At 49.9% G+C, this 124,003-nt stretch overlaps 2 long non-coding RNA genes and 1 pseudogene across 3 annotated transcripts; all 3 read right to left on the bottom strand.

Moving 5' to 3' along the window:
• Positions 1–12,329: 12,329 nt before the first annotated feature.
• LOC146573519 (uncharacterized) lies at positions 12,330–15,886 on the bottom strand. Its single transcript, XR_014892376.1, has 2 exons — positions 12,973–15,886; positions 12,330–12,391 (listed from the first exon to the last, which is right to left on the bottom strand). It is a non-coding gene; the product is annotated as an uncharacterized LOC146573519 (long non-coding RNA).
• Positions 15,887–15,915: 29 nt separating this feature from the next.
• LOC146573518 (rab3 GTPase-activating protein catalytic subunit-like) lies at positions 15,916–38,818 on the bottom strand (annotated as a pseudogene). Its single transcript, XR_014892542.1, has 12 exons — positions 38,815–38,818; positions 38,514–38,635; positions 37,574–37,675; positions 37,224–37,396; positions 32,227–32,281; positions 31,591–31,926; positions 29,839–30,066; positions 29,004–29,094; positions 26,135–26,238; positions 25,190–25,305; positions 24,804–24,906; positions 15,916–16,698 (listed from the first exon to the last, which is right to left on the bottom strand). The product of XR_014892542.1 is annotated as a rab3 GTPase-activating protein catalytic subunit-like (transcript).
• Positions 38,819–60,525: 21,707 nt separating this feature from the next.
• On the bottom strand, positions 60,526–66,194 carry LOC146573517 (uncharacterized). Its single transcript, XR_014892375.1, has 4 exons — positions 64,903–66,194; positions 64,037–64,164; positions 63,668–63,732; positions 60,526–63,176 (listed from the first exon to the last, which is right to left on the bottom strand). It is a non-coding gene; the product is annotated as an uncharacterized LOC146573517 (long non-coding RNA).
• Positions 66,195–124,003: the final 57,809 nt, after the last annotated feature.

Genomic DNA, 124,003 nt, shown 5'->3' with positions numbered 1-124,003 from the left:
GTTTTAGTGTGTTAACACAGATTACAGATAAATAAAGGTGGACTTCTCTCAACCTGGAATTTTGAGTACGGCGCCAAAACCACTAGAGTAGCATAATTGGGAGAAAACAGGCCAGATTTTGGCTTAAAATTTTACAGCTTGACCTCGCACTTGTCCCCATCCTGAGAAGAAGCTCAAAGGACAGTTAATCTCCTGATGAAGACCAACAGAACATCGTGGACTTGAGAAGAATTAATAGCAGGCAAAAGACAGTGCAACTGAAACCACACTGACGACACCAGCAGCAGCATGTAAGGAACCACGAGGTGGAAACATGTACTGTAAATTACAGGCTGGGCAGTTGAACAGTGGGATAATGAGCTGTGGAAAGCACTGGACACTGATTGTCAGATTTGCCATGCTTGGAGTAATCTTGAAAGAGATGACTGAGAGGATCAACAGAAAAGAAGAAACCACGTGATGAAACATGCACGGTGGACAGCAGGCTGGTAAGAACAGTGTGACATGACTGTTTAAAGGCACTGAATGTGGTATTTTGCCAGGCTGGGACTTGATCCAAAAGGAAAATACTGAAGAGAAACAGAGAAGAAACAGACTGTGTTTGCTGGAATTCAAGACAACAAAAGGACACTGAGAGAAGAGGACAGTGACCAGTGAGAGGCGAAGCCGGACGAGTTTGACTGTGAGAATACAGGGTGTAATTGGATTGAAATGATAGCTCAAACTCATGATGGTTTAGAGATGTCCACCGTCACAAACAAAGAGGTAAACAAGAATAGAAATCACACATAGACAAAGTGTTACATGTGAAATTATTTCTGGAAAGAATCAGAAGTGAGATAGTTTTGAATTAAGAAATCAGGGAAAAGATGCATGAATTAAACCTGACTATAACATATAGAGGCAATGAAGAAAGCAGCTTACACTCACTGAACATTAACAAAATACATAGGAAAAGCAATGAAGACCTGCTTACACGTATATACATGACATAAGTTGGGATTTCTGACCAGAGAAAGGGAAACGGGTAGTTTAAGTACTTATGATAATAATGAAAATGTCTCAGTTGTGTTTCTTTAGGGGCTAAACAGACCTGGATCAATTCTCCCCATGCAGCGGTCGGAAGAAACCTGTAGGTTAACTTGACTGGACATGCCAAGGCAAGTTTCTGGTTGAATTGTTCACAGCGCCATGTCTCCATAAACCTGACAAGTGGGCCCTAATTTCTGGCTGAGGAGCAGGAATGCTGTTAATAAGGTGGGAACTTAAAATTTGGGTTAGCAAATTTGGGAAAGACAACTGACGGCTTGAGTGGAGAATTGTGCAGGAGTCTGACACACTGCAAAAGCAACATATGCAAATTCACATACACAAACAGAAAATGCATTAACCTTATAAAGACAAGACAAGCTCATGGAGTTTAATGCATAGACACTGATTAAACCTGGCTAAGAACACAAACATATGCAATGAAGAACAGCTTGCTATTTTGTATGAATGATACAATGGTGTGAATGTTTAATAAAATGCATTTGAGTTTGTAATTGAGGAATAGAAGAAGCCATATGACAAAGGGAGTGAGTTATGTAAACAAAAAGTGATTAAAGTAGTTTTAAAAGAGTGACTTAGGCTACGTTCACACTGCAGGCGAAAGCGCATCAAATCCGATTTTTTTGACCCTATGCCACCCATATCCGATCATGCTATGACAGTGTGAACGGCGCAAATCCGATATTTTCAAATCCGATCTGGGTCACTTTCGTATGTGGTACTGAATCCGATACATATCCGATGTTTTAGAAAGCGACTGCTGTTTGAACGGTCAAGTCGCATTAAATCCGCCTTTTACGTCACCGACACAAGACTGAAGCCAATTATCAGCGCCCGAGAAGACATCGCGAACGCTTCCTAGCCATCCAGTGTAGATGTCAGTGAAACTGTTGGGAAGACAACGTAAACATTTTATTTGTACTGTATAATCTGCAGATTCTGACAGAAATCTGCAGCTATCCTTTGAAGCACCGCTCCTCTCTTAAACAGCAATAAGGATCATTATTAGGTTATTTACATTATTATGTAAATAACAAAATAACTTAAAGCAAAAATTGGGAAACGTAAAGTCCGAAGTCTTTATATTAACGGCCATCAGTCAAACAATACTGTTTGTTCTTGGTCTAAACAGAGCGCGTTGTGTGTGACATCTTCTTTTGCGCATGCGGGCCGCTTTGAGCGTTCACACTAGAGCGCGTTTGCTGTCGCATTTTATTTGTAGTGTGAACGAGGAGACAAAAAAATCGGATTTGATCAAAAAATCGGAATTGAGCATTAAGACCTGCAGTGTGAACGTAGCCTTAGGAGTGCTCTCTCGTACTGAGTGATCAAAACCAGTGATCACTGTAGAAAGAAATAAAATGATTTAATGAGTTGGGAATGTTTAAACATATGTTTCTGTTGTTACAGCAACTCATTGAGAGATGACTCAGTATGCAAATTAGTTGGAGTGAGTGGTGACGAAGGAACTTCCTGTGTGTGTGTGTGTGACTGAGGAAGTGACGTTCAGAAGAGGAAGCATAGCAGAGAAGAGAAGTACAGATTTGGGTAGGAAATTTATAGTTTAGTGATATGTTGTTGTAAGGGGGGTTATGTTTTATGCTGAATTGAAGTATGTTACAGAGCATAAGGGGGTGATTTTTGTGTGCAAATTGTGTGGTTTTAATGAGACTTTCGGTGTATTGAGGAGGTGAAATTATGTGGTGGCAAAACTTTTGTGTGTTTAAGGTTGTTGAGGTTGTTGTGGTGATGGGTTGATTCTGTCAGTTAGGTTTGGGTTGTTGTTTTTGTTTTTAATAGAGGGAGTTTTAGGAAACATGGACATGTCTAAAAATTGGGCCCATTATTTTGTAAGAGTGCACTTAAAGAAAACCTGTCAGGTGATTTTGATTTTGTTTTTATGAGCTAACAATCAGCTCTATTTTTTTTTTCATTTCTGTTTTAAGCAGGCCTGCAAGAGTGAATAACGGCGCTGAAAATTATCGGGAAGAGCAAATATAAGGGGGCTTTCCAGATTACAATTGGCTGAGGAGAAAGCTACCTGGGGACTATTCAGGTCGTAAGTCCCTGTAAAAAGGATTTTATGCGAGTCAATCCAGTCCAAAAGCATAAAGAAATATTTTCCTATGGAAAATAAAAAATGACTGAGCTCATTTTGCTGAGGGTGGAGAATCTGACGCGGGAAGCTCCACTATTAGCAAAAATATGGAGTGAATGTGTGAGTGAATGTGAGGATGAATAAATGTGGACAAACAATTTGTTTTTACCAGAGAAGATTTCTGTTTTGTTTTATTAAGTGGGGTTAGATTATGGGATTATAGTATATTGTTGGGAGAATGCCAAATGCTAAAGGGGAAATATTTTTTGATGTAACTCAGTTACCATTAATTGAAGAAACACATGACTGATAACTGTTCTGTTTTAAGTTTATTTTTATGACATAGATTGGAACATGAGTGGGGAAAACTGAGCATTTTTAAGTTTTGTATAGTATCTTGACACATGAAATGTATCAAGATAAAGGGGGGTTTAGGGTTTATTAATTTAATTGTTTAATAATTTAGGATCATTTTAGGACTTTTGGGGTTTTTGATCATTTGGATATGGTAAAACTGAAACTGTTATTTTTATGTTAAGGTTAAAGGATTAAAGAACTGAATCCTGTTTAGAAGATACAATATCAGGGTTCAAAGCTGTGAATAAATCTTAGAGGGAAAATTAGTGAGGGTTGAAGGAGTAGAACAGGTTTGATTTCTTTTTTGATCTTTAGAAGAAGTGGTTATAATGTAGGCTTACACAAACAGATATTACACAGAAACACACATGACAGTATTGATTCCAGGCAAAAGGCCTCAAATTCATTTAGCTTTTAACTGAACTTAAAGAAGGACCAAAGAGGAAGGAAAGCATATATTTTGGTTAAGTCTGATAAATTAGAATTAGAAGGTATTGTTACATTAAAGGGAGCAAATGAAATAAAAAGGCTATACCAAAAACGGGTTATAACATAGGAAATGTGAGGTTAAAATGAAGTTAACACATAGGAGTTGTTTTTAGGCAGCATTTAGCTATGATGAAATGTATACAGGAGTAATTGCTTATATGCTTAAACTTAATTGATTAAAGTGGTTGTTTTCTTTTGGATCTTTTAGAGTAGAGGAACTTGCAGCAGCGACAATTTGTGCACAGGATGTTGATGATCAGATAAGGGAAAAATAGAGCGAGCAACCGGACGTGAAAGCAGGGCTTAAAGAGTTTTAAAGTGATGAGGAACGTTGAAGAATATATATAAATACAAGTCAATAAGTTAAGAGCATAATTAGGATCAGGCTTTTGATTAAAGAGTCCCAAATAGGATAAGTTAGGGAGATGCAGGAAAAGGTGTTTTGTTTCCTTTGCAGAAGATCGATCTCGGCGACCACAGGAGGGGCGAGGATCCTGGAGATCTCGAGGCCTGCTGAACCACCAGAGAGGGACTGAGAAAACCAAAGCTTACACATGGAGTGTTCTCGAATGGGAGCTGGTTGAGCCAGAGGACGGCTAGAGAGGGTCTGAGCGAGGACACAATGTATTGCGACCTCTGGTGTTCCAGAGGTCGAGAGAGGGAGTGTGGAGCAGGGAAATTATTTTACTGCTATGGTTAAATAATTGTCATCATTACCATTGCATTAATAATATAATCTGGAGTTTATATTGTGTTTAGAGGTTTAAACAGTGTGTCTTTCAGAAAGGCTAAAAGTAACAGGACAGGAAACAGGCTTGGAGAGTTTTGCAGAAGTGAAAGTTATTTTGAGCAGCAGGCTAAGACGAGGCTTTAACAATGTAACAGATAGCTTTAAGAAGGCCTTAAGATGTTATGCATACAGTTATTATGTTGACCTTGTATTTCAGGTGCAGTTATGACTATTTTATACACAATGCATATCTGTGCTTATTAAAGAGTTGGAGCTCGGTCAATTAATTGGGGGTCGGAAGCTTTGTTCGGCGCGATGTCCGGACAATCTATTGTGCAAGTGACTTGGAGCCATAGAAGGAATTGCAGTACATGCTTACAAAACACTTATATATCAGATCATTTTATATTAAGCTTTTAAGTAGAGGTTCTTGGTTAAAACATTTATTTAGTAGAAGACATACATATAGTCTCAGTGAGCCTCTGGTCTGGTGAAAGGTCAGAAGTGCAACAGGTGAATTGAGAAAGAGCATGTGAGGTCGTGACACACACACATGAGTTAAATTTATTTAGAGGAGAGATTAGTCATGTCTGGTTGTAACTGCAAAAGTGTCTCGGTAAAAGAGGAACCGTCCTTGTTGTCTCGGCAAGAAAGAGGAACAATTTACTTTAAGACAAGAACGGAAAGTACATGAAAATAGAAGATGATCTTCTGGGTTAAAAGCCATTGTGGTGTTGATCTGATCTATGTATAAAATGTATCTGTGATGCATGAAGGGGCGTCAGTAAATCAAACCCTGATGCTATAAAATATCTGTTCATGCTTTGATTAAGTTGGAGATCACTTGCTGTCGGCGTACAGAGTGTTCTTCCCACACGTGTGTAGTCATTAAAATCATTGTTTGACCAAGACCTTCTGGACCATGGGTGGTTTGTACTCTCCCTCCTCAATTTTGAACCTTAACAATACCTAGAAGTGGTAGTGCCAGCCAGATGTTTGTAGCTGTGGGTGTCTGGACTTTTAAAGCACTTTTAAGAAAGTTAATGTTCAATTTTAGAGAACGACTGGATGGTTCGAGTAACAGTATAATTTTAGCACTCACAGATCCGACAGTGAGTGGTTCCCGTTACTCATCCAGTCTCAGAAAGCACTGGTTAAAGTGTTTGTGTACTTATTGATTTATTTTAAGTAATTGTGTTTTATGTATATTATGGTTTTATATTTTTACAAATGCTTTATATACTTATTTATATACATATATATATATTTAATGGTTTATACCTTGTGTGTGTGTGTGTGTGTGTGTGTGTGTGTGTGTGTGTGTGTGTGTGTGAGTTGTGTGTTTTTTTTCTTGTCTTGTTTTTATGGACATGAAGTCTGCCAATAAAGATTTAATTGAATTGATTATGAAGTTATTGAGCTGCACATACGTTACGACCTGCTTAAGTTCGAGGTCACAGCGTCTGTAGAGCAGCTGGAACATAATGAAGTCTACAAGGTTAAAGTTTTCTCTTCAGTTATTGTTCTTTCTGCTGCTTGGTTTGATGGATCTGAGAGCTTTTGTTTTTATTATTGTTATTATAATTATCATTAATATTTTACTCTCTAGAAGCTTTAAAATAGTGTTTGTGTTTGAAAAAATTGATTTAAGAATTGAACAGAAACATCTGTCCTTCTGAAAATCGCCCAAAGGCACGGAGACAAAGTCAAAGGATGCAACCTGTAACTTTCTCGTCCTTCATGTCAGGACCATCATCCATGATTTATATAAAATGCATATAGCAACAGTAGCACTTTAGTTTGGACTTTATGATTTCTGTAACTGGAAAATATTATTTTGTTTAAAGACAGAAGTGACCGCATAGTTGCAACATCAAAGGGAAATATTAATTAATTAGCATCAAGTATATTTGTTGCTTAAGCATTTGCACTATAACTTAAGTAGGATTATAACTTTTAAGGAAGGAAAGATTTCAGATATTTAGTTCACTGTTTCAGTTATTTTATATGAAATTAAAACATTTACGTTGGTCAAATATGATGCTCTAAATCAAATAAAAGTTTGAAAATAAATGATGTATTTTTAAATGCTGCAACAAATGTTCACAAAAAGTAACTATAATTAAAACCAGTTAAACAAAATCAAATGTTTGAATCATGCTTAACCAAATGCCAGGCTGGAGAGCTGAACCTAAAGTATACGTAGAAAGATTTCAACATGTGAGCAGTTTTTAATGTTTTTATCACATATAAATGTCACAGCAGTGGGTCCTGGCCCAATGCTTTGTGTTTTTGGTTTTCTTTGACTCTTGTTTTTCTTGGTTTTTGTTCTTCTTATTTATCAGGCTCTCAGTAATCTTAGTTCTCCCTCCCTCAGTGTTCATTTCAGCCTGTGTTTAGTTTCTGTTCCCGTGTCCCACGTTTCATCGTTTCATGTCGAGTCAGCCCTGTCTCTCTGTTTCCTGTGTCTCCCCAGTCAGCCCCGCCTCCCTCGGGCACTCATGTGTGATACAGAGTAATAAACCTGACTACATTTGCTACACTCTCTTTATTACCTGTTACTTTAAAATTCATACACTAATTATGTCTGCCCATCTCTCTAATGTGAAGGTCAAAGGTCAACATCCCAGTGACATAAGAATAATCCCAAAGGGGCAAAGGCAGCGGTTAATTTAGCACATTTAGCATTAAGGGTACAGCAAGGATATACTTTTACTTATTGTGGCAGGGGTGTGGTCTCTGGCCTGCTGCAGTGGAGGCTGGTGGCGGGACGTTGGACGGCACAGGTGAGGGTGATGGAGCTCATGACTCTCCCCTTTATAGTGACGGAGGAGACTGGCGTGGGGGAAGCGTGTAGTGGAGGAAGCCGAGGAGAGAGCTGGTTTCTGGCTACAAAGACGGCGTCAAACCAGAAAAGATTGCTCGTGGTCCAATAATGTGTCAATCACCTGTGAATCAAACTGTGTGTGGCTCAGTTCATGTCACAGTGTTGTTTAGTATATCTTCACTTGTCTCACTCTCCTTCTGTTCTGTCCATCAGGACGATCCTCAGCGCTTACACAGATCCTCCATCGATGTTTTGAATCCAATCAGTGATCAGTTCTACGAGGAGGCCTGGATGTTCACCAGAGCTCGCTACACCTCTATCTACCAGAAGGTGAGTGTACTCCTTTGTACTCAGATTAACATTTTACTTCTTAAAATACATTTTCATATATGAGCTTTCTATTATTTCATGGCCATTTAATCAATATTAAAATTACAAGCATATCAACAAAGGTGAAGCTGGTTTTTTCCACTTGCTGTCACACAGTCATGGAGGAATACAATAAATACATAATCAGTCATAGATCCTGAACAATGACATTAAAAGAAAGTCTGTGGCTCTAAAAACTAAACAGTATAAAGACATGCTCCAAGCTGCTGTTTCTCTCCTACTCCTCTAGGTTTTCCACTGTCGGCCATCCAGCGATGCTGGAGGGCTACCTGGCCAATGGTGGCCTACACAAAGAGGTCCCAGCTCGGAGGAGCTGAAGAAGATCCTTGCCTTCCTCGTCAGTTTCCTCTTCAGTTCCTATCCCAACAAAACCTTCTTGCACCTATTAGCTCCAAAGAGGCTATGGTGCCCGTGGAGGTCTGGACCTGAGGCCTGTGCTCATCACGTGGATAGAAAACACTCTGACACCATTCTGGAGGTCTGATGGGACTCTGACCAAAACACAGATGAAATAAAACTTGTGGCTGGAGCTTTTAAAATGACTTTTTCACCTCATAGATTAATGCTCATGATTGCATGTTAGCAAGACAGCATCTCCCCAAGGTGAAACTCTCAGGAGACATTTACTCTTAAACTGTAATCTGGTTGAGACTACTTGAGGAGATCTTAGTAGCGAGTATGTGGATTTAGTCTCTTCACCAACAGCAGACAGACCCATGCCAAGAAAGCAGACATGTTCTCAAAGAAAGCCGAGAGCAGAGATTGGAAAAAGCTCAAAAGAAAAAGCTGCAGCTTCAGACGACTATCTGCCTGTAAGGCTGAAAAAGTCCAGTTACGCTCTATTTTGGAAAAGCTTCCAGTTTTGGTAACCTGGACTTTTATTTCCCCTCTTCTGCTACAGATGTTGACTGTGACCTCAGAGGCCAACTGGACCACACAGCTGCAACAGGAGTGAGGGAGAGGAGTCTTCATCCAGCTTCAAAGAAAACATCCAGGTAAAGTGACGTGGATCAGCGGATAAAGCCGTCTCCACTTTCAAAGGAGATCCTCTGAGAGAGAGACTCTCTGAGCCATTTTAGCCTCAAATTATAGGACTTTATAGTACAGCAACACTTTTAAAGGACAAAATTAACATAAACTTTGACTGTAATACAAACAAAGTATTGCATGTGTTTTTAAAACTGTTCCTCCGATGGGCAGGATATCACTATTAGACTGTCCCACCAGCCAACTTCAACAAGAGACCACAGCAGCATTCAGTGATCAGCACAGATGTTCCTCTAACACTCAGCATCTGATCCCTGTTGGTCTGTGTGCTTCTGCTTTTGCTCAGTTAGAAACCCTGCAGCAACCCGACCCAAAACTGTGTCTTCTTGTTGGCCTCAACGTTGAAGTGTCAAACGTCCAACATCTGGAAAGGAAACCACGCCAGTGTACTGTGATGTTTCACCAACATGTGGCAGACGCTGGTCCTGCCTTTCATGCTGACATCAGCAGAGAGCCCCGCCTACCTCAAAGCCTCCCCTGTCATGTACTGATCAGGATGATTATGAAGATGAGCGAGTGCAAATAAGACTGTAAAAGTCCACGAGCAGAATGTTTGGATGCTTTCTAATGATTCATGAATATCATGAGAGTGTTTGTGTGTTTTGTCTTTTCTTTGCTGACGTTTCTTACTAACAAAGACAATTTACGCTCTGTGTGTGTTTTCATCCTTACCAGCCACACTCTAACTGCAATGAAGGAAACAAACTGTAGAAATGGTCGACTCAGTGACTTCATAAAATATTGAAGTGGTTCAGGTAGAGCCAGTTTTTAAATGACCATGAACACTGACCGTATTGTATCTGTACAGCATGTTTTTCTATTAGACAGATTTGTAACAGAGGCCTTGCTCTCAGTAAGTTTGAAATCCTTGTCTGATTTATTTTGTAATCTCTGATCTTTGTGTATCCTGCTCAGTTTGCATGCTGCCTGTAGGAGTTTCTGTCTTTGTATTTGAAGAGAATTAATTGAATATACTCAGCTGCTTCCCTTTGGTGCCTCACACATCACTGAAGTTTTTCAGTGTCCAGTTATTTGTTTTTAATAGCTGTTTGAATTCTCTGTATGTTTGACCCTGTAGACTGTTTAATGGACTGCTCGTCTTCCTGTTTGTAACCACTGCCTGTTTAGGACTAAAGATTTGGATTTTTGACTTTAACACAGCCTCTGCGTGTCGTCCCTTTGTGTCCTCGTCCTCTGTGAATGTGTCACAGATGTTTCCATGATAATAACACAGCTTTCCCACAGTGGCTTGCAGCAGCATTTATTCACAGCACATTTGAGAAAGGTTCAGATTAACTCGATGAGTTTATATTCAGAATGATTCTGACAGTGGGCCACTGTGAATTGTGATCTTTCATCAGGTCAGTGTTTAAGTTCAGTATTTCAAAGCAGGAGCTATGAACAGTCATCATGTTGGCATTAGAATTATTATTATTAATCATTATTAATAATGTCGTTACTCATGTATAACCTTGATTAGTATACATGCATTTTATCAATAGTGAAAAATAATGAATAATTCATGTATAACTTTTATTGTGTTTTGTATATTAATTATATTTAAATAGAGATGTTGACACTGTCTCTACAGTAGCATCAATGTAACATACATTATTGGTCCAAGCTGTCATAAATGGGGAGCCTGATCCTTTATTATGAAAACATGACGAGTATTTTTCTTGTCAGTTGGGAAGAAGTTGGTCTTTTTTTCCTTCTTTTTGCTCAGTTTGTCTTTTCTTTGATAACTGAAACTCTGATCAAACCTACTCATGTTCACAGCATGTAAAAGCAACTGACAGTCCGTGGCATTGTTGTTTGTAGAGGTGCAGTGTAGTGGGAGCATAAATCAAAAGAAAACAGTAACATTTATGCAATAAAACATTTGAATGAAAATGAACAGGCCCTTTATGAACTTCAAAGGGATCTGAAAACAACACTTTTTAAAAGAGTATCTTGGGGTGTAGGTGGTCAAAATAGAAAACTGAGCTGAGACTTTAAGTTCAATCCATCCATTCGTTTTTACTTAGGAGGAAGAAATGTCAGGCTGGTGCAGGCTGGTTAGGTGCATGTGGTTATCTTTACCTAAATGAGTTCACTTTGTGGCTGCCAGGTTGGGCAGAAGTACCTGTCCCCTGTTAGGCTTAGTTAGGCTGTTCTCTTCTAATCAGACAAATAAGGCGATGACTTTCTGTGAACAGTATTTCTTATAACTCAGCAGTATAATGCATCATAAAACAATATCATTCATTCACAATAAATCAGCACTCTAATGCAAATCAGTTTAATAAATGCAATAGTTATCAGCTTCTTCTAATTCAGGAGAATAATGCAAACTAAAACTACATAACAATTCACAATCTTTAATTAGGGGTCTAACATGGCATAAGGTAATATTGTAATCCCACAACGGAGATATTTTTCCAAACTGCACGTGTGGACGGGATTAAAAACAAAGAAACAAAAACGGAAACTCTGTGTTTTCAAAAACACCCGTGTGGATGTAGCCAAAGAGGCGGAGCTCCTCTCTTCCATGAGGCTCCTCCAGACTCCGTCCTGCCAAAGTCTGATGGCATTTAAAGAGCTTAACATTAGGACTGTCTGGGGAAGGGAGTGAAAATATTCTACATCTGAAGTCCATGTCAGTGCTGACCACATGCACAGCAGCACTTTGATTGGCTTCTGTGCCGCCGTCTTATTCTGCGAATATGCAGGAGAATTCCAGAGCCTCAGAGTCTGAAAGAGAATTTGATGTTTGCTCTGAGGACAAGTTTGAAGTGCAGCAATGGAGCAACGTAAAAGTCCTTCAAACAGCACTGCAGAGTTATTGTACACAGCAAATCCAGCATGTCCAAATTAACACTGTCGGATTTGATTTCAACACTATTAAAGTGTCTATATGGGTCCACACCAGAGAGTGTTAATTTAACTCCTTTTGGAGAGTTGGTACGTTAACTCTGATTTAGTGTTAAACACCAAATCTGTCTGGAGTTGATAATTTAACACTTGGTGTTAAGAGTTTATATATTAACTCTCAAAGAGTATTTTAGTTTAACTACGTAAGAGTTATCTTCTAATTCATCTAAAAAGCGGTAATTTTACTGTTCTGAACTTATAGAAATTTCCTTTGGAAATAAACATTTACTAAAAAGACGCAATGGTTTTTGAAAAACATTTATTCTGAACTGTGCACCACAATTTCAAAACATTTTCTGAAAGATGTAACAGTATACATGTTCTCACTTTCATTAGAATTTTGTTTATCAAAAGGTCTGACATGGTAAATGCAAATAACAGCATCTCATCACTTATTTCTTCAATACAATATGCATGTCCTTCATTCATCACTTTGTGGAACTTCAACGCACTTCTGCTCTCCCCCATATTCCATCTTCACAAGCATATCCTGTACGGAGATTGAATAAAAATTAGTTGACACTAATTAATGGCACAAATAATCCAGTAAACAATTGCAGCACAGTAAAAAAAAAAGGAATCCTCTTTGAGCCATTACTTGTGTAAAGTATTTTCCCAAAAGACAAAGACACAGGCAACAGGTAATACTGAACTAAATGTAAAACCTCAACCTTTTTCATTTTTACCTAAACCGTGTACACAAAACTCTGGAGGGATCTATGCTAACGTAGAATCCAGTCAGGACGCCTGCTACTGCCGTTTGCTCGTTTTTTTTTTTATGGGCGATCGTTTTCAGGCTTCAAGTAGCACCATTATACCAACATTTCACATTCTAGACATTGTTTTAGGTGTATTTGACCAAAGGTTTGACTGGAAATTCACATGCAAGCTTTTTTCAAGGCTGTGGTATTTGCCCGCAAACAATACCTTTCAGCTAGCTAAAACAGAATATTATGCTATCACCGAGCAACATGGCTAATGCCTTTCACACAGCTTTGTCTCAACTCCAAAGAGCCACAGAAGTAAAAGCTCATAATAATAATTGAAACAATCTTTGAAAAAATGACTTACCAAGCATGGCAAACAACTCAAATATGTAGAGCAAAATGTTCTGAAACGGCTTCACTTCAGCTTCGATTGGAGCCGTGCTGGGGGCGGAGTCTGTGAATTTACTCTGTTGGTGTCATAGCCCCTGTAGGAGTTCAGAGTTAAGAGGTCAAGAGTTAATGTTTCCATTGTAACACCTCCAGATTTGACAGAGAAACACTCATTTTTAACACTCGATTTTAACTACTATCATTTTACACCTCAGAGTTACATTAAAAGAATGTGACTCTACTTAGAGTAAAATTAACTCTACTTTTGCAAGGAGACTATTAACACCAAAAAATTTAACACTTTTGAATTTGCTGTGTAGGGATGTTTCATTTGATTTGATGGTACTTCAGTGGTGACCTGTCCTGGGTGTACCCCGCCTCTCGCCCTGTGGTGGGTGGGGTCGACTCCTCTCTGACTCTGGTTGGATGATAAAGGGATAATAAAAGAAATTAAAAATGCGCAGTAAGAGTAACGTATAGTTGCTCTGACTTTATATCTCCATGATATCAGCTGTTTGTGAGGCTGCAGCACATGAAAAATGAACTCTGCGTGTGTTTTTGTATTGAAGTACCCGTCAGATTTAGTTAGTCGTTGACTCTGTTCCGGATCCTTCTGGTCCTCGTTAAACCCGGGGTCAGTGTTTTCATTGTACTGCACTTGGTTGTGTTGAGCTACAGTTGAGATTTTTATGCAGGCACTGACAGAGATCCTCATCATGATTCAAAACTTAACAGGTTATTATCTCCACTTATTGACTCCAACTTGTGAAGAAAATAACACAAAACTATCATCGACTTCATATTTGGGTGGCAGAAACAGACTTCCACAGTCAGGTCGTGCAGTCTGCAGAAAACTGGAAGCACTCATCTTTGGCAAATCATTTTCCAAACTATAAAACAATAGAGACATAAAACTGTGGGCTCATGTTGCTGTCCACGCATTTTATTACAATAAATCTGGCTGGGCCATCTCTCCTTTCAAGTACAGCGACGACTGATAACTCCATTAACTTTTCCCTTATTATAACAGCCAGATCTCCCAGCGATACGACTGTAATCTCATTGAATACAGAATAAAAAGTATTATTTGGGTCACATTGCAGCAATAGTTCTGAATTTGACACATAGTCAGTAGTTTCAAAGAAAATGTAACCTGCGTGACCTCAAATGAAACTTCACGAGCTTTCGTGTTGATCGCTTTGAGAGACGGGGCCGGTCTGGGATCCTTTTGTGTGGTTTCAGCTCGTTTGCACAGACACATTTGATTGTTTGATCCTGTTTCCACTGTTGAGATCCTGATGAAATTTTCTTCATAATGACCCGGCAGAGTCATTATGAAGCAAATTAGTTCGGCAATAGGAAGTTGAATTTTTCTTTCAGGGTTCAAACAGAAAACCACAAACACATTTAGACTGAGCTCAAACCAACAGAGGGCTTTGGTGAAGATGAAAAGATTTTCAAGCACCCGAGCACACCGTGTGAGTCTTTACAAAAATCAAAAGCAACCCTCTTGACCCTGGAGGTCCCTCAGTCCTCTAAAACAAAACCACGTTAATCACATTGTATTTCATGACAAGCTGTCAGAGGCATTAAAACCATGATATATCCACAGACTGTATATGAAACATGGACACAATCACTGTGACATCACTCGCTGGGTTTGGTTTCTTCTTAGAGCACAAAATATGTGAGCAGTGCCGCTGCTGGTCTGCACTGTATGAATGTGCACTATTTACTAGAGATGGACGATCCGATAATACAACACGTTCTCACTCCCAACTCGTCAAACGTGTGACGCATGGTCAGGCTCCCTCTGCTGCACTTATGGACGCGCAGGGTACCCCTCTCGCGTCGGGAATTGACGTGAAGGGTCCTCCGATTGAAGAGATTGCCGCGGAAGTGCCTGCTGTCGGTATATTTAGACATTTTCCAAATCACATTGTAGTGACGTATACTGAACACAATAAATTATATAATGTAAACAACTACCTGAAAAACAGGTAGAACGATACTTTTGTATCGTTTATTGCATTTACGGAGGGAGTGATGTATGCTGGGTAATGGCACAGCTAGCTACTGGGTGACTTTATTCACCCGCTTCGGCTGTTATCAGTCCATACAATGGGCGTTATTAGCACAAATCAGTCCCATAGATATGGGCCATCTCCTGCTAGATTGTTCAGAAGGTTGTTCTCATCCATCCAGATGGAGGATCACTAACAGGAGCGTGGAAGACTCCAGAATCCACTCTGGCTGGAACCCGGTGGATATGCAGTGGGTACAGGTAAGACCATTTAAACGGACAGCATTTATAGAATGACTATTAAAAGTCAGCGAGTGTCAGTAATGTTAATGTGGTTATCTTAGTAATACACCGAGTGCTAATATAACAGCTTTAAGATGCATTTGTAGATGTTATTACGTGTTTTACCGTCTTTATGGTGCTAGCTTAAAGTTACGGTGTAAATGTTAGCTTATATTGGAGGAAAGCTGTTACTGTTTAAACGATGTTAGCACAGAAATATTAGCTTCTGTCATGACTGATGAAGTTACTAGTTAATAAAGTTTCCAGTAAAGTGTTTAATCGCAGCCACAGATTGACAGCAAATATCTCGATTAGCTTCAGTGCATCTATAATAAATCTATAATAAGTTTCAGTGCTTCGTTTAAACTGTATGTGTCTGTATCATGGGATGGATACACCCTTAACAAAACAAAGAAAATATTACAAAACCAATTTTCCCCTCATGCTGTCGGACGCGCCTCGAGGAACCAGCTCCATTTAAAACATCACAGTCAGCTGTAAAGTGTCGTTTCAGTTTTTATACAACGTCAAAGAGCTTCATGTTTGAACAATCAGCTTATGAACAGGAATAAGATCTGCACGGTCTGGTTCTGGTTGGATGCAAACAAACAGCTGTGTGTTAATCCAGCAGCAGGACATGCTGGAGGATGGAGCTCAGCTGAAACGACCCATGAAGTCCTCACCGGCTCTCATGTTTACCATCAGGACCAATCCCTGCAACTGAAATATAATCTACTAAATATCAGAGTTGAGAAGGTTGTGTTAGCGTGTGGTGAGTGCAGGATGGGGAACTCCATCCTAACGACAAATTTCATTTCCTTAAAAAGGCATCAAGAGAAGCTTTGAAGGTAAAATGAAGGTTTTAGTGTGAAACTGTTTTATCACAGCTGCAGGAAGCTGCAGATTTATGAATACAGAGAAGGATGTAGTTTCACATATTTCCAGACAAAGCCATAAATGCTTCTTAATCAATGCCAGTAATATACTGCTTCCTGCTTTTAAGCTTGGGCGAGCCGTAGATGCTGAAATATTGCACCATTCTTACAAATAAAGCAAACAAATGAAGAAATGTATTTCTATGATCTTACTCCATGGCCACGTTCATACATGTGAAAGTCTCCATCCTGTGTCCTTCACTTATCTTTATCCCAGGTGTGAATTGTTCACAGGACTTAAAAGAAGGACGTGTCTGTGGAAAAGGCTCCGGTCAACCTAAACTCCTCCCTCATCAGGACACAGAAGAGCCGCTGAGGCAGCGCCTTGGAGTACGCTGCTGGTCGCGGCACACAAGATCTCCCGGCCTGCTGGAGGAGGGAAGTCTGGTACTCTGCTGCTTCCCCCAGTTTGCTTCTTGTCAGATCCCAAGTCCTTATCGACGGGCGCCAGAAGGGCAGCCTAAAAGGGCAAAGGTCAAATGTTAGCAAACAGCAACTGATTCTGAAGAAATGTGCTGTGTGAGGTGGACACGTGGATATTCAGAAGTACTGTAACCGAGTCTCCCACAGAGACCTGATCCAGACTACAGCTCACAAACACAGCTCCTCTACTAACACCTCACTGCAGCTGCACGCTGCTGATCCTGTCTGTGATTAGAAATGATTTCAATAAAGTAAAACAGAGGCTCGTTTTCTATGAGCGTAAACAGGGATCTCTTTTTCAGTCTCAGTGTAACAAACATGTTTACTAGAGCAGGGCGATATGGCCAAAAATATTTATCACGATATATATTTGAAAATTTGCGATAACGATATAACTGACGATATAATTGATGCGAGACAAAATACAACTCCACAACATTACTAGCGCAAAAAGACAACCTTCCATTTATTTTCACTTAAACAAGAAGCTGTTTTTTATGTACATTAAAGCTTTATAAAAATGTAACAGTGCAAATGCAAATTCCTTGCTGAAAGTTTAACCAAAAGGCATTTCCAGTAGAAATGGGCTGACATATCCTGAGCATAACCATGTATAATATCCACTGAAGTTAAAAAGAGCTGCTTTGCAACATTAAACTGCAGTGTGCAGTACGTAGTTTTCGGTGCACGGGATTATAACGCACATTAAGCGAAACAAAGCAGTCAGATAAATCAAACTTTATTAAACTCATTCTTCCTCCACATCTGTACCATTGATTCATTAATGTTGAATTCTCTGGCAGCTGCTCTATTCCCATGTTGTTGCAGTATATTAATGACTAACCTCGTATTGTGGATGGATTATCTCAGTTGTTCTCCTGACTGAAGTTTGGTCCGTTTACAGCATCCTGCCATGCGATTGTATTTGTCTCTAACCATCAGGAACCTTCACGTTAACTTTTATAAGTGGAAAAGTGTTAGTGTTCGTCCTCCAGCTTCACTGTTTATGTTATGCTAACATAGCTGTGTCGCTAGCGATCACGTAGCACATCATTATATACCAGCTAGCCCAACTTCAGTAACCCTACAAACGTCACTGCTGTTTAGTTTCCTGTCTTCATTTATGTTGGAAGTGGTAGCAGAGCTGTACGTTTGAATTTTTTCAGAAATCTCTCAGTCAGAACATGCTATATCATGCTTAGGTAACTAGCGAAACTAGCGAGCTAACTTCCGCTAGCTTCCTGCTAACTTCTAACTCCGTTAAATGTAATAAATTTTGTTTTCATGGATGCCTGGAAGTTAAACTTCATAGTTACACCTGGTAAAGCAGCAATGCTGATCGTTTTATTAAAGATGAAAGAATTTAGACAGTTTTTAACGCTCAGTGATGCTGCAGTGTTTGTTTGACCTGAACCATATGGAGTTTAGGACCCAGATTACTCCCAGATTTAAGAGCATCTTAGTCCGACAAATACGACAGTAACGACGGCCGCTTGCATGTTCTGCAAAAAAAATGTGCTTTGTTGTGTATCTGACGGACAAACACCAAACCAGTTCCACATCACTGAAGTTGCACCATTTTTACAAACCAATTCTGGTTCATCTGTTTCACTCAACAATCGGCCATGTGCGTATGAAAACAAAGGCACTGCGCATGCGCGTTTTACTCATATTCTATCACGATATTTCATTTTCCTATCATTGCCTAACATTATACCAGTATTACCGTGAACGGTATAATATGGCCCAGCCCTAATGTTTACTGAATAAGTCTTTCAGTAAACATGTTTTTGTTAATTCAGTAAAATCTGCAAAGATGACTTGTACTGTTGGCAGCAACAAACAGAGACAACAGAGTGTGGGACAGACAGGAAGTCAGGACACGTCTATGTGCTTCACAGTGGGACTAGAACATGAACCACAGGCAGCAAGTGAAACGTGCAAACCTCCACGTCACCAAAAACACCCTGCAGGTCCCATCAGAGCAACGGCAGAGAAAACAGATGAAACATCTGTTAGAGAGAAAAACGCTTCACTGCTTTCTTACCTGTATGACACCAAAAGGGTTTTGTTTTTTTAATAATAAAGGCTTCATGTTTTACAGTTAAAGGTAAAGCTCATGCAAACATGCAGGCTTATTTGTCTGATCAATGCAAAAGTTCAAACATGTCTCTTTCAAGCCTCATTATCAGCTGAGATCATAGTAAAGAACAGACAGGATCCTGATCCATCTGTTCTTTATATAATTACTGTTTGTACTGTAATGTAGAATATCATGGACATAATACACAGACTGCAGCCTAAATACTGCTAAAAACAGCCCTTTTTATTTTTAAGGTTTTACGTATTAACCTTTTATTATAAAAGTCACCTGATCCTTAGCAGGTGTGTATACAGAAATACACCAGGTCATTATTTAAGCAAAGCGAAGCCAAACTGCTCCTGTGTGACAGATGAAGTCCACCTTTAAACAGCATTTAGATGCTGCTAATGACGATTAGTGGCAGCACTGGTCTGTGGGCTGGGGACACTGGTGCCACCAGTACAGCGCGCACTTTTAACAGCGCCATCATGTGGATCAAACTGTATTCTGGGTCAAACCTGATGTTTTATCATTTACACTGAACAAAAATATAAACGCAACACTTTTGTTTTTGCTCCTGTTTTCCATGAGCTGAACTCAAAGATATGAAACATTTTCTACAAACACAAAAGACCCGACACTCGCAAGCAATGTTCCCTCTAAGCTGCGCGCGTGCACAATTGCGCACTGCTGGCACAATTGTGCACTGCTGGCACGGGCTCTGCACAGAAAATCTGCGTTGCGCACAAAAAAAAAAAAAAATCACCTGAATTGAAATTAAAATGAAAACTTTAACAATTCTGTTCTGCAGTGTTAGTCAGTGACTGGCTGCTCCCGTATGGGATCAGAACGAGGCCACCTTATCCCGTAGTCCAGCCAATCACGCGATTCACATTCGTATATACGCAGCTGATCAACGTGGCTGACAGGCTATGACAGCGTCCTTATGTGCCGACACCGGTGTTTTAGCAAAGCGGCTGATGTGGCGTGTACAACCATTGGAGACGTGAGCAGGACAGACGGAACAACTGACGGACAAAGTGTGGACTTTATACCAGTTTTTAAATTGTGTTGATCGGCCGCGTAAAACCAGAGTTATGATAAAAATATCTGCAATGTTTGTTTTTCTTCCTGAATACTGTCGTTGTTTATATTTACTGCGGGAAGAAACGGTAAAAACGCCGTTTTATAAGGAAAACGCTCGAAAGCCTGTGAGCCAAAACAACACCAAAACAAACCCCCACCAGCCTTTCCTATTGGTGGAAAAATGCACCATGTCGACCAATCAAAAAATGATATGGCAACATGACATTTAGTTGTTTAGGAAGGGGGAAGTTTTAGGAGTGACGGCGGTGTTTGAGATGCGATTGCCAAGTTTAGCACAAATCTTGTGTAGTTAGTGTGTAGTGTAGTCAATAGTTTTGTTGTGGGTGTCAGAACAATGAGGCGACTGCTGAGTGTTACAGGTGTTACAGCAGTGATACATCTCCTGTTGTCAGGCCTGCAGGTATCAGGCTGTTGTTCTCCTTCATCTCATAGTGGACAGAAATTATTTTTTGGAGCGGCACAAATAATTTGTGTGGCATCAGATTTGATGCAGAACAGCTGATTGTTCTGTAAATAGTTTGAAATGTTTGTTTAAAAACGCCTTGGCTGCATTTTTAGGTAAACAGCTGCAAAAAACTCTGTTTGCAAAACTCAGTTACTTTTTTGAAGAAGTAACTATATAATTAATTGCCCAACATTGGTCATTATTTACTGTACTTGCAGACAGAGTTACAGACTCTCTCCCAGACCACAGACTCATAATACAAGTCAGAGCTTTATTTAAAGAAAGTTGTGTTTTCAAAATTGAAGTTCAAGTTATTCTTACTTCCATTAGTGTTAACATGCTGCACAGGTCATGAAGAAGATTGTTTTAATTTTCATTGTAAGTGGGCTAAAGCAGTTAATTAAAAGTAGTCTAACATAAATGTAAATGCTGTAATTTGATTATTTTAATAAACATGTAACTTGGATGCTGGCGTGACCACAGTGCACACGTCTGCTGTTACTCACAGTGGTCCAAGGGACGCTCAGGGAGTTTGTGTGTTCGCTCAGACACATGAAACATTACAGGGAACATTGCTCGCAAACACTGTTCACAAATCTGTCTAAATGTGTGTTAGTGAGAACTTCTCATTAGCTGAGATAATCCATCCCACCTCACAGGTGTGGCATGTCAAGGTGCTGATTAGACAGCATGAATATTGCACAGGTGTGTCTGAGACTGCCCACAATAAAAGGCCACTCTGAAATATGCCGTACATGTGTAGCACAATGACACACATGTCGCAAAACCAGTCAGGATCCGGTTCAGCTCATGGAAACAAAAGTGTTGTGTTTATATTTGTGTTCAGTGTAACAAATACTGAGACGTGTAATAATGTCGTGTGTTGTTCATCTCAGGACGCTGCAAAGAACCAGATCATTTTTATTATCCTGTTTGTCTGTTATGTGAACCTTTAGAGAGGATGTACCTTATAATGACTGAGTGTGTTTATCGCACTATGTTAAATGTAACTGTGAGCGACACGAGGCTTACTGCTCATGGTTACCTCATCAGTGGTGAAGTCAGCCAGCCTGATGCAAGAAACAGGAAGAAGAAAAGGATGAAAGAGCAACACACAGATGAAAAACAAAAACAGACTTTCTAACCGACAGAGCTGAAATCTGAACATGTCACCAGCTGCAGGAGGCAACGCTCTGAACCACGTCGTTCCTCCTCCAGATGGAGCTTTCACTGCCTATAGTCTCTTGACATACAATGGTTGGATTCTCCTATGATACTGTATCAGCTGAGCCTCAAATTCTTATGATCTCGAGCTTCTTCAGTCTCAGTGAATCCTTAGTTGGCTCAGATGCATCATCTGGTGTTTGAGTGTAACAAGGTGGTTGTAACACAAAAGGAGTGTAAACAGGTGAGTGTGGTTTGTAGTGTAAACTAAAGCAGCGTGTCTAACCAACCACATCTCCAGGGCTGAATCAGGTGACCACGAGCCATCGCTCCACAGCTGCTGAGGGAGCTACAACCCTCATTCAGCCTTTCACAGACATACGGCAATGAACTGTATGAACAATAAACTTTATTCATACACACAAATCCCTTTAAGGTTGTGTCAGCGAGGGCAAACGTGCCACATCAAATACATGGAGCTACAAGCTGTGGTGACCCACTGTCAGTAAGGGAGCTTTATTACACACACACAGCATCACAACAACAGTTACCTCAAGCTGCTTCTATGTTATAAGGCAAAGACCCTGCAGTTACACAGGAAACATTAGGTGACCGTCTGTGAGCGACAGTGGGAACCAAAGCCTCTAACATCCATCGATAGATGAGGGGCAGACGGACTGAATGCAGAGAGGTCTACTAACACATGTTGAGTGAAGAAGAAACACCCAGTGCATTATGGGGAACTTAGACCTATAACTTAGACCTGTGCGCCTTAGCATATGCTACTTCCGGCGTATAGCGCTTAGTTTCCGGTGTGATATTCGCTCCTTGTTCACGGTCGGGTTTTTCAACCAAATGGACGAATCCAGTGGCGATTTACATTTCTCGAGATGTCGAATGTATCTGTAGATGATGTTGATCGACTTGTCGATATTTTTTCCCCCCGCGCCTCAGAGAGAGACAGGATTCAAATTTTATACTTCTCAGTATTTGTATACAGCGCTCCCTCGTTTATTGCGGGAGTTACGTTCTAAAAATAACCTGCGATTGGTGAAATCTGAAGTAGCCAACTTTATTTTTTACAATTATTATAGATGTTTTAAGGTAAAACCCCTCACTACACACTTTATACACTCAGACAGACATGAACATTTTCACACGTTTCTCTCCTGTTTAAGCTCTCAAAGTTCAAACCTTCGTAGACAAATAAGTCCAGTATTACAGAAACCAAAGATCAAACCGTGTTTTCAGGTCCAGCACATGAGAACAGAGCAGCTGAGAGATAATTCAACATCAATGAATCATTAATGAATCAATGAATCAGCGATTCTGTACTGTACAGGAGAGACGGCACGGAGGAGATCAACAATAGTCTGCAGCCAATCAGGACGCAGAACACAAAGCGCTGTGCGCAAAAAAAAAAAAAGCATGCAAACTTGCACAAAAAAAATGTACGAAACAGCGAGGCCGCATTATAGCGAGGGACCGCGGTAATTTTGAAGGTACGTCACAACATACCCTTCGTAAATACTCATGCATATAGACCCTTACCACGGTTTGTTGACATGCTGTGTAGGTGTGTACTTGACTAGCAGGGAAACCTTTGACTATTGTTCACCTGTAGTTTGAATGCTGAACATCTGCCTGTTTAAATCATAAGAACTGTCACTATACATGTAAATTAATCAGAATGGTTTTTTTTGTATGTAATTTGTATAGTATTTTTTTCTCTCTTATTTCTTTTCTAAATGTACTTGTATATTGTTCACATGTTGAAATAAATTACCAATCAATCAATCAATACAGAGATGTGCTTCTGATTCTGTAATGCAGTTCTGCTTGTGTTGAGTGATGTAAACCACCAATCGATCTGCACGCTTCAAAACTCAAAACTGATCATTTGATTTTTTTTATGACACAGCAGTGGTGAGTGTTCCCACCTTCTGCTCTTTGTAACTTAACGCCATCTTTCTGTTTTCATATTTTGGACATGATTTTGGAGTCCATCTTTGCAGCAGCAATTGACCGCAAAGTAAAGCTACCGGAAATGTACAACCCTGCATCCGATCTTAAAACAGGAAGTTAGCATTTTCTCGTGCACGGGGTCTATTGCAGACTAATTAAGGTTGCTGATCCAACCCAACTATGTGCTTTATCAAAGAGGAAAGTTTTGTCTGTCACCTGAATCCAAACTGGAAGCTGGTTCCACAGAAGAGGGGCCTGAAAACTGAAGGCTCTGCCTCCCATTGTACTTTTAAATACTCTAGGAACAACAAGTAGGCCTGCAGTGTGAGAGCAAAGTGCTCTAATAGGGTGATATGGTACTACAAGGTCATTAAGATAAGATGGGGCCTGATTATTTAAGACCTTGTATGTGAGGAGCAGGATTTTGGATTCATGTTCCAGTTGATGCATCAGAGTCAATCTGGGATCCAGTGTGGAGCACATGGACACTTTTAAGGCTTAAAGAACAAACCGATGATTCGATTAGATACTCGGCTCCATCTCTGGAGTCACGGCCACCAAAGCTTTGTTTCTGCTAACACTGTAAACATATACAAATGCACATTAATAGTTGTTACTGCAGAAAGAGAAAAAGAAGCGTCAAAGACAGGAAGGAGATCTGCTCCACTGTGGAGAGAGCTGCACAACTTTGTTCCTGCAGAATTGTCACACAGTCAAACTGATAATTCTTCATTTTTCATTGATAGTTAAACAGACTGGTTCTTATAGCTCTGAACGTGCTTCACAGCACAGCAGCAGCAATTGTGTGTTTCAGGAAGAAACAACGTTACAATAGAGCAGACTCTCCTGACACTGACAGACAACACTGCGTCTTTACATCAGTGCTGACCACGTCCTTCCAGTTTCATCTACATGAAGTATATACACTCAACAAAAATATAAACGCAACACCTTTGTTACTGCTCCCATTCCCCATGGGATGGACGTAGAGACCTAAAATTCATTCCAGATACACAATATAACCATCCCTCCCAAACAGTGGTCACAAATCAGTCCAAATGTGTGGTAGTGGGCACATCTGCTATATTGAGATAATCCATCCCACCTCACAGGTGTGCCACATCAGGATGCTGATCTGACATCATGAGTAGTGCACAGGTGTGCCTCAGACTGCCCACAACAAAATAAAACAGCGCTGACTTCATGTCTTGTTCTAGGACCGGGACACCGACCTATTCTTGATGCTGATATTGAATAAGTGGTTGACTGGTGTGTGTGTGTACCTCTAAAGATGTCTCTATAGATGACAAATACATGACTGTATACATGAAACTGACAGCAAGACGTGGGAAGGACACGGAGGCAGAGTGAGAGTTACCCTCTGAGCACTGATGAAGAGTCCGTGGATTATACTGCCAGCCAGGCCCTGGCCTGCTCCTGTCACTACCACCTCTGGTTCCTCCAGCAGGGAGCTCACAAACCTAGAGACAACACACAATGTGGAAAATGTTACAATATTCCCACAAAACAAAACACTTAAATAAGAACATGTAAAACCTGAAGACACCAAAACTATAAAATAAGACCACCAACATGAGCGAGAAAGAAACGTGTGAACTGACTGTGATCCTTCAGACGCCGTCTTTGTGAAACAGATTCATCGTGACAACCTGTTACTATCTATAGTGACGGTGAAGACGGTTACATGTTACCAACAGCACAAACAAAGCTGTCAGTGAGCGCAGCTCAAACTCTGCGACTCACTTCTTCAGTTCATCAGCAGCCTCTCCGCTGTCGTCCTCAGGAACGGAGAACTTGGCCTTGAGCGAGCGAGCTTGAGTGATGACTGTCTCCATGCTCAGCAGCTGGTTAATGAAATCCTGCACACAGGACAAGAACAACTGTCTGCTCAATCCTGACAGCATGAGACCCCAAGACTGTCACATTTATACACATACGTGGTTTTTCCTACGTGGAACGTTATAGGCTGAGTCTCGGGGTGTAAAAGGCGTGTTTGGAGTCACAGTGGATACATGGCATACTTAAATGTACTTTGAGAAAGCCAAGAATGCTTTTACACAACAAGACTGTCCAGTCAAGCCGAACTAACATGGTGGGGTTTAGCTGTGCAGCTGTACAGTGTTATTCAAAGAAAAGGGGCTGTATGGATACTGAGTGCTAGTGAGAAGAACATTTTTATATGTGAAGAAGTGATGATTGTTCTCAGACTTTAGGACAGTATTAAAGCATATGTTTAATGCACCTAACGTGTGATCAAACTCAATAATAACAATCTCAGTCTCTGTTTTCGATCACTGATAAACACATCCGATATCAGCAGAGTATAAAAGCTTTGAGCCCAGGTGGGAACAGCCGAAGGAATTACCTAGGTTTAGAAAAAAGTTAGCCATCACTGAGGAAGCACTGGAGTTTGTTACTCCAGCTCCCACTACAATCCCACTGCACCACACCCCTGTTTTCATGGTTCAACCATCAATGGCCATAATAATTATCAGTCAAGTTCTCAGCCATGGTGCACACTGTCCAGTCTACGTACACCTCATGTACAGCACATACTCAACTACAACAAAAACACAGTTAACAATCAATCAATAATGTATTTAAAAACAAAACTTTTTTGGGTGAATCTAATGATACTTTCTTTTAAACTGAATTATTTGTGGAAAGTCCGGTCGAGTTTTCACTGACCTCTAACTTCTTGTAGTCCTGGTTGGGGGACTGCAGGAGCTTGCTCGCTTGAACTGTAGCTTGCTGAATGGTTTTTTGCACTGATGGAATATCTTCAGCAGACTCTGAAAGAGAAGAAATGACAGTGTTTCCAGAGTGACAGAAAGCTGTGATTAAAAGAAAGACCTGCCACGTTTGTAACCTCAATTACTGTTAACATGAGAAAAAGCCTAAAATTGAGTAAACCTGCAAACTATTATCTTACTAATACAGATCCTTTTGAAATAAACAAAACCTTCACAACATTTTATAATAATCTTTACAGAGATTAAAACATATCCACAAAGTCTTGATGGATTATTATTGGAGTTAATTAATCCAGCTATTTCAGAGGATCACAGAACACATCTGCAAATAGAAACTAAGCCTTTTGTCCAGGAATATACCCACATGTGCTTTGGCACAAGGAAAAACTCCCTTTAAACAGGAAGAAGCCTTCAGCAGAGCCAGGCTCAGGGAGGGGCGGGGCCATCTACAATAACCGAGTACAATAACCTCAGTTTGATCTGAATTAAGAAGCAGAAAGTTAGCGGCCATCCAGGTCTTTATGTCTTTAAGACATTACTGCAGTTTAACTCATTGGTGTGTGTTATCTGGCTTCATGGACAGATAGAGCTGGGTGTCATCAGCATAGCAGTGTAAATGTATGCTATGTCTTCTAATGATGCTGCCTAAGGGAAGCATGTATAATGTAAACAGAATTGGTCCTAGCACTGAACCCTGTGGAACTCCATAATTAACCTCAGTGTGTGAAGAGGACTCTCCATTTACATGCACAAACTGGAGTCTATTAGATAGATATGATACAAACCTTCACACATTCACGTGTTATCAGCACGGAGCGTCTCTGTCAACCTCTGGAAGTAAAGCTTTTAGTAAGTGTCATAAGATCAAAATACATTTTTTAAAGAAGTGAAACGAGGACATTATTGTTGCTATGTTTTGTATTTTGTAGTCCAGACTTAATCAGAATTAATTTGCATACAACCTGGATATGCACCAAAGCATTTCTGACCTGCTGAAACATTCTGGGATATTACAGAATAAATGAAAACTAGCTTTCTGGTTTAATTAGAGAAAAGGTCTGAGTATCACAGCAGGACGTTAGCTGATTGAGGTTTCTCCAAAGTACTAGAAAACTCTCCTCAGTGATGTCCTTACTAGTGTCTCTCATTGGCTGTCTCTAGACTCAGAACTGGTCTTAGCAGTATACCGTCAACTTAGAGACGATCCAGAAACTAAGACCTGTTATAATTATACGTGAACTCTCATTAGCTAAATTAATGGTTGCACTGCAGGTGTCAGGGAACAACAGCAACACGACTGAAAGATCTTTAGCTTCTTCTAAAAACCAATTCAAATTATGCCCTGCTCCAGATGTGACAGTCTGAAGACGAAATCTAGACTTTTCTGTATCCTGGAATAATTATCAATTTATTGTGTGTAGAATAAAATAAAGAGTGGGTTTTATCTGATTTCTGATCATTACTGGAGAAAACTTGACTGAAAGAAATTCATGTTGGGGAAACTTTCCAGGCTCCTTTCACAGTGAGGGTTGGGTAGCTAGTTAGAGTAAACAAACTAAATCACATTTACCTGCATTTTAACACCAGGGTCATGTTCTACCCATCATGCCTACGCAGCCCTGAAAACATCACGTGTCCATCTCTGATACTTATAAGAGCTCAAAACTGGCCCAAACCCTGATGGAGTCCAAGGGCCTGCAGTGCAGAACACATCTTGAGCCCAAATCTTGGGGGGCTCAGGATTTGGGCTTTTTCTGCAGCTCATGGGCTGCATTCACTGAACCGACCACAACTCATCTGTGCACCAAAGTACACAGTGAGACGTCCTTTACCCTCACATCACTGGACACTTCCAGGTTCTGGGTTCCATTCACTCTATACCAGTGGTGCCCAAATCTTTTTGCATCACAGCTGTGATACAGAACGGCTGTGTGGGCGGAGCCTGTTTCGCTTCAGTGCCGAAAAAAAGGGGTTGTATTTTGATGTAATGACTGTGTCGATGCAATCAGTCATTACATCACTCAGCTCAGGACTGAGCTGTGTAGACGCCAGCGTGTATCATACAGTGCATCCACTTGCAGCCCTCCTCGTTTCCCAGCCGTCGCGCCCCCGTCTGCACATCCCCACACAGTCCTCACGTTTCACAGTCAGTGATTGTAAAGAGTTCCTCTGCAGTGGCTCTGCCAGGAGCCTGTCTGCAGAGAAGTCATTCCTTTGTCCACCTGCAGAGGAAAGCAGCTACCATGCACCTTATCATTAAGCACTCGATAGGCAACTTTACAGGAGCAGAGCACAGACGCAGTTTTAGCAGAGACACTGTTGAGCACGACGGTTTAGAAGTGTGTGTCTGAAAAAGCCCTCTGACTTGTCTTTGTGCTCTGGATGTTTGGCGTCTTAGCTTGTTAAGCTTTAAACTGTCACAAACTTGCACTTTAAGACAGACACGCTGCGGCCTCTCCTCATCACCCACCGCTGCGCAGGTATGCTTCATCTTATCTTCTTTGGCTTGGAAACATATTTGGTGATGCTTCATCCTCTGCTTTGTGTTTGTGTGCGAGCCCCGTCAAAAGGCTGTGCATTATGCTGGCAGCGTCCAAGATTTCTACTTTTTTATTCATGCAGCTTCTGTTTTTTTTTTCTCCATTAACATCTCGGGTTGCATTTCATTTTCTTAGTACTTATTTTAATATCTTTAGTTTTTTGTATTTCGGTCTTACTGTAATTTACCTGCTGTGGGCTTAGAGTTATTTTCCCTGATTTTATTTCATATAAACGTGTTTTTCAACCAAACGGTGAGGACTTACCTTCTTCCTTCAGAATAGTTGCATGAAGTATACAGGGCAGGAGGTGACGGGCCAGGTCTGCAGGTTTCTGCATCGCCATGTAGTGCAGAACCTAAAGACAAACCCCCAAAAAGTTTAGTTTGCCTGGCTTCTGTTTTCCTTTTGCTCTTTCAGATCAACAGAATATTTTTGCACAGCCAACAGGCTGCCTCTGAAGAAGACTCCAGATAAACGGTGACCTTTCTCTATGATGGTTATTCACAGAGGGACCAGTCATACCCAGATCTTTAAATCTGTCATAAGACTATCAGTGAGCATTATTTTTAACTTTCTCTTTTTGGATAAACAATGTCTTTAAAAGACAGGCAACATTTTCAGTGACGGTGCAAACTGGAGCTCCGAGCTCTGCTTTCATATGTGCAGGAAGAACATGCAAACGCTTGGCAGGGACCTGCCCGGGTCCAAATCCAGGACCCTCTTTGGGTGAGGAAACAACTAACCCCAGTTACTGTTTGTCCCTTTCCCATAAAGCCGACCGGATCATTAATAGAAGCTGGTTTAAAGTTGTTCTTCATTTAACACCATCACACCACAGAGAGCTGCTGTGTGTCAGTTAAACATCGTGTGTGACAGCATCAGATCCTTTTTCATCAACATGTGAAAATGCTTCAACATGTCTGTGAGCACAGATCTGTGTTAAACTGACTTCTTCAACATACATGAGCCAAAACGGTCCCATGGCAGAAGCTGATCCTGAAAATCAGCAGAAACATTCATGAAAACACTTTGTGATCCACTTAGTAAACACGTTTGGCTTAAAACACGCATGTGGCAAAACGAACGACCTGCTTCAGACCTTCTCGGCCTCCTTGGTGTCATCAAAAAGTATTTTTTGGCGTCGTGCAGGTGTGACCCTGGCAGTCTCCCAAGCCTCCACCCACATGTTGCCTGGGATCTTCATCCTGGGACTGAGTGTCCCCATCACCATTGTGTTGACCTTCTCATCAACCACTTCCTCTTCTACGTAATCCCGAGGTGAATACCAGCGCACAAAATCCTCCAGGACACAGCCGGGGTTGGCTGCCTGTGGACAGAGACACAAACTCGTACTTTAAATGAAGTAATGTGTAAATATATTCACTGACACCTCATACTGGCACTGACGACTCGAGCAGGGCCCACTCACGACACCACTGCATTCATGGACCCAAGCACACCAGGCTGTCACTGAAAATGTCATTTAGGCATCAAAATGATTTCCTTCTGTTCAGGACTGGAAGTAAATACGTGTGATCTGGCAACAAAAATGTTTTACTTTTTTGTGTAAGAGTAAATCTGAAAATCTATGAATAACAAATCAATTGTATTTTAGTATTAAAACCAGTTCAGACTGAATAAAGAGCTCGTCCACACTGGATCAGAAACAGAGACATGGTGGGAATAACCAACACTGTAGATTCAGGGCAGCTGCAGCATGACTTACACTGTGTGCTGGTCATTATCACTGCATTACTGCCTCAGATCTGCAGGTCTCTGCAAAGACAAGGTTCAAATAACCTCTGAAGATGATTTATAAAACTGCAATGAGCTGTTTGAAAACTGACGACCACGTGATCGTCTGGTGATCAGAGGTTTCTGCACTCACGTAGCTTCTCCCAGCATGACTGCATCCATCATGCCACACGTGTCAGTGACAGAGTCACAACTTTCCACAGCGTAGGCTGATCAACAGTCCTCTTATTCCACACTAGTTTACTTGTAAAAGCCTACATGACATTTTTTATTAATTCATTAATATCCCATTCATTAACTGCACAGAGAAGACGGTTCCTGAAAATGAAACATGATGCACAGATATCAGACTCAGTCAGCTTCAGCTGAGGTTAATGACATTTCTGTGAACCACTTATATGAGATCTGCTTTCATGGTTTTGTCACACAAAGGCCGCCTCTGTACTGTTACAACCGCTTTCTTTTAGTTCTAATTATTAACTGCACGTCTTTGAACATGGAGCGAGTGGGGTTGGGTTAACTCTGACTCTAAACTGCCCACAGGTGTGAATGAGAGCATAAATCAGAGGTGTCCAACTCCAGGCCTCGAGGGCCGGTGTCCTGCAGGTTTTAGATGCGTCCTTGATCCAACACAGCTGATTTAAATGGCTAAATGACCTCCTCAAAGTGTCTTGGGTTAGGGCTATCCTTTGTTGCTAGTTAGTCTGACCTGTATCCCCAATGTTAAGTTTGTACATTGTATCTATGGTCGATTAGGTCATCTCAGTTGCAGGCAACCAACAAATAAAGCTTATCCTTATCGTGGAAGTTCTCCAGAGGCTGAACTAACCATCTGATTCAGGTGTGTTGACACAGGGTGAGATCTGCAGGACGCCGGCCCTCGAGGCCTGGAGTTGCCCACCCCTGGGTTAAATGTTTGTCTGTCTCTCTGTGTTCGCCCTGCAACTGGCGACCTGTCCAGGGTGAACCCCGCCTCTCGCCCTATGGTATGGGATAGGCTCCACCCCGTGTGACCCCGACTATTATTTTCAACATGCTGTATTTGGAATAAATAACAGCATATGATGTGTTTGCACAGTGAGGCAGTGACTCTGACCTGTGTGACGGGAACATAGAGAGGCTCTGCAGAGTTGAGCAGAGTCATGTTGTTGTGGGGGTGCAGCCTGCCCTCAGCTCTGCCCTCAGCTTGTGTCGCCTCAGTCTCGCCCTGGTCACTCAGGCACTCGAAGAATTCCTCCTCGCTGTCACTCCACGAGTCCCAGGATTTTCCTTGAGACATCTCTCTTGTTGAACTGGAAGCACTGGTTGCACACTCTGGTCCTTGGCGGCTCTTCTGGCAGGCACCTGAGACCCTGTGTTCCTTTTCTTTCCCCTCGGGTACCTTGTGAGATTCATCTCTGGCCTTCTTCCTTTCGATACAACAATTCAGCATCTGTCCAGGAACAAAAACTCTTTTCACACATGGAAACATAACACTGCTACTTGTGTTCAACAGACAACACGACATAAACAGGTGTTTGGGAGTTTGAAGATGCTGTATCACACTGAGCATCAGCTCTCAGAATTCATTTTTCTCTTTATCACCTAAACATCGTTCCAATTATCAAAGTTAACACAACACTTTTGATAAACCACTGGAATTAAAGTTGCAAGTCTACAAATGTGCATGATGTTGTTTTTTGTCTTTTAAATCGTTCGATTAGTCCTTGCACTTTGTGCACTGTGTGGCTACCTGGAACTTCTGATGCAAAAGACAACAGCGAAGATCAGGAGCTCCACCTGCCAGCCTGCAGATTAGGAAGCACAGAGATGGATATGAGTGAACACCAGTGTGTTAACAGAGAAACAAATACTGCTTAAACAATTTCAAGCAAAGTTTTAGTTAGAGCACGGCACAAACACTGCAGGGGCTTTTGTGCCTGGTATTATGTACTTGGATTTTTACATTTTGGTCATTTGTCTGTTATTAGAGACGGACGGAGATCCAACATGACTGACAACAAGACCAAAGCCCGATTCTAAAGTGTCGGCTCAGCTGGACAAAGTACAGACATCCAGCATTTGACTTTATTTATATGGCACAGGATAAGAACCACAGAGTGCTTCACAATAATATGAAACAGCACAAATCTAGTTCAAAGCCAGGCTAAATAAATGAGTCTCAAGCTGCTGTTTATAAAAATAAATGCAATCAAAGCAACATAATGATGGAGGCAAAGCACTCCACAGCCTGGGGGCCCCCACTCTGACAGATCCATCTCCTCTGGTCTCAAAATGTGTTTCTGTCTTCTGTCTGTGTCCAAGTCAACAGTCTAACGAGGTCCCACAAATGTCTGCAAATAGGTTCTGCTCTTCCACGAAGTCCTTTGAGATCCCGACTGAAATCGGCTGGTGCCAATATCTGCTGAGTGTTGGCCACGAATAAAGCAGCAATAACAGAGTTCAACGAGAACAACAACTTTTCATTATCACTTATTCTTCACTCTCTCCACAGCTGATGGACCAACAGCAGCAGCACACAGAGGACAGTGGTACCAGATACTTTGTATGCCGTCACCATCTGACAGAGGAGCTCCAGGGCTGAAAATATATCCTCAACCTCAGGTTCAACTAACGAACTGACCCAGTCACAGACTTCCAGGGAGGCTTTGGAGTATCATTCCCAAGTTCAAGCTCAGCCCCTAGTCCCACTTCTTAGAAAGGGAAACCGCTACTGTAGTCTGCTTATCCCGAGGTGGGAAACCAGGACAGTCCAACAACATCCACAGACTCAGTGGGACTCGCACCTCCAGCCCAGGAGTCCTGCCACCAAAGAGTCATGTAACTCGTCACAGACCTCGCCAATTAATATCAAATCAAATATCAGCTGGTTCAGTCCCAACTGATGGTCTCATTATTCAGGTTTCACACAAGAAACGTCTCATGACGGGTAAAAACAACGAGCTCTCTCAAGACTTTTGCAAAACATGCTGGTGGCAGTGGTCACAGTAGAACTACTGAAGGTTCCAGCGCACTTTTGGTAAAGTGGAAAGAATATTATTTCACCATAAATGGGCCACGACCAGGTGCTTCCCACAAGATTTCACACAGACCAGTGAAAAGAATTATCAGAAGAGTCAAGGCCCAGTTATGAAGAGCCACAGAAAGGCCTGGAATCAGCAGGTACGACTGTTTCAAAGAAAACAATATGTGCGCAAGAGCCACAGAAAAAAAGAGAAGCGTGAAGTGTGTTTAAAGTTTGCTGAACAAGTCTGTGAAACGCTGGCAGAATATTATCATCTGCATTCATAAAGTATCCACAGGCGTCTTTGCCTGCTCTCCTGTACACTCATGAGTTCACACCTACCTGCCCCTCTAACACCATCGTTACATTTGCTGATGATGCGACAATCATCAGCGGAGAAGACGGCGAACAGGCAGGAGGTTAAAAACCTGACAGGCTGCTGCAATGAACACAAGCGTCTGCTCAGCGCCATCAAAACTAAGGAGATGTGACCTCAGCAGAGGGAAACACGTTCCTCTCCACATCAAGCAGACTGTGTTCAGCGAGTGTCCTCGTTCCTGGGGACTCACGTAGCTGAGGACCTCTCATGGTCCAAAGTCAAAGACTCCACCTCAGGATGCTGAGGAGGAGGAGGAACCATCTGGAGAAGAAAGTCTTGGTGGCTTTTTTACCACAGCACCATAGTGTGTCCCCACCTACTGCTAACAGCTTGGTATGCTAACTGCTCGGTGGGTCATTAAGACAGTACAGAAGAATAGTGCCTGTCCCTTTCCTTCCCTGGAGGACATGGTCAGCACTCGCTGTCTCAGGAGAGCCAATCAAATCTCATCTCATCCTGGACAGCACCTGTTCAAGAAACAGGACAGCCAGGCTAAGAAAACAGCTTTTCCCCTGGACCATCGATCACTGAACACTAAGCTCAGTGAATGGACCGAGTGAGCCTCCCTCCTACCTGAGACACTCCTGTGTAACATTCAGTATAATGTTCACTAATGCTGCCAAATGTAAGCTTACATCTAATACAAAACACCAGCATAACACGGGACAATTACACCCTCCCTCCATGGCTGCTGCCATCCAACCAGTGCAATACTCCTCTGGTTAAATGGTAAATGGACTGGTTCTTATATAGCGCTTTTCTACTCTTCTGAGCACTCAAAGCGCTTTACACAACTTGTGCATTCACCCATTCACACAAGCACATTTTTCTAGGTGCTTTCTAAGTAACATTCTCTCTCTCACACACACACACACACGCGCACACTCCGATGAACGCATCGGAGAGCAATTTGGGGTTAGTATCTTGCCCAAGGATATTTGGCATGCAGCCTGGGGGAAGCCAGGAATTGAACCACCAACCTTCCGATCAGTAGACGACCCGCTCTACCGCCTGAGCTGCAGCCACCCTATTTTATTGCTATTTTATTCAGTTTGACGAATGAATGATGAGTGTAAGCAGGTAAGAATGTATGTAAGCTCTGCTCCAGTGTAATGCATAGGTACAACAATACGCTTTAACTTTATAGTTTGGTCACTTAATTCAATTCAATAAAACTTTATTGATCCTGAAGGCTGACCCCAATGGAAATTGGGTTAAGGCTGCCGACCTTTGCCAGCGCCATCTTACCCTTCTGACCATACATACATGACACAAACATCACATGGGGAAGACAGGTCAGAGAGGTGTAACAATGGAAAATGCACCACATGAGGAAAGATAAGGAGAAAAAAATAACTCCCCCCAGACTGAGCTCCAACAGGGAGATCAGTTTGAGAACAGAAAAAAAACACCTCTGCACATGAAAAAACTCTTAATACACGAAAGAAACACATGACAAGCAACAGGGATGGGTAAAGGGTGAGAGACAGCCAGTGTAGACAGTACATCCAGGCCTGCGTGCGCTGGTCTCCTTGATCCACCGTCAGCATCGGAGGGGAATAAGCGTCGAAGGCGTTTGGAGGGGGGAGGAGTGTACATCTGCATGTGTATATATGTCTGTGTAAGCGTGTGCGTGTCCAGAGTTCAGCTGAGACAGTGTCCTCCTCCCTGCCAGGCTAAGTAAACAGTCTTCCAGCCAACCCAGGTGGCCTTGCATGGAGTGGGAAGAACAGTCTAAACACAGTCGTTATCAGGGAGTTGTTGTTCGGCTCCAGCCTTGAGCCCACGGCTGGGGCCGAAGGGGTATCCGCATAAGTGATGGAGGTTTTTACTTTAGTGCGAACAGCTCATATGAATTTCAAAGCTGTTCTAACACTCCGACACTGGTCTCTCAATCTCCCGTTGGAGAGCCGTGAGCTTCTCCATGATGTTATCAAACTTGCGCTCCGTGATGTTGTCATTCTTGTGCTCAGAGAGCCGATTCTGAGAACTCAAAGACACGACGTCGTAGTCTCACTCCAAGCGCTTTATTTGTTACGCCATTTTTCTCCACACCAACAACAACCCTTCGCGGGCAACAGTACTCTCGCAGTATAACAGAAAATAACAAGTTAACAACGACCGCAGTGAGCTTCTCCAAGATGTGATCCAATTTGCACTCAGAAGTCTTATTCTGAGTATTCACAGCAGCCGTAAGCTTCTCCAAGATCTTATCCATGCTGCACTCAATGAGCTCATTTTGAGAAACTCACGCCTCTTCCCATCGTTTGAATCCCAGCGGGCAGCCTTGTGGGGGTTTGAACAGCCGGTTCCGCTTTCTTAATTCTTCGATAAGTCAGGGCCAAGCCAGCTCCGATCAGCCAGAACCCTGTTACCATGGTTCCGAATAGGTAGATATCTTCAGCACTCAGGCTCACCGGAGCCCAGACTTCTCGTTGAGAAAGGGGTGTCAATTGCATTCAGGGACCAGTTGATCAAATCCATAATTCCTCTTTTAGGTTTTAGAGAACAGACTGTGAGAGAGTGTTCCAGGGAAAAGTAATACAAAAAACACAAGACTAGACAAGGACATAAGAGGCTAAGCAGGGAAGCTAAGGGAGAGGAGAAAAGTGCGACTGCCTTTGTTAAGAGCAAAACTCTCTGAATGCTGTAAACACACCGTGTTTGGGTGGCTGCATCCCAAAAACACCACAGCAACACTGAAGTCTGGAGGTGGGAGCATGATGATTTTGATGTTCCCAAAAAAATGTGTGATTGCTTAGAAAAGTTATGCATAAAAACTTTATAACAAGCTGCAAAAGGGACTGAGCCATTAAATCTAACTCCATTAAGGATGAATGGAGACATTGTTGATTAAAATCTGCTGCCATCTACCAGGATGATGAAGATGAAACAAGGATGGATGTTTCAGCAAGACCATGATCACAAACACAGCCAATGGAAACTGTTGGTTTCAGAGGAATCAAGTAAAGCTGCTGGAACGGCCCAGCCAATCACCTGAGCTGAATCTGTGGGAAGGATCCACGGAGCATTCGGGATTTATAGACTGTTTGTGTGGTGAGTGGGTCAAAGTCATGAGCAATGATGGGACTGGTTTTTCCATACAGAAGCTGCCATGAACTGTCATCACCAACATTTGTATAAAGTAATAAATAAATGTCTGTGTGTTTAATGTCCCTGTGTTACCGACATCTGGTGATAATTTCACATCAAAGCACCTTTAGAAATATATTTGCTTAGAGAACTGCTGACGTGTTCAATACTTATTTTACCTGCTATAAAATGAAAATGTTAATATGTGTGACATCTTTAAAATCAAAGCAGCACGAGCCTGTGAGGTACCCACCCACAAATAAGATGGTTATTTTCCCACCGGTAACGCAACTCAAGGACAAACTCCTGCCAGAGGTGTCCAACAGCCCGCAGCCCACCGTAGTAATAGTTGACCAGACACACACACAGAGCCAGACGGTAGGTCAGACTGTCACTGGGGGCTGACTTCAGCTGGTGGAAAAGGTTCTACAACGAGGGAAAAGACCAGCATGAAATCAAACAGCAGGACACCAAATTTAATACATTCTAATAAAAATCCTGACAAAGTACTGACAGCACTGTGCCTGTCTTCACTCTGAAACTTATATTGGACCTGACCTGAGTGTAACCTTGAGTGTGCGAGTGGTGAAGAGGCAAACATACATAATCAGAGGTTTTCTCTTGCTCCGATGTCCCACTGGAGTTGGACAGCTGAGTGTTATTCTTAAAGTCAGACTTCTCCACAGCAGCATCTGGAAACAGATACTGAGACACAAACACAAATAAATAAGTCTGTCATTTAGAAACTCTGTTGTTTTATAGATGTTAGAAGAATTAAACAAGTGGAGCTCACGTAGTCATCACTTCATGATAAAACACAGGATGCTGATCGCTCAGTGGCAAAAGCAGGATGTGACCAGAAGTAGACAATAAAAATAAGAACGCTGCCTGATATCCTGTTTAAGATGACGCTCTTGTGCTTTACTGAGCTGCTGTCAGATGGGATCAATATCTGTGGCCAGCACTCTAAGACATAAATGCAATTACGGCTGTAGTTTTAAGATTCAAGGCTGTCTTAGCTCGAGCTCGAGCTGCTGAGTGTGACGGGCTCAACAGTGACCAGGAAGGAAAAACTGTTTGTGAAAAGAAGCAGAGGAGCCACATCAGTACGAGTCAAACTACCACACGGAGGAAGTAGGAGGCCCACACAGAGAACAATGAGGAAAAAAAGACACTTTATTTGTCCTTGATTATGTTCTTTCTATCGGTAGCTTGATTACATCCATCTTATCTGCTGCGTATCATTTGGTGCATGAATTTTAGCCTCTTGGCTTAGAAATAGTTTCCTCTGTGCTGTTCGGACAAAAAACAAAGCCATAAAAAGTCTTCACACATCACACAACAATGTGTATGTTTGTAATGGATCCAAGTGTATTAGCAACCAGAAAAATACAACATTAAGGTCAGTGCACTTAATGCACTGACCTTAATGTAGTATGTAGCGGTGTGTTTGAAATCTGTACTGACTAGTAAAACCTCTGTGGTCAGCCCCAAAGCATCATGGTCTCCGTTCCTGAGTGTCCCACTGATCAGTTTAACTTACCCAGTAAACACTGAGGATTTTCAGCCGTCCTGACTCGAACTGACCAGTGAGGAGCTTGAAGAGGGTCGAGGTCACTGTTGGGTGATAAACAGAGTAAACAGTAGAGGAGAGTTTCTGATACACTTTTAGTTAAAGGGTTTTTATAAGTAATGAGTCATGTTTGATTACATGTGACGTAGTCCTTCACCAGTAATCAAGATAATTACACATGTAAGCATTTCCTTATGTCACACTCAGTTTGTCCCTTCATGCACAAGCTTGTTAGACCTGTGCCAGCTCTGTTTGGGCCTTACAATCAAACCCATGTACGTTTACCCTTTTAATAAACTGCTCCACCCATTTCCTACTTTACGAGTGAAATATGAAGCAATGCAGTGTGTACACGGATGCAACACTCAGTGCTCAGCGCAGCGTTTTGTGTGCTATAGTGCAAGTGAACAGCTCACTCCCATCAAAGCTTTTCCATTGGATCGTTAACACAAACACCAAATGTCAGGAGGACATGCGCCTCAAACTGGAGTTGTCTTTCTAGGCCGGGTACTGTGTTATCCTTGTCTGTATACCGAGCTTCTTATTAATAATCAGCTCTGCACAGGAGCAGAAGCAGAGTCCAGCCTGTTGCTCTTACAGTATAATACTCATAATAAAAGTACAGTAAGCGTGGTTAGTCACTGAGCAGCCCGGTGCGTTTCTCTTGATTTCTTTAGTCAGGGTAAATTCATTCACCTGCACGGGTTAGCTAAACGAACTTTAATTCAATTCAATTCAATTCAATTTTATTTATATAGCGCCAAATCACAACAAAAGTCGCCTCAAGGCGCTTCATAGATACAGAGAAAAACCCAACAATCATATGACCCCCTATGAGCAAGCACTTTGGCGACAGTGGGAAGGAAAAACTCCCTTTTAACAGGAAGAAACCTCCGGCAGAACCAGGCTCAGGGAGGGGCGGGGCCATCTGCTGCGACCGGTTGGGGTGAGAGAAGGAAGACAGGATAAAGACATGCTGTGGAAGAGAGACAGAGGTTAATAACAGATATGATTCAATGCAGAGAGGTCTATTAATACATAGTGAGTGAGAAAGGTGACTGGAAAGGAAAAACTCAATGCATCATGGGAATCCCCCGGCAGCCTACATCTATTGCAGCATAACAAAGGGAGGATTCAGGGTCACCTGGTCCAGCCCTAACTATATGCTTTAGAAAAAAGGAAAGTTTTAAGCCTAATCTTAAAAGTAGAGATAGTGTCTGTCTCCCGAATCCAAACTGGAAGCTGGTTCCACAGAAGAGGGGCCTGAAAACTGAAGGCTCTCCCTCCCATTCTACTTTTAAATACTCTAGGAACAACAAGTAGGCCTGCAGAGCGAGAGCGGAGCGCTCTAATAGGGTGATATGGTACTACAAGGTCATTAAGATAAGATGGGGCCTGATTATTTAAGACCTTGTATGTGAGGAGCAGGATTTTGAATTCAATTCTGGATTTAACAGGAAGCCAATGAAGGGAAGCCAAAACAGGAGAAATATGCTCTCTCTTTCTAGTCCCTGTCAGGACTCTTGCTGCAGCATTTTGGATTAGCTGAAGGCTTTTCAGTGAGTTTTTTGGACATCCTGATAATAATGAATTACAGTAGTCCAGCCTGGAAGTAATAAATGCATGAACTAGTTTTTCAGCGTCACTCTGAGACAGGATATTTCTAATTTTAGAGATGTTGCGCAAATGGAAGAAAGCAGTCTTACATATTTGTTTAATATGTGCGTTGAAGGACATGTCCTGGTCAAAAATGACTCCAAGGTTCCTCACCGCGTTACTGGAGGCCAAGGTAATGCCATCCAGAGTAAGAATCTGATTAGATACCATATTTCTAAGATTTTCAGGGCCGAGTACAATAACCTCAGTTTTATCTGAATTAAGAAGCAGAAAGTTAGCGGCCATCCAGGTCTTTATGTCTTTAAGACATTCCTGCAGTTTAACTAATTGGTGTGTGTTATCTGGCTTCATGGACAGATAGAGCTGGGTGTCATCTGCATAGCAGTGAAAATGTATGCTATGTCTTCTAATGATACTGCCTAAGGGAAGCATGTATAATGTAAACAGAATTGGTCCTAGCACTGAACCCTGTGGAACTCCATAATTAACCTCAGTGTGTGAAGAGGACTCTCCATTTACATGCACGAATTGGAGTCTATTAGATAGATATGATACAAACCACTGCAGCGCAGTACTTGTAATACCTACAGCATGTTCTAATCGCTCTAATAGGATATTATGATCAACAGTATCGAACGCTGCACTGAGGTCTAGCAGGACAAGCACAGAGATGAGTCCACTGTCAGAGGCCATAAGAAGATCATTTGTAACCTTCACTAAAGCTGTTTCTGTGCTGTGATGAGCTCTGAAACCTGACTGAAACTCTTCAAATAAACCATTCCTCTGCAGATGATCTGTTAGCTGTTTGACAACTACTCTTTCAAGGATTTTTGATATGAAAGGAAGGTTGGAGATTGGCCTATAATTAGCTAAGACTGCTGGGTCTAGAGATGGCTTTTTGAGTAAAGGTTTAACTACAGCCAGCTTGAAGGCCTGTGGTACATAGCCGATTATTAGAGATAGGTTGATCATATTTAAGATCGAAGAATTAATTAATGGCAGGACTTCTTTGAGCAGTTTTGTAGGAATGGGGTCTAAAAGACACGTTGATGGTTTGGAGGAAGTAATTATTGAAGTTAACTCAGAAAGATCAATTGGAGAAAAAGAGTCTAACTTAATATCAATGGTACTAAGAGTAGCTGTAGATAATATTACATCTGTGGGATGATTATTGGTAATTTTTTCTCTAATGATAAAAATTTTATTTGTGAAGAAGTTCATGAAGTCATTACTAGTTAACGTTAAAGGGATGGTTGGCTCAAAAGAGCTCTGACTTTTTGTCAGCCTGGCTACAGTGCTGAAGAGAAACCTAGGGTTGTTCTTATTTTCTTCAATCAGTGATGAATAGTAAGATGTTCTGGCTTTGCGGAGGGCTTTCTTATAAAGCAGCAAACTATTTCTCCAGGCTAAATGATGATCCTCTAGATTTGTGACACGCCATTTCCTCTCCAGATTACGAGTCATCTGCTTTAGGGTACGTGTTTCAGAATTATACCACGGAGTCAGGTACTTCTGATTTGAGGCCTTAGTTTTCACAGGAGCTACAGTATCCAGAGTCGTACGTAGTGAGGAGGTGAAATTATTAACAAGATAATCGACCTCTGTTGGGGTAGCGTTCAGATAGCTGCTTTGCTCTGTGTTGGTACAGGGCATTGGAGATGATAACAGTGGGTGGATTATATTCTTAAACTTAGTTACAGTGCTTTCAGAAAGACATCTACTTTGATAAAGTCTACTCTTCACCGCTGTGTAATCAATTATTGTAAAAGTAAATGTTATCAGGAAATGATCAGACAGGAGAGGGTTTTCAGGAAACACTGTTAAATGTTCAGGTTCGATGCCATATGTTAAAACAAGATCTAGAGTGTGATTAAAGTGGTGGGTGGGTTCTTTTACATTTTGAGAGAAACCAATTGAGTCTAATAACAGATTAAATGCCATGTTGAGGCTGTCATTTTTAGCATCTACATGGATGTTAAAATCACCCACAATAATTATTTTATCTGAGCTCAGAACTAAATTAGATATAAAGTCTGAGAAATCAGACAGAAACTCTGTGTAAGGCCCAGGTGGACGATAGATGATAACAAGTAAGACTGGTTTCTGAGTTTCACAGCTGGGGTGGACAATGTTAAGCATCAGGCTTTCAAATGAATTAAAAGTCTGTCTTGGTCTTTCATTAATTAATAGGCTGGTGTGAAAAATTGCTGCCACACCGCCCCCTCGGCCTGTGCTTCGAGATTTCTGGTAGTTAGAATGGCTCGGGGGTGTTGATTCATTTAAACTAACATAATCATCCTGCTGCAACCAGGTTTCTGTAAGGCAGAGTAAATCAATTTGTTGATCAATTATTAAGTCATGTACTAACAGAGACTTGGAGGAGAGAGACCTAATATTTAATAATCCACATTTCACTGTTTTACTCTTTGGTTCAGATGTGGATACTGTATTGTTCTTTCTTTGTGATTGTTTATGTTTAAGTTGTTTGTCGCTGGTTTTTAGTTTGTTTTTTGTCTTTTTGGAAGCTGACACAGTCTCTATGGAGATGGGTTTTTGGGGGGGTAGCAGGAGGAGAGAAGCTGCAGAGAAGCGTGTAAGACTGCAACTCCTACAAAACAAGTTTCCCCGACAGCCGAGTGCTCACCTAAGGACCTAAGTTACGGATTAGCTTACACACACATTTAACTTACCGAAAATAATACGGTGGGGCCTCAGGTCCTCCTGTCTGGTAGTCCAATTTACTGAAGAACACCTCAGGCTGTCACTTTGAAATAGCCGGTAATGTAAACGCTGGACCTCTCAGCATCTGCCATTCCCGAACAGACACATGCAAGTTTGTCCGTGACTGCAGCCGCGCTGTACATTTATTTCAGTTTCAATATTTTTTTCAGTTTCAATATTTTTTTCGGTTTCATTTCAAGGTGGCATCGTTCTGATCCCATACACACACAAATTGATTTACAAGTACAAAATATTTATGAGCACAATTTGAGCCCATATACTCTCTCTACCACAGCTGCCTTTGAACTTGCCTGGCCAGGTCTGAGTCCAGCTTTGCTACTCCTGCCAGGTCACATGACACAGGGGTGTGCTCTGATGTCGGCAGGCAGGTCAGTGGAGCCCTCTGGTGGTGGATATATGGCAGTGAAACAGGAGGAGGCCTGAGAACAGACAGCAGGCTTAACTAGCAGGACAAAGTAGCATGTAGTACTTGAAGGGGTCATCAAAGCCAATCAGCTCTCAGGAAAATGGAACATCACATAAATATTTCTCTTCTTTGAGTTTCATCAATGTATTTCCTTTGATAGATTTTCCGTCAACACTTCTGCTTGATTAGAAGCTCATAGGCAGTTCCTGTCACTCTACAATAAAACAATGTAAAGGCTGCCCTCTCTGCCCTCCCTAATTTGACATATTTTGTTGTTTTGTGTGTGTGTTTGTCTGTGTGAAGTTTTGATGTGTATGTGAAAAACACAATTTTGAAAACACTGGAAAAAGACCTCAAGACATGTTTTCCTTTACTTTCTATGAAACAACAATTCCCACCAAGGCTTTTCAGTGTGAAATTTAGTGTATAGAAAATACCTGTGCCAGGTTGTCTCCATCTAGTGGTGAACATGGCCTCACCACTACATCAGGTGAGCTTTTCACTGTGCACAGTGACACAAAAGTCATTTAACAATTTTTAAAAAAAGCAATGTTACAGATTCAGTAAGAACTGAAGTTTATCATAATCCTTCAAGTTTGACTCAGTAACAGCAGCTTTTTAATATTATTGACTATATTTTAGAGTCACATTTATATGAAATGTCAAACAATCACAGAGTGACACTGAACTAAACAATCAATGCCATGTGAGTTGTTCTTGTTTGTTCTTTATCTCGGATTTATTGTAAGCAGCGGGAGTAGAAGCTAAAGAAAAATAGTAAAGATATGAATGAATCTCTGCTCTTACAGCTTTTATTGTGCCATAATGTCTGCTTTGAAACTGTCCTCTTGCTCGTCTCTTGGATGCTCACCTCTTCTTCACCTGTTCCTTTGACCAAACTGCTGCACTCTCGTTCTCTGCTCTCGCCTCCTCTTCTGGTTATAATTAGGATGCAGTCAGCATGTGCCAAACAAACTCCCCCCAAATCGATCATGTTTGATATGATGATGACGTTTTTAACATCTTATTTATGCACTTGTTGGGTGGGAAAGAGTAAACAAAGATGGGGCATAGAAGCAGAACTGAGTCCTACGTGTGGAGGGACAGTAACTGTGTGTGTATATGTAAGCATTTAAACACTGCAGAGAGTCAAATTAACAGTAACACTATTTTGTCTAAGTCCGCCATTGTAGAAATTCATTTCACCAAAACAATAACATGGCGCACAATGTGACAATAAACGTATAAAACACAAATTCTTACCTAGCAGGAGAATAAATAATCAGTATTTTAAGGCTACTGCATGTATAGATGTCACTGCTGGCTCACATAAGCTAGCTCTGAGACCCGCCAGAGTTTACGCCACAGTTGACTGTCGCGAAAGAGTCGTAAATCACCGGCATTGTAAAACTTAAAATGATTCCAGGGCATGTTATAAAACACCCAATAGATGTACTGGATATTAAACGGTATCAAACGACTAAATGAACACAGGGTTACAATTACATGCTCACATCGTCACATCGAGAGTTTATTCATTAATCATCAGAGTTCAACAATGTTACATCCAGTTGAAAACAGCTTCACTAACGCCAGCAAAACAGGCTAACAGTATATAAGAGCACAAAACCAGCCGTGCTTATCGACAGCTCGACATATCCTCAACAACTCACCTCAGTATGTGTAACCCGTTCATGTGTTACGCCTGTTGTTCTTGCGTTGTGTTCTGGCGTGAAAGTAAGAGGCAGGAGACAGTACTGGGTCTTTGGCTCTTTACTGCACATCTGCAACACAGAAACATGTGTCTGATCTGTGTGTGTCACGCGACTGCCAGTACACCTCTCCTCCGGCCATGTTGAAAGGAGCTGTGTCTGCAGCTTCATTAACACTACAATAATATAATGAATCAAATACAACAAATTGTTTTAAAACATTAACTTAAGCTCTCAAAAACAAAAAGCACAAAATAAATAATATGTCACTGAAAAAAACATCAAAAACAACTTATAAGAACAATAAACAAAATAATTCAAAAACAAATAAACAGTCAGATAAATACAATTCAATAACCAGGACCCAATATTCTGGTACTTATAGTTCAAACATTATACTTCAGTACAATTATATTAATAACCGCCATCTAACAGGCAGTACAACACTGTACTTATAAAAACAATGAATGAAAGACTGCATCTCCAAAACATAAGAACATCTCCATACCTGCAACACAGAAATATGTGTCTGATCTGTGTGTGTCACGCGACTGCCAGTACACCTCTCCTGACGAAGGAAAAAAGAGTGCATGCTGTTAAAAAAAGAGAGACTGCCGCGAGTAGCCGCTAGCAATCAGGCTAACTTAGCATGCTAGCATTTTAGCTGCGTTCTCGGCTAAAACTCATTATAAGTGTATATTAGTGAACTCCGCCCTCCACAAAACTTATCCCGAATGAGTCTCTTAATGACAAACAAAAACGCGGCGGTTTGGCTGTATTCACATTGCAGCTTGGGATCTGAACAAACTTTAATTAGCTGAGAGCAACGTGGCAGTGACTTACCTCCGGCCATGCTGAAAGGAGCTGTGACCGGGGCACACATGCACGCGCCTACGTCACCACGCAGCGCACACACACATGAACGCACTATACACATATGCAGCATATTTATTTTACTTGGTTTTAGAGTTGGAGTATTTACATATTGATCTGAAATATTTTGCTGCTGAGCAGCAGAGCTCCAAAGCGTCCCCCTGTAACCATGGTTACGCAGATGCGTTCCGACTGTCACGTCACCGAGGAGAACCTGTTTCAAATGTATACCTGGATCAACCTGCAATCAGTTTGAAAAGTTTTCTGCTGAGATCCGCAGCTCGACTTCCTGGCACCCCGGGATAAGATGAGTTGCTGTGTTTTTCACGGAGAAAAAATAACGTCAGTGTTAGATGAAAAAAAAAAGATGCAAGCAGAAGAGGACAGCAGATTGAGAAGAGATTTCTTCAAACGGTAAGGAGCTTCTAACAAGTGATATCTGATAAGCTTAAAACTTAAATCTTAAATCTAATGTCCAGATTCATGCTAAACTTTTCTGATTACTCCGTGTATCTGCACCGTTAGACTTTTCATCGCCACTTTACGGTAACATACTGGCGTCACTGCTGCCAGCGTCATATCGTGACGCCGTGTTACGCTAGCTTACCTTTCTGCAGGATGATACCGTTTTTTGCTGGTGTGGTATAATACTCTTGGACAAATTATGGTAACGCACCGTAGCCTTTTTTACGGTATCTCACTGGCGACAGTTATGTCAGTGAGATACCGTTATGTCGTTATGTCGTAAATTACGTCAACAAAGTAACATCATACTGTGATTAAGAAATTGGTATACTACCGTTTATTCACGGTATGTCACTGTAAGCCCGCTGCAAGGTAATAAACTGCAATATATTAACCAGTAACTTACCGTTATCACGCATCATCAGTACCAAAAATATTCATCTCTGCTAGAGGATACCGTGTCCTAACAGGCGGTCATTTACTCTTTTAAAAGGTCGTAATTTACCGTAATTTCAGTTAACAGTAACATACTGTAAGAGACTGGAGGGTTCCAAAAAAGTTGGATGGATGGATACACACACACACACACACACACACACACACACACACACACACACACACACACACACACACACACACACACAAAATATAATTCATGTGCTTTGCACCACTTTATTTCAATTCTGATTCTTCCCTGCTGAAATACACATTTCCAAAATCAAAAACTGAAAAGAACTGAAAACATATTTTCATTGAGGAAGCACTTGTTTTTACTAAACCATGTAATCCATTATTTTCTCAGATGGTTGTACAAACAATAACAATATTATGTCATATCCATATCATGGCAGACAACACATGCTCAAGTGTTGGGTTTCCTTACTTATATTTTGTAGGGTCTCAAACCTACAATGTGAAGTGCCTTGGCATTCATTTTGTTGGCACCATACAAACAAACTGAATTGTAATGGATATAATATCAAGCCCCACACGTCTGCCTTTATATACACTTTGTCCAAAATACTGGCTCACACGACCAAATCATTGCACAAAACAGGGTCCACAAGGACATGGATGAGCGTGTGTGGTGTGAAGGAACTTGACTGACCTGCACTGAACCCTGATCTTGCTTTGTGGACTGAGTTCATTGATTTGTAGGGTGAGCCAATACATGTGACAATTAAAGTGTAAGTAGCTGAAATAATTTTTAACAAACGGGTAAAAGAAGGTTAGCACTGTTGCCACACAGCAAGAAGGTCCTGAGTTCAATTCCACCATCAGGTCTTTCTGTGTGGAGTTTGCATGTTCTCCCCGTGTTTGCGTGGGTTCTCTCCGGGTACTCCGGCTTCCTCCCACCGTCCAAAGACATGCAGCTTGTGGGGATAGGTTAATTGGATAATCCAAATTGCCACTAGGTGTGAATGTGCGAGTGAATGTGAGTGTGAATGGTTGTCTGTCCCTGTGTGTTGGCCCTGCGACAGACTGGCGACCTGTCCAGGGTGTACCCCGCCTTTCGCCCTATGACAGCTGGGATAGGCTCCAGCGCCCCCCGCGACCCTGAAAAAGGATAAGCGGAAGTGAATGGATGGATGGATGGGTAAAAGAAGGAAAAAAAATCAAAACTGTTGCACTCAAAAAAACCTATTGGACAGAGACAGCGTCTTGCAAGATGGCGAGAGAGCTTGTCTTCATTGTTGCTCGTCTTGTGTAAATGTCCAGAAAGCATGGGCCATGGATCATCTGTGGAGACATGGGTAACAACACATTGGTCACTTAAATTATACAAGAAATTTACTAATTTCCCTAATTTGAAGTTCTCCACTCAAATTCAGTAAGCCACTGGAGGAAAGTTGTGACATGAGGGTTAATGTGAACAACCTTTCGCTTCACAGTGGTCCCAGTCTTCCTGCTTGTCCCAACCTTGGAGGTACATTTTGTTCCCTCTTCAGGGTTTATCCTTACAAAAAACCTTGCACCTGCTGACTCCTGGTATTCCAGGTTCAATACATAGAATGAACCAAAGAAGACTGACATTGCATCAGCACAGGTGTTCTCTTTGTCCAGCTCAACAATTACACGCCCCTCTGCACTCACCATCCAGCAGGTGGCGGTCATTGAACTTTGTCCTTAAATGTATAGGGGCAACATGTTGTCATTATGCAACATAAAATAATTTCAATACTTCACTTCTTCACACTGTCTAGATAGTCATAAAGCAAATACCTACGTACAGTTAATTATTAATGGCCTTGTGTACATAGGTCCATTTTTTAATGTATTTATTTATGCAAGTTTCAAAATTTTTTTACACATTCACAAACAGCGGGACAGAAGAACACAGACAATAAAGACAATAACAACCAAAAAAAACAGAGCAACAAACCACACAACAGGGTACAAGGCCAGCACTTATTAAAAACAGCAGAGAAGCAAACAAAGCAAGTGGTATACATGTCAAACAACTCACAATCTAGTGAGTCCAATCCACAAGATCAAATCCAAAGATCGCTAGGAGGAGCTGATAACAATCATGCAAAAACAGTTATGGGCAACAGCTCAGAATGAAAGCAGTTAAAACAATGTGGTCAGGACCCAGGGCGTGGACTGTCCTTCTTAATGTGGTCTATAAAGGGCCCCCATATCTTCCTGAACTTCTCCATGGAATCAGACGTAGAGAACCGAATTTCTTCCAGGTATAGACAGGAGACCATCTCCTCGAGCCACCTCTTGAAGCAGGGAGGGGAGGAAGATTTCCACTCCCCCAGAATCAAACGTTTGGCAATCACCATACCAAACATGAGGGCCTGTTGAACAGCAAAGGGAAGTGCCAAGGAGTCGCCGGAGCAGCCCAGGATCACCATAAGACAGTCAGGATACAGTTGCCTATCATAAACAGTGCTATAGAAACTAAAAATACTAGTCCAAAAGGCTGTAAGCGTAGAACAGGACCAAAAAAGATGCCCAAGAGTACCGTCCACAAGTTTACATTTATCACATTTGGGGGAAACGTTAGGAAAAATCTTGTTCAATTTGGTTTTGGAATAGTGCAGTCTATGGACAACCTTAAATTGAATTAACTGAAGCCGGGCGTTAACAGAGCATAGTTTTATCCGACTTAACACTTCAGCCCATAGATCGTCAGAGATAACCAAACCAGTGTCCCTTGTCCAAGCCTCTTTAATATGGCAAGAGGGGGCTGCCGAAGAAAAAAGGTTGACAAGCCGAGAAATTAAGTGTTTTGAGGTGGGAGGTTCGTTCATCATATTGTAAAAGACATGCTGTATGGGGATGGTATCTAAATTTGAGAATGCTTGCTTGACATAATTCCTAATTTGTAAGTACCGAAAAAAATGACTTGTAGGGAGATTGTACTTTGTCTGAAGCTGAGCAAAAGAGGCAAAATGATTGTCGATATAAAGATCCTTTATAGCAATTAACCCTTTGACAGGCCATTGTTTGAAAGCAGCATCCATTGTACTAGGCGTAAAGCTAGGATTGTGGCAGATCGGGGCAAAAGTTGACACTACCGGGAGGTTCAAGATTCTCTTAATTTGATTCAATATTTTTACGGAGTTGCAAAGAATAAAGTCATCACATGCACTTTTAATAACCGATTTTGAAAATAAGATAGCTGGCAAGGATGCTCAAGTGTGCTCGATAGCAGTGCTAAGCTCCAATTCGAGCCATTTAGGGCTGGACCTGCATCCCACAGCATCACCAACTATAGGCAGATTCCAGAAGACCCAGGCTCTGGCATTACAGGCCCAGTAATAATGTCTGAAAACTGGAAGGCCCAGACCACCCTCGTCCGAGGGTTTTTGCAAGTGAGACTTCGAGATGCGGGGGGGCTTGTAGGCCCAAACGAAAGGCATGATAATGGCATCCAATGCTTTGAAAAAGGAAGACCTGAGAAAAATAGGAACGTTCTGGAATAGGTACATGAATTTAGGGAGCACAACCATTTTGATTATATTGATACGGCCAATCATTGAAAGTGGGAGAAGTTTCCACCTATCTATCATACACTTGAGCTCATCAGTTAGAACCGAATAATTAAGCCTGAAGAGGAGTTTTGAGTTCCTAGGGATGTTAATACCCAGGTATGAAAAGTAATCCTGGGAGACCTTAAAGGGCAAACTAGACAGGAAATCAGGGCCCAGACCAGACGACAGCGGCATAAGAACAGACTTCTTCCAATTTATGGTGAACCCTGATAGGTGGCCAAAGCTGTCAATCAGCTTAAGAAGTGGAGGAAGGGAGATCTTTAAATCTGAAAGAGCCAATATGATATCATCTGCATACAGACCGATGGTGTACTCTGACGTGCCACAATTTATACCAGAGATATGGGAATTGGCTCTGATGGCAATGGCCAACGGCTCAAGAGCTAAAGCAAAAAGCATTGGAGAGAGGCAACAACCCTGCCTTGTCCCACGGTGTAAGAGGAACGGGAGCGACCTCTCATGGTTGGTAAGGACCGAGGAACGAGGGCAAGCGTAAAGCAACTTAATCATATTCAAAAAATTCGACCCAAAACCAAATTTTTCAAGAGTAGCAAACAAATAACTCCATTCCACTTGGTCGAAAGCCTGCTGGGCATCGAGTGAAATCACCGCAGAATTGGGCAGTGTCGTTGAGTACCATAGGTCCATTTTAACATATTATAATTGTATATAATTGGGAATTATTCTGCACATTAAACACACCTAACAAAGAGTCAGCCCAGTTAAAGTACCGGAGGTGAATCAACTGTATGGTTATTTTGGAGTTTATAGTTTGTGCTGCTGTTAAACTTTACAGTATTGACTTCAGTATTTCTGCTGTTGGTGTAGCTAGACTACTGTTGATCAGTAATATGTAATGTGAAATTTGATATTGTTACTTTGCTGGATTCACTGAGACACATGTCCAACAACCTTGGTTTATAAAGGAAATTACAGAAATTTGAGCTAACAAAACAGAGACTGGATACCTGTGTCCACGAAAAGCTCCTGTGCCAAACAGAAATTTTAATATGGTCTAATCAGCTCTATGTCATAAATGACTTCTTACCAAGCATAATCAGCCTTGGGGTGCTTGGCAGGCTTTTAACATGCAAACTGAACAATATAAATTTGTGTGCACTGAAGCCACAAAATTTAGAAATACACAGTTGCAAAAACTTCAGTGACCAATTACCTTTCCTGAATGACATATTCAATGCAAAAAATAAGAGTATTGTCAATAGGGACCAATTCCCAGTTTTTACATGATCAAAATTATTCACAAAAGGCTTCAATAAACAGAAAATGTGTGCCAACAAGAGAACAGTGCACAAAAATGAAAAGATATTTGAGCTCGACGCTTTAATGGGTTTAACATGACTTAGTCAGCACTCCGCACCGTACAGGTAGTACAAGCACACCTGAAAACACTGACCAGCTAACAGCTTTAAGCATTTGGGCGCAACCTCGGTAGTTCACCGATTCACCTGTTGCAAACGTCCAAGTTTCTATCAAGTCTCATAAATCCATCGGCAAATTACCTAACTAGTCTTTTGAGTCTCCACATTCAGAGATATTGACAATTTGTCTTTAAATGAAAATATCCTGGTAGGGTAGCTTAAAAGTCAAAACAAACAGTACTAAGAACGCATTTCGGACTTCTCTCGAATAAGTGAAAAAAAACACTTACCTTCAGACTGATTAGCAGGTTCCGATCCAACTTTAATGTGTCCCATGTCAGTCCGTTTTAGGGAAAAAGTGTTAAGTGGTTTCATTTAATTTTGAGATACTCCCGCATGGACGAGCAGCAATTTGAAGTCTAGCAGAGTTACCACGAATAGCATACGATCTTCAGATATAATCCAATCAACCTTGCATTTAACCCGATTGAACATCCAGTTACCTCTGACTACTTCTAAGTTGCACATGTTAACGGTCTCATCATCACTCTGTGCTGCAGCGAACTGTATCTGTGGCACAGAATATTTGATGGCCATGTCGTTCTCCTGCTTTGCAGCTTTTTTTGAGTCTGAATTGCGGCTTAAACGTGCAAAACTAAGAGAAGCAGATCAATATTTTCTTCTTGTTGTTATTTAATGGTGGTTGGCAACCAGCGAAAGGAGCATTAACCACCTCGAGCACTATTTTCTATCCCCAGTGTTGTTTTGAAAGTGAATACCCAACGTGTGCGTCATACGTCACGTTGTACGTCAGGTGAAGGTGTGGTGTCGGCTATCGCACCTGTCGCATTACAAAGCTTTAAAAACGTAACAATCCAACACAACCCAACGCGCTAAACTGTGATAATGTGTTACATTATCACTGAAGGAAACGGCTTCCAGGGCCTAATCCGTGGATCGGCTTCCTCCGAGGCGTGGACGTCTATCAGCAGAGAATGTACCTTAGTCTGTAACACAGTCAAATATATTCTCAAGTAATATTCAAGCATGCCATTCAGCGTGTTAGTACGAGCTCGGGAGCAGCTTGGGAGAACAAGAAAACAGAGACTGCTTCAGGTTGTCTTCCCAAATTGACTCAACTTTATTCACAAGTACAACAGTTTATATAGAGGGACAAATTCATGAGTCAGCAGATTCTCAGTTTAAACCAGTACAGACCAAGATAAGGGAGCGTCTTTCTGCCCTTGGGTGAAGAAGCATCCTTTGTATAGTGTATCAGTTCAGCTACAATTGTGATTATCTCAGCGACATATTTTCAAGGCACGAAATAAAGAGTTCTTTCATTAGTGAATTCTGAAACAAACCATCTGGCCTTCAACAGGCGTCTCCTAAAAGATTAAGAAACTAATGTAGCTGAGGGAGTGATCTCTGTGGTATTTCAACCTTGTACCAGCCTGTGATTCTCACACATCAATTCTTGGGTCAAAGAGAACAATAACTAAAACAAAGGGGCCTTATTGAATGACAGAGTTTTCCTGCATAATGTCACTATAAAACAATATCCAGTAAATGCTCCCATGGTACTAAAATACCTAACAGTTCCCCTCTTTTATTATTTTTTTAAAATAATAACTCAAATAGAAAGGAAAAATCACAAATGTAATAACATAATATAAAAAGCAAATCATAAAATGTAATAGTTCACAGCCTAATGTTCAATATACACACCAGGATCATCATTGGTAACATCTGGCACATCCTCAGGATCAATTTGTGCTAATTGCAAATACATTGAAGTAGCTGTACTAGGTGGGTGTCTTGCCAAGTGGAGCATGAGGTATTGTCAGCAAAATGTGGCTTGTAGAAATGTGAACAGGGTTGCAGTTTACAATACAAAATAGTAAATAAAAATCCTAAGGTTAATGCAGTAGATATGATTAATAATCTAAATATATAAAAAAACACAGTTCTTCAGTCGTCTCCTGGCCTGGTCCCAGGTTCGAGAGACCTAAGCGTCGTGTGATGACAATGGGCATTTCATTTTTTCCATTATCAGGATGAAACGAGTCTATCTTTATCAGGTTAGACATTGTGTGGTACTCTAGGCTTTCTGTTCCTGCTGGATGTTCGAGTACCTTGTTGTTGTTCAGGTGGGGGATCAAAGGGCTTTCTGAGTCTTGGCTCTTTCAGGCGTTGTGTGTTAATCAGTGATTGTGCGTGTGTAGGTGTATTGAATCCGGGCGCTGGCTCGCCTGAGTCGTCATCTACTTGATCCGACGCCTTAGGTGGTTTGGTGGGGCTGGTCTTAACCCTGCTGGCATGAATCCACTGAGGTTGTCCGTCTGTTAGGATGCTGGTTCTCGTCACTGCAAGTACAGTCTGGGGGCTGGAACACGCGGCCTCCCTGAGTGCCCTTGGTTTTAGCGACTTCACCAACACCGCATCTCCTGGTTTCCACGGATGGGTTGGATCTGTGGAAGGGAGAGGCTGAGAGAGACAAACTTTCTGATAGTTATTATTCAGTGTTTCTACCAGGTTATGAACATAGTCAGACAATGCAGTGTCTATGTCCCCTTCCAATAGCGGTGCCCCTCTGGAGGCTGACCATGGTGTTGGAAACGGTCTTCCCATGATTATTTCAAATGGAGATAATTTGGTTGCTGCGGATGGAGTCATTCTAATCTCGCAGAGGATTTGAGGAAGTAGTTTGATCCAGGTCATTCCTGTTTCTATCATTGCTTTAGTCAGGCGATTTTTTATGGTCCTATTCATTCTTTCTACAACTCCTGAACTCTGAGGATGGTATGGCACATGATATTTCCAGTCTATTCCTAGAGTTTTAGCACACTTTTGAATTACTTCTGATGTGAATGAAGGTCCTCTATCACTGTTAATTTGGTGAGGTATTCCAAATCTGGGTATTATTTCATTGCACAACTTTTGACAGACTACTTCTGCAGTTTCTTTTGATGTTGGATAAGCTTCTACCCATTTACTAAATTGGTCCACTATTACCAGTATGTACTTGATGCTTCCTTGTGCTGGCATGTGTGTAAAATCAATTTGTAATGTATGAAATGGGAAATCTGGTTGTGGTAAATGCTGATGTTTTGCTTTTGAGCTACCTACATTAGTTCGTGCACATGTTAGACAGGTTGCTAATATGCGTTTTACTGCGTGTGATGTTTTCTCGATTACAAATCTTGATTTTATTGCTCCTATTACCCCTCTTTGTCCGACATGACTCACACCGTGAAAATGGCGGACAAGGATTGGCAGTAGTGAAGATGGGAGGGCAATCAAACCCTCAAGGTTTTTGTATAAGCCGTCTCTGTTATCTAAGGTACAATCATTACTTTCCCAGTAAGTGTAATCTAAGGCAGAGGCTTGCTCTTGTATGAATTTTAGGTCAACATTTGTTTCTAAATAGTCTGGGAGTGCGACAAGTGGCAGCTGTAAAGGCAAAGATAATACTTCCTTTCTGGGTGGTTGCTGTGAGGCAGCAGCTGCTTTCGCGGTTACGTCTGCAAGAGCATTTCCCACTGCTTCGTCTGTGTCAGCCGTGCTGTGCCCCTTCGTTTTAACAACTGCAATTGCCGATGGCAGCTGTATAGCCTGCAAAAGTCTTTGAACAAGATCAGAATTAGCGATCGATTTTCCATCAGCAGATGTGAAGCCTCTCTGTCTCCACAATGTGCCAAAGTCATGCACCACACCGAATGCATAACGGCTATCAGTGTAAATTGTTACCCGCTTATCCACATGTAACTCACAGGTGCGTATTAAAGCCATGAGCTCTGCTTTTTGTGCTGAGTGAAATGGTAATGAGTGAGCCTCTAGTATGATGTCAGGCAATGTCACCACCGAATAGCCACAAAGAAATGAGTTGTCATTTGGTTTTGAACATGACCCGTCCACATAAACAATGACTGAGTCTGGTATTGGTGTCTGCTCTAAGTCTGGGCGTGGTGCTGTGGATTCCTGTATACGTGTCATACAATCATGATCGTCAGGGTCGTCTGAACCATCCTGTCGGTCAGAGGAACACAGCATACGAATGAGTAAGTGTGCTGGCGAATTGGGTGTGCTGTTTGCTTTTATAGTGAGATTTGCTGTTGAAGTCAGTGTAGCTTCATAACCTGAGCGACGTACATATGTTGTGTAGTTATGTTTGCTAGAATGGTCGTGACCTGGTGATTGGTGTGTAGAATAGTGTCATGTGAGAGTGTGAGCTTCTCGCAGTCCCTTATCATGATAGAGCAAGCTGCTACTGCTCTCAGGCAGGCCGGCATCCCCTGAACTACTGCTGGCAGCACCTTTGAGTAGAAGGCTACTGGACAGTAGCCACAGCCATGCTCTTGGGCCAATACGCCTGCACAGGTTGTGCCGTTCTCTGTGACGTACAGGTGGAACGGTAAGTGGTAGTCAGGCAGACCCAAACAAGGGGCAGAGGTCAGCGCTCTCTGTAATGCATTGAAAGAGGCAGTCATTTCTGTTGACCACAGTATTCGAGGAGGCTTGTCTTTTTTGCAGCATTCACGCAGAATGTGGTCATGAAAAGAACAGTCTGGTATCCACTGTCTGCAATAGTTCACCATGCCTAGGAAAGACAGCATTTCCTTCTGTGTAGTGGGCTTAGGGACAGAGGTCACAGCTTTGACCCTGTCTGTAGTCATGGAACGTTGTCCGTGAGACAATGTAAATCCCAAATATTGAACAGAAGTCTGACAGTACTGCATTTTCTTTGCTGATGCTTTGTGGCCAGTCTGTTGGAGGTGCTGGAGTAGCATATGTGTGGCAGTTTGACATAGTTTTTCACTTTCAGCACAGAGGAGGAGATCATCCACGTACTGGATCAAGGTACAGCCCTCTGGAGGAATGAAGCCGTCCAGGGTAGCACGTACCACCATTGAGAAAGCCGCAGGGCTGTCTACCATGCCTTGGGGTAAGCGAGTCCATGTGTACTGCTTATCTCTATGTGTAAAAGCAAATATCGGCTGTGTGTCCTCATGCACAGGTACTGAGAAAAAGGCGGAGCACAAATCCACCACAGTAAAATGTGTGGCTGTTGCTGGAATAGATGTCAGTATGCTGGGAACATCTGGGACAAGAGGTGGCAGAGGCATAATGACTGCATTAATTTGCCTTAAGTCTTGTGTGAAACGCCATACGCCAGGTTTGTTAGGCTTTGGCACAGGATTGACAGGAGTGTTATATGGAGATACTGTGGGCTTTATTACTCCAGCTGTCAATAAATCTCCTATGATGATGTCTAAGGCTGCGGCTTTTTCAGCGGAAATGGGATATTGCTTGACATATACCGGCTTGTTGTTTTTCAGCTGAGCATGATAAGGTGTACAGTCGATAAATCCTACATCATTCTCACCTCTTGACCATAATGTCATGTTTTGATATTCAGCTGGCAATGTGACAGCAAAGATAGTACAGTGTATGGGGTAGGTTAGATCTATGTGTCGACATGGTGCAGTAATGTCATAGCCTATGTCTGAGTTATGCGACAAAACCACTGTTTGGCCTTCACTGGTGTGAGCAGTTATCATGTTGTTGAACAGTGTGAGAGAAACAAATATGTGGCTTCCAGGCATGGGGTTACCTGGTAGTGGTGTCTGTACACGTGTTTGGCACAGTGTGTGACGTGGGGTACCAGTCAGATGGATATTGAGTTCATTCTCCGCTGAGGCGTCCAGCTGACACAGAGGCTGTTCCTTCTCCATGGTGTCGGTGCATAGGGCAGAGAAAACATAGCTGTTATCAGTGTCTGCAAACATTTCACCCTTTGTGTTAAATGAAATACACAAGTTCATTTTTGCCATTAAATCTCTGCCTAATAGATTCACAGGCGAGTTTGGAATAATTATGAATGGATGATATGTAATTTCGTCTGGTTTTGGGCCCCAGCGTGTTTTTAGAGAATGAGTTTTGGGGCATTGCACTAGAGTTCCGTTTATTCCCATGGTGTTGATGCACACAGAGGAAACAGGCCCACTATAGAATTTTCCAGACAGTGAACTTTTAGTGGCTCCACTGTCAACTAAAAAGGAATAAATCTTTTCACCTATTTCTATATCTAACGTGGGCAAGCTTTCTGTGTTACGGGACAATTGCAAATGCAGCATCGTGTGTAGTGCTTCACACTGTCCCTCGTCTTCACCTGGGCCTCCCTATTGTCGGTCCAGTCTTTCGTTATCATATGGGTGGGGATTAAAATGTGGATTATAAGGTTGCTGCCTAAGTGCAAAAGGGCCATTATTTTGATGTGATTCCTGTCTGCGTTGCCAGTTACCTTGTCTGGAAGAGCTCTGCTGACGCCTAGTGGCAGGAGCTGGTCCTGTGTTTTGTGGTTGAGACCTACGTGCTGCTGATTTGCATTCCCTCCTCCAGTGTCCTATTTTTCCACAATAAAAACATGCGTCTCCACTCCTATCTCTCCTTCTGAAATCTCCCTGCTGCGCTTGTTGAGGGGGCGGGGCCCCTGCATACATCATTTTTTCACTTTCCTCTGAGCCTTCAACATCAAAATTCAACATCATCTTAACACTTTTAGCCTTCGTGCTGTTGGGGAAAAGATCTGCACCAGCTTTTGTTTTGACAAGTGTGATAAAGTTCTTTATCTTCATGTCATAGAGATTATCAGTGGCAGTCAGCTTCAATAGTTGTGAACATTCTGGATGAATATTGTTTAAGAATGTTGTTATGAAAATCTGATCATTTCCTCCTTCAGGCGTGCATGCCTCATTAGTCCAGCAGTGTGTGAAACGTTTGATTTTATCTCTAGACATTGTGAGCAGAAATTTCTTTAGATTTTGAAAAAAGGCTGTGATTTTGTCATCGTTTATCCACAAAAACGAGGTGATGTTGGCTGCTTGGTCATCTTTAGGGTCTAGTTCCTCTACTTCTTCAATAAGCTGAGATTCAGTCACACCTGGAATTCGTTGACATAATATATATCTATAATCAGGCCCACCCAAGTGGTGGTATCTGGTTTTACAGTTAATTTTGATTTTTTATCGGACCCGTCTAAGGTCTTTGAATTATTCTGACCCATGGTCAGTGATTTCCAGAGGGGTTTAGACGCTTGAAGGATTTAAGTTAGTTTTTATTTTGCTGTGGCACACCTGAGGTTACTTGATTTTTTGCTAGCAATTTTATCTTTTTAGTGAGCAACTTCTCACTTTTTAACGAGCAACTTCTCGTTTTATGACCCCAGGCAACTTCCTGTGTCCTTTCTGCTGGTGAGCAACTTCTTAGTTTATGACAACAGGCAACTTCCTGTGTCCTTTCTGCTTTAATTTACAAAACAACAGGCAACTTCCTGTGTTTCTATGTGGGCCACTAAAGAAGGCTCCTCAGCGTATCCCACTTGTTACTATGTGGGCCACTGAAGAAGGCCTCGTCAGCGTATCCCGTTTCTATGTGGATCACTGAGAAAGGCATAACACAGTCTTATAAAATAAAAGACGAGTGCCTACCTTCGTCAGGATCCCACTTCTGACACCAAAATTGAAAGAAACGGCTTCCAGGGCCTAATCCGTGGATCGGCTTCCTCCGAGGCGTGGACGTCTATCAGCAGAGAATGTACCTTAGTCTGTAACACAGTCAAATATATTCTCAAGTAATATTCAAGCATGCCATTCAGCGTGTTAGTACGAGCTCGGGAGCAGCTTGGGAGAACAAGAAAACAGAGACTGCTTCAGGTTGTCTTCCCAAATTGACTCAACTTTATTCACAAGTACAACAGTTTATATAGAGGGACAAATTCATGAGTCAGCAGATTCTCAGTTTAAACCAGTACAGACCAAGATAAGGGAGCGTCTTTCTGCCCTTGGGTGAAGAAGCATCCTTTGTATAGTGTATCAGTTCAGCTACAATTGTGATTATCTCAGCGACATATTTTCAAGGCACGAAATAAAGAGTTCTTTCATTAGTGAATTCTGAAACAAACCATCTGGCCTTCAACAGGCGTCTCCTAAAAGATTAAGAAACTAATGTAGCTGAGGGAGTGATCTCTGTGGTATTTCAACCTTGTACCAGCCTGTGATTCTCACACATCAATTCTTGGGTCAAAGAGAACAATAACTAAAACAAAGGGGCCTTATTGAATGACAGAGTTTTCCTGCATAATGTCACTATAAAACAATATCCAGTAAATGCTCCCATGGTACTAAAATACCTAACAATCACGTATATCAGGACATCTCTTCTGAACCAAGACGAAGTGGTGCTACAAAGGAATTATTTCTTTAGGAGAGCATTTAATAGCAGTCTGGCCTGCAACAAAATGCACCGCTAAAAATACAGTTTCTGCTTGTCCCAGAATTTATTAATTTTGAGAGTGAAGTTGTAGGACTGATGCTGGTTAGTGGTGTAGGTTTCATGGATGTGACTCCTTGTGTAAAATGACGACCAGAGCATATTATTAGGTCAGTTCACTGTAGTTAGGCAGAGGTGTCTTAAAAAGTACCACCTTATACAAAACAAATGAAGGTCCAGTATAAGAAAGAATAAGAAGAGAAAAAAAGCAACATCCTGCTAAATGAAGTCATTTTTAAACATTACTCTAAATGTAGCCATTAGTTTTTGTTGCTGGCCATACAAAAATAAGTATACTTCAATTATATTTCCCAAGTATATCTTACCTAGTACGTATACTAATAATGCTTCTTGGGACTATATTGGCCCCCGTTTTAGTACATAACAGTATTCTTGAAATTAACTTTTAGATGTACTTTTTGTTCACCATAATTGTACTAGCATAATGTCATAATGTCTACAAGAGTATAATTAAATATACTCGACTCTATCACAATACTAACCTTACAAGTATACTATTAATTAATAGTATTACTAATGTTTCACATTGTTTGACTAAACAAATGCATTTATTAATATATGAGGTTCCATTCAGTTCAAGGAATTAAATTTTAGTGTGGCTGCAACTTACTCCTTAAGTTAAAAATTATGCTGTATATTGTAGTTTATATGTTATACTGCTTTCACAGTGAATCACATTTTATAGTAATACACTCTGAATGAGGATTTTTTTTTCTCAAAGATATTTTTGAGTTGAAGCAACAAAGAAAAGCAAATACACGCAGAATTGTCAAACGCCAAACAAGCAAGTTTCACAGTGACTGTTAAAACTGAAATATCAGAATACAGATTAATGACACACTCACATGTCTTATAGTTGCTTCCAGCAGTTTATCCCCTACCCACAACACTTAGAACCCCTATCCCTCAGACCAGGAAGGAAAAAACCCAACAAACAAAGCAAGAAAAAAGAAGCAAACAAATAAAAACAACTGAATGAGGATTTAAGTAATTACTCTTAGATCTACAGTAGAAAACAACAGAAATCCGGATGGTGTAATAGTATAATCTCAGTAACATCACCAATTGTTACATTTGCTGTATTTTACAGCTGTTTCCATGAGTACGGTGAGTTACCGTAAAAATAGTGTAATCTCATGGAATTTTCCCACAATTACATGCAAATTACAGTACTAAACTGCTAACATCCTTTAGAGTTTTTTACTGTTGATTTTGCAGTACTAAGCTATGGAAATTACTGCAAAGGCTAACAGTGTTCATGTTTTGAATCGGGTAATTTCATGGTGAGAAATGTCTTTGACAAAAAAATGCAGGATTAATTAATAGCTGTATATGACTGCTAGGTTAGGACGTGGTTAGGTGCAAATACTTAAGAGAGAGAGATTTTGCTCTATTAATATTTAATGGAAATCTTTTTCTTCACAAGATTGTGGGCAAAGTCAATAAATTGTCTCCTGGCTTTCAGGTCCCCTTGAGCCAAATTTACAGTTTTTGCAATTAAGAAAAGAAAAAAAGATTTAAGGTGAAACAAATTTTTTCAATTCATGGAATGATGACATTATCACTCATTCCATATTGTTCCTAAAGTTTGCAGTCTTTTTTTTAGTTAAAAGTTAAAGCAGAGCTTGTTTTTTTAGCTTCTTTGATAATGTAACTCTGCATATGTGTACATGCATGTGCACTGATGTGTGCATGGGGGGTGATTTAACATTACAGTCCCTTGAAATAGCATTCATAGTCCTTGAACTTGTGCACATTTTGTCACCTTACAACCACAAACAAAAGATGTTTTTATTGACAGTTTCAATGGTAGATTAACACAAAGTAGCACATAATTGTGAAGTGGCATGAAAATAATACATGGTTGTCAAAATTCTAAGCAAATGAAATTTGGAAAAGTGTGTCATTCTTTTCTATTCACCCCCTGCTCTTCATAGAGCCACATTTTGCTCCAGTTACACCTGCAGGTCTTTTGGAGTACGTCTCTACCAGCTTTGCACATCTAGAGACTGAATTATTTGCCCATTCTTCACTGTAAAACAGCTCAAACTTAGACAGATTGGATGGAAAGCGTCTCTGAGTCTGTATGACTATGTTTACTGTTTTGTCTATTTCAAACAGATGCCTGTCCTCACCTCTGCAGTGCTGCCGTCTCCTCTAACCCGGCATGTTTCTAAGGTATGTTTTCTTTCTTTTGGATGTTGTTCTTGTGGTTTTTCTTCAGAGATGAGGTTTGCAGTGTCTGTGTGGTGCAGCCGGTCTAGTCTAGGGGTAATGTCAGAGATTGAAACTTTACTGATAAATTGTCCAACTAAAAAAATACCGGGGTCCACAAATGTCATGTGACAACTAGGGATGGGTACCGGTATCCGGTGCCGTTATGGTACCGGTTCTGACATAAACGGTAGTAAACAGACCGAAAAGCAGCGCACATTTCGGTGCTTTATTTCGGTGCTTTTTTTCCCCTGAGATATCATACACTTTGGATTCTAGCCAATCATTTTACCTTTCCGAGGATAGTAGGCGGGCCCAGGTACGTACGTTCTTTTAGAGCAGAGCTACAGATTAAAAATGCCCAAGGCGAAGCGGTCAAAGTCTGGCTGTATTTCACAGCAAAAGATGCAAACTCAGCAGCCTGCAACAAGTGCTTTAAGGTGATACTGTGCAAAGGAGGTAACATCTCGAATCTGACGACGAACCTGGCGACGCATAGCGTTTTTTTAAAAGCCGAGAAATGCACCATATTTGATAGCTTGCTGCAAGACCTCACACCAAGCACATCTACTGCGGCTGTGGTGCCTGTTATCAGACCCGGAGTTAGCAACATCCCCCAAGAACCCGAAGACGAGAGTCCTGGCCCCTAGCCCTGCCAGTGTAGCGGAAATGATGACGGATGATGATGCAGCAGCAGCCGTTCTTCTCTGGGCGAGGAGCTTAATGTTGTTCGTGTGTAATTTACGTTGAGTAGGCTAACCACGTTATTACATTAATGCATGTAAGGTGAAGTAGCAAACACCGTCGTAGTTACATGCAGCTGTCTTCTTGTTTGATGGCAGATGCTCCCTTCATCCTGGCCAAAAAAGCTAAAATGACAAAAGAAAAAGTGGAAAACAGCTAAACATGAGAGGTTTTTGGACAAAGTTTGTGTTTTTTTCCATTGTTTAAGCACTGCTAACCTAACCTAAACGATACCCATCCCTAGTGACAACCTAATTGGCTTACGGGATGATGACGTCCAGAGATGGGCAGTAACGCGTTACTGTAATCCGATTACTTTTTTTCAAATAACGAGTAAAGTAAGGGATTACTATTGCAAAAACGGTAATTAGATTACTGTTACTTTCCCGTAGGAACGCTGCGTTACTGCGTTACTAAAACCGTGATTTTTTTTTTGCGAGAATGTCTCATGACAGTGACGTAAGCGAGTGCCACATTTGTGACAACAGCTGCGTGCAGATCAACAATGGATCATATATCGAGTGCGGGAGAGAGTATGAGCGTTTTCCTTTACTTTCTATGAAACAACAATTCCCACCAAGGCTTTTCAGTGTGAAATTTAGTGTATAGAAAATACCTGTGCCAGGTTGTCTCCATCTAGTGGTGAACATGGCCTCACCACTACATCAAGTGAGCTTTTCACTGTGCACAGTGACACAAAAGTCATTTAACAATTTTAAAAAAAGCAATGTTACAGATTCAGTAAGAACTGAAGTTTATCATAATCCTTCAAGTTTCACTCAGTAACAGCAGCTTTTTAATATTATTGACTATATTTTAGAGTCACATTTATATGAAATGTCAAACAATCACAGAGTGACACTGAACTAAACAATCAATGCCATGTGAGTTGTTCTTGTTTGTTCTTTATCTCAGATTTATTGTAAGCAGCGGGAGTAGAAGCTAAAGAAAAATAGTAAAGATATGAATGAATCTCTGCTCTTACAGCTTTTATTGTGCCATAATGTCTGCTTTGAAACTGTCCTCTTGCTCGTCTCTTGGATGCTCACCTCTTCTTCACCTGTTCCTTTGACCAAACTGCTGCACTCTCGTTCTCTGCTCTCGCCTCCTCTTCTGGTTATAATTAGGATGCAGTCAGCATGTGCCAAACAAACTCCCCCCAAATCGATCATGTTTGATATGATGATGACGTTTTTAACATCTTATTTATGCACTTGTTGGGTGGGAAAGAGTAAACAAAGATGGGGCATAGAAGCAGAACTGAGTCCTACGTGTGGAGGGACAGTAACTGTGTGTGTATATGTAAGCATTTAAACACTGCAGAGAGTCAAATTAACAGTAACACTATTTTGTCTAAGTCCGCCATTGTAGAAATTCATTTCACCGAAACAATAACATGGCGCACAATGTGACAATAAACGTATAAAACACAAATTCTTACCTAGCAGGAGAATAAATAATCAGTATTTTAAGGCTACTGCATGTATAGATGTCACTGCTGGCTCACATAAGCTAGCTCTGAGACCCGCCAGAGTTTACGCCACAGTTGACTGTCGCGAAAGAGTCGTAAATCACCGGCATTGTAAAACTTAAAATGATTCCAGGGCATGTTATAAAACACCCAATAGATGTACTGGATATTAAATGGTATCAAATGACTAAATGAACACAGGGTTACAATTACATGCTCACATCGTCACATCGAGAGTTTATTCATTAATCATCAGAGTTCAACAATGTTACATCCAGTTGAAAACAGCTTCACTAACGCCAGCAAAACAGGCTAACAGTATATAAGAGCACAAAACCAGCCGTGCTTATCAACAGCTCGACATATCCTCAACAACTCACCTCAGTATGTGTAACCCGTTCATGTGTTACGCCTGTTGTTCTTGCGTTGTGTTCTGGCGTGAAAGTAAGAGGCAGGAGACAGTACTGGGTCTTTGGCTCTTTACTGCACATCTGCAACACAGAAACATGTGTCTGATCTGTGTGTGTCACGCGACTGCCAGTACACCTCTCCTCCGGCCATGTTGAAAGGAGCTGTGTCTGCAGCTTCATTAACACTACAATAATATAATGAATCAAATACAACAAATTGTTTTAAAACATTAACTTAAGCTCTCAAAAACAAAAAGCACAAAATAAATAATATGTCACTGAAAAAAACATCAAAAACAACTTATAAGAACAATAAACAAAATAATTCAAAAACAAATAAACAGTCAGATAAATACAATTCAATAACCAGGACCCAATATTCTGGTACTTATAGTTCAAACATTATACTTCAGTACAATTATATTAATAACCGCCATCTAACAGGCAGTACAACACTGTACTTATAAAAACAATGAATGAAAGACTGCATCTCCAAAACATAAGAACATCTCCATACCTGCAACACAGAAATATGTGTCTGATCTGTGTGTGTCACGCGACTGCCAGTACACCTCTCCTGACGAAGGAAAAAAGAGTGCATGCTGTTAAAAAAAGAGAGACTGCCGCGAGTAGCCGCTAGCAATCAGGCTAACTTAGCATGCTAGCATTTTAGCTGCGTTCTCGGCTAAAACTCATTATAAGTGTATATTAGTGAACTCCGCCCTCCACAAAACTTATCCCGAATGAGTCTCTTAATGACAAACAAAAACGCGGCGGTTTGGCTGTATTCACATTGCAGCTTGGGATCTGAACAAACTTTAATTAGCTGAGAGCAACGTGGCAGTGACTTACCTCCGGCCATGCTGAAAGGAGCTGTGACCGGGGCACACATGCACGCGCCTACGTCACCACGCAGCGCACACACACATGAACGCACTATACACATATGCAGCATATTTATTTTACTTGGTTTTAGAGTTGGAGTATTTACATATTGATCTGAAATATTTTGCTGCTGAGCAGCAGAGCTCCAAAGCGTCCCCCTGTAACCATGGTTACGCAGATGCGTTCCGACTGTCACGTCACCGAGGAGAACCTGTTTCAAATGTATACCTGGATCAACCTGCAATCAGTTTGAAAAGTTTTCTGCTGAGATCCGCAGCTCGACTTCCTGGCACCCCGGGATAAGATGAGTTGCTGTGTTTTTCACGGAGAAAAAATAACGTCAGTGTTAGATGAAAAAAAAAAGATGCAAGCAGAAGAGGACAGCAGATTGAGAAGAGATTTATTCAAACGGTAAGGAGCTTCTAACAAGTGATATCTGATAAGCTTAAAACTTAAATCTTAAATCTAATGTCCAGATTCATGCTAAACTTTTCTGATTACTCCGTGTATCTGCACCGTTAGACTTTTCATCGCCACTTTACGGTAACATACTGGCGTCACTGCTGCCAGCGTCATATCGTGACGCCGTGTTACGGTAGCTTACCTTTCTGCAGGATGATACCGTTTTTTGCTGGTGTGGTATAATACTCTTGGACAAATTATGGTAACGCACCGTAGCCTTTTTTACGGTATCTCACTGGCGACAGTTATGTCAGTGAGATACCGTTATGTCGTTATGTCGTAAATTACGTCAACAAAGTAACATCATACTGTGATTAATAAATTGGTATACTACCGTTTATTCACGGTATGTCACTGTAAGCCCGCTGCAAGGTAATAAACTGCAATATATTAACCAGTAACTTACCGTTATCACGCATCATCAGTACCAAAAATATTCATCTCTGCTAGAGGATACCGTGTCCTAACAGGCGGTCATTTACTCTTTTAAAAGGTCGTAATTTACCGTAATTTCAGTTAACAGTAACATACTGTAAGAGACTGGAGGGTTCCAAAAAAGTTGGATGGATGGATACACACACACACACACACACACACACACACACACACACACACACACACACACACACACACACACAAAATATAATTCATGTGCTTTGCACCACTTTATTTCAATTCTGATTCTTCCCTGCTGAAATACACATTTCCAAAATCAAAAACTGAAAAGAACTGAAAACATATTTTCATTGAGGAAGCACTTGTTTTTACTAAACCATGTAATCCATTATTTTCTCAGATGGTTGTACAAACAATAACAATATTATGTCATATCCATATCATGGCAGACAACACATGCTCAAGTGTTGGGTTTCCTTACTTATATTTTGTAGGGTCTCAAACCTACAATGTGAAGTGCCTTGGCATTCATTTTGTTGGCACCATACAAACAAACTGAATTGTAATGGATATAATATCAAGCCCCACACGTCTGCCTTTATATACACTTTGTCCAAAATACTGGCTCACACGACCAAATCATTGCACAAAACAGGGTCCACAAGGACATGGATGAGCGTGTGTGGTGTGAAGGAACTTGACTGACCTGCACTGAACCCTGATCTTGCTTTGTGGACTGAGTTCATTGATTTGTAGGGTGAGCCAATACATGTGACAATTAAAGTGTAAGTAGCTGAAATAATTTTTAACAAACGGGTAAAAGAAGGTTAGCACTGTTGCCACACAGCAAGAAGGTCCTGAGTTCAATTCCACCATCAGGTCTTTCTGTGTGGAGTTTGCATGTTCTCCCCGTGTTTGCGTGGGTTCTCTCCGGGTACTCCGGCTTCCTCCCACCGTCCAAAGACATGCAGCTTGTGGGGATAGGTTAATTGGATAATCCAAATTGCCACTAGGTGTGAATGTGCGAGTGAATGTGAGTGTGAATGGTTGTCTGTCCCTGTGTGTTGGCCCTGCGACAGACTGGCGACCTGTCCAGGGTGTACCCCGCCTTTCGCCCTATGACAGCTGGGATAGGCTCCAGCGCCCCCCGCGACCCTGAAAAAGGATAAGCGGAAGTGAATGGATGGATGGATGGGTAAAAGAAGGAAAAAAAATCAAAACTGTTGCACTCAAAAAAACCTTTTGGACAGAGACAGCGTCTTGCAAGATGGCGAGAGAGCTTGTCTTCATTGTTGCTCGTCTTGTGTAAATGTCCAGAAAGCATGGGCCATGGATCATCTGTGGAGACATGGGTAACAACACATTGGTCACTTAAATTATACAAGAAATTTACTAATTTCCCTAATTTGAAGTTCTCCACTCAAATTCAGTAAGCCACTGGAGGAAAGTTGTGACATGAGGGTTAATGTGAACAACCTTTCGCTTCACAGTGGTCCCAGTCTTCCTGCTTGTCCCAACCTTGGAGGTACATTTTGTTCCCTCTTCAGGGTTTATCCTTACAAAAAACCTTGCACCCGCTGACTCCTGGTATTCCAGGTTCAATACATAGAATGAACCAAAGAAGACTGACATTGCATCAGCACAGGTGTTCTCTTTGTCCAGCTCAACAATTACACGCCCCTCTGCACTCACCATCCAGCAGGTGGCGGTCATTGAACTTTGTCCTTAAATGTATAGGGGCAACATGTTGTCATTATGCAACATAAAATAATTTCAATACTTCACTTCTTCACACTGTCTAGATAGTCATAAAGCAAATACCTACGTACAGTTAATTATTAATGGCCTTGTGTACATAGGTCCATTTTAACATATTATAATTGTATATAATTGGGAATTATTCTGCACATTAAACACACCTAACAAAGAGTCAGCCCAGTTAAAGTACCGGAGGTGAATCAACTGTATGGTTATTTTGGAGTTTATAGTTTGTGCTGCTGTTAAACTTTACAGTATTGACTTCAGTATTTCTGCTGTTGGTGTAGCTAGACTACTGTTGATCAGTAATATGTAATGTGAAATTTGATATTGTTACTTTGCTGGATTCACTGAGACACATGTCCAACAACCTTGGTTTATAAAGGAAATTACAGAAATTTGAGCTAACAAAACAGAGACTGGATACCTGTGTCCACGAAAAGCTCCTGTGCCAAACAGAAATTTTAATATGGTCTAATCAGCTCTATGTCATAAATGACTTCTTACCAAGCATAATCAGCCTTGGGGTGCTTGGCAGGCTTTTAACATGCAAACTGAACAATATAAATTTGTGTGCACTGAAGCCACAAATTTCGGGGCCTGGGGAGCGAACACCCGCACAAAGGGTGGCCAGGCGGCCCGGTCCGGGTTTTTTCTTCTTTTCTTCTTTCTTTCACATGCCTGGTGGGCGGTGCCACCCGATCACAAGGGCTGGCAAGGCTTTCGGAGCCTGGGGAGCAGACACCCTCACAAAGGGTGGCCAGGCGGCCCGGTCCGGGTTTTCTCTTCTTTTCTTCTTTCTTTCACACGCCTGGTGGGCGGTGCCACCCGATCACAAGGGCTGGCAAGGCTTTCGGAGCCTGGGGAGCGGACACCCGCACAAAGGGTGGCCAGGCGGCCCGGTCCGGGTTTTTTCTTCTTTTCTTCTTTCTTTCACACGCCTGGTGGGCGGTGCCACCCGATCACAAGGGCTGGCAAGGCTTTCGGAGCCTGGGGAGCGGACACCCTCACAAAGGGTGGCCAGGCGGCCCGGTCCGGGTTTTTTCTTCTTTTCTTCTTTCTTTCACACGCCTGGTGGGCGGTGCCACCCGATCACAAGGGCTGGCAAGGCTTTCGGAGCCTGGGGAGCGGACACCCTCACAAAGGGTGGCCAGGCGGCCCGGTCCGGGTTTTTTCTTCTTTTCTTCTTTCTTTCACACGCCTGGTGGGCGGTGCCACCCGATCACAAGGGCTGGCAAGGCTTTCGGAGCCTGGGGAGCGGACACCCTCACAAAGGGTGGCCAGGCGGCCCGGTTTGGGTTTTTTCTTCTTTTCTTCTTTCTTTCACACGCCTGGTGGGCGGTGCCACCCGATCACAAGGGCTGGCAAGGCTTTCGTAGCCTGGGGAGCGGACACCCTCACAAAGGGTGGCCAGGCGGCCCGGTCCGGGTTTTTTCTTCTTTTCTTCTTTCTTTCACACGCCTGGTGGGCGGTGCCACCCGATCACAAGGGCTGGCAAGGCTTTCGGAGCCTGGGGAGCGGACACCCTCACAAAGGGTGGCCAGGCGGCCCGGTCCGGGTTTTTTCTTCTTTTCTTCTTTCTTTCACACGCCTGGTGGGCGGTGCCACCCGATCACAAGGGCTGGCAAGGCTTTCGGAGCCTGGGGAGCGGACACCCTCACAAAGGGTGGCCAGGCGGCCCGGTCCGGGTTTTTTCTTCTTTTCTTCTTTCTTTCACACGCCTGGTGGGCGGTGCCACCCGATCACAAGGGCTGGCAAGGCTTTCGGAGCCTGGGGAGCGGACACCCGCACAAAGGGTGGCCAGGCGGCCCGGTCCGGGTTTTTTCTTCTTTTCTTCTTTCTTTCACACGCCTGGTGGGCGGTGCCACCCGATCACAAGGGCTGGCAAGGCTTTCGGAGCCTGGGGAGCGGACACCCTCACAAAGGGTGGCCAGGCGGCCCGGTCCGGGTTTTTTCTTCTTTTCTTCTTTCTTTCACACGCCTGGTGGGCGGTGCCACCCGATCACAAGGGCTGGCAAGGATTTCGGAGCCTGGGGAGCGGACAACCACACAAAGGGTGGCCAGGCGGCCCGGTCCGGGTTTTTTCTTCTTTTCTTCTTTCTTTCACACGCCTGGTGGGCGGTGCCACCCGATCACAAGGGCTGGCAAGGCTTTCGGAGCCTGGGGAGCGGACACCCGCACAAAGGGTGGCCAGGCGGCCCGGTCCGGGTTTTTTCTTCTTTTCTTCTTTCTTTCACACGCCTGGTGGGCGGTGCCACCCGATCACAAGGGCTGGCAAGGCTTTCGGAGCCTGGGGAGCGGACACCCGCACAAAGGGTGGCCAGGCGGCCCGGTCCGGGTTTTTTCTTCTTTTCTTCTTTCTTTCACACGCCTGGTGGGCGGTGCCACCCGATCACAAGGGCTGGCAAGGCTTTCGGAGCCTGGGGAGCGGACACCCTCACAAAGGGTGGCCAGGCGGCCCGGTCCGGGTTTTTTCTTCTTTTCTTCTTTCTTTCACACGCCTGGTGGACGGTGCCACCCGATCACAAGGGCTGGCAAGGCTTTCGGAGCCTGGGGAGCGGACACCCTCACAAAGGGTGGCCAGGCGGCCCGGTCCGGGTTTTTTCTTCTTTTCTTCTTTCTTTCACACGCCTGGTGGGCGGTGCCACCCGATCACAAGGGCTGGCAAGGCTTTCGGAGCCTGGGGAGCGGACACCCGCACAAAGGGTGGCCAGGCGGCCCGGTCCGGGTTTTTTCTTCTTTTCTTCTTTCTTTCACACGCCTGGTGGGCGGTGCCACCCCATCACAAGGGCTGGCAAGGCTTTCGTAGCCTGGGGAGCGGACACCCTCACAAAGGGTGGCCAGGCGGCCCGGTCCGGGTTTTTTCTTCTTTTCTTCTTTCTTTCACACGCCTGGTGGGCGGTGCCACCCAATCACAAGGGCTGGCAAGGCTTTCGGAGCCTGGGGAGCGGACACCCGCACAAAGGGTGGCCAGGCGGCCCGGTCCGGGTTTTTTCTTCTTTTCTTCTTTCTTTCACACGCCTGGTGGGAGGTGCCACCCGATCACAAGGGCTGGCAAGGCTTTCGTAGCCTGGGGAGCGGACACCCTCACAAAGGGTGGCCAGGCGGCCCGGTCCGGGTTTTTTCTTCTTTTCTTCTTTCTTTCACACGCCTGGTGGGCGGTGCCACCCGATCACAAGGGCTGGCAAGGCTTTCGGAGCCTGGGGAGCGGACACCCTCACAAAGGGTGGCCAGGCGGCCCGGTCCGGGTTTTTTCTTCTTTTCTTCTTTCTTTCACACGCCTGGTGGGCGGTGCCACCCGATCACAAGGGCTGGCAAGGCTTTCGGAGCCTGGGGAGCGGACACCCTCACAAAGGGTGGCCAGGCGGCCCGGTCCGGGTTTTTTCTTCTTTTCTTCTTTCTTTCACACGCCTGGTGGGCGGTGCCACCCGATCACAAGGGCTGGCAAGGCTTTCGGAGCCTGGGGAGCGGACACCCTCACAAAGGGTGGCCAGGCGGCCCGGTCCGGGTTTTTTCTTCTTTTCTTCTTTCTTTCACACGCCTGGTGGGCGGTGCCACCCGATCACAAGGGCTGGCAAGGCTTTCGGAGCCTGGGGAGCGGATACCCTCACAAAGGGTGGCCAGGCGGCCCGGTCCGGGTTTTTTCTTCTTTTCTTCTTTCTTTCACACGCCTGGTGGGCGGTGCCACCCGATCATAAGGGCTGGCAAGGCTTTCGTAGCCTGGGGAGCGGACACCCTCACAAAGGGTGGCCAGGCGGCCCGGTCCGGGTTTTTTCTTCTTTTCTTCTTTCTTTCACACGCCTGGTGGGCGGTGCCACCCGATCACAAGGGCTGGCAAGGCTTTCGGAGCCCGGGGAGCGGACACCCGCACAAAGGGTGGCCAGGCGGCCCGGTCCGGGTTTTTTCTTCTTTTCTTCTTTCTTTCACACGCCTGGTGGGCGGTGCCACCCGATCACAAGGGCTGGCAAGGCTTTCGGAGCCCGGGGAGCGGACACCCTCACAAAGGGTGGCCAGGCGGCCCGGTCCGGGTTTTTTCTTCTTTTCTTCTTTCTTTCACACGCCTGGTGGGCGGTGCCACCCGATCACAAGGGCTGGCAAGGCTTTCGGAGCCTGGGGAGCGGACACCCGCACAAAGGGTGGCCAGGCGGCCCGGTCCGGGTTTTTTCTTCTTTTCTTCTTTCTTTCACACGCCTGGTGGGCGGTGCCACCCCATCACAAGGGCTGGCAAGGCTTTCGGAGCCCGGGGAGCGGACACCCGCACAAAGGGTGGCCAGGCGGCCCGGTCCGGGTTTTTTCTTCTTTTCTTCTTTCTTTCACACGCCTGGTGGGCGGTGCCACCCGATCACAAGGGCTGGCAAGGCTTTCGGAGCCCGGGGAGCGGACACCCGCACAAAGGGTGGCCAGGCGGCCCGGTCCGGGTTTTTTCTTCTTTTCTTCTTTCTTTCACGCGCCTGGTGGGCGGTGCCACCCGATCACAAGGGCTGGCAAGGCTTTCGGAGCCCGGGGAGCGGACACCCGCACAAAGGGTGGCCAGGCGGCCCGGTCCGGGTTTTTTCTTCTTTTCTTCTTTCTTTCACGCGCCTGGTGGGCGGTGCCACCCGATCACAAGGGCTGGCAAGGCTTTCGGAGCCTGGGGAGCGGACACCCTCACAAAGGGTGGCCAGGCGGCCCGGTCCGGGTTTTTTCTTCTTTTCTTCTTTCTTTCACACGCCTGGTGGGCGGTGCCACCCGATCACAAGGGCTGGCAAGGCTTTCGGAGCCTGGGGAGCGGACACCCTCACAAAGGGTGGCCAGGCGGCCCGGTCCGGGTTTTTTCTTCTTTTCTTCTTTCTTTCACACGCCTGGTGGGCGGTGCCACCCGATCACAAGGGCTGGCAAGGCTTTCGGAGACTGGGGAGCGGACACCCTCACAAAGGGTGGCCAGGCGGCCCGGTCCGGGTTTTTTCTTCTTTTCTTCTTTCTTTCACACGCCTGGTGGGCGGTGCCACCCGATCACAAGGGCTGGCAAGGCTTTCGTAGCCTGGGGAGCGGACACCCTCACAAAGGGTGGCCAGGCGGCCCGGTCCGGGTTTTTTCTTCTTTTCTTCTTTCTTTCACACGCCTGGTGGGCGGTGCCACCCGATCACAAGGGCTGGCAAGGCTTTCGGAGCCTGGGGAGCGGACACCCGCACAAAGGGTGGCCAGGCGGCCCGGTCCGGGTTTTTTCTTCTTTTCTTCTTTCTTTCACACGCCTGGTGGGCGGTGCCACCCGATCACAAGGGCTGGCAAGGCTTTCGGAGCCTGGGGAGCGGACACCCGCACAAAGGGTGGCCAGGCGGCCCGGTCCGGGTTTTTTCTTCTTTTCTTCTTTCTTTCACGGGCCTGGTGGGCGGTGCCACCCGATCACAAGGGCTGGCAAGGCTTTCGGAGCCTGGGGAGCGGACACCCTCACAAAGGGTGGCCAGGCGGCCCGGTCCGGGTTTTTTCTTCTTTTCTTCTTTCTTTCACGCGCCTGGTGGGCGGTGCCACCCGATCACAAGGGCTGGCAAGGCTTTCGTAGCCTGGGGAGCGGACACCCTCACAAAGGGTGGCCAGGCGGCCCGGTCCGGGTTTTTTCTTCTTTTCTTCTTTCTTTCACACGCCTGGTGGGCGGTGCCACCCGATCACAAGGGCTGGCAAGGCTTTCGGAGCCTGGGGAGCGGACACCCTCACAAAGGGTGGCCAGGCGGCCCGGTCCGGGTTTTTTCTTCTTTTCTTCTTTCTTTCACACGCCTGGTGGGCGGTGCCACCCGATCACAAGGGCTGGCAAGGCTTTCGGAGCCTGGGGAGCGGACACCCTCACAAAGGGTGGCCAGGCGGCCCGGTCCGGGTTTTTTCTTCTTTTCTTCTTTCTTTCACACGCCTGGTGGGCGGTGCCACCCGATCACAAGGGCTGGCAAGGCTTTCGTAGCCTGGGGAGCGGACACCCTCACAAAGGGTGGCCAGGCGGCCCGGTCCGGGTTTTTTCTTCTTTTCTTCTTTCTTTCACACGCCTGGTGGGCGGTGCCACCCGATCACAAGGGCTGGCAAGGCTTTCGGAGCCTGGGGAGCGGACACCCGCACAAAGGGTGGCCAGGTGGCCTGGTCCGGGTTTTTTCTTCTTTTCTTCTTTCTTTCACACGCCTGGTGGGCGGTGCCACCCCATCACAAGGGCTGGCAAGGCTTTCGGAGCCTGGGGAGCGGACACCCGCACAAAGGGTGGCCAGGCGGCCCGGTCCGGGTTTTTTCTTCTTTTCTTCTTTCTTTCACACGCCTGGTGGGCGGTGCCACCCGATCACAAGGGCTGGCAAGGCTTTCGGAGCCTGGGGAGCGGACACCCTCACAAAGGGTGGCCAGGCGGCCCGGTCCGGATTTTTCTTCTTTTCTTCTTTCTTTCACACGCCTGGTGGGCGGTGCCACCCGATCACAAGGGCTGGCAAGGATTTCGGAGCCTGGGGAGCGGACACCCGCACAAAGGGTGGCCAGGCGGCCCGGTCCGGGTTTTTTCTTCTTTTCTTCTTTCTTTCACACGCCTGGTGGGCGGTGCCACCCGATCACAAGGGCTGGCAAGGCTTTCGGAGCCTGGGGAGCGGACACCCGCACAAAGGGTGGCCAGGCGGCCCGGTCCGGGTTTTTTCTTCTTTTCTTCTTTCTTTCACACGCCTGGTGGACGGTGCCACCCGATCACAAGGGCTGGCAAGGCTTTCGGAGCCTGGGGAGCGGACACCCTCACAAAGGGTGGCCAGGCGGCCCGGTCCGGGTTTTTTCTTCTTTTCTTCTTTCTTTCACACGCCTGGTGGGCGGTGCCACCCGATCACAAGGGCTGGCAAGGCTTTCGGAGCCTGGGGAGCGGACACCCGCACAAAGGGTGGCCAGGCGGCCCGGTCCGGGTTTTTTCTTCTTTTCTTCTTTCTTTCACACGCCTGGTGGGCGGTGCCACCCGATCACAAGGGCTGGCAAGGCTTTCGGAGCCTGGGGAGCGGACACCCTCACAAAGGGTGGCCAGGCGGCCCGGTCCGGGTTTTTTCTTCTTTTCTTCTTTCTTTCACACGCCTGGTGGGCGGTGCCACCCGATCACAAGGGCTGGCAAGGCTTTCATAGCCTGGGGAGCGGACACCCTCACAAAGGGTGGCCAGGCGGCCCGGTCCGGGTTTTTTCTTCTTTTCTTCTTTCTTTCACACGCCTGGTGGGCGGTGCCACCCGATCACAAGGGCTGGCAAGGCTTTCGGAGCCTGGGGAGCGGACACCCGCACAAAGGGTGGCCAGGCGGCCCGGTCCGGGTTTTTTCTTCTTTTCTTCTTTCTTTCACACGCCTGGTGGGCGGTGCCACCCGATCACAAGGGCTGGCAAGGCTTTCGGAGCCTGGGGATCGGACACCCGCACAAAGGGTGGCCAGGCGGCCCGGTCCGGGTTTTTTCTTCTTTTCTTCTTTCTTTCACACGCCTGGTGGGCGGTGCCACCCGATCACAAGGGCTGGCAAGGCTTTCGGAGCCTGGGGAGCGGACACCCGCACAAAGGGTGGCCAGGTGGCCCGGTCCGGGTTTTTTCTTCTTTTCTTCTTTCTTTCACACGCCTGGTGGGCGGTGCCACCCGATCACAAGGGCTGGCAAGGCTTTCGGAGCCTGGGGAGCGGACACCCTCACAAAGGGTGGCCAGGCGGCCCGGTCCGGGTTTTTTCTTCTTTTCTTCTTTCTTTCACACGCCTGGTGGGCGGTGCCACCCGATCACAAGGGCTGGCAAGGCTTTCGGAGCCTGGGGAGCGGACACCCTCACAAAGGGTGGCCAGGCGGCCCGGTCCGGGTTTTTTCTTCTTTTCTTCTTTCTTTCACACGCCTGGTGGGCGGTGCCACCCGATCACAAGGGCTGGCAAGGCTTTCGGAGCCTGGGGAGCGGACACCCGCACAAAGGGTGGCCAGGCGGCCCGGTCCGGGTTTTTTCTTCTTTTCTTCTTTCTTTCACACGCCTGGGGGGCGGTGCCACCCGATCACAAGGGCTGGCAAGGCTTTCGGAGCCTGGGGAGAGGACACCCTCACAAAGGGTGGCCAGGCGGCCCGGTCCGGGTTTTTTCTTCTTTTCTTCTTTCTTTCACACGCCTGGTGGGCGGTGCCACCCCATCACAAGGGCTGGCAAGGCTTTCGGAGCCTGGGGAGCGGACACCCTCACAAAGGGTGGCCAGGCGGCCCGGTCTGGGTTTTTTCTTCTTTTCTTCTTTCTTTCACACGCCTGGTGGGCGGTGCCACCCGATCACAATGGCTGGCAAGGATTTCGGAGCCTGGGGAGCGGACACCCACACAAAGGGTGGCCAGGCGGCCCGGTCCGGGTTTTTTCTTCTTTTCTTCTTTCTTTCACACGCCTGGTGGGCGGTGCCACCCGATCACAAGGGCTGGCAAGGCTTTCGGAGCCTGGGGAGCGGACACCCGCACAAAGGGTGGCCAGGCGGCCCGGTCCGGGTTTTTTCTTCTTTTCTTCTTTCTTTCACACGCCTGGTGGGTGGTGCCACCCGATCACAAGGGCTGGCAAGGCTTTCGGAGCCTGGGGAGCGGACACCCTCACAAAGGGTGGCCAGGCGGCCCGGTCCGGGTTTTTTCTTCTTTTCTTCTTTCTTTCACACGCCTGGTGGGCGGTGCCACCCGATCACAAGGGCTGGCAAGGCTTTCGGAGCCTGGGGAGCGGACACCCGCACAAAGGGTGGCCAGGCGGCCCGGTCCGGGTTTTTTCTTCCTTTCTTCTTTCTTTCACACGCCTGGTGGGCGGTGCCACCCGATCACAAGGGCTGGCAAGGCTTTCGGAGCCTGGGGAGCGGACACCCGCACAAAGGGTGGCCAGGCGGCCCGGTCCGGGTTTTTTCTTCTTTTCTTCTTTCTTTCACACGCCTGGTGGGCGGTGCCACCCCATCACAAGGGCTGGCAAGGCTTTCGGAGCCTGGGGAGCGGACACCCGCACAAAGGGTGGCCAGGCGGCCCGGTCCGGGTTTTTTCTTCTTTTCTTCTTTCTTTCACACGCCTGGTGGGCGGTGCCACCCCATCACAAGGGCTGGCAAGGCTTTCGGAGCCTGGGGAGCGGACACCCGCACAAAGGGTAGCCAGGCGGCCCGGTCCGGGTTTTTTCTTCTTTTCTTCTTTCTTTCACACGCCTGGTGGGCGGTGCCACCCGATCACAAGGGCTGGCAAGGCTTTCGGAGCCTGGGGAGAGGACACCCTCACAAAGGGTGGCCAGGCGGCCCGGTCCAGGTTTTTTCTTCTTTTCTTCTTTCTTTCACACGCCTGGTGGGCGGTGCCACCCCATCACAAGGGCTGGCAAGGCTTTCGGAGCCTGGGGAGCGGACACCCGCACAAAGGGTGGCCAGGCGGCCCGGTCCGGGTTTTTTCTTCTTTTCTTCTTTCTTTCACACGCCTGGTGGGCGGTGCCACCCGATCACAAGGGCTGGCAAGGCTTTCGGAGCCTGGGGAGCGGACACCCTCACAAAGGGTGGCCAGGCGGCCCGGTCCGGGTTTTTTCTTCTTTTCTTCTTTCTTTCACACGCCTGGTGGGCGGTGCCACCCGATCACAAGGGCTGGCAAGGCTTTCGGAGCCTGGGGAGCGGACACCCTCACAAAGGGTGGCCAGGCGGCCCGGTCCGGGTTTTTTCTTCTTTTCTTCTTTCTTTCACACGCCTGGTGGGCGGTGCCACCCGATCACAAGGGCTGGCAAGGCTTTCGGAGCCTGGGGAGCGGACACCCGTACAAAGGGTGGCCAGGCGGCCCGGTCCGGGTTTTTTCTTCTTTTCTTCTTTCTTTCACACGCCTGGTGGGCGGTGCCACCCGATCACAAGGGCTGGCAAGGCTTTCGGAGCCTGGGGAGCGGACACCCTCACAAAGGGTGGCCAGGCGGCCCGGTCCGGGTTTTTTCTTCTTTTCTTCTTTCTTTCACACGCCTGGTGGGCGGTGCCACCCGATCACAAGGGCTGGCAAGGATTTCGGAGCCTGGGGAGCGGACACCCTCACAAAGGGTGGCCAGGCGGCCCGGTCCGGGTTTTTTCTTCTTTTCTTCTTTCTTTCACACGCCTGGTGGGCGGTGCCACCCGATCACAAGGGCTGGCAAGGATTTCGGAGCCTGGGGAGCGGACACCCACACAAAGGGTGGCCAGGCGGCCCGGTCCGGGTCTTTTCTTCTTTTCTTCTTTCTTTCACACGCCTGGTGGGCGGTGCCACCCGATCACAAGGGCTGGCAAGGCTTTCGGAGCCTGGGGAGCGGACACCCGCACAAAGGGTGGCCAGGCGGCCCGGTCCGGGTTTTTTCTTCTTTTCTTCTTTCTTTCACACGCCTGGTGGGCGGTGCCACCCGATCACAAGGGCTGGCAAGGATTTCGGAGCCTGGGGAGCGGACACCCTCACAAAGGGTGGCCAGGCGGCCCGGTCCGGGTTTTTTCTTCTTTTCTTCTTTCTTTCACACGCCTGGTCGGCGGTGCCACCCGATCACAAGGGCTGGCAAGGCTTTCGGAGCCTGGGGAGCGGACACCCGCACAAAGGGTGGCCAGGCGGCCCGGTCCGGGTTTTTTCTTCTTTTCTTCTTTCTTTCACACGCCTGGTGGGCGTAGCCACCCCATCACAAGGGCTGGCAAGGCTTTCGGAGCCCGGGGAGCGGACACCCGCACAAAGGGTGGCCAGGCGGCCCGGTCCGGGTTTTCTCTTCTTTTCTTCTTTCTTTCACACGCCTGGTGGGCGGTGCCACCCGATCACAAGGGCTGGCAAGGCTTTCGTAGCCTGGGGAGCGGACACCCTCACAAAGGGTGGCCAGGCGGCCCGGTCCGGGTTTTTTCTTCTTTTCTTCTTTCTTTCACACGCCTGGTGGGCGGTGCCACCCCATCACAAGGGCTGGCAAGGATTTCGGAGCCTGGGGAGCGGACACCCTCACAAAGGGTGGCCAGGCGGCCCGGTCCGGGTTTTTTCTTCTTTTCTTCTTTCTTTCACACGCCTGGTGGGCGGTGCCACCCGATCACAAGGGCTGGCAAGGATTTCGGAGCCTGGGGAGCGGACACCCACACAAAGGGTGGCCAGGCGGCCCGGTCCGGGTCTTTTCTCCTTTTCTTCTTTCTTTCACACGCCTGGTGGGCGGTGCCACCCGATCACAAGGGCTGGCAAGGCTTTCGGAGCCTGGGGAGCGGACACCCGCACAAAGGGTGGCCAGGCGGCCCGGTCCGGGTTTTTTCTGCTTTTCTTCTTTCTTTCACACGCCTGGTGGGCGGTGCCACCCGATCACAAGGGCTGGCAAGGCTTTCGGAGCCTGGGGAGCGGATACCCTCACAAAGGGTGGCCAGGCGGCCCGGTCCGGGTTTTTTCTTCTTTTCTTCTTTCTTTCACACGCCTGGTGGGCGGTGCCACCCCATCACAAGGGCTGGCAAGGCTTTCGGAGCCTGGGGAGCGGACACCCTCACAAAGGGTGGCCAGGCGGCCCGGTCCGGGTTTTTTCTTCTTTTCTTCTTTCTTTCACACGCCTGGTGGGCGGTGCCACCCGATCACAAGGGCTGGCAAGGCTTTCGGAGCCTGGGGAGCGGACACCCACACAAAGGGTGGCCAGGCGGCCCGGTCCGGGTTTTTTCTTCTTTTCTTCTTTCTTTCACACGCCTGGTGGGCGGTGCCACCCCATCACAAGGGCTGGCAAGGCTTTCGGAGCCTGGGGAGCGGACACCCTCACAAAGGGTGGCCAGGCGGCCCGGTCCGGGTTTTTTCTTCTTTTCTTCTTTCTTTCACACGCCTGGTGGGCGGTGCCACCCGATCACAAGGGCTGGCAAGGCTTTCGTAGCCTGGGGAGAGGACACCCGCACAAAGGGTGGCCAGGCGGCCCGGTCCGGGTTTTTTCTTCTTTTCTTCTTTCTTTCACACACCTGGTGGGCGGTGCCACCCGATCACAAGGGCTGGCAAGGCTTTCGGAGCCTGGGGAGCGGACACCCGCACAAAGGGTGGCCAGGCGGCCCGGTCCGGGTTTTTTCTTCTTTTCTTCTTTCTTTCACACGCCTGGTGGGCGGTGCCACCCGATCACAAGGGCTGGCAAGGCTTTCGGAGCCTGGGGAGCGGACACCCGCACAAAGGGTGGCCAGGCGGCCCGGTCCGGGTTTTTTCTTCTTTTCTTCTTTCTTTCACACGCCTGGTGGGCGGTGCCACCCGATCACAAGGGCTGGCAAGGCTTTCGTTGCCTGGGGAGCGGACACCCTCACAAAGGGTGGCCAGGCGGCCCGGTCCGGGTTTTTTCTTCTTTTCTTCTTTCTTTCACACGCCTGGTGGGCGGTGCCACCCGATCACAAGGGCTGGCAAGGATTTCGGAGCCTGGGGAGCGGACACCCTCACAAAGGGTGGCCAGGCGGCCCGGTCCGGGTTTTTTCTTCTTTTCTTCTTTCTTTCACACGCCTGGTGGGCGGTGCCACCCGATCACAAGGGCTGGCAAGGATTTCGGAGCCTGGGGAGCGGACACCCTCACAAAGGGTGGCCAGGCGGCCCGGTCCGGGTTTTTTCTTCTTTTCTTCTTTCTTTCACACGCCTGGTCGGCGGTGCCACCCGATCACAAGGGCTGGCAAGGCTTTCGGAGCCTGGGGAGCGGACACCCGCACAAAGGGTGGCCAGGCGGCCCGGTCCGGGTTTTTTCTTCTTTTCTTCTTTCTTTCACACGCCTGGTGGGCGGTGCCACCCCATCACAAGGGCTGGCAAGGCTTTCGGAGCCTGGGGAGCGGACACCCGCACAAAGGGTGGCCAGGCGGCCCGGTCCGGGTTTTTTCTTTTCTTCTTTCTTTCACACGCCTGGTGGGCGGTGCCACCCGATCACAAGGGCTGGCAAGGCTTTCGGAGCCTGGGGAGCGGACACCCGCACAAAGGGTGGCCAGGCGGCCCGGTCCGGGTTTTTTCTTCTTTTCTTCTTTCTTTCACACGCCTGGTGGGCGGTGCCACCCGATCACAAGGGCTGGCAAGGCTTTCGGAGCCTGGGGAGCGGACACCCTCACAAAGGGTGGCCAGGCGGCCCGGTCCGGGTTTTTTCTTCTTTTCTTCTTTCTTTCACGCGCCTGGTGGGCGGTGCCACCCGATCACAAGGGCTGGCAAGGCTTTCGGAGCCCGGGGAGCGGACACCCGCACAAAGGGTGGCCAGGCGGCCCGGTCCGGGTTTTTTCTTCTTTTCTTCTTTCTTTCACGCGCCTGGTGGGCGGTGCCACCCGATCACAAGGGCTGGCAAGGCTTTCGGAGCCTGGGGAGCGGACACCCGCACAAAGGGTGGCCAGGCGGCCCGGTCCGGGTTTTTTCTTCTTTTCTTCTTTCTTTCACGCGCCTGGTGGGCGGTGCCACCCGATCACAAGGGCTGGCAAGGCTTTCGGAGCCCGGGGAGCGGACACCCGCACAAAGGGTGGCCAGGCGGCCCGGTCCGGGTTTTTTCTTCTTTTCTTCTTTCTTTCACGCGCCTGGTGGGCGGTGCCACCCGATCACAAGGGCTGGCAAGGCTTTCGGAGCCTGGGGAGCGGACACCCGCACAAAGGGTGGCCAGGCGGCCCGGTCCGGGTTTTTTCTTCTTTTCTTCTTTCTTTCACACGCCTGGTGGGCGGTGCCACCCGATCACAAGGGCTGGCAAGGATTTCGGAGCCTGGGGAGCGGACACCCACACAAAGGGTGGCCAGGCGGCCCGGTCCGGGTCTTTTCTTCTTTTCTTCCTTCTTTCACACGCCTGGTGGGCGGTGCCACCCGATCACAAGGGCTGGCAAGGCTTTCGGAGCCTGGGGAGCGGACACCCGCACAAAGGGTGGCCAGGCGGCCCGGTCCGGGTTTTTTCTTCTTTTCTTCTTTCTTTCACACGCCTGGTGGGCGGTGCCACCCGATCACAAGGGCTGGCAAGGCTTTCGGAGCCTGGGGAGCGGACACCCGCACAAAGGGTGGCCAGGCGGCCCGGTCCGGGTTTTTTCTTCTTTTCTTCTTTCTTTCACACGCCTGGTGGGCGGTGCCACCCGATCACAAGGGCTGGCAAGGCTTTCGGAGCCTGGGGAGCGGACACCCGCACAAAGGGTGGCCAGGCGGCCCGGTCCGGGTTTTTTCTTCTTTTCTTCTTTCTTTCACGCGCCTGGTGGGCGGTGCCACCCGATCACAAGGGTTGGCAAGGCTTTCGGAGCCCGGGGAGCGGACACCCGCACAAAGGGTGGCCAGGCGGCCCGGTCCGGGTTTTTTCTTCTTTTCTTCTTTCTTTCACGCGCCTGGTGGGCGGTGCCACCCGATCACAAGGGCTGGCAAGGTTTTCGGAGCCTGGGGAGCGGACACCCGCACAAAGGGTGGCCAGGCGGCCCGGTCCGGGTTTTTTCTTCTTTTCTTCTTTCTTTCACACGCCTGGTGGGCGGTGCCACCCGATCACAAGGGCTGGCAAGGCTTTCGGAGCCTGGGGAGCGGACACCCGCACAAAGGGTGGCCAGGCGGCCCGGTCCGGGTTTTTTCTTCTTTTCTTCTTTCTTTCACACGCCTGGTGGGCGGTGCCACCCGATCACAAGGGCTGGCAAGGCTTTCGGAGCCTGGGGAGCGGACACCCTCACAAAGGGTGGCCAGGCGGCCCGGTCCGGGTTTTTTCTTCTTTTCTTCTTTCTTTCACACGCCTGGTGGGCGGTGCCACCCGATCACAAGGGCTGGCAAGGCTTTCGGAGCCTGGGGAGCGGACACCCGCACAAAGGGTGGCCAGGCGGCCCGGTCCGGGTTTTTTCTTCTTTTCTTCTTTCTTTCACACGCCTGGTGGGCGGTGCCACCCGATCACAAGGGCTGGCAAGGCTTTCGTAGCCTGGGGAGCGGACACCCGCACAAAGGGTGGCCAGGCGGCCCGGTCCGGGTTTTTTCTTCTTTTCTTCTTTCTTTCACACGCCTGGTGGGCGGTGCCACCCGATCACAAGGGCTGGCAAGGCTTTCGTAGCCTGGGGAGCGGACACCCTCACAAAGGGTGGCCAGGCGGCCCGGTCCGGGTTTTTTCTTCTTTTCTTCTTTCTTTCACACGCCTGGTGGGCGGTGCCACCCGATCACAAGGGCTTGCAAGGCTTTCGGAGCCTGGGGAGCGGACACCCTCACAAAGGGTGGCCAGGCGGCCCGGTCCGGGTTTTTTCTTCTTTTCTTCTTTCTTTCACACGCCTGGTGGGCGGTGCCACCCGATCACTAGGGCTGGCAAGGCTTTCGGAGCCTGGGGAGCGGACACCCGCACAAAGGGTGGCCAGGCGGCCCGGTCCGGGTTTTTTCTTCTTTTCTTCTTTCTTTCACACGCCTGGTGGGCGGTGCCACCCGATCACAAGGGCTGGCAAGGCTTTCGGAGCCTGGGGAGCGGACACCCTCACAAAGGGTGGCCAGGCGGCCCGGTCCGGGTCTTTTCTTCTTTTCTTCTTTCTTTCACACGCCTGGTGGGCGGTGCCACCCGATCACAAGGGCTGGCAAGGCTTTCGGAGCCTGGGGAGCGGACACCCGCACAAAGGGTGGCCAGGCGGCCCGGTCCGGGTCTTTTCTTCTTTTCTTCTTTCTTTCACACGCCTGGTGGGCGGTGCCACCCGATCACAAGGGCTGGCAAGGCTTTCGGAGCCTGGGGAGCGGACACCCGCACAAAGGGTGGCCAGGCGGCCCGGTCCGGGTTTTTTCTTCTTTTCTTCTTTCTTTCACGCGCCTGGTGGGCGGTGCCACCCGATCACAAGGGCTGGCAAGGCTTTCGGAGCCCGGGGAGCGGACACCCGCACAAAGGGTGGCCAGGCGGCCCGGTCCGGGTTTTTTCTTCTTTTCTTCTTTCTTTCACGCGCCTGGTGGGCGGTGCCACCCGATCACAAGGGCTGGCAAGGCTTTCGGAGCCTGGGGAGCGGACACCCGCACAAAGGGTGGCCAGGCGGCCCGGTCCGGGTTTTTTCTTCTTTTCTTCTTTCTTTCACACGCCTGGTGGGCGGTGCCACCCGATCACAAGGGCTGGCAAGGATTTCGGAGCCTGGGGAGCGGACACCCACACAAAGGGTGGCCAGGCGGCCCGGTCCGGGTCTTTTCTTCTTTTCTTCCTTCTTTCACACGCCTGGTGGGCGGTGCCACCCGATCACAAGGGCTGGCAAGGCTTTCGGAGCCTGGGGAGCGGACACCCGCACAAAGGGTGGCCAGGCGGCCCGGTCCGGGTTTTTTCTTCTTTTCTTCTTTCTTTCACACGCCTGGTGGGCGGTGCCACCCGATCACAAGGGCTGGCAAGGCTTTCGGAGCCTGGGGAGCGGACACCCGCACAAAGGGTGGCCAGGCGGCCCGGTCCGGGTTTTTTCTTCTTTTCTTCTTTCTTTCACACGCCTGGTGGGCGGTGCCACCCGATCACAAGGGCTGGCAAGGCTTTCGGAGCCTGGGGAGCGGACACCCGCACAAAGGGTGGCCAGGCGGCCCGGTCCGGGTTTTTTCTTCTTTTCTTCTTTCTTTCACGCGCCTGGTGGGCGGTGCCACCCGATCACAAGGGTTGGCAAGGCTTTCGGAGCCCGGGGAGCGGACACCCGCACAAAGGGTGGCCAGGCGGCCCGGTCCGGGTTTTTTCTTCTTTTCTTCTTTCTTTCACGCGCCTGGTGGGCGGTGCCACCCGATCACAAGGGCTGGCAAGGTTTTCGGAGCCTGGGGAGCGGACACCCGCACAAAGGGTGGCCAGGCGGCCCGGTCCGGGTTTTTTCTTCTTTTCTTCTTTCTTTCACACGCCTGGTGGGCGGTGCCACCCGATCACAAGGGCTGGCAAGGCTTTCGGAGCCTGGGGAGCGGACACCCGCACAAAGGGTGGCCAGGCGGCCCGGTCCGGGTTTTTTCTTCTTTTCTTCTTTCTTTCACACGCCTGGTGGGCGGTGCCACCCGATCACAAGGGCTGGCAAGGCTTTCGGAGCCTGGGGAGCGGACACCCTCACAAAGGGTGGCCAGGCGGCCCGGTCCGGGTTTTTTCTTCTTTTCTTCTTTCTTTCACACGCCTGGTGGGCGGTGCCACCCGATCACAAGGGCTGGCAAGGCTTTCGGAGCCTGGGGAGCGGACACCCGCACAAAGGGTGGCCAGGCGGCCCGGTCCGGGTTTTTTCTTCTTTTCTTCTTTCTTTCACACGCCTGGTGGGCGGTGCCACCCGATCACAAGGGCTGGCAAGGCTTTCGTAGCCTGGGGAGCGGACACCCGCACAAAGGGTGGCCAGGCGGCCCGGTCCGGGTTTTTTCTTCTTTTCTTCTTTCTTTCACACGCCTGGTGGGCGGTGCCACCCGATCACAAGGGCTGGCAAGGCTTTCGTAGCCTGGGGAGCGGACACCCTCACAAAGGGTGGCCAGGCGGCCCGGTCCGGGTTTTTTCTTCTTTTCTTCTTTCTTTCACACGCCTGGTGGGCGGTGCCACCCGATCACAAGGGCTTGCAAGGCTTTCGGAGCCTGGGGAGCGGACACCCTCACAAAGGGTGGCCAGGCGGCCCGGTCCGGGTTTTTTCTTCTTTTCTTCTTTCTTTCACACGCCTGGTGGGCGGTGCCACCCGATCACAAGGGCTGGCAAGGCTTTCGGAGCCTGGGGAGCGGACACCCGCACAAAGGGTGGCCAGGCGGCCCGGTCCGGGTTTTTTCTTCTTTTCTTCTTTCTTTCACACGCCTGGTCGGCGGTGCCACCCGATCACAAGGGCTGGCAAGGCTTTCGGAGCCTGGGGAGCGGACACCCTCACAAAGGGTGGCCAGGCGGCCCGGTCCGGGTCTTTTCTTCTTTTCTTCTTTCTTTCACACGCCTGGTGGGCGGTGCCACCCGATCACAAGGGCTGGCAAGGCTTTCGGAGCCTGGGGAGCGGACACCCGCACAAAGGGTGGCCAGGCGGCCCGGTCCGGGTCTTTTCTTCTTTTCTTCTTTCTTTCACACGCCTGGTGGGCGGTGCCACCCGATCACAAGGGCTGGCAAGGCTTTCGGAGCCTGGGGAGCGGACACCCGCACAAAGGGTGGCCAGGCGGCCCGGTCCGGGTTTTTTCTTCTTTTCTTCTTTCTTTCACGCGCCTGGTGGGCGGTGCCACCCGATCACAAGGGTTGGCAAGGCTTTCGGAGCCCGGGGAGCGGACACCCGCACAAAGGGTGGCCAGGCGGCCCGGTCTGGGTTTTTTCTTCTTTTCTTCTTTCTTTCACGCGCCTGGTGGGCGGTGCCACCCGATCACAAGGGCTGGCAAGGTTTTCGGAGCCTGGGGAGCGGACACCCGCACAAAGGGTGGCCAGGCGGCCCGGTCCGGGTTTTTTCTTCTTTTCTTCTTTCTTTCACACGCCTGGTGGGCGGTGCCACCCGATCACAAGGGCTGGCAAGGCTTTCGGAGCCTGGGGAGCGGACACCCGCACAAAGGGTGGCCAGGCGGCCCGGTCCGGGTTTTTTCTTCTTTTCTTCTTTCTTTCACACGCCTGGTGGGCGGTGCCACCCGATCACAAGGGCTGGCAAGGCTTTCGTAGCCTGGGGAGCGGACACCCGCACAAAGGGTGGCCAGGCGGCCCGGTCCAGATTTTTTCTTCTTTTCTTCTTTCTTTCACACGCCTGGTGGGCGGTGCCACCCGATCACAAGGGCTGGCAAGGCTTTCGTAGCCTGGGGAGCGGACACCCGCACAAAGGGTGGCCAGGCGGCCCGGTCCGGGTTTTTTCTTCTTTTCTTCTTTCTTTCACACGCCTGGTGGGCGGTGCCACCCCATCACAAGGGCTGGCAAGGCTTTCGGAGCCTGGGGAGCGGACACCCTCACAAAGGGTGGCCAGGCGGCCCGGTCCGGGTTTTTTCTTCTTTTCTTCTTTCTTTCACACGCCTGGTGGGCGGTGCCACCCGATCACAAGGGCTGGCAAGGCTTTCGGAGCCTGGGGAGCGGACACCCGCACAAAGGGTGGCCAGGCGGCCCGGTCCGGGTTTTTTCTTCTTTTCTTCTTTCTTTCACACGCCTGGTGGGCGGTGCCACCCGATCACAAGGGCTGGCAAGGCTTTCGGAGGCTGGGGAGCGGACACCCGCACAAAGGGTGGCCAGGCGGCCCGGTCCGGGTTTCTTCTTCTTTTCTTCTTTCTTTCACACGCCTGGTGGGCGGTGCCACCCGATCACAAGGGCTGGCAAGGCTTTCGTAGCCTGGGGAGCGGACACCCTCACAAAGGGTGGCCAGGCGGCCCGGTCCGGGTTTTTTCTTCTTTTCTTCTTTCTTTCACACGCCTGGTGGGCGGTGCCACCCGATCACAAGGGCTTGCAAGGCTTTCGGAGCCTGGGGAGCGGACACCCTCACAAAGGGTGGCCAGGCGGCCCGGTCCGGGTTTTTTCTTCTTTTCTTCTTTCTTTCACACGCCTGGTGGGCGGTGCCACCCGATCACAAGGGCTGGCAAGGCTTTCGTAGCCCGGGGAGCGGACACCCTCACAAAGGGTGGCCAGGCGGCCCGGTCCGGGTTTTTTCTTCTTTTCTTCTTTCTTTCACACGCCTGGTGGGCGGTGCCACCCGATCACAAGGGCTGGCAAGGCTTTCGGAGCCCGGGGAGCGGACACCCGCACAAAGGGTGGCCAGGCGGCCCGGTCCGGGTTTTTTCTTCTTTTCTTCTTTCTTTCACACGCCTGGTGGGCGGTGCCACCCGATCACAAGGGCTGGCAAGGTTTTCGGAGCCTGGGGAGCGGACACCCTCACAAAGGGTGGCCAGGCGGCCCGGTCCGGGTTTTTTCTTCTTTTCTTCTTTCTTTCACACGCCTGGTGGGCGGTGCCACCCGATCACAAGGGCTGGCAAGGATTTCGGAGCCTGGGGAGCGGACACCCACACAAAGGGTGGCCAGGCGGCCCGGTCCGGGTTTTTTCTTCTTTTCTTCTTTCTTTCACACGCCTGGTGGGCGGTGCCACCCGATCACAAGGGCTGGCAAGGCTTTCGGAGCCTGGGGAGCGGACACCCTCACATAGGGTGGCCAGGCGGCCCGGTCCGGGTTTTTTCTTCTTTTCTTCTTTCTTTCACACGCCTGGTGGGCGGTGCCACCCGATCACAAGGGCTGGCAAGGTTTTCGGAGCCTGGGGAGCGGACACCCTCACAAAGGGTGGCCAGGCGGCCCGGTCCGGGTTTTTTCTTCTTTTCTTCTTTCTTTCACACGCCTGGTGGGCGGTGCCACCCGATCACAAGGGCTGGCAAGGATTTCGGAGCCTGGGGAGCGGACACCCACACAAAGGGTGGCCAGGCGGCCCGGTCCGGGTTTTTTCTTCTTTTCTTCTTTCTTTCACACGCCTGGTGGGCGGTGCCACCCGATCACAAGGGCTGGCAAGGCTTTCGGAGCCTGGGGAGCGGACACCCTCACATAGGGTGGCCAGGCGGCCCGGTCCGGGTTTTTTCTTCTTTTCTTCTTTCTTTCACACGCCTGGTGGGCGGTGCCACCCGATCACAAGGGCTGGCAAGGCTTTCGGAGCCTGGGGAGCGGACACCCGCACAAAGGGTGGCCAGGCGGCCCGGTCCGGGTTTTTTCTTCTTTTCTTCTTTCTTTCACACGCCTGGTGGGCGGTGCCACCCGATCACAAGGGCTGGCAAGGCTTTCGGAGCCTGGGGAGCGGACACCCGCACAAAGGGTGGCCAGGCGGCCCGGTCCGGGTTTTTTCTTCTTTTCTTCTTTCTTTCACACGCCTGGTGGGCGGTACCACCCGATCACAAGGGCTGGCAAGGCTTTCGGAGCCTGGGGAGCGGACACCCGCACAAAGGGTGGCCAGGCGGCCCGGTCCGGGTTTTTTCTTCTTTTCTTCTTTCTTTCACACGCCTGGTGGGCGGTGCCACCCGATCACAAGGGCTGGCAAGGCTTTCGGAGCCTGGGGAGCGGACACCCACACAAAGGGTGGCCAGGTGGCCCGGTCCGGGTCTTTTCTTCTTTTCTTCCTTCTTTCACACGCCTGGTGGGCGGTGCCACCCGATCACAAGGGCTGGCAAGGCTTTCGGAGCCTGGGGAGCGGACACCCGCACAAAGGGTGGCCAGGCGGCCCGGTCCGGGTTTTTTCTTCTTTTCTTCTTTCTTTCACACGCCTGGTGGGCGGTGCCACCCGATCACAAGGGCTGGCAAGGCTTTCGGAGCCTGGGGAGCGGACACCCGCACAAAGGGTGGCCAGGCGGCCCGGTCCGGGTTTTTTCTTCTTTTCTTCTTTCTTTCACACGCCTGGTGGGCGGTGCCACCCGATCACAAGGGCTGGCAAGGCTTTCGGAGCCTGGGGAGCGGACACCCGCACAAAGGGTGGCCAGGCGGCCCGGTCCGGGTTTTTTCTTCTTTTCTTCTTTCTTTCACACGCCTGGTGGGCGGTGCCACCCGATCACAAGGGCTGGCAAGGCTTTCGGAGCCTGGGGAGCGGACACCCGCACAAAGGGTGGCCAGGCGGCCCGGTCCGGGTTTTTTCTTCTTTTCTTCTTTCTTTCACACGCCTGGTGGGCGGTGCCACCCGATCACAAGGGCTGGCAAGGCTTTCGTAGCCTGGGGAGCGGACACCCGCACAAAGGGTGGCCAGGCGGCCCGGTCCGGGTTTTTTCTTCTTTTCTTCTTTCTTTCACACGCCTGGTGGGCGGTGCCACCCGATCACAAGGGCTGGCAAGGCTTTCGTAGCCTGGGGAGCGGACACCCGCACAAAGGGTGGCCAGGCGGCCCGGTCCGGGTTTTTTCTTCTTTTCTTCTTTCTTTCACACGCCTGGTGGGCGGTGCCACCCCATCACAAGGGCTGGCAAGGCTTTCGGAGCCTGGGGAGCGGACACCCTCACAAAGGGTGGCCAGGCGGCCCGGTCCGGGTTTTTTCTTCTTTTCTTCTTTCTTTCACACGCCTGGTGGGCGGTGCCACCCGATCACAAGGGCTGGCAAGGCTTTCGGAGCCTGGGGAGCGGACACCCGCACAAAGGGTGGCCAGGCGGCCCGGTCCGGGTTTTTTCTTCTTTTCTTCTTTCTTTCACACGCCTGGTGGGCGGTGCCACCCGATCACAAGGGCTGGCAAGGCTTTCGGAGCCTGGGGAGCGGACACCCGCACAAAGGGTGGCCAGGCGGCCCGGTCCGGGTTTTTTCTTCTTTTCTTCTTTCTTTCACACGCCTGGTGGGCGGTGCCACCCGATCACAAGGGCTGGCAAGGCTTTCGGAGCCTGGGGAGCGGACACCCGCACAAAGGGTGGCCAGGCGGCCCGGTCCGGGTTTTTTCTTCTTTTCTTCTTTCTTTCACGCGCCTGGTGGGCGGTGCCACCCGATCACAAGGGCTGGCAAGGCTTTCGGAGCCTGGGGAGCGGACACCCTCACAAAGGGTGGCCAGGCGGCCCGGTCCGGGTTTTTTCTTCTTTTCTTCTTTCTTTCACACGCCTGGTGGGCGGTGCCACCCGATCACAAGGGCTGGCAAGGCTTTCGGAGCCTGGGGAGCGGACACCCGCACAAAGGGTGGCCAGGCGGCCCGGTCCGGGTTTTTTCTTCTTTTCTTCTTTCTTTCACACGCCTGGTGGGCGGTGCCACCCGATCACAAGGGCTGGCAAGGCTTTCGGAGGCTGGGGAGAGGACACCCGCACAAAGGGTGGCCAGGCGGCCCGGTCCGGGTTTCTTCTTCTTTTCTTCTTTCTTTCACACGCCTGGTGGGCGGTGCCACCCGATCACAAGGGCTGGCAAGGCTTTCATAGCCTGGGGAGCGGACACCCTCACAAAGGGTGGCCAGGTGGCCCGGTCCGGGTTTTTTCTTCTTTTCTTCTTTCTTTCACACGCCTGGTGGGCGGTGCCACCCGATCACAAGGGCTGGCAAGGCTTTCGGAGGCTGGGGAGCGGACACCCGCACAAAGGGTGGCCAGGCGGCCCGGTCCGGGTTTCTTCTTCTTTTCTTCTTTCTTTCACACGCCTGGTGGGCGGTGCCACCCGATCACAAGGGCTGGCAAGGCTTTCGTAGCCTGGGGAGCGGACACCCTCACAAAGGGTGGCCAGGTGGCCCGGTCCGGGTTTTTTCTTCTTTTCTTCTTTCTTTCACACGCCTGGTGGGCGGTGCCACCCCATCACAAGGGCTGGCAAGGCTTTCGGAGCCTGGGGAGCGGACAACCGCACAAAGGGTGGCCAGGCGGCCCGGTCCGGGTTTTTTCTTCTTTTCTTCTTTCTTTCACACGCCTGGTGGGCGGTGCCACCCGATCACAAGGGCTGGCAAGGCTTTCGTAGCCTGGGGAGCGGACACCCTCACAAAGGGTGGCCAGGCGGCCCGGTCCGGGTTTTTTCTTCTTTTCTTCTTTCTTTCACACGCCTGGTGGGCGGTGCCACCCGATCACAAGGGCTTGCAAGGCTTTCGGAGCCTGGGGAGCGGACACCCTCACAAAGGGTGGCCAGGCGGCCCGGTCCGGGTTTTTTCTTCTTTTCTTCTTTCTTTCACACGCCTGGTGGGCGGTGCCACCCGATCACAAGGGCTGGCAAGGCTTTCGGAGCCTGGGGAGCGGACACCCGCACAAAGGGTGGCCAGGCGGCCCGGTCCGGGTTTTTTCTTCTTTTCTTCTTTCTTTCACACGCCTGGTGGGCGGTGCCACCCGATCACAAGGGCTGGCAAGGCTTTCGGAGCCTGGGGAGCGGACACCCGCACAAAGGGTGGCCAGGCGGCCCGGTCCGGGTTTTTTCTTCTTTTCTTCTTTCTTTCACACGCCTGGTGGGCGGTGCCACCCGATCACAAGGGCTGGCAAGGCTTTCGGAGCCTGGGGAGCGGACACCCTCACAAAGGGTGGCCAGGCGGCCCGGTCCGGGTTTTTTCTTCTTTTCTTCTTTCTTTCACACGCCTGGTGGGCGGTGCCACCCGATCACAAGGGCTGGCAAGGATTTCGGAGCCTTGGGAGCGGACACCCACACAAAGGGTGGCCAGGCGGCCCGGTCCGGGTTTTTTCTTCTTTTCTTCTTTCTTTCACACGCCTGGTGGGCGGTGCCACCCGATCACAAGGGCTGGCAAGGATTTCGGAGCCTTGGGAGCGGACACCCACACAAAGGGTGGCCAGGCGGCCCGATCCGGGTTTTTTCTTCTTTTCTTCTTTCTTTCACACGCCTGGTGGGCGGTGCCACCCGATCACAAGGGCTGGCAAGGCTTTCGGAGCCTGGGGAGCGGACACCCTCACAAAGGGTGGCCAGGCGGCCCGGTCCGGGTTTTTTCTTCTTTTCTTCTTTCTTTCACACGCCTGGTGGGCGGTGCCACCCGATCACAAGGGCTGGCAAGGCTTTCGTAGCCTGGGGAGCGGACACCCTCACAAAGGGTGGCCAGGCGGCCCGGTCCGGGTTTTTTCTTCTTTTCTTCTTTCACACGCCTGGTGGGCGGTGCCACCCGATCACAAGGGCTGGCAAGGCTTTCGGAGCCTTGGGAGCGGACACCCGCACAAAGCGTGGCCAGGCGGCCCGGTCCGGGTTTTTTCTTCTTCTTTCTTTCACACGCCTGGTGGGCGGTGCCACCCGATCACAAGGGCTGGCAAGGCTTTCGGAGCCTGGGGAGCGGACACCCTCACAAAGGGTGGCCAGGCGGCCCGGTCCGGGTTTTTTCTTCTTTTCTTCTTTCTTTCACACGGCTGGTGGGCGGTGCCACCCGATCACAAGGGCTGGCAAGGCTTTCGTAGCCTGGGGAGCGGACACCCTCACAAAGGGTGGCCAGGCGGCCCGGTCCGGGTTTTTTCTTCTTTTCTTCTTTCTTTCACACGCCTGGTGGGCGGTGCCACCCGATCACAAGGGCTGGCAAGGCTTTCGGAGCCTGGGGAGCGGACACCCGCACAAAGGGTGGCCAGGCGGCCCGGTCCGGGTTTTTTCTTCTTTTCTTCTTTCTTTCACACGCTTGGTTGGCGGTGCCACCCGATCACAAGGGCTGGCAAGGCTTTCGGAGCCTGGGGAGCGGACACCCGCACAAAGGGTGGCCAGGCGGTCCGGTCCGGGTTTTGTCTTCTTTTCTTCTTTCTTTCACACGCCTGGTGGGCGGTGCCACCCCATCACAAGGGCTGGCAAGGCTTTCGGAGCCTGGGGAGCGGACACCCGCACAAAGGGTGGCCAGGCGGCCCGGTCCGGGTTTTTTCTTCTTTTCTTCTTTCTTTCACGCGCCTGGTGGGCGGTGCCACCCGATCACAAGGGCTGGCAAGGCTTTCGGAGCCTGGGGAGCGGACACCCTCACAAAGGGTGGCCAGGCGGCCCGGTCCGGGTTTTTTCTTCTTTTCTTCTTTCTTTCACACGCCTGGTGGGCGGTGCCACCCGATCACAAGGGCTGGCAAGGCTTTCGGAGCCTGGGGAGCGGACACCCTCACAAAGGGTGGCCAGGCGGCCCGGTCCGGGTTTTTTCTTCTTTTCTTCTTTCTTTCACACGCCTGGTGGGCGGTGCCACCCGATCACAAGGGCTGGCAAGGCTTTCGTAGCCCGGGGAGCGGACACCCTCACAAAGGGTGGCCAGGCGGCCCGGTCCGGGTTTTTTCTTCTTTTCTTCTTTCTTTCACACGCCTGGTGGGCGGTGCCACCCGATCACAAGGGCTGGCAAGGCTTTCGGAGCCCGGGGAGCGGACACCCGCACAAAGGGTGGCCAGGCGGCCCGGTCCGGGTTTTTTCTTCTTTTCTTCTTTCTTTCACACGCCTGGTGGGCGGTGCCACCCGATCACAAGGGCTGGCAAGGTTTTCGGAGCCTGGGGAGCGGACACCCTCACAAAGGGTGGCCAGGCGGCCCGGTCCGGGTTTTTTCTTCTTTTCTTCTTTCTTTCACACGCCTGGTGGGCGGTGCCACCCGATCACAAGGGCTGGCAAGGATTTCGGAGCCTGGGGAGCGGACACCCACACAAAGGGTGGCCAGGCGGCCCGGTCCGGGTTTTTTCTTCTTTTCTTCTTTCTTTCACACGCCTGGTGGGCGGTGCCACCCGATCACAAGGGCTGGCAAGGCTTTCGGAGCCTGGGGAGCGGACACCCTCACATAGGGTGGCCAGGCGGCCCGGTCCGGGTTTTTTCTTCTTTTCTTCTTTCTTTCACACGCCTGGTGGGCGGTGCCACCCGATCACAAGGGCTGGCAAGGTTTTCGGAGCCTGGGGAGCGGACACCCTCACAAAGGGTGGCCAGGCGGCCCGGTCCGGGTTTTTTCTTCTTTTCTTCTTTCTTTCACACGCCTGGTGGGCGGTGCCACCCGATCACAAGGGCTGGCAAGGATTTCGGAGCCTGGGGAGCGGACACCCACACAAAGGGTGGCCAGGCGGCCCGGTCCGGGTTTTTTCTTCTTTTCTTCTTTCTTTCACACGCCTGGTGGGCGGTGCCACCCGATCACAAGGGCTGGCAAGGCTTTCGGAGCCTGGGGAGCGGACACCCTCACATAGGGTGGCCAGGCGGCCCGGTCCGGGTTTTTTCTTCTTTTCTTCTTTCTTTCACACGCCTGGTGGGCGGTGCCACCCGATCACAAGGGCTGGCAAGGCTTTCGGAGCCTGGGGAGCGGACACCCGCACAAAGGGTGGCCAGGCGGCCCGGTCCGGGTTTTTTCTTCTTTTCTTCTTTCTTTCACACGCCTGGTGGGCGGTGCCACCCGATCACAAGGGCTGGCAAGGCTTTCGGAGCCTGGGGAGCGGACACCCGCACAAAGGGTGGCCAGGCGGCCCGGTCCGGGTTTTTTCTTCTTTTCTTCTTTCTTTCACACGCCTGGTGGGCGGTACCACCCGATCACAAGGGCTGGCAAGGCTTTCGGAGCCTGGGGAGCGGACACCCGCACAAAGGGTGGCCAGGCGGCCCGGTCCGGGTTTTTTCTTCTTTTCTTCTTTCTTTCACACGCCTGGTGGGCGGTGCCACCCGATCACAAGGGCTGGCAAGGCTTTCGGAGCCTGGGGAGCGGACACCCACACAAAGGGTGGCCAGGTGGCCCGGTCCGGGTCTTTTCTTCTTTTCTTCCTTCTTTCACACGCCTGGTGGGCGGTGCCACCCGATCACAAGGGCTGGCAAGGCTTTCGGAGCCTGGGGAGCGGACACCCGCACAAAGGGTGGCCAGGCGGCCCGGTCCGGGTTTTTTCTTCTTTTCTTCTTTCTTTCACACGCCTGGTGGGCGGTGCCACCCGATCACAAGGGCTGGCAAGGCTTTCGGAGCCTGGGGAGCGGACACCCGCACAAAGGGTGGCCAGGCGGCCCGGTCCGGGTTTTTTCTTCTTTTCTTCTTTCTTTCACACGCCTGGTGGGCGGTGCCACCCGATCACAAGGGCTGGCAAGGCTTTCGGAGCCTGGGGAGCGGACACCCGCACAAAGGGTGGCCAGGCGGCCCGGTCCGGGTTTTTTCTTCTTTTCTTCTTTCTTTCACACGCCTGGTGGGCGGTGCCACCCGATCACAAGGGCTGGCAAGGCTTTCGGAGCCTGGGGAGCGGACACCCGCACAAAGGGTGGCCAGGCGGCCCGGTCCGGGTTTTTTCTTCTTTTCTTCTTTCTTTCACACGCCTGGTGGGCGGTGCCACCCGATCACAAGGGCTGGCAAGGCTTTCGTAGCCTGGGGAGCGGACACCCGCACAAAGGGTGGCCAGGCGGCCCGGTCCGGGTTTTTTCTTCTTTTCTTCTTTCTTTCACACGCCTGGTGGGCGGTGCCACCCGATCACAAGGGCTGGCAAGGCTTTCGTAGCCTGGGGAGCGGACACCCGCACAAAGGGTGGCCAGGCGGCCCGGTCCGGGTTTTTTCTTCTTTTCTTCTTTCTTTCACACGCCTGGTGGGCGGTGCCACCCCATCACAAGGGCTGGCAAGGCTTTCGGAGCCTGGGGAGCGGACACCCTCACAAAGGGTGGCCAGGCGGCCCGGTCCGGGTTTTTTCTTCTTTTCTTCTTTCTTTCACACGCCTGGTGGGCGGTGCCACCCGATCACAAGGGCTGGCAAGGCTTTCGGAGCCTGGGGAGCGGACACCCGCACAAAGGGTGGCCAGGCGGCCCGGTCCGGGTTTTTTCTTCTTTTCTTCTTTCTTTCACACGCCTGGTGGGCGGTGCCACCCGATCACAAGGGCTGGCAAGGCTTTCGGAGCCTGGGGAGCGGACACCCGCACAAAGGGTGGCCAGGCGGCCCGGTCCGGGTTTTTTCTTCTTTTCTTCTTTCTTTCACACGCCTGGTGGGCGGTGCCACCCGATCACAAGGGCTGGCAAGGCTTTCGGAGCCTGGGGAGCGGACACCCGCACAAAGGGTGGCCAGGCGGCCCGGTCCGGGTTTTTTCTTCTTTTCTTCTTTCTTTCACGCGCCTGGTGGGCGGTGCCACCCGATCACAAGGGCTGGCAAGGCTTTCGGAGCCTGGGGAGCGGACACCCTCACAAAGGGTGGCCAGGCGGCCCGGTCCGGGTTTTTTCTTCTTTTCTTCTTTCTTTCACACGCCTGGTGGGCGGTGCCACCCGATCACAAGGGCTGGCAAGGCTTTCGGAGCCTGGGGAGCGGACACCCGCACAAAGGGTGGCCAGGCGGCCCGGTCCGGGTTTTTTCTTCTTTTCTTCTTTCTTTCACACGCCTGGTGGGCGGTGCCACCCGATCACAAGGGCTGGCAAGGCTTTCGGAGGCTGGGGAGCGGACACCCGCACAAAGGGTGGCCAGGCGGCCCGGTCCGGGTTTCTTCTTCTTTTCTTCTTTCTTTCACACGCCTGGTGGGCGGTGCCACCCGATCACAAGGGCTGGCAAGGCTTTCATAGCCTGGGGAGCGGACACCCTCACAAAGGGTGGCCAGGTGGCCCGGTCCGGGTTTTTTCTTCTTTTCTTCTTTCTTTCACACGCCTGGTGGGCGGTGCCACCCGATCACAAGGGCTGGCAAGGCTTTCGGAGGCTGGGGAGCGGACACCCGCACAAAGGGTGGCCAGGCGGCCCGGTCCGGGTTTCTTCTTCTTTTCTTCTTTCTTTCACACGCCTGGTGGGCGGTGCCACCCGATCACAAGGGCTGGCAAGGCTTTCGTAGCCTGGGGAGCGGACACCCTCACAAAGGGTGGCCAGGTGGCCCGGTCCGGGTTTTTTCTTCTTTTCTTCTTTCTTTCACACGCCTGGTGGGCGGTGCCACCCCATCACAAGGGCTGGCAAGGCTTTCGGAGCCTGGGGAGCGGACAACCGCACAAAGGGTGGCCAGGCGGCCCGGTCCGGGTTTTTTCTTCTTTTCTTCTTTCTTTCACACGCCTGGTGGGCGGTGCCACCCGATCACAAGGGCTGGCAAGGCTTTCGTAGCCTGGGGAGCGGACACCCTCACAAAGGGTGGCCAGGCGGCCCGGTCCGGGTTTTTTCTTCTTTTCTTCTTTCTTTCACACGCCTGGTGGGCGGTGCCACCCGATCACAAGGGCTTGCAAGGCTTTCGGAGCCTGGGGAGCGGACACCCTCACAAAGGGTGGCCAGGCGGCCCGGTCCGGGTTTTTTCTTCTTTTCTTCTTTCTTTCACACGCCTGGTGGGCGGTGCCACCCGATCACAAGGGCTGGCAAGGCTTTCGGAGCCTGGGGAGCGGACACCCGCACAAAGGGTGGCCAGGCGGCCCGGTCCGGGTTTTTTCTTCTTTTCTTCTTTCTTTCACACGCCTGGTGGGCGGTGCCACCCGATCACAAGGGCTGGCAAGGCTTTCGGAGCCTGGGGAGCGGACACCCGCACAAAGGGTGGCCAGGCGGCCCGGTCCGGGTTTTTTCTTCTTTTCTTCTTTCTTTCACACGCCTGGTGGGCGGTGCCACCCGATCACAAGGGCTGGCAAGGCTTTCGGAGCCTGGGGAGCGGACACCCTCACAAAGGGTGGCCAGGCGGCCCGGTCCGGGTTTTTTCTTCTTTTCTTCTTTCTTTCACACGCCTGGTGGGCGGTGCCACCCGATCACAAGGGCTGGCAAGGATTTCGGAGCCTTGGGAGCGGACACCCACACAAAGGGTGGCCAGGCGGCCCGGTCCGGGTTTTTTCTTCTTTTCTTCTTTCTTTCACACGCCTGGTGGGCGGTGCCACCCGATCACAAGGGCTGGCAAGGATTTCGGAGCCTTGGGAGCGGACACCCACACAAAGGGTGGCCAGGCGGCCCGATCCGGGTTTTTTCTTCTTTTCTTCTTTCTTTCACACGCCTGGTGGGCGGTGCCACCCGATCACAAGGGCTGGCAAGGCTTTCGGAGCCTGGGGAGCGGACACCCTCACAAAGGGTGGCCAGGCGGCCCGGTCCGGGTTTTTTCTTCTTTTCTTCTTTCTTTCACACGCCTGGTGGGCGGTGCCACCCGATCACAAGGGCTGGCAAGGCTTTCGTAGCCTGGGGAGCGGACACCCTCACAAAGGGTGGCCAGGCGGCCCGGTCCGGGTTTTTTCTTCTTTTCTTCTTTCACACGCCTGGTGGGCGGTGCCACCCGATCACAAGGGCTGGCAAGGCTTTCGGAGCCTTGGGAGCGGACACCCGCACAAAGCGTGGCCAGGCGGCCCGGTCCGGGTTTTTTCTTCTTCTTTCTTTCACACGCCTGGTGGGCGGTGCCACCCGATCACAAGGGCTGGCAAGGCTTTCGGAGCCTGGGGAGCGGACACCCTCACAAAGGGTGGCCAGGCGGCCCGGTCCGGGTTTTTTCTTCTTTTCTTCTTTCTTTCACACGGCTGGTGGGCGGTGCCACCCGATCACAAGGGCTGGCAAGGCTTTCGTAGCCTGGGGAGCGGACACCCTCACAAAGGGTGGCCAGGCGGCCCGGTCCGGGTTTTTTCTTCTTTTCTTCTTTCTTTCACACGCCTGGTGGGCGGTGCCACCCGATCACAAGGGCTGGCAAGGCTTTCGGAGCCTGGGGAGCGGACACCCGCACAAAGGGTGGCCAGGCGGCCCGGTCCGGGTTTTTTCTTCTTTTCTTCTTTCTTTCACACGCTTGGTTGGCGGTGCCACCCGATCACAAGGGCTGGCAAGGCTTTCGGAGCCTGGGGAGCGGACACCCGCACAAAGGGTGGCCAGGCGGTCCGGTCCGGGTTTTGTCTTCTTTTCTTCTTTCTTTCACACGCCTGGTGGGCGGTGCCACCCCATCACAAGGGCTGGCAAGGCTTTCGGAGCCTGGGGAGCGGACACCCGCACAAAGGGTGGCCAGGCGGCCCGGTCCGGGTTTTTTCTTCTTTTCTTCTTTCTTTCACGCGCCTGGTGGGCGGTGCCACCCGATCACAAGGGCTGGCAAGGCTTTCGGAGCCTGGGGAGCGGACACCCTCACAAAGGGTGGCCAGGCGGCCCGGTCCGGGTTTTTTCTTCTTTTCTTCTTTCTTTCACACGCCTGGTGGGCGGTGCCACCCGATCACAAGGGCTGGCAAGGCTTTCGGAGCCTGGGGAGCGGACACCCGCACAAAGCGTGGCCAGGCGGCCCGGTCCGGGTTTTTTCTTCTTTTCTTCTTTCTTTCACACGCCTGGTGGGCGGTGCCACCCGATCACAAGGGCTGGCAAGGCTTTCGGAGCCTGGGGAGCGGACACCCTCACAAAGGGTGGCCAGGCGGCCCGGTCCGGGTTTTTTCTTCTTTTCTTCTTTCTTTCACACGCCTGGTGGGCGGTGCCACCCGATCACAAGGGCTGGCAAGGCTTTCGTAGCCTGGGGAGCTGACACCCTCACAAAGGGTGGCCAGGCGGCCCGGTCCGGGTTTTTTCTTCTTTTCTTCTTTCTTTCACACGCCTGGTGGGCGGTGCCACCCGATCACAAGGGCTGGCAAGGCTTTCGGAGCCTGGGGAGCGGACACCCGCACAAAGGGTGGCCAGGCGGCCCGGTCCGGGTTTTTTCTTCTTTTCTTCTTTCTTTCACACGCCTGGTGGGCGGTGCCACCCGATCACAAGGGCTGGCAAGGCTTTCGGAGCCTGGGGAGCGGACACCCGCACAAAGGGTGGCCAGGCGGTCCGGTCCGGGTTTTTTCTTCTTTTCTTCTTTCTTTCACGCGCCTGGTGGGCGGTTCCACCCGATCACAAGGGCTGGCAAGGCTTTCGGAGCCTGGGGAGCGGACACCCTCACAAAGGGTGGCCAGGCGGCCCGATCCGGGTTTTTTCTTCTTTTCTTCTTTCTTTCACATGCCTGGTGGGCGGTGCCACCCCATCACAAGGGCTGGCAAGGCTTTCGGAGCCTGGGGAGCGGACACCCGCACAAAGGGTGGCCAGGCGGCCCGGTCCGGGTTTTTTCTTCTTTTCTTCTTTCTTTCACGCGCCTGGTGGGCGGTGCCACCCGATCACAAGGGCTGGCAAGGCTTTCGGAGCCTGGGGAGCGGACACCCTCACAAAGGGTGGCCAGGCGGCCCGATCCGGGTTTTTTCTTCTTTTCTTCTTTCTTTCACACGCCTGGTGGGCGGTGCCACCCGATCACAAGGGCTGGCAAGGCTTTCGGAGCCTGGGGAGCGGACACCCGCACAAAGGGTGGCCAGGCGGCCCGGTCCGGGTTTTTTCCTCTTTTCTTCTTTCTTTCACACGCCTGGTGGGCGGTGCCACCCGATCACAAGGGCTGGCAAGGCTTTCGGAGCCTGGGGAGCGGACACCCTCACAAAGGGTGGCCAGGCGGCCCGGTCCGGGTTTTTTCTTCTTTTCTTCTTTCTTTCACACGCCTGGTGGGCGGTGCCACCCGATCACAAGGGCTGGCAAGGCTTTCGGAGCCTGGGGAGCGGACACCCGCACAAAGCGTGGCCAGGCGGCCCGGTCCGGGTTTTTTCTTCTTTTCTTCTTTCTTTCACACGCCTGGTGGGCGGTGCCACCCGATCACAAGGGCTGGCAAGGCTTTCGGAGCCTGGGGAGTGGACACCCTCACAAAGGGTGGCCAGGCGGCCCGGTCCGGGTTTTTTCTTCTTTTCTTCTTTCTTTCACACGCCTGGTGGGCGGTGCCACCCGATCACAAGGGCTGGCAAGGCTTTCGTAGCCTGGGGAGCGGACACCCTCACAAAGGGTGGCCAGGCGGCCCGGTCCGGGTTTTTTCTTCTTTTCTTCTTTCTTTCACACGCCTGGTGGGCGGTGCCACCCGATCACAAGGGCTGGCAAGGCTTTCGGAGCCTGGGGAGCGGACACCCGCACAAAGGGTGGCCAGGCGGCCCGGTCCGGGTTTTTTCTTCTTTTCTTCTTTCTTTCACACGCCTGGTGGGCGGTGCCACCCGATCACAAGGGCTGGCAAGGCTTTCGTAGCCTGGGGAGCGGACACCCTCACAAAGGGTGGCCAGGCGGCCCGGTCCGGGTTTTTTCTTCTTTTCTTCTTTCTTTCACACGCCTGGTGGGCGGTGCCACCCGATCACAAGGGCTGGCAAGGCTTTCGGAGCCCGGGGAGCGGACAACCGCACAAAGGGTGGCCAGGCGGCCCGGTCCGGGTTTTTTCTTCTTTTCTTCTTTCTTTCACACGCCTGGTGGGCGGTGCCACCCGATCACAAGGGCTGGCAAGGCTTTCGTAGCCCGGGGAGCGGACACCCTCACAAAGGGTGGCCAGGCGGCCCGGTCCGGGTTTTTTCTTCTTTTCTTCTTTCTTTCACGCGCCTGGTGGGCGGTGCCACCCGATCACAAGGGCTGGCAAGGCTTTTGGAGCCCGGGGAGCGGACACCCGCACAAAGGGTGGCCAGGCGGCCCGGTCCGGGTTTTTTCTTCTTTTCTTCTTTCTTTCACACGCCTGGTGGGCGGTGCCACCCGATCACAAGGGCTGGCAAGGCTTTCGGAGCCTGGGGAGCGGACACCCTCACAAAGGGTGGCCAGGCGGCCCGGTCCGGGTTTTTTCTTCTTTTCTTCTTTCTTTCACACGCCTGGTGGGCGGTGCCACCCGATCACAAGGGCTGGCAAGGCTTTCGGAGCCTGGGGAGCGGACAACCGCACAAAGGGTGGCCAGGCGGCCCGGTCCGGGTTTTTTCTTCTTTTCTTCTTTCTTTCACACGCCTGGTGGGCGGTGCCACCCGATCACAAGGGCTGGCAAGGCTTTCGGAGCCTGGGGAGCGGACAACCGCACAAAGGGTGGCCAGGCGGCCCGGTCCGGGTTTTTTCTTCTTTTCTTCTTTCTTTCACACGCCTGGTGGGCGGTGCCACCCGATCACAAGGGCTGGCAAGGCTTTCGGAGCCTGGGGAGCGGACAACCGCACATAGGGTGGCGAGGCGGCCCGGTCCGGGTTTTTTCTTCTTTTCTTCTTTCTTTCACACGCCTGGTGGGCGGTGCCACCCGATCACAAGGGCTGGCAAGGCTTTCGGAGCCTGGGGAGCGGACACCCTCACAAAGGGTGGCCAGGCGGCCCGGTCCGGGTTTTTTCTTCTTTTCAATTCAATTCAATTCAATTTTATTTATATAGCGCCAAATCACAACAAAAGTCGCCTCAAGGCGCTTCATAGATACAGAGAAAAACCCAACAATCATATGACCCCCTATGAGCAAGCACTTTGGCGACAGTGGGAAGGAAAAACTCCCTTTTAACAGGAAGAAACCTCCGGCAGAACCAGGCTCAGGGAGGGGCGGCCATCTGCTGCGACCGGTTGGGGTGAGAGAAGGAAGACAGGATAAAGACATGCTGTGGAAGAGAGACAGAGGTTAATAACAGATATGATTCAATGCAGAGAGGTCTATTAATACATAGTGAGTGAGAAAGGTGACTGGAAAGGAAAAACTCAATGCATCATGGGAATCCCCCGGCAGCCTACATCTATTGCAGCATAACAAAGGGAGGATTCAGGGTCACCTGGTCCAGCCCTAACTATATGCTTTAGAAAAAAGGAAAGTTTTAAGCCTAATCTTAAAAGTAGAGATAGTGTCTGTCTCCCGAATCCAAACTGGAAGCTGGTTCCACAGAAGAGGGGCCTGAAAACTGAAGGCTCTCCCTCCCATTCTACTTTTAAATACTCTAGGAACAACAAGTAGGCCTGCAGAGCGAGAGCGGAGCGCTCTAATAGGGTGATATGGTACTACAAGGTCATTAAGATAAGATGGGGCCTGATTATTTAAGACCTTGTATGTGAGGAGCAGGATTTTGAATTCAATTCTGGATTTAACAGGAAGCCAATGAAGGGAAGCCAAAACAGGAGAAATATGCTCTCTCTTTCTAGTCCCTGTCAGGACTCTTGCTGCAGCATTTTGGATTAGCTGAAGGCTTTTCAGTGAGTTTTTTGGACATCCTGATAATAATGAATTACAGTAGTCCAGCCTGGAAGTAATAAATGCATGAACTAGTTTTTCAGCGTCACTCTGAGACAGGATATTTCTAATTTTAGAGATGTTCTTTTCTTCTTTCTTTCACGCGCCTGGTGGGCGGTGCCACCCGATCACAAGGGCTGGCAAGGCTTTTGGAGCCCGGGGAGCGGACACCCGCACAAAGGGTGGCCAGGCGGCCCGGTCCGGGTTTTTTCTTCTTTTCTTCTTTCTTTCACACGCCTGGTGGGCGGTGCCACCCGATCACAAGGGCTGGCAAGGCTTTCGGAGCCTGGGGAGCGGACACCCTCACAAAGGGTGGCCAGGCGGCCCGGTCCGGGTTTTTTCTTCTTTTCTTCTTTCTTTCACACGCCTGGTGGGCGGTGCCACCCGATCACAAGGGCTGGCAAGGCTTTCGGAGCCTGGGGAGCGGACAACCGCACAAAGGGTGGCCAGTCGGCCCGGTCCGGGTTTTTTCTTCTTTTCTTCTTTCTTTCACACGCCTGGTGGGCGGTGCCACCCGATCACAAGGGCTGGCAAGGCTTTCGGAGCCTGGGGAGCGGACACCCTCACAAAGGGTGGCCAGGCGGCCCGGTCCGGGTTTTTTCTTCTTTTCTTCTTTCTTTCACACGCCTGGTGGGCGGTGCCACCCGATCACAAGGGCTGGCAAGGCTTTCGGAGCCTGGGGAGCGGACACCCTCACAAAGGGTGGCCAGGCGGCCCGGTCCGGGTTTTTTCTTCTTTTCTTCTTTCTTTCACACGCCTGGTGGGCGGTGCCACCCGATCACAAGGGCTGGCAAGGCTTTCGTAGCCTGGGGAGCGGACACCCTCACAAAGGGTGGCCAGGCGGCCCGGTCCGGGTTTTTTCTTCTTTTCTTCTTTCTTTCACACGCCTGGTGGGCGGTGCCACCCGATCACAAGGGCTGGCAAGGCTTTCGGAGCCTGGGGAGCGGACACCCGCACAAAGGGTGGCCAGGCGGCCCGGTCCGGGTTTTTTCTTCTTTTCTTCTTTCTTTCACGCGCCTGGTGGGCGGTGCCACCCGATCACAAGGGCTGGCAAGGCTTTCGGAGCCTGGGGAGCGGACACCCTCACAAAGGGTGGCCAGGCGGCCCGATCCGGGTTTTTTCTTCTTTTCTTCTTTCTTTCACACGCCTGGTGGGCGGTGCCACCCGATCACAAGGGCTGGCAAGGCTTTCGGAGCCTGGGGAGCGGACACCCGCACAAAGGGTGGCCAGGCGGCCCGGTCCGGGTTTTTTCCTCTTTTCTTCTTTCTTTCACACGCCTGGTGGGCGGTGCCACCCGATCACAAGGGCTGGCAAGGCTTTCGGAGCCTGGGGAGCGGACACCCTCACAAAGGGTGGCCAGGCGGCCCGGTCCGGGTTTTTTCTTCTTTTCTTCTTTCTTTCACACGCCTGGTGGGCGGTGCCACCCGATCACAAGGGCTGGCAAGGCTTTCGGAGCCTGGGGAGCGGACACCCGCACAAAGCGTGGCCAGGCGGCCCGGTCCGGGTTTTTTCTTCTTTTCTTCTTTCTTTCACACGCCTGGTGGGCGGTGCCACCCGATCACAAGGGCTGGCAAGGCTTTCGGAGCCTGGGGAGTGGACACCCTCACAAAGGGTGGCCAGGCGGCCCGGTCCGGGTTTTTTCTTCTTTTCTTCTTTCTTTCACACGCCTGGTGGGCGGTGCCACCCGATCACAAGGGCTGGCAAGGCTTTCGTAGCCTGGGGAGCGGACACCCTCACAAAGGGTGGCCAGGCGGCCCGGTCCGGGTTTTTTCTTCTTTTCTTCTTTCTTTCACACGCCTGGTGGGCGGTGCCACCCGATCACAAGGGCTGGCAAGGCTTTCGGAGCCTGGGGAGCGGACACCCGCACAAAGGGTGGCCAGGCGGCCCGGTCCGGATTTTTTCTTCTTTTCTTCTTTCTTTCACACGCCTGGTGGGCGGTGCCACCCGATCACAAGGGCTGGCAAGGCTTTCGTAGCCTGGGGAGCGGACACCCTCACAAAGGGTGGCCAGGCGGCCCGGTCCGGGTTTTTTCTTCTTTTCTTCTTTCTTTCACACGCCTGGTGGGCGGTGCCACCCGATCACAAGGGCTGGCAAGGCTTTCGGAGCCTGGGGAGCGGACAACCGCACAAAGGGTGGCCAGGCGGCCCGGTCCGGGTTTTTTCTTCTTTTCTTCTTTCTTTCACACGCCTGGTGGGCGGTGCCACCCGATCACAAGGGCTGGCAAGGCTTTCGTAGCCCGGGGAGCGGACACCCTCACAAAGGGTGGCCAGGCGGCCCGGTCCGGGTTTTTTCTTCTTTTGTTCTTTCTTTCACGCGCCTGGTGGGCGGTGCCACCCGATCACAAGGGCTGGCAAGGCTTTTGGAGCCCGGGGAGCGGACACCTGCACAAAGGGTGGCCAGGCGGCCCGGTCCGGGTTTTTTCTTCTTTTCTTCTTTCTTTCACACGCCTGGTGGGCGGTGCCACCCGATCACAAGGGCTGGCAAGGCTTTCGGAGCCTGGGGAGCGGACACCCTCACAAAGGGTGGCCAGGCGGCCCGGTCCGGGTTTTTTCTTCTTTTCTTCTTTCTTTCACACGCCTGGTGGGCGGTGCCACCCGATCACAAGGGCTGGCAAGGCTTTCGGAGCCTGGGGAGCGGACAACCGCACAAAGGGTGTCCAGGCGGCCCGGTCCGGGTTTTTTCTTCTTTTCTTCTTTCTTTCACACGCCTGGTGGGCGGTGCCACCCGATCACAAGGGCTGGCAAGGCTTTCGGAGCCTGGGGAGCGGACAACCGCACAAAGGGTGGCCAGGCGGCCCGGTCCGGGTTTTTTCTTCTTTTCTTCTTTCTTTCACACGCCTGGTGGGCGGTGCCACCCGATCACAAGGGCTGGCAAGGCTTTCGGAGCCTGGGGAGCGGACAACCGCACATAGGGTGGCCAGGCGGCCCGGTCCGGGTTTTTTCTTCTTTTCTTCTTTCTTTCACACGCCTGGTGGGCGGTGCCACCCGATCACAAGGGCTGGCAAGGCTTTCGTAGCCTGGGGAGCGGACACCCTCACAAAGGGTGGCCAGGCGGCCCGGTCCGGGTTTTTTCTTCTTTTCAATTCAATTCAATTCAATTTTATTTATATAGCGCCAAATCACAACAAAAGTCGCCTCAAGGCGCTTCATAGATACAGAGAAAAACCCAACAATCATATGACCCCCTATGAGCAAGCACTTTGGCGACAGTGGGAAGGAAAAACTCCCTTTTAACAGGAAGAAACCTCCGGCAGAACCAGGCTCAGGGAGGGGCGGCCATCTGCTGCGACCGGTTGGGGTGAGAGAAGGAAGACAGGATAAAGACATGCTGTGGAAGAGAGACAGAGGTTAATAACAGATATGATTCAATGCAGAGAGGTCTATTAATACATAGTGAGTGAGAAAGGTGACTGGAAAGGAAAAACTCAATGCATCATGGGAATCCCCCGGCAGCCTACATCTATTGCAGCATAACAAAGGGAGGATTCAGGGTCACCTGGTCCAGCCCTAACTATATGCTTTAGAAAAAAGGAAAGTTTTAAGCCTAATCTTAAAAGTAGAGATAGTGTCTGTCTCCCGAATCCAAACTGGAAGCTGGTTCCACAGAAGAGGGGCCTGAAAACTGAAGGCTCTCCCTCCCATTCTACTTTTAAATACTCTAGGAACAACAAGTAGGCCTGCAGAGCGAGAGCGGAGCGCTCTAATAGGGTGATATGGTACTACAAGGTCATTAAGATAAGATGGGGCCTGATTATTTAAGACCTTGTATGTGAGGAGCAGGATTTTGAATTCAATTCTGGATTTAACAGGAAGCCAATGAAGGGAAGCCAAAACAGGAGAAATATGCTCTCTCTTTCTAGTCCCTGTCAGGACTCTTGCTGCAGCATTTTGGATTAGCTGAAGGCTTTTCAGTGAGTTTTTTGGACATCCTGATAATAATGAATTACAGTAGTCCAGCCTGGAAGTAATAAATGCATGAACTAGTTTTTCAGCGTCACTCTGAGACAGGATATTTCTAATTTTAGAGATGTTCTTTTCTTCTTTCTTTCACGCGCCTGGTGGGCGGTGCCACCCGATCACAAGGGCTGGCAAGGCTTTTGGAGCCCGGGGAGCGGACACCCGCACAAAGGGTGGCCAGGCGGCCCGGTCTGGGTTTTTTCTTCTTTTCTTCTTTCTTTCACACGCCTGGTGGGCGGTGCCACCCGATCACAAGGGCTGGCAAGGCTTTCGGAGCCTGGGGAGCGGACAACCGCACATAGGGTGGCCAGGCGGCCCGGTCCGGGTTTTTTCTTCTTTTCTTCTTTCTTTCACACGCCTGGTGGGCGGTGCCACCCGATCACAAGGGCTGGCAAGGCTTTCGGAGCCTGGGGAGCGGACACCCTCACAAAGGGTGGCCAGGCGGCCCGGTCTGGGTTTTTTCTTCTTTTCAATTCAATTCAATTCAATTTTATTTATATAGCGCCAAATCACAACAAAAGTCGCCTCAAGGCGCTTCATAGATACAGAGAAAAACCCAACAATCATATGACCCCCTATGAGCAAGCACTTTGGCGACAGTGGGAAGGAAAAACTCCCTTTTAACAGGAAGAAACCTCCGGCAGAACCAGGCTCAGGGAGGGGCGGCCATCTGCTGCGACCGGTTGGGGTGAGAGAAGGAAGACAGGATAAAGACATGCTGTGGAAGAGAGACAGAGGTTAATAACAGATATGATTCAATGCAGAGAGGTCTATTAATACATAGTGAGTGAGAAAGGTGACTGGAAAGGAAAAACTCAATGCATCATGGGAATCCCCCGGCAGCCTACATCTATTGCAGCATAACAAAGGGAGGATTCAGGGTCACCTGGTCCAGCCCTAACTATATGCTTTAGAAAAAAGGAAAGTTTTAAGCCTAATCTTAAAAGTAGAGATAGTGTCTGTCTCCCGAATCCAAACTGGAAGCTGGTTCCACAGAAGAGGGGCCTGAAAACTGAAGGCTCTCCCTCCCATTCTACTTTTAAATACTCTAGGAACAACAAGTAGGCCTGCAGAGCGAGAGCGGAGCGCTCTAATAGGGTGATATGGTACTACAAGGTCATTAAGATAAGATGGGGCCTGATTATTTAAGACCTTGTATGTGAGGAGCAGGATTTTGAATTCAATTCTGGATTTAACAGGAAGCCAATGAAGGGAAGCCAAAACAGGAGAAATATGCTCTCTCTTTCTAGTCCCTGTCAGGACTCTTGCTGCAGCATTTTGGATTAGCTGAAGGCTTTTCAGTGAGTTTTTTGGACATCCTGATAATAATGAATTACAGTAGTCCAGCCTGGAAGTAATAAATGCATGAACTAGTTTTTCAGCGTCACTCTGAGACAGGATATTTCTAATTTTAGAGATGTTCTTTTCTTCTTTCTTTCACACGCCTGGTGGGCGGTGCCACCCGATCACAAGGGCTGGCAAGGCTTTCGGAGCCTGGGGAGCGGACACCCTCACAAAGGGTGGCCAGGCGGCCCGGTCCGGGTTTTTTCTTCTTTTCTTCTTTCTTTCACACGCCTGGTGGGCGGTGCCACCCGATCACAAGGGCTGGCAAGGCTTTCGGAGCCTGGGGAGCGGACAACCGCACAAAGGGTGGCCAGTCGGCCCGGTCCGGGTTTTTTCTTCTTTTCTTCTTTCTTTCACACGCCTGGTGGGCGGTGCCACCCGATCACAAGGGCTGGCAAGGCTTTCGGAGCCTGGGGAGCGGACACCCTCACAAAGGGTGGCCAGGCGGCCCGGTCCGGGTTTTTTCTTCTTTTCTTCTTTCTTTCACACGCCTGGTGGGCGGTGCCACCCGATCACAAGGGCTGGCAAGGCTTTCGGAGCCTGGGGAGCGGACACCCTCACAAAGGGTGGCCAGGCGGCCCGGTCCGGGTTTTTTCTTCTTTTCTTCTTTCTTTCACACGCCTGGTGGGCGGTGCCACCCGATCACAAGGGCTGGCAAGGCTTTCGTAGCCTGGGGAGCGGACACCCTCACAAAGGGTGGCCAGGCGGCCCGGTCCGGGTTTTTTCTTCTTTTCTTCTTTCTTTCACACGCCTGGTGGGCGGTGCCACCCGATCACAAGGGCTGGCAAGGCTTTCGGAGCCTGGGGAGCGGACACCCGCACAAAGGGTGGCCAGGCGGCCCGGTCCGGGTTTTTTCTTCTTTTCTTCTTTCTTTCACACGCCTGGTGGGCGGTGCCACCCGATCACAAGGGCTGGCAAGGCTTTCGTAGCCTGGGGAGCGGACACCCTCACAAAGGGTGGCCAGGCGGCCCGGTCCGGGTTTTTTCTTCTTTTCTTCTTTCTTTCACACGCCTGGTGGGCGGTGCCACCCGATCACAAGGGCTGGCAAGGCTTTCGGAGCCTGGGGAGCGGACAACCGCACAAAGGGTGGCCAGGCGGCCCGGTCCGGGTTTTTTCTTCTTTTCTTCTTTCTTTCACACGCCTGGTGGGCGGTGCCACCCGATCACAAGGGCTGGCAAGGCTTTTGGAGCCCGGGGAGCGGACACCCGCACAAAGGGTGGCCAGGCGGCCCGGTCCGGGTTTTTTCTTCTTTTCTTCTTTCTTTCACACGCCTGGTGGGCGGTGCCACCCGATCACAAGGGCTGGCAAGGCTTTCGTAGCCTGGGGAGCGGACACCCTCACAAAGGGTAGCCAGGCGGCCCGGTCCGGGTTTTTTCTTCTTTTCTTCTTTCTTTCACACGCCTGGTGGGCGGTGCCACCCGATCACAAGGGCTGGCAAGGCTTTCGGAGCCTGGGGAGCGGACACCCGCACAAAGGGTGGCCAGGCGGCCCGGTCCGGGTTTTTTCTTCTTTTCTTCTTTCTTTCACACGCCTGGTGGGCGGTGCCACCCGATCACAAGGGCTGGCAAGGCTTTCGGAGCCTGGGGAGCGGACACCCACACAAAGGGTGGCCAGGCGGCCCGGTCCGGGTTTTTTCTTCTTTTCTTCTTTCTTTCACACGCCTGGTGGGCGGTGCCACCCGATCACAAGGGCTGGCAAGGCTTTCGGAGCCTGGGGAGCGGACACCCTCACAAAGGGTGGCCAGGCGGCCCGGTCCGGGTTTTTTCTTCTTTTCTTCTTTCTTTCACACGCCTGGTGGGCGGTGCCATCCGATCACAAGGGCTGGCAAGGCTTTCGGAGCCTGGGGAGCGGACACCCACACAAAGGGTGGCCAGGCGGCCCGGTCCGGGTTTTTTCTTCTTTTCTTCTTTCTTTCACACGCCTGGTGGGCGGTGCCACCCGATCACAAGGGCTGGCAAGGCTTTCGGAGCCTGGGGAGCGGACACCCGCACAAAGGGTGGCCAGGCGGCCCGGTCCGGGTTTTTTCTTCTTTTCTTCTTTCTTTCACACGCCTGGTGGGCGGTGCCACCCGATCACAAGGGCTGGCAAGGCTTTCGGAGCCTGGGGAGCGGACACCCGCACAAAGGGTGGCCAGGCGGCCCGGTCCGGGTTTTTTCTTCTTTTCTTCTTTCTTTCACACGCCTGGTGGGCGGTGCCATCCGATCACAAGGGCTGGCAAGGCTTTCGGAGCCTGGGGAGCGGACACCCGCACAAAGGGTGGCCAGGCGGCCCGGTCCGGGTTTTTTCTTCTTTTCTTCTTTCTTTCACACGCCTGGTGGGCGGTGCCACCCGATCACAAGGGCTGGCAAGGCTTTCGGAGCCTGGGGAGCGGACACCCGCACAAAGGGTGGCCAGGCGGCCCGGTCCGGGTTTTTTCTTCTTTTCTTCTTTCTTTCACACGCCTGGTGGGCGGTGCCACCCGATCACAAGGGCTGGCAAGGCTTTCGGAGCATGGGGAGCGGACACCCGCACAAAGGGTGGCCAGGCGGCCCGGTCCGGGTTTTTTCTTCTTTTCTTCTTTCTTTCACACGCCTGGTGGGCGGTGCCACCCGATCACAAGGGCTGGCAAGGCTTTCGGAGCCTGGGGAGCGGACACCCTCACAAAGGGTGGCCAGGCGGCCCGGTCCGGGTTTTTTCTTCTTTTCTTCTTTCTTTCACACGCCTGGTGGGCGGTGCCATCCGATCACAAGGGCTGGCAAGGCTTTCGGAGCCTGGGGAGCGGACACCCACACAAAGGGTGGCCAGGCGGCCCGGTCCGGGTTTTTTCTTCTTTTCTTCTTTCTTTCACACGCCTGGTGGGCGGTGCCACCCGATCACAAGGGCTGGCAAGGCTTTCGGAGCCTGGGGAGCGGACACCCGCACAAAGGGTGGCCAGGCGGCCCGGTCCGGGTTTTTTCTTCTTTTCTTCTTTCTTTCACACGCCTGGTGGGCGGTGCCACCCGATCACAAGGGCTGGCAAGGCTTTCGGAGCCTGGGGAGCGGACACCCTCACAAAGGGTGGCCAGGCGGCCCGGTCCGGGTTTTTTCTTCTTTTCTTCTTTCTTTCACACGCCTGGTGGGCGGTGCCACCCGATCACAAGGGCTGGCAAGGCTTTCGTAGCCTGGGGAGCGGACACCCTCACAAAGGCTGGCCAGGCGGCCCGGTCCCGGTTTTTTCTTCTTTTCTTCTTTCTTTCACACGCCTGGTGGGCGGTGCCACCCGATCACAAGGGCTGGCAAGGCTTTCGGAGCCTGGGGAGCGGACACCCTCACAAAGGGTGGCCAGGCGGCCCGGTCCGGGTTTTTTCTTCTTTTCTTCTTTCTTTCACACGCCTGGTGGGCGGTGCCACCCCATCACAAGGGCTGGCAAGGCTTTCGGAGCCTGGGGAGCGGACACCCGCACAAAGGGTGGCCCGGCGGCCCGGTCCGGGTTTTTTCTTCTTTTCTTCTTTCTTTCACACGCCTGGTGGGCGGTGCCACCCGATCACAAGGGCTGGCAAGGCTTTCGGAGCCTGGGGAGCGGACACCCGCACAAAGGGTGGCCAGGCGGCCCGGTCCGGGTTTTTTCTTCTTTTGTTCTTTCTTTCACACGCCTGGTGGGCGGTGCCACCCGATCACAAGGGCTGGCAAGGCTTTCGGAGCCTAGGGAGCGGACACCCGCACAAAGGGTGGCCAGGCGGCCCGGTCCGGGTTTTTTCTTCTTTTCTTCTTTCTTTCACACGCCTGGTGGGCGGTGCCACCCGATCACAAGGGCTGTCAAGGCTTTCGGAGCCTGGGGAGTGGACACCCTCACAAAGGGTGGCCAGGCGGCCCGGTCCGGGTTTTTTCTTCTTTTCTTCTTTCTTTCACACGCCTGGTGGGCGGTGCCACCCGATCACAAGGGCTGGCAAGGCTTTCGGAGCCTGGGGAGCGGACACCCGCACAAAGGGTGGCCAGGCGGCCCGGTCCGGGTTTTTTCTTCTTTTCTTCTTTCTTTCACACGCCTGGTGGGCGGTGCCACCCCATCACAAGGGCTGGCAAGGCTTTCGGAGCCTGGGGAGCGGACACCCGCACAAAGGGTGGCCCGGCGGCCCGGTCCGGGTTTTTTCTTCTTTTCTTCTTTCTTTCACACGCCTGGTGGGCGGTGCCACCCGATCACAAGGGCTGGCAAGGCTTTCGGAGCCTGGGGAGCGGACACCCGCACAAAGGGTGGCCAGGCGGCCCGGTCCGGGTTTTTTCTTCTTTTCTTCTTTCTTTCACACGCCTGGTGGGCGGTGCCACCCGATCACAAGGGCTGGCAAGGCTTTCGGAGCCTGGGGAGCGGACACCCTCACAAAGGGTGGCCAGGGGGCCCGGTCCGGGTTTTTTCTTCTTTTCTTCTTTCTTTCACACGCCTGGTGGGCGGTGCCACCCGATCACAAGGGCTGGCAAGGCTTTCGGAGCCTGGGGAGCGGACACCCTCACAAAGGGTGGCCAGGCGGCCCGGTCCGAGTTTTTTCTTCTTTTCTTCTTTCTTTCACACGCCTGGTGGGCGGTGCCACCCGATCACAAGGGCTGGCAAGGCTTTCGTAGCCTGGGGAGCGGACACCCTCACAAAGGGTGGCCAGGCGGCCCGGTCCGGGTTTTTTCTTCTTTTCTTCTTTCTTTCACGCGCCTGGTGGGCGGTGCCACCCGATCACAAGGGCTGGCAAGGCTTTCGGAGCCCGGGGAGCGGACACCCGCACAAAGGGTGGCCAGGCGGCCCGGTCCGGGTTTTTTCCTCTTTTCTTCTTTCTTTCACACGCCTGGTGGGCGGTGCCACCCGATCACAAGGGCTGGCAAGGCTTTCGGAGCCTGGGGAGCGGACACCCTCACAAAGGGTGGCCAGGCGGCCCGGTCCGGGTTTTTTCTTCTTTTCTTCTTTCTTTCACACGCCTGGTGGGCGGTGCCACCCGATCACAAGGGCTGGCAAGGCTTTCGGAGCCTGGGGAGCGGACACCCTCTCAAGGGGTGGCCAGGCGGCCCGGTCCGGGTTTTTTCTTCTTTTCTTCTTTCTTTCACACGCCTGGTGGGCGGTGCCACCCGATCACAAGGGCTGGCAAGGCTTTCGTAGCCTGGGGAGCGGACACCCTCACAAAGGGTGGCCAGGCGGCCCGGTCCGGGTTTTTTCTTCTTTTCTTCTTTCTTTCACACGCCTGGTGGGCGGTGCCACCCGATCACAAGGGCTGGCAAGGCTTTCGGAGCCTGGGGAGCGGACACCCGCACAAAGGGTGGCCAGGCGGCCCGGTCCGGGTTTTTTCTTCTTTTCTTCTTTCTTTCACACGCCTGGTGGGCGGTGCCACCCGATCACAAGGGCTGGCAAGGCTTTCGTAGCCTGGGGAGCGGACACCCTCACAAAGGGTGGCCAGGCGGCCCGGTCCGGGTTTTTTCTTCTTTTCTTCTTTCTTTCACACGCCTGGTGGGCGGTGCCACCCGATCACAAGGGCTGGCAAGGCTTTCGGAGCCTGGGGAGCGGACACCCGCACAAAGGGTGGCCAGGCGGCCCGGTCCGGGTTTTTTCTTCTTTTCTTCTTTCTTTCACACGCCTGGTGGGCGGTGCCACCCGATCACAAGGGCTGGCAAGGATTTCGGAGCCTGGGGAGCGGACACCCGCACAAAGGGTGGCCAGGCGGCCCGGTCCGGGTTTTTTCTTCTTTTCTTCTTTCTTTCACACGCCTGGTGGGCGGTGCCACCCGATCACAAGGGCTGGCAAGGCTTTCGTAGCCCGGGGAGCGGACACCCTCACAAAGGGTGGCCAGGCAGCCCGGTCCGGGTTTTTTCTTCTTTTCTTCTTTCTTTCACACGCCTGGTGGGCGGTGCCACCCGATCACAAGGGCTGGCAAGGCTTTCGGAGCCTGGGGAGCGGACACCCACACAAAGGGTGGCCAGGCGGCCCGGTCCGGGTTTTTTCTTGTTTTCTTCTTTCTTTCACACGCCTGGTGGGCGGTGCCACCCGATCACAAGGGCTGGCAAGGCTTTCGGAGCCTGGGGAGCGGACACCCGCACAAAGGGTGGCCAGGCGGCCCGGTCCGGGTTTTTTCTTCTTTTCTTCTTTCTTTCACGCGCCTGGTGGGCGGTGCCACCCGATCACAAGGGCTGGCAAGGCTTTCGGATCCTGGGGAGCGGACACCCTCACAAAGGGTGGCCAGGCGGCCCGGTCCGGGTTTTTTCTTCTTTTCTTCTTTCTTTCACGCGCCTGGTGGGCGGTGCCACCCGATCACAAGGGCTGGCAAGGATTTCGGAGCCTGGGGAGCGGACACCCACACAAAGGGTGGCCAGGCGGCCCGGTCCGGGTTTTTTCTTCTTTTCTTCTTTCTTTCACACGCCTGGTGGGCGGTGCCACCCGATCACAAGGGCTGGCAAGGATTTCGGAGCCTGGGGAGCGGACACCCACACAAAGGGTGGCCAGGCGGCCCGGTCCGGGTTTTTTCTTCTTTTCTTCTTTCTTTCACACGCCTGGTGGGCGGTGCCACCCGATCACAAGGGCTGGCAAGGCTTTCGGAGCCTGGGGAGCGGACACCCTCACAAAGGGTGGCCAGGCGGCCCGGTCCGGGTTTTTTCTTCTTTTCTTCTTTCTTTCACACGCCTGGTGGGCGGTGCCACCCGATCACAAGGGCTGGCAAGGCTTTCGTAGCCTGGGGAGCGGACACCCTCACAAAGGGTGGCCAGGCGGCCCGGTCCGGGTTTTTTCTTCTTTTCTTCTTTCTTTCACACGCCTGGTGGGCGGTGCCACCCGATCACAAGGGCTGGCAAGGCTTTCGGAGCCTGGGGAGCGGACACCCTCACAAAGGGTGGCCAGGCGGCCCGGTCCGGGTTTTTTCTTCTTTTCTTCTTTCTTTCACACGCCTGGTGGGCGGTGCCACCCGATCACAAGGGCTGGCAAGGCTTTCGTAGCCTGGGGAGCGGACACCCTCACAAAGGGTGGCCAGGCGGCCCGCTCCGGGTTTTTTCTTCTTTTCTTCTTTCTTTCACACGCCTGGTGGGCGGTGCCACCCGATCACAAGGGCTGGCAAGGCTTTCGGAGCCTGGGGAGCGGACACCCTCACAAAGGGTGGCCAGGCGGCCCGGTCCGGGTTTTTTCTTCTTTTCTTCTTTCTTTCACACGCCTGGTGGGCGGTGCCACCCGATCACAAGGGCTGGCAAGGCTTTCGGAGCCTGGGGAGCGGACACCCTCACAAAGGGTGGCCAGGCGGCCCGGTCCGGGTTTTTTCTTCTTTTCTTCTTTCTTTCACACGCCTGGTGGGCGGTGCCACCCGATCACAAGGGCTGGCAAGGCTTTCGTAGCCTGGGGAGCGGACACCCTCACAAAGGGTGGCCAGGCGGCCCGGTCCGGGTTTTTTCTTCTTTTCTTCTTTCTTTCACACGCCTGGTGGGCGGTGCCACCCGATCACAAGGGCTGGCAAGGATTTCGGAGCCTGGGGAGCGGACACCCACACAAAGGGTGGCCAGGCGGTCCGGTCCGGGTTTTTTCTTCTTTTCTTCTTTCTTTCACACGCCTGGTGGGCGGTGCCACCCGATCACAAGGGCTGGCAAGGCTTTCGGAGCCTGGGGAGCGGACACCCTCACAAAGGGTGGCCAGGGGGCCCGGTCCGGGTTTTTTCTTCTTTTCTTCTTTCTTTCACACGCCTGGTGGGCGGTGCCACCCGATCACAAGGGCTGGCAAGGCTTTCGGAGCCTGGGGAGCGGACACCCTCACAAAGGGTGGCCAGGCGGCCCGGTCCGAGTTTTTTCTTCTTTTCTTCTTTCTTTCACACGCCTGGTGGGCGGTGCCACCCGATCACAAGGGCTGGCAAGGCTTTCGTAGCCTGGGGAGCGGACACCCTCACAAAGGGTGGCCAGGCGGCCCGGTCCGGGTTTTTTCTTCTTTTCTTCTTTCTTTCACGCGCCTGGTGGGCGGTGCCACCCGATCACAAGGGCTGGCAAGGCTTTCGGAGCCCGGGGAGCGGACACCCGCACAAAGGGTGGCCAGGCGGCCCGGTCCGGGTTTTTTCCTCTTTTCTTCTTTCTTTCACATGCCTGGTGGGCGGTGCCACCCGATCACAAGGGCTGGCAAGGCTTTCGGAGCCTGGGGAGCGGACACCCTCACAAAGGGTGGCCAGGCGGCCCGGTCCGGGTTTTTTCTTCTTTTCTTCTTTCTTTCACACGCCTGGTGGGCGGTGCCACCCGATCACAAGGGCTGGCAAGGCTTTCGGAGCCTGGGGAGCGGACACCCTCTCAAGGGGTGGCCAGGCGGCCCGGTCCGGGTTTTTTCTTCTTTTCTTCTTTCTTTCACACGCCTGGTGGGCGGTGCCACCCGATCACAAGGGCTGGCAAGGCTTTCGTAGCCTGGGGAGCGGACACCCTCACAAAGGGTGGCCAGGCGGCCCGGTCCGGGTTTTTTCTTCTTTTCTTCTTTCTTTCACACGCCTGGTGGGCGGTGCCACCCGGTCACAAGGGCTGGCAAGGCTTTCGGAGCCTGGGGAGCGGACACCCGCACAAAGGGTGGCCAGGCGGCCCGGTCCGGGTTTTTTCTTCTTTTCTTCTTTCTTTCACACGCCTGGTGGGCGGTGCCACCCGATCACAAGGGCTGGCAAGGCTTTCGTAGCCTGGGGAGCGGACACCCTCACAAAGGGTGGCCAGGCGGCCCGGTCCGGGTTTTTTCTTCTTTTCTTCTTTCTTTCACACGCCTGGTGGGCGGTGCCACCCGATCACAAGGGCTGGCAAGGCTTTCGGAGCCTGGGGAGCGGACACCCGCACAAAGGGTGTCCAGGCGGCCCGGTCCGGGTTTTTTCTTCTTTTCTTCTTTCTTTCACACGCCTGGTGGGCGGTGCCACCCGATCACAAGGGCTGGCAAGGATTTCGGAGCCTGGGGAGCGGACACCCACACAAAGGGTGGCCAGGCGGCCCGGTCCGGGTTTTTTCTTCTTTTCTTCTTTCTTTCACACGCCTGGTGGGCGGTGCCACCCGATCACAAGGGCTGGCAAGGCTTTCGTAGCCCGGGGAGCGGACACCCTCACAAAGGGTGGCCAGGCAGCCCGGTCCGGGTTTTTTCTTCTTTTCTTCTTTCTTTCACACGCCTGGTGGGCGGTGCCACCCGATCACAAGGGCTGGCAAGGCTTTCGGAGCCTGGGGAGCGGACACCCACACAAAGGGTGGCCAGGCGGCCCGGTCCGGGTTTTTTCTTGTTTTCTTCTTTCTTTCACACGCCTGGTGGGCGGTGCCACCCGATCACAAGGGCTGGCAAGGCTTTCGGAGCCTGGGGAGCGGACACCCGCACAAAGGGTGGCCAGGCGGCCCGGTCCGGGTTTTTTCTTCTTTTCTTCTTTCTTTCACACGCCTGGTGGGCGGTGCCACCCGATCACAAGGGCTGGCAAGGATTTCGGAGCCTGGGGAGCGGACACCCACACAAAGGGTGGCCAGGCGGCCCGGTCCGGGTTTTTTCTTCTTTTCTTCTTTCTTTCACACGCCTGGTGGGCGGTGCCACCCGATCACAAGGGCTGGCAAGGCTTTCGGAGCCTGGGGAGCGGACACCCTCACAAAGGGTGGCCAGGCGGCCCGGTCCGGGTTTTTTCTTCTTTTCTTCTTTCTTTCACACGCCTGGTGGGCGGTGCCACCCGATCACAAGGGCTGGCAAGGCTTTCGGAGCCTGGGGAGCGGACACCCTCACAAAGGGTGGCCAGGCGGCCCGGTCCGGGTTTTTTCTTCTTTTCTTCTTTCTTTCACACGCCTGGTGGGCGGTGCCACCCGATCACAAGGGCTGGCAAGGCTTTCGTAGCCTGGGGAGCGGACACCCTCACAAAGGGTGGCCAGGCGGCCCGGTCCGGGTTTTTTCTTCTTTTCTTCTTTCTTTCACACGCCTGGTGGGCGGTGCCACCCGATCACAAGGGCTGGCAAGGCTTTCGGAGCCTGGGGAGCGGACACCCTCACAAAGGGTGGCCAGGCGGCCCGGTCCGGGTTTTTTCTTCTTTTCTTCTTTCTTTCACACGCCTGGTGGGCGGTGCCACCCGATCACAAGGGCTGGCAAGGCTTTCGTAGCCTGGGGAGCGGACACCCTCACAAAGGGTGGCCAGGCGGCCCGCTCCGGGTTTTTTCTTCTTTTCTTCTTTCTTTCACACGCCTGGTGGGCGGTGCCACCCGATCACAAGGGCTGGCAAGGCTTTCGGAGCCTGGGGAGCGGACACCCTCACAAAGGGTGGCCAGGCGGCCCGGTCCGGGTTTTTTCTTCTTTTCTTCTTTCTTTCACACGCCTGGTGGGCGGTGCCACCCGATCACAAGGGCTGGCAAGGCTTTCGGAGCCTGGGGAGCGGACACCCTCACAAAGGGTGGCCAGGCGGCCCGGTCCGGGTTTTTTCTTCTTTTCTTCTTTCTTTCACACGCCTGGTGGGCGGTGCCACCCGATCACAAGGGCTGGCAAGGCTTTCGTAGCCTGGGGAGCGGACACCCTCACAAAGGGTGGCCAGGCGGCCCGGTCCGGGTTTTTTCTTCTTTTCTTCTTTCTTTCACACGCCTGGTGGGCGGTGCCACCCGATCACAAGGGCTGGCAAGGATTTCGGAGCCCGGGGAGCGGACACCCACACAAAGGGTGGCCAGGCGGTCCGGTCCGGGTTTTTTCTTCTTTTCTTCTTTCTTTCACACGCCTGGTGGGCGGTGCCACCCGATCACAAGGGCTGGCAAGGCTTTCGGAGCCCGGGGAGCGGACACCCGCACAAAGGGTGGCCAGGCGGCCCGGTCCGGGTTTTTTCCTCTTTTCTTCTTTCTTTCACATGCCTGGTGGGCGGTGCCACCCGATCACAAGGGCTGGCAAGGCTTTCGGAGCCTGGGGAGCGGACACCCTCACAAAGGGTGGCCAGGCGGCCCGGTCCGGGTTTTTTCTTCTTTTCTTCTTTCTTTCACACGCCTGGTGGGCGGTGCCACCCGATCACAAGGGCTGGCAAGGCTTTCGGAGCCTGGGGAGCGGACACCCTCTCAAGGGGTGGCCAGGCGGCCCGGTCCGGGTTTTTTCTTCTTTTCTTCTTTCTTTCACACGCCTGGTGGGCGGTGCCACCCGATCACAAGGGCTGGCAAGGCTTTCGTAGCCTGGGGAGCGGACACCCTCACAAAGGGTGGCCAGGCGGCCCGGTCCGGGTTTTTTCTTCTTTTCTTCTTTCTTTCACACGCCTGGTGGGCGGTGCCACCCGATCACAAGGGCTGGCAAGGCTTTCGGAGCCTGGGGAGCGGACACCCGCACAAAGGGTGGCCAGGCGGCCCGGTCCGGGTTTTTTCTTCTTTTCTTCTTTCTTTCACACGCCTGGTGGGCGGTGCCACCCGATCACAAGGGCTGGCAAGGCTTTCGTAGCCTGGGGAGCGGACACCCTCACAAAGGGTGGCCAGGCGGCCCGGTCCGGGTTTTTTCTTCTTTTCTTCTTTCTTTCACACGCCTGGTGGGCGGTGCCACCCGATCACAAGGGCTGGCAAGGCTTTCGGAGCCTGGGGAGCGGACACCCGCACAAAGGGTGTCCAGGCGGCCCGGTCCGGGTTTTTTCTTCTTTTCTTCTTTCTTTCACACGCCTGGTGGGCGGTGCCACCCGATCACAAGGGCTGGCAAGGATTTCGGAGCCTGGGGAGCGGACACCCACACAAAGGGTGGCCAGGCGGCCCGGTCCGGGTTTTTTCTTCTTTTCTTCTTTCTTTCACACGCCTGGTGGGCGGTGCCACCCGATCACAAGGGCTGGCAAGGCTTTCGTAGCCCGGGGAGCGGACACCCTCACAAAGGGTGGCCAGGCAGCCCGGTCCGGGTTTTTTCTTCTTTTCTTCTTTCTTTCACACGCCTGGTGGGCGGTGCCACCCGATCACAAGGGCTGGCAAGGCTTTCGGAGCCTGGGGAGCGGACACCCACACAAAGGGTGGCCAGGCGGCCCGGTCCGGGTTTTTTCTTGTTTTCTTCTTTCTTTCACACGCCTGGTGGGCGGTGCCACCCGATCACAAGGGCTGGCAAGGCTTTCGGAGCCTGGGGAGCGGACACCCGCACAAAGGGTGGCCAGGCGGCCCGGTCCGGGTTTTTTCTTCTTTTCTTCTTTCTTTCACACGCCTGGTGGGCGGTGCCACCCGATCACAAGGGCTGGCAAGGATTTCGGAGCCTGGGGAGCGGACACCCACACAAAGGGTGGCCAGGCGGCCCGGTCCGGGTTTTTTCTTCTTTTCTTCTTTCTTTCACACGCCTGGTGGGCGGTGCCACCCGATCACAAGGGCTGGCAAGGCTTTCGGAGCCTGGGGAGCGGACACCCTCACAAAGGGTGGCCAGGCGGCCCGGTCCGGGTTTTTTCTTCTTTTCTTCTTTCTTTCACACGCCTGGTGGGCGGTGCCACCCGATCACAAGGGCTGGCAAGGCTTTCGGAGCCTGGGGAGCGGACACCCTCACAAAGGGTGGCCAGGCGGCCCGGTCCGGGTTTTTTCTTCTTTTCTTCTTTCTTTCACACGCCTGGTGGGCGGTGCCACCCGATCACAAGGGCTGGCAAGGCTTTCGTAGCCTGGGGAGCGGACACCCTCACAAAGGGTGGCCAGGCGGCCCGGTCCGGGTTTTTTCTTCTTTTCTTCTTTCTTTCACACGCCTGGTGGGCGGTGCCACCCGATCACAAGGGCTGGCAAGGCTTTCGGAGCCTGGGGAGCGGACACCCTCACAAAGGGTGGCCAGGCGGCCCGGTCCGGGTTTTTTCTTCTTTTCTTCTTTCTTTCACACGCCTGGTGGGCGGTGCCACCCGATCACAAGGGCTGGCAAGGCTTTCGTAGCCTGGGGAGCGGACACCCTCACAAAGGGTGGCCAGGCGGCCCGCTCCGGGTTTTTTCTTCTTTTCTTCTTTCTTTCACACGCCTGGTGGGCGGTGCCACCCGATCACAAGGGCTGGCAAGGCTTTCGGAGCCTGGGGAGCGGACACCCTCACAAAGGGTGGCCAGGCGGCCCGGTCCGGGTTTTTTCTTCTTTTCTTCTTTCTTTCACACGCCTGGTGGGCGGTGCCACCCGATCACAAGGGCTGGCAAGGCTTTCGGAGCCTGGGGAGCGGACACCCTCACAAAGGGTGGCCAGGCGGCCCGGTCCGGGTTTTTTCTTCTTTTCTTCTTTCTTTCACACGCCTGGTGGGCGGTGCCACCCGATCACAAGGGCTGGCAAGGATTTCGGAGCCTGGGGAGCGGACACCCACACAAAGGGTGGCCAGGCGGTCCGGTCCGGGTTTTTTCTTCTTTTCTTCTTTCTTTCACACGCCTGGTGGGCGGTGCCACCCGATCACAAGGGCTGGCAAGGCTTTCGGAGCCTGGGGAGCGGACACCCGCACAAAGGGTGGCCAGGCGGCCCGGTCCGGGTTTTTTCTTCTTTTCTTCTTTCTTTCACACGCCTGGTGGGCGGTGCCACCCGATCACAAGGGCTGGCAAGGCTTTCGGAGCCTGGGGAGCGGACACCCTCACAAAGGGTGGCCAGGCGGCCCGGTCCGGGTTTTTTCTTCTTTTCTTCTTTCTTTCACACGCCTGGTGGGCGGTGCCACCCGATCACAAGGGCTGGCAAGGCTTTCGGAGCCTGGGGAGCGGACACCCGCACAAAGGGTGGCCAGGCGGCCCGGTTCGGGTTTTTTCTTCTTTTCTTCTTTCTTTCACACGCCTGGTGGGCGGTGCCACCCGATCACAAGGGCTGGCAAGGCTTTCGTAGCCTGGGGAGCGGACACCCTCACAAAGGGTGGCCAGGCGGCCCGGTCCGGGTTTTTTCTTCTTTCTTTCACACGCCTGGTGGGCGGTGCCACCCGATCACAAGGGCTGGCAAGGCTTTCGGAGCCTGGGGAGCGGACACCCTCACAAAGGGTGGCCAGGCGGCCCGGTCCGGGTTTTTTCTTCTTTTCTTCTTTCTTTCACACGCCTGGTGGGCGGTGCCACCCGATCACAAGGGCTGGCAAGGCTTTCGGAGCCTGGGGAGCGGACACCCGCACAAAGGGTGGCCAGGCGGCCCGGTCCGGGTTTTTTCTTCTTTTCTTCTTTCTTTCACACGCCTGGTGGGCGGTGCCACCCGATCACAAGGGCTGGCAAGGCTTTCGGAGCCTGGGGAGCGGACACCCGCACAAAGGGTGGCCAGGCGGCCCGGTTCGGGTTTTTTCTTCTTTTCTTCTTTCTTTCACATGCCTGGTGGGCGGTGCCACCCGATCACAAGGGCTGGCAAGGCTTTCGTAGCCTGGGGAGCGGACACCCTCACAAAGGGTGGCCAGGCGGCCCGGTCCGGGTTTTTTCTTCTTTTCTTCTTTCTTTCACACGCCTGGTGGGCGGTGCCACCCGATCACAAGGGCTGGCAAGGCTTTCGGAGCCTGGGGAGCGGACACCCTCACAAAGGGTGGCCAGGCGGCCCGGTCCGGGTTTTTTCTTCTTTTCTTCTTTCTTTCACACGCCTGGTGGGCGGTGCCACCCCATCACAAGGGCTGGCAAGGCTTTCGGAGCCTGGGGAGCGGACACCCGCACAAAGGGTGGCCAGGCGGCCCGGTGCGGGTTTTTTCTTCTTTTCTTCTTTCTTTCACACGCCTGGTGGGCGGTGCCACCCCATCACAAGGGCTGGCAAGGCTTTCGGAGCCTGGGGAGCGGACACCCGCACAAAGGGTGGCCAGGCGGCCCGGTCCGGGTTTTTTCTTCTTTTGTTCTTTCTTTCACACGCCTGGTGGGCGGTGCCACCCGATCACAAGGGCTGGCAAGGCTTTCGGAGCCTGGGGAGCGGACACCCGCACAAAGGGTGGCCAGGTGGCCCGGTCCGGGTTTTTTCTTCTTTTCTTCTTTCTTTCACACGCCTGGTGGGCGGTGCCACCCGATCACAAGGGCTGGCAAGGCTTTCGGAGCCTGGGGAGCGGACACCCGCACAAAGGAGCGGACACCCGCACAAAGGGTGGCCAGGCGGCCCGGTCCGGGTTTTTTCTTCTTTTCTTCTTTCTTTCACGCGCCTGGTGGGCGGTGCCACCCGATCACAAGGGCTGGCAAGGCTTTCGGAGCCTGGGGAGCGGACACCCTCACAAAGGGTGGCCAGGCGGCCCGGTCCGGGTTTTTTCTTCTTTTCTTCTTTCTTTCACGCGCCTGGTGGGCGGTGCCACCCGATCACAAGGGCTGGCAAGGCTTTCGGAGCCTGGGGAGCGGACACCCGCACAAAGGGTGGCCAGGCGGCCCGGTCCGGGTTTTTTCTTCTTTTCTTCTTTCTTTCACGCGCCTGGTGGGCGGTGCCACCCGATCACAAGGGCTGGCAAGGCTTTCGGAGCCTGGGGAGCGGACACCCGCACAAAGGGTGGCCAGGCGGCCCGGTCCGGGTTTTTTCTTCTTTTCTTCTTTCTTTCACGCGCCTGGTGGGCGGTGCCACCCGATCACAAG

This window comes from Mchenga conophoros, linkage group LG5 (genome assembly GCF_057382185.1).
Source record: "Mchenga conophoros isolate Kocher_MC1m ecotype Shallow Benthic linkage group LG5, M_conophoros_male_GT1.1, whole genome shotgun sequence".
Classification (NCBI taxonomy): Eukaryota; Metazoa; Chordata; class Actinopteri; order Cichliformes; family Cichlidae; genus Mchenga; species Mchenga conophoros.
This window is presented reverse-complemented; position numbering and strand designations above follow the sequence as displayed.